The sequence below is a fragment of the Syngnathoides biaculeatus genome, chromosome 17 (genome assembly GCF_019802595.1).
Source record: "Syngnathoides biaculeatus isolate LvHL_M chromosome 17, ASM1980259v1, whole genome shotgun sequence".
In the NCBI taxonomy this organism is placed as follows: Eukaryota; Metazoa; Chordata; class Actinopteri; order Syngnathiformes; family Syngnathidae; genus Syngnathoides; species Syngnathoides biaculeatus.
Genome location: NC_084656.1, coordinates 13,220,244 through 13,364,422, shown reverse-complemented (window position 1 = coordinate 13,364,422; position 144,179 = coordinate 13,220,244). Strand labels below are relative to the sequence as shown.

General features: G+C 41.2%; 6 protein-coding genes and 3 long non-coding RNA genes across 13 annotated transcripts; 3 read left to right on the top strand and 6 right to left on the bottom strand.

The window, feature by feature from the left end:
* Positions 1–10,845: 10,845 nt before the first annotated feature.
* LOC133490939 (dihydropyrimidinase-related protein 2) lies at positions 10,846–28,660 on the bottom strand. Its single transcript, XM_061801666.1, has 14 exons — positions 28,381–28,660; positions 20,800–20,888; positions 19,528–19,712; positions 17,989–18,153; positions 17,558–17,619; positions 17,386–17,466; positions 17,067–17,135; positions 16,425–16,545; positions 15,950–16,106; positions 15,733–15,874; positions 15,125–15,295; positions 12,211–12,390; positions 11,961–12,129; positions 10,846–11,437 (listed from the first exon to the last, which is right to left on the bottom strand). The coding sequence occupies exons 1-14, from the start codon at positions 28,420–28,422 to the stop codon at positions 11,346–11,348; spliced, it is 1,725 nt and encodes a 574-aa protein (XP_061657650.1). The 5' UTR covers positions 28,423–28,660; the 3' UTR covers positions 10,846–11,345.
* A 6,339-nt stretch (positions 28,661–34,999) lies between these two features.
* Positions 35,000–43,922, bottom strand: LOC133490737 (BCL2/adenovirus E1B 19 kDa protein-interacting protein 3-like). 2 transcript variants are annotated; one of them, XM_061801170.1, is made up of 6 exons: positions 43,108–43,922; positions 40,305–40,536; positions 38,831–38,909; positions 38,562–38,665; positions 37,368–37,517; positions 35,000–36,607 (listed from the first exon to the last, which is right to left on the bottom strand). In XM_061801170.1, the coding sequence occupies exons 1-6, from the start codon at positions 43,160–43,162 to the stop codon at positions 36,559–36,561; spliced, it is 669 nt and encodes a 222-aa protein (XP_061657154.1). In that variant the 5' UTR covers positions 43,163–43,922; the 3' UTR covers positions 35,000–36,558. The 2 variants fall into 2 exon arrangements, with proteins under 2 accessions (XP_061657154.1, XP_061657155.1); XM_061801171.1 differs by lacking the exon at positions 43,108–43,922 and adding an exon at positions 42,836–42,919.
* A 553-nt stretch (positions 43,923–44,475) lies between these two features.
* Positions 44,476–54,505, bottom strand: LOC133490736 (serine/threonine-protein phosphatase 2A 55 kDa regulatory subunit B alpha isoform). The gene is made up of 10 exons (XM_061801168.1): positions 54,210–54,505; positions 52,447–52,515; positions 50,937–51,034; positions 50,592–50,757; positions 50,180–50,292; positions 48,025–48,202; positions 47,037–47,201; positions 46,663–46,832; positions 45,670–45,761; positions 44,476–45,479 (listed from the first exon to the last, which is right to left on the bottom strand). Exons 1-10 carry the CDS (start codon positions 54,214–54,216, stop codon positions 45,200–45,202), a joined length of 1,338 nt encoding a protein of 445 aa, XP_061657152.1. The 5' UTR covers positions 54,217–54,505; the 3' UTR covers positions 44,476–45,199.
* Positions 54,506–56,816: 2,311 nt separating this feature from the next.
* Positions 56,817–75,810, top strand: gsna (gelsolin a). 2 transcript variants are annotated; one of them, XM_061800719.1, is made up of 17 exons: positions 56,817–57,041; positions 64,150–64,347; positions 64,811–64,965; positions 65,326–65,487; positions 65,601–65,750; positions 66,001–66,090; positions 67,750–67,882; positions 68,414–68,718; positions 70,177–70,310; positions 70,424–70,514; positions 70,717–70,743; positions 72,063–72,233; positions 72,953–73,127; positions 73,578–73,699; positions 73,918–73,995; positions 74,098–74,158; positions 75,170–75,810. In XM_061800719.1, exons 2-17 carry the CDS (start codon positions 64,155–64,157, stop codon positions 75,337–75,339), a joined length of 2,217 nt encoding a protein of 738 aa, XP_061656703.1. In that variant the 5' UTR covers positions 56,817–57,041; positions 64,150–64,154; the 3' UTR covers positions 75,340–75,810. The 2 variants fall into 2 exon arrangements, with proteins under 2 accessions (XP_061656703.1, XP_061656704.1); XM_061800720.1 differs by lacking the exon at positions 70,717–70,743 and having other exon boundaries at positions 56,818–57,041.
* A 272-nt stretch (positions 75,811–76,082) lies between these two features.
* stom (stomatin) lies at positions 76,083–94,275 on the bottom strand. Of its 3 annotated transcripts, XM_061800721.1 has the most exons (8): positions 90,097–90,241; positions 88,959–88,988; positions 86,608–86,717; positions 86,270–86,342; positions 82,933–83,015; positions 82,218–82,421; positions 79,316–79,450; positions 76,083–78,421 (listed from the first exon to the last, which is right to left on the bottom strand). In XM_061800721.1, exons 1-8 carry the CDS (start codon positions 90,149–90,151, stop codon positions 78,233–78,235), a joined length of 879 nt encoding a protein of 292 aa, XP_061656705.1. In that variant the 5' UTR covers positions 90,152–90,241; the 3' UTR covers positions 76,083–78,232. The 3 variants fall into 3 exon arrangements, with proteins under 3 accessions (XP_061656705.1, XP_061656707.1, XP_061656706.1); XM_061800723.1 differs by lacking the exons at positions 88,959–88,988; positions 90,097–90,241 and adding an exon at positions 94,254–94,275; XM_061800722.1 differs by lacking the exon at positions 88,959–88,988 and having other exon boundaries at positions 90,097–90,254.
* Positions 89,010–99,312, top strand: LOC133490532 (uncharacterized). The gene is made up of 3 exons (XR_009792237.1): positions 89,010–89,619; positions 96,030–96,087; positions 98,309–99,312. It is a non-coding gene; the product is annotated as an uncharacterized LOC133490532 (long non-coding RNA).
* Positions 99,313–108,636: 9,324 nt separating this feature from the next.
* LOC133490533 (uncharacterized) lies at positions 108,637–112,693 on the bottom strand. Its single transcript, XR_009792238.1, has 4 exons — positions 112,361–112,693; positions 110,866–110,973; positions 109,119–109,200; positions 108,637–108,984 (listed from the first exon to the last, which is right to left on the bottom strand). It is a non-coding gene; the product is annotated as an uncharacterized LOC133490533 (long non-coding RNA).
* Positions 112,694–124,338: 11,645 nt separating this feature from the next.
* On the top strand, positions 124,339–128,210 carry barhl1b (BarH-like homeobox 1b). Its single transcript, XM_061801661.1, has 3 exons — positions 124,339–124,777; positions 127,019–127,241; positions 127,910–128,210. Exons 1-3 carry the CDS (start codon positions 124,339–124,341, stop codon positions 128,208–128,210), a joined length of 963 nt encoding a protein of 320 aa, XP_061657645.1.
* An 8,324-nt stretch (positions 128,211–136,534) lies between these two features.
* On the bottom strand, positions 136,535–138,371 carry LOC133491106 (uncharacterized). Its single transcript, XR_009792356.1, has 3 exons — positions 138,243–138,371; positions 138,092–138,156; positions 136,535–136,963 (listed from the first exon to the last, which is right to left on the bottom strand). It is a non-coding gene; the product is annotated as an uncharacterized LOC133491106 (long non-coding RNA).
* Positions 138,372–144,179: the final 5,808 nt, after the last annotated feature.

Below are 144,179 nucleotides of genomic sequence, written 5' to 3'. Positions count from 1 at the left end.
GATGGTGGTGGACTTTGCAAAAAGGATGGAGATGGCTGTAGTGAACACTTATTTCCAGAAGAGGGAGAAACATATAGTGACCTACAAGAGCGGAGGTAGAAGCACGCAGGTGGATTATATTTTGTGTAGACAATGTAATCTGAAGGAGGTTACTGACTGTAAAGTAGTGGTAGGGGAGAGTGTAGCTCGACAGCATAGGATGGTAGTATGTAGGATGATTCTGGTGGTGGGTAGGAAGATTAAGAAGACAAAGGTAGAGCAGAGAACCATGTGGTGGAAGCTGAGAAAGGAAGAATGTTGTGCGGCCTTCCGGAAAGAGGTGAGACAGGCTCTCGATGGACAACCGAAGCTCCCGGAAGACTGGACGACGACAGCCAAGGTGATCAGAGAGACAGGCAGGAGAGTACTTGGTGTGTCATCTGGTAGGAAAGGGGAGAAGGAGACTTGGTGGTGTAACCCCAAAATACAGGGAGTCATACAAGGAAAGAGATTAGCGAAGAAGAAGTGGGATACTGAGAGGACTGAGGAGAGGCGAAAGGAGTACATCAAGATGTGACGTAGGGGAAAGGTAGAGGTGGCAAAGGCTAAACAAGAGGCATATGAAGACATGTACACCAGGTTGGACACAAAAGAAGGAGAAAAGGATCTCTACAGGTTGGCCAGACAGAGGGACAGAAATTGGAAGGATTTGCAGCAGGTAAGGGTGATTAAGGATAGAGATGGAAATGTGTTGACTATTGCCAGTAGTGTGCTAAATAGATGGAAAGAATACTTTGAGAAGTTGATGAATGAAGAAAATGAGAGAGAAGGAAGAGTTGAAGAGGCAAGAGTGAAGGACCAGGAAGTGGAAATGATTACTAAGGGGGAAGTCAGAAAGGCACTACAAAGGATGAAAAATGGAAAGGCAGTTGGTCCTGATGACATACCGGTAGAGGTATGGAAGCAATTTGGAGAGATGGCTGTGGAGTTTTTGACCAACTTATTCAACAGAATACTAGCGGGCGAAAAGATGCCTGAAGAATGGAGGAAAAGTGTTCTAGTTCCCATTTTTAAGAACAAAGGGGATGTTCAGAGGTGTGGGAACTATAGAGGAATAAAGTTGATGAGCCACACAATGAAGTTATGGGAAAGAGTAGTGGAGGCTAGACTCAGGACAGAAGTAAGTATCTGCGAGCAACAGTATGGTTTCATGCCGAGAAAGAGTACCACAGATGCATTATTTGCCTTGAGGATGCTAGTGGAAAAGTACAGAGAAGGTCAGAAGGAGCTACATTGTGTCTTTGTGGATCTAGAGAAAGCCTATGACAGAGTAATTAGAAAGATGGAGGCATGCACTGGAAAGGAGAAGTATGAAGATTAGACAAAGTAAAACAGAATATATGTGCGTGAATGAGAAAAGTAGAGGGGGAAGAGTGAGGCTACAGGGAGAAGAGATGGCAAGGGTGGACGACTTCAAATATTTAGGGTCAAGAATCCAGAGCAATGGTGAGTGTGGTAAGGAAGTGAAGAAATGGGTCCAAGCAGGTTGGAACAGCTGGCGAAAGGTGTCTGGTGTGTTATGTAACAGAAGAGTCTCTGCTAGGATGAAATGCAAAGTTTACAAAACAGTGGTGAGGCCGGCCATGATGTACGGATTAGAGACGGTGGCACTGAAGAAACAACAGGAAGCAGAACTGGAGGTGGCAGAAATGAAGATGTTGAGGTTCTCGCTCGGAGTGAGCAGGTTGGATAGGATTAGAAATGAGCTCATTAGAGGGACAGCCAAAGCTGGATGTTTTGGAGACAAGATTCGAGAGAGCAGACTTCGATGGTTTGGACATGTTCAGAGGCGAGAGAGTGAGTATATTGGTGGTCGGGTGCTGAGGATGGAGCTGCCAGGCAAAAGGGTGAGAGGAAGACCAAAGAGAAGGTTTATGGATGTGGTGAGGGAAGACATGAGGGCAGTTGGGGTTAGAGAGGAAGATGCAGGAGATAGGCTAAAATGGCAAAAGATGACACGCTGTGGCAACCCCTAACGGGACAAGCCGAAAGGAAAAGAAGAAAATACATGTACCCACTGAGAAACTCATTAGAATGAGAAACTTTCTCATCCAAATTCTGACGTGAATGTGATGTAAAAGATTTTCATTCTAGTGAGAGTTTCTTGTTGGAATGAGAAAAGTTTCTGATTTTTTCAATGTAACTTTAGGAGCCCTGTACAAAAGCAAAAAAAAAAAAAAAAAATGAAAGAACAGTTTTTACTGTTGGAAACAGGAAAGTTCATCTGCATCGTCATCATCTTCATCAAGGTCCAGACTTGAGTGCAATTCGCCATTACAACTGACTTGTGATCAAATGGTCCCATTCACTGGTGGATAGCAATTGAAAGACGTCTTGGCTTCATGGATGAATCTCACTTTTCCCTGTATGGATGGCAGACAGTATGACATGAATCATATGGATGAGCAGTTTACTGAAGTCAACAGTGTGTCATGGTGACGATGGGGCTATGTTATGTTCAGGCATACAGTATACCAATATCAACAACAAACACGTGCATCTTATTGCTAGCATTTTGAACGCACACAGATCCTGTGATGAGATCTTGCAGCCTAATGTTCTGCCAATCATCCATGACTATCACCTCAAATTGCAGCCTGATCATGTCTATAAAGGTCTGCACTACACAACTCCTGGAAGCTTGAGGAAAAAAAATAAATCCCAATTACTGCATGGCGAGCATATAAACATGTCACTGTCATGGTTGAAACTAGTCAAGGGCAAGGAAGGGAAGGCAAGGCATCGAGGATCCAAGTTGAGGGAAGCAGAGACGCAAGGAAGGTGTACAGGAATCTCAACAAATGTATTCGATTCAAGAAAAAAACAATACCCACAAAGTAAAAAATGAACTTACATAAAACAAAACTAGAAACTTGACAAGACACGGCACTAAGAGAGATGGGCAGACTTCCCAAAACGCAACAAGGTTACAGGGCAACAACCAGCGGCCAAGGAGAAGCCTGCAACAACACAATGGACCAACCAGAACAGAGCGAAAACAGGAAGTTAAATACATGGGGATTGACGATGAAAAACACCTGGAAAGGACACACGTGGCTGGAGAGAGCTGATTGGTCAACACAAGGGAGGAGGGGAAATGTGAACAGGTGGACACAACAAAAAAACAAAATGAGGACATGGGACAAAGGAAACACACAAGAGCGACCCAACCCAACTTAAACGGAGAATGTGACAGTCACCCGCTGAGCATGTTTGGGAGACTCAGGGATCGACGTAAATAACAGTTTGTGACATTGAAGAGGAGCGTTCCACAGGCCAGAATCAAATATCTGATCAAGTCTGTGCTGAGTGAGGCAAATAGGCCACAGTGCCGCCCGCTGGGGATGTTCAGTGCAAAATTGTGATTTTACTGTCCAATCAATGTAAAAATGAAAGCTATATTTGAATGCTATAAAACAATGAATGCCTTAATACTCCATTTCTCGCATTTCACTTTGTGTACATGGATGCAAAATCCAATTCAAACCAATTGGATTTATACGACGGCGCATTTGAGCATGCATTATCTCATGGTTCTTTTCTTAAAGCGCTTACTTACTTTTTTCAACAAACTGCCATGAATTCGCCAGCAATTATTATGAATTAATTATAAAAGGTAATCTCCACGTGGATGTGAATTTGTGTTTCATTATGCTGGAATAAGAAATGATTTGACACAAAATATTGCAGCTGTGAAATTATTACATGAGTCAAAAATAACTGCTCGTAACACAATGTGAAGCATACGATAGCGTAAGGACTCAAAATAGGCCTGGAATTAAAAAGTCACGTGAGAATTCCTTGTTGACATGTTGCGTAATCTAAAAAGGTCGGGATACTTAAAGTTGTGGCAGCTTAAACTTAAAAACAAAAAAATACAGGCCGACATTATTAAATTACTTCTAATCTGAAAATTGTGTGAAAATAATTAGTATCTGCAGTAGGAGACCTTTTCATTGCCCAGAAATAATATCCTCGAGAACCAAATGCCAAGGTTACCAGATGGTGTGGGCGGCTTATTGTCTTCACCTTCTTCGCTCACTTTTTGTAAGTAGCAAATTGGGGCGGGGTGGGGGGGGTGTTAGGGTGAGCTGTGTCTCAAACAAAAAATAATGAAAAGTTGTTGATGTTTTGGATATTTTGTGACAGGCATGAGGGAACAGTTTTAAATTAGGGCCAAGAATGCATTATACAGTGGTGCCTTGAGATACATGTGACCAGACTTACATTCCACCTTGACTTGTGAGCAAAATTTTAAGATACAGGCACTGTATGGGGGCAGTGAAGTCAACTCACATTAACACAGGCTGTTGCCAAGACCAATTTAGCTTTCTAGTCATATTAAATATATTAAAAAAAAGACTTGTATGCATGTATTCAAATCAAACACATATTGTAACTTTTCCTCATGGGATGGGAAGCAGGACGGGCTAACGAATAGTGTCGCTCTGGCTGTGTTTACCGTGATTCCCGGCCTACAGAGCGCACCTGGTTATAAGCCGCACCCAGTACATTTGTCAAGGAAATACCATTTGGTACATATGCCGCAGCTGTGTAAAAGCCGCAAGTGCCCACATTGAAACCCATATTGAAACACAAGATATTTACAAAGAAAGACGGTACACAGAGAGTGTAACGTTAACGCTAGCGCCGTGCTAATGCTAGCACCGCACTAACGCTAGCGCCACGCTAACAAGGCCGGTTAAAAAAAAAAACATACCAGTAAAAATCACTGAGACACAGCAATAACACTCTAGCGCAGCGCTAACAGGGCCGGACCGATAAAACTCACTTCCTCGGCACATATATTCCACCGCTCTAACTCTACCCATTTCCGCTCGAGTGCCCCCTAGTGGCCATTAGGAAAAATGCACAAATTAGCCACATCACTGCACAAACCACAAGGTTGAAATCGTGCGGAAAAAGTCACAGCTTATTGGCTGGAAATTACAGTATATATAAGTGGGTATGCAGGGTATGCAGACCAGGAGCAGCACAACGTCTATTGTACTCAGGTAAACATGGCAAAAACGTATTTTTCCTTTTATTTCATGATGTCATTACTGTTTGTTTTTATAATTTAATAGATTGCTGTTTACTCCTATTGAAAAAAAAACACATTAGAAGCATTTTTGCTTGTTTTTTGTGGGGGAGGCTGAAATGGATTTATTGCATTTCCATTCATTTCAATGAGGAATGATGCTTTGAGATATGAACCTACAAGTCTTTTTGCCATAAAAGGAAAGGATCGATTTGAATTTTTATCTCAAAGCACCACTATAAGTCTAATTTAAACAACAAAAATAAAACAAAAGTTACCTTTAGAGCAAACAATGCTTCTGTGATCGTGTCGTAAAAAAATCAGTCGTTACAAAGCGATCTGCTGTAAATAGACCACAATGAGTCACTGTATACAATGCAAGCTCATTAGAAGGTGAAGTGTTGTACTGCCAAAGGGCAAATGTTCCTGACCTCTTGTCAACAGTGTTGCAGATCATGTCTTAAACATTAATGTGCTAGTTAACGTTATTACAGTTGCTTATAGCACACACGCAAGCCCCAAACCACACACGCAGACTCCATAACTGTCAACAAACGAAGCTCCCAATCCGCACTCTATGGAGAAATTCAATAAATCTGTCATGATAACGTGTCAGCTAGCCTGCTCTCTCTACAGACCTCTTTAATGAATAAGCGGGCTGGCTGCCTTCCAATATACGTGATCCTTGTTTACTGTCAAAATGTCAGAACGGGAAAGCGTTCCCCCTAAAATCCATCCCAAAAGCATCTGAATGCATGATGAGTTGGACCGGAGTCGACACACACACGTTCTGTATGTGCAGCAGCAACTTAACGTGAGTTGTACATGAAGAAAACGAGACCAAGATGAATGATTTCAGATCAGGGCAGATCAGAACAGACCAGAAGAGGAAGAACCAATTGGTGTGGATAGCGCAGAGTCGGGGAATAAAACATTGATTGGGCTTTCTAGGGTGAGCAGAGGGCAAGATAAAGCGCTGTGGTCAAAGCGCAGACCAATAGTGTTACAGTGATAACAAAAAAACATCACCTACAGTTTGGAAGTGAAGGGAAGTAAACAATATGCTGAATGTAAAAAAAAAAAATGTAAAAAAAGTGGTTCACAGATGCGCGATAAAACAAAGCAGAGATCGGAATTAATAGACGTATTTTGGACCAGAAATTTAAAAAAAAAACTACCGTTAGTCGAGTAGTGTGCATACTTGAAAAAGCTTCATATTTATACAAAGGGTGGAATACAAAATGTTAGTTTGTAAGAAAAAAATTAGAAGAAATTGTTTGCATAAATGCTTTAAAACAATACATTGCTTTCGCTTGTTTTGGTTTTGTCTTTTTGGTCAAGGATTCTCTCATGAAGGCACATGTCAACTTAACTGGATAAAGTATTTGGAAAAGTAATTTAAATATTCAGACTGCAAGGACTTCTTTTGGGAGGGGGGTGCTTTTTCTACTCGGTGTACATTTTGCATTTTTCCAATTCAGGTATGAACTTTTGTTTGACCATTGCAAAACATTCATTTTCCTCTGTTAAAGTCGTTCTTTTGTTATTTGGATGGATGCTCTGCCTCATTGTCATGGCAAAATCTTAAATTCTTCTTCATGTTCAGCTTTATCATAGAAGCTTGATGCTTTCACGCCACGGCAGACGGCTGTTCAGAGCCGTTTATAATTCCAGCTGCGCTGATAAAGGGCCCGGTTCTAGCTGAAGAAAAACAGCCCCGAGCATCAAACTGCCACCATAATACTTCAATGAGGTTAGCACATTGTTGTGTTTTGTGATGCAGTGCTGATTTACCATCGAATCATACTTTTTTGTAATCACGGCCAACAAAAAAAAAAAATCAACCTTTGTTCGACGAGACCACACACAACATTTTTCCACAAGCCTTTCTAGGGAGTACTTGTTAAATTTTGTCAAATTTGAAAGTTTTTCATATTCTGAAAAGGCTTGCATCTTACGGAAGCGTATTGCTGCCACACCCCCAAAAAAATTTATTGAAAAAAAAAGGTCGCTATCATTTTATAACATCACATGTTTCAAGTTATAATGTGCTCAATTACACATTATAATGTGAATCATTTCATGTTATAACGTGAAAAGTTTCATGTTGTAAAGTTTCATGTTATAACATAATTCATTTCATTTTATAACATGAAACGTTTCATGTTGTAATGTAAAATGAATTATGTTATAACATGAAATGATTCACATTATAATGTGTAATTAACCACATTATAACGTTAAACTTATCATGTTACAACACGAAACATCCACATTACAACGTGAAACATATCACGTTATAACGTGCTAGCGACCCTTTTTTTGGGGGGTGTGGCAGCAATACGCTTCCGTAGCATCTTGTAACCTTAGAGAAAACTTTATTCATGCAGTCATCATAACTCGCAATTGTATCAGAGATGTAAAATGGCCCAAAGGTAGGGTATGAAGGATTAATTGTCAATTTTGTGAATGGGTCTGTATGTAATTATTTTCATTTTTAAATATATTTTATGTCATTGAAATTATATTGTTCTGCCCCCTCCCCTCTCCATCCTCTTCCTCACTAAATTACGGCTAGTGGAACACTGTTGGTCCAGCGACCCCTATCAGAGAACCACTGCCCCAAATCAAAGTCCAGATGTAATATGCTTAACCCTGAGTTTATTTGGGGTTAGTCCATGTGAATCTAAATGTTTGAGTGTGATCAGTAATGCACACAGCCACATACCCATTTTTTTATTTTGACCCCCTCCACCTTAAATATTTCAGTTTGGCTTCTAATTAATCTCAGTTTATGGGTTATAGTTAGTCACAAAAACCTCGTCGTGTACTGCATAGAAAACGCAATGCGTGGGCTCTCTCTAGTGGTATAAGGAAAGAGTCGCCATCTAGTATTCTGTATAATGTTCATGTTTACTGTACATTATTACTGTATATGTACTGTATTTGATAATGCTATATATGTACTGTATTTAACTTTTTTTCAATTCAGACAATACTTTTTTAATTGATTCACTAATGTGACTAAGTAGTTTCGTTAAAGGTTATGGTTTTGTCATGTTATGGGCAAAATATTGATTGCGCGCCAAATGAATGATATTGGAGTGTAGAGGTTTGGAAGACCTTATGAAGGTCCAGTTCTAAAATAAAACATAAACCCAAGGTAGCACATCCCAAGAGGTAGCTTCCCAGAGAGCTAAAATCAATTCCATTGTGCTCTTGAACAAAGTGTGTGGAGGTATACCACCATCAATACAACACTATCCATGCCAATGACGGAGGAAAAATAATTCATATTCGTACGTATGAAAGGATAAAAGTATCGTCATCATATATTATCATTGTAATTATCACACAAAAAAAGCGGAGGAAAATAAAATTTACTAACCCATGATGTCCATGTGTCCACCTCCGCTAAATTGTGGTTTAACTGCAATATAAGTGCTAGACTGACATCTAGTGTTAAAAATACAGGAGCTTGTTGGCAAATCACATCATTGTTATGTTTACAGATGGTGGCAAAATGAAGATTAAAGAAAAGAACGCTGTGATTAGGACTGTGAAATTTGGAGGAGGCACTTGATAGGCTATTTGTTTTTTAAAGTGTAGTTTCTGGAATTATTTTGTTTACACTTGTCCATATTTCTGCATTTCATACAACGCGACAATATGACACTAAAGAAACAAAGATTTCATTTTTTCATCTCTTCTTTATTCTTTGAAGTCCTTGTTGCTGGGTTTTTTTCCCCACTTTTTTTTTTTTTAAAACATTACCAGCCATCGAATTTGACACTTTGTATTTCCTATAGTGAGCAAGCATCCCAGAACCCCATCGCCATGGGGACAAACACTATTACATAATTTCACTTTCACAAAAGGGGGAAGGCTTATCGGGGGTTGGTGTTCGGGGGCCAAATACGGGCGACGCAGGACAGAATCGCCTCTCAGTCTGCAGCACATTGCGAACATACACGTCACTTGTATAGGATTAGCATAAAATGGCATAGTATTAGAACTCGGGCTGACAGGGCCTTAAGGAAAAAGTACGGTTGTGTGGTTTCCATATGGATGTGCAAGGAGGGATGGGACACACACATGCACACACACACACACACACACAGGGTGGTTTTGTTTGTGTGTGTGTGTGTGCAGACTACTAATGGCAAACTCCAAACTGACAGGCAGAACCCAGACAAACCACAAGCGGCAGCTAATGAGAGTGAAGAGCTGTCGCTGTGGCAACAACTGCAAACAACCAAAACACGTTGACACACAAAAGGGGGTAAGAGGTTGTGCAAAAAAAAAAAAAAAAAAAAAAAAGTGGGAGTCTCTTACAGTCAGTCACAAACTGCTTGTGAGTTTGGGGAGTTTCCACCAAAGTGGCACAGGTTCATTCAGATCAACGTGGCTTGGAATGATTGTACCTGACCTGCCTTGGAAGTGCTGCATGACATCATCTGTGCGAGACTGTCTAATCGATATACTTATTAAAAAATAAAAATAAAAAAAGACAGTGAAGGATACATGGAGGACATAAACTGAGGGATGCAGGGGCAATTTGATATTCTGCCACATCAATTCATTAAACACAATAATACCAAATTTTGGTTTCTATATGATAGTTATTTTGGAGAAAAACCGCTGTCAAAGCTTTCTAAGTGATTTTTCAAATTTGGCCCTCTATCCCACGACAATGTATCAACCCCCCAGCTCTGAGCAAATCACCACATACTACTGTCGTCCCCTACACGATTTTAGATACACAAAAGATCCACCAAGTTGGTGGAAAGCCTGACGGCCTCCCACCGCACGTACTTCTGCTGCACAATGCAAAACGCAAGACTTTTTAAACGTGAGAGAACGCTTATGTCGGGGAGTGTTTTTAAAACCACGATTAGGAATGTGAGAACATTGCGGGGAAAGGTGGAATGGAGACATTTTCATCCCTTTGACTGCTTTAAATAGCCATGAGATGAGAGGAGCAATGGCGGACAGACACCAAGCCGCATCCATTGCTTGGCGCAGTGAAAAACATATTTTGCACCAAGCTCGGAAGAACTATTTCGAGTTCTGCCGGTTTCCATCCCTCCAACATCTACACTGCACACGAGTCACACATACAGTACAGAATATTATCGGCTCGCTGCCACTTTCAAGCGCAAAACAACGTGCTCAGCCGTTCGGCAACTACTTACAAATCGACACTAAAAAGCAGTTAAACGACAAAGTCAAAAGGAAAAAAAAACAACATTTCAAGATAGTGCGCTCTTTTCATCTTTACAGGGGCTCTAATGGCACAAGTTGCTCAAATGAAAGCGCAAAATCTGGCACCTTTGAATCGGTTTATCCTGGCTATTTTACATCTCTTTTTTTTCTATCTTACATCCTTCACTTAAAGAATACCAAAACAATTATGTATACAACTTCCGCGTTTAGGCACAAAGAGTAAGATCAAATAAAGGAGTTATTGATGAGTGGAGAGACATTCGGTGTGAAAATGCACAAGTTGGTGATGGGCGGCTTCAAAGGTTTGGAAATTCTACAGCTGCTGTGTGAGTTGGATGACGCGGCGCAACAATAAGGCATCAACTTCATTCATTTTTTTTCCCTTAATTCGCCTTCGTGCCAGCCGGTAATGGCTAAATACGTGCAGAAATGAGGCATAACGCTACATTTACGACAGACATCTGGAATTCTCAGCTGACAAGGAAATGAAAGTAATTTTATGCACGTCAGCAAAGCAAGAAATCATAAAAACGTGAAAGTGAAGAACCCTGGGTTGTTCTTTTTTATTATTATTATTGTTATTTTGAACTGAAGACAGCACTGTGGGTGAATTATCAATTAAATGTTGCATGGTGATGAAGCGCACGTGCTGTTCTCAACTTAGAAAATACAGTACATTTGACCTTTGACACTCTAGTACCCAATCCGTTTGACAATGTTAAATCAGCTGACCCAACGGCGGCTGAAAATGAGACAGAACAGTATAAAACAAAATAAAAAGTGCAGAAATTAGTGTTTTTGTTTTTCTTCGTGTGAGGCAGATCTTTTTTTGTTTGGAACTGTGTCTTTTAGGATCTGGTTTGGAGGGGTGACAGAATGTGGGGCGTGGGGTTTGGGAAGTTACAGATCACAGATGAAGAAACACCCAATCGGTTGTTGTGAAAAGTAGCCGGCACGAAGCCCTCGGCATGTATCGGGCGTCCTTCCTCAGATCCTTTACCCCCTCCTCCCCTACCCCCCACGCAGTGAATGGCGCACTCTAACCCAGGCTGGTGATGTTGGCCTTGCCACCCGGGGGCGCCACAATGCGCTGGGTGTTGCGACGGGGAATGTTGTCATCAACCTGAGCGCCTGTGTGGACAAAGAAGGAAATTACATTTATAAATGTTTAAAAATAAAATGTGATTAAATGCAAATATATTGTACTGTACATACTTACATAAAACAAACCTGTACTTAAAGAATGAACTGCTTATAATTATCAATTCCTTCTTTAGCAGTATATCAGAGATTAGAGGGGAACATACACAAGACAATTTAAAAAAACAATACAAACTAGAAGGAGGAGGGGCAATCATTTGCTTGTTAAGAATGTTGGTTTTTGCAAAGAATTGAATGCTGAATAATAGGAGCACAAAAGAAGCCTGTGATTGAGTCCCAACTAGTTTGTGGTCTCCTCCAGGCAGAATTCTGTTCATTAAAACTCTATGTCCATTTTGAGAGAACTTCTCAACCTAATAAAAAAGATATTCTCAGTGTTCTCTTAATGGTTTCAATTAGATTCTTTGTTAATCCAAATCTGTAAGAGTTGTGTCTTTTTAGTTCAGTTTAGTCAAACCTAGGTCGTGATTTATCAGGAAGAGTCTCCACTGACCAGAGAGGCTGAAACCAGACTGATGCAGATTCCTGACTGGTTGCTGGTTTGGCTGCTTTGCGGGTGACGTCTTGGCGGATGAGGCGGGCGTCATCGCTTTAGGCGTGACAGACACCTCGCAAACCGGACCGTCGTACAGACCTCTGGGAACACCCCTCAACTCAGCCAGCTGCATTGTGGGAAATATAATTCAGCCAATTAAAAAGGGGGCTGGGGGGAAACATTGATATCTCATTGAACTATGTGATACCCTGCTGCGAGCTTTTATTCTCTTGTACACGTAGTCAGGGAAAGGTTTACGGGCCACGTAGCGTCCGGAACCTTCGGTGGTGTGGAGGTTTCCTTCCTCGAGGACGATCTTGCCCTGGCTGATCACCACCAGAGGCCCGCCACGCACCTCTGTTCCTTCAAAGATGTTGTACTCCACACTCTGCAGAAAGGAAAGAGACTGTGTGAAAGAATATGGGAACGTTCTGTAAATGAATTCAAGACTTCTGGTGCCACGTTAAGAAAATCAGTTTCAAGTTATGTTCCGATCCACAGAGTGTCCTCATCTTTATTGAGATGCAGCAAGAAAAGTCTTACAAAACAGAGTCAAACACCCCTTAGGTCATACAATTAGGAATTTGAGTGGCCTCACAAGCGGCACAAACAATGCAAGAACTTGGCATGTAGTATGGGGCATTACTTCAACAAAAGCTTTCTTTCCAACACTTGCAAACTAAGTGAAGTGTAAATTAAAGGAAGAAGACGAGAATCGGTATCATCACAGTCAACGCCAGCATCTAATATTGTCACTCTTTTTCTTTTCCCCTTGTGGAACAGATTGTGGGAAGTACATTTTTTTAAATTTTATTTTCCAGCTCACGGCTTACAATGAACAATGGGTTTTACAATATCTAGAATGGAAGAATTCTATTTTCATTTCCGCTGGGAAAAAAATGGGTAGCACATCTGCCCAACAGTTCCTTCCCCCATATGCAATTTTCATGTTCTCACTGTGATTGGGTGGGTTTTCTTGGGGTACACGGGTATTCTTCCCAGATTTAAAAAAAGCATTCATGTTGGGTTCATTAAAGACGCCCAATTCTCCAATGATGTGAATGTAATTGTGAGTTGTTGTTTGTATATCTCTGTCAGGCCATTGGCTGGGGACCAGGCCCAAATCAGCTGGGATAGGCTACAGCTCACTTGCGACCAGAATGAGGAACCGCGGTTACATAAATTGGTTGGATGCGAAAAACTGAGACCACAGCTTGACTATTATTCCCAAAAGGAACGTGTTGGAATCATAATGTAATGATAATGATAAGCAACAAACACATTAAACATTAAAGCAAAGCGACTGCATCAAGTTCAATTCATTGTCCTATTTTTAAAAAGGCCCGACTAAATGGATGTAAACAAAAAGTCATCCATCTCCATTCGGCAAAATTATCGTGCCATTATAAAAGAAACACATTGTGTTTGGTGCCCATGGCACCCTGATTGATAATTTCCAGGTTGAATCAGATAGGAAACAGAGAGAAATTTTCATCTAACAGCTCCTGGCTGGATTTCGCTTACACTTTATTACAGCTGCACTGACTCATGACACAAATACCAGTATATTACACCAAAATAACTTCAAAGCGGAAAGACACTGATTTCACCCCGTCAATATAATGTGTTTATTTCTCCTATTTTCATAATGAGTATATGAACATTCAATAGCCCATGTTGCACACAGATTTATGAAAATCCTACCCAGGAAGCTGTTGTTGTCCTATTTGGAGTCTCAGGCAAGCAACTAAAATTAGAACATTTATGGTATGAAAAGAGCTTAAGTGATTTAAGCCACATTGACGCAAAAATGTTCTCGGTTCAAATTGTCATAGCAACAGGTTTGAAAACAGCTGAAGAGGCAACCCTCGGGGCAGAAGAATAGTTGAGGATATGGTTGCACTCGCCTATCTGCAGGCCTGTGGAAATATGTGTGTGTGAGTGTGTGCCGAAGTTACTAAGGGCTGAGGTCATTCATTTGGTTGATTTTGAACGGCGGAAATGAGATCACTAGTACAGTGCACTGAGCTTGGATACCACAGGCACAGTGCGAAACCGCGATCCTCACCACGAACATAGCTTCATTATTTTCTGACCAGGCAGAATGAAAAGAACCCCCCCCCCAAAAAAAATACAGATCCAAATTAAAATGCAGACACACAGAGATTTATAGTGACACACAGTTCTGCCTGCTAACAATCAAAGCCAATTTGTTCCAGTTCTTCTGGCAGATTTTGGGGATGACATCATCCTCCTGCGTCTGCGGGAGGTTAACACCCTGCTCAAGCGAGACAACCATAAAACCTCCTCTGACGGAAAGAAAAAGTCTGCCTGGAAACTAAACTCTTCTAGCTTCATTAATCACGTGACCTAAATTGTGATTAAATGCATCTTTGGAAAGTTTTATGGTCTATATTGTAAATGGAGTGTCACTGTTCCACTATTGACCTTAGTATAATTGACTTAGTTTTTCCTTGCTCGCCAATAAATACACATGAGAGAGTCTTAGGGGGAGCCTAAAGACAACTTTAATCACGCTGCTGTGTGTAACTTGAAGTCACTCAGTGGAGCACAGAACGCCGCCAAAGTTGAATTGGTAAAAATTACATGGGTCATTTTCATGTAATTGGATCAATAACGATAAAGACATACTGAGTTTCATTTGGAAAACAAATTTGTTTTACTGGTAAGAGCATTACTTCCATGTGTTGTCATTCAAACTGTAATGTTTATAAGAAAAAAAGGTTCTGAAGTTACATTTTCAAACTTTTTAATGCCATAATGTGTTTATAGTGACAGTGTGTGTCCCAAATTAAATGTAATGATTTTTAACATGTTTTCTAAAGATGCTAATTACATATAGTGATATATAGGATATTTCATGTATTGCTTAATATGCTTTTTCCAGAAGCATACCTCAGTGTCATTTTTTGTCTCATAAATGGTCCTTATAAATACTGGTAGGTTAAATCATCAAGGAGGAGGATTTGTGAGGCCAGACTAGTTGTAGCAAAGGAAAGCCCATGAAGTGCAGCAACACAGGGAAAAAAACACACACACACACAAAAAGCCTATGGAACAGCGAGAGACTGGACTTGTAAAATGGTGATTGAATATCGTACCGAGTTGTGGGTCTTGGCAGAGATGATCTTAGTGACATCAGGGTCCCAGAGTACCAGATCAGCATCGGAACCCACAGAAATACGACCCTTGCGGGGGTACAGGTTGAAGATCTTGGCCGCGTTGGTGCTGGTCACCGCCACAAACTGGTTTTCATCCATCTTGCCAGTCACCTAGAATGAATCCAAACCCAGAGTGAGAATAATCCCAATCAGGGAAATTCTACTGCCATTTCACTGAGTACAATGTGATCAAATCACATGTTTATAAAATTAAAATTTTACACAAAAGCTACTAATGCTCTGATTGACTGAAATTGTCAAAAGGGTCATAGTTCAACTTTGTGGTGGGATTTTGCTGAGTGTTTTCCTAAATTTGAGGGGCAGTTACATATTTTGGAGAAGTAGAACTATTTGCCTGCATTTACTGCAACAGTGCTAACATGCTTAAGATGCACTGTAAACTGTCAACAGGTCGCACTCACTCCACAAAGGACAATAAAAATTTGCCCTCCTGCACTCCTTCAACATCCTTTTGGTGGACCCTTCTACTCCCTTCTACTTGCTATCTGTGAACTGACGTAATGTGAAGTATACATAAGAACGCATACCACACACTTATCCCAAATAATCGACAACCTCTCTTCTGTCCCATTAACACCTTCAGGAATCAAGCTGAAGTCATCTTTGCCTACAGCACGTTGGGCAGTGTTGAAGGGACAATGGGCACTTCCTGTCACCTGCAGGTCACCGCTGGAAGAAAAGGAAGCACAAAAGTTGGGTATTGTTAGGATATCTCCACTTGAAATGTTTTGATAATGTTGTTACCAAGAGAGCAGGGAGTTGAGATAGTCTGGTGTGGTGGGGTCGGGGCTCAGTGGTGGGGAGGTGACGTAAGCTGCTGCCTTAGCCCAGTTCTTGCTCCAGTAGTGTGAGCCGTCTGTCCCCAGGCTTGCAGTGATTGGCTCTCCGTAGACAACAGTGCCTGCCCAAAGAATTCAAACTGAATTTGCATGGCTTTCAGAATAACTGAATTTGAAAAAAATGCACTGCAACTCTTTGGAACAGCCCAAGCTACATTTGGCGCCTCATCAACATACACATCTTGTCTCTCTCTCCAGATGTATCACTCCAACTTACATCCTTGAACTAACAGTAGAACTGTGCGATTTAGACAGGAATTTGGTGCCATAATATCCTTTTATTTATATAGCTCAACTTAATACAATTAAAACCATTATGGCACAGACGGCAACTATCTGCATCACTTGCGTAGTAGTGACATGCCGTGGTTGCGTCTCACCCTTCTTCCTGGCTTGAGCGATGACATCCGCAGCACTCTTGCTCATCACCTTGGTGATGTACAGTGGGCAGTTGGTCTGATTGGCCACAGTCACAGAGCGGTTTACGGCCTCTGCCTCTACCTGGAAAATGGAAACAACAAAATATGTGTGATAAGACAAAAATGGCAATATGAGGTATTTCCTTCTGTTTCAGGTGCCTGCATTATATTAAATCATAACACAATGAATTGATAGGGAACAATAATCTTCCTCCTCTTACTCTTCTTTTCCAGCTGTGAAGTGAGACGTGATTCCGTGACAGTAGGAATATGATAACAAGAAGAGGGAATTGGAGATAAGTTTTTAGGCTATGAGACGCAGTGTTGTGGTAGTTGTGCTGAGGCCAGCTCTCTTACACACTTAATTTCTCGTTTCCATTGTTTTCACCACAAGGGATGCGCTGTCAGACATCTGCTTAGTTTCACAGCAAAATGCAAACAACTGAGTGTGTAAAATCCAGAGGATTTAAGGGGGCTTTCCAAAAAAAAAGTGACACATCTAAGGCCTAAATGCCTCATGGTTCCATCTTCTATTGCAAGATATCTAAAAAGGCAACATGAACGGATCCAACATTGAACTCAGATTTTATAAATATGATTCACCTCTTCAGGACGGCTCAACACGTGTCCCTCAGGACCAGTGATGCCCTGCTCCAGGATCCTGCGCTGTTCCTGAAACACACACACACACACACAACAGGTTGCTGAGGCAACTGCACTAGATTCCTAATGAGCAGGATTAAGAGTACAGACTAATCACGCATAATACATCCTGGATTAATATTCATCCTCATTTGTCAGCGATTAATGTTAATGAACGTTTATGTCATGACATTATAGAGATGTAGGGGATGAAAAAACCTACCAGTGAAGAGCATGCTATTCATGTTAACCCTGTCCAGACTGATTTCGTAGGTCATACCTCAGCAACAATGTCTCCATTTTCAGCGTGCACCTGAGCGATGGCTCCCAGATCACGGATCACACTAAACACTTCGTAAACCTGCAGGAAAGATGAGGACTTGTTGTAATATGTTGCTATGCGTTCACACTCACACGTCAAAGAAATATATAATAAGCATAAAAGGGCCCACCTGAGTGTCAGTTAGCTGGAATAGATCCTTATAAGCTAAGTAGACCAGGAAGGAGTTGATACCTGAGAAGGTGGGAAATTTGTAAAACAAAACACGATGTGATACAACACATGTACAGGTGTCTCGGAGTATGCGACAATTATCCAAAAGGAAAAAAATGTGTGGAAAATGTGTGACAAGCTAAAATTTCACAGAAGCATAAATACAGTACTTAAAAGAGCACATCAACTCAGCAAACTACCACAGCAAACTACATTTCTAGTTAAAAGTGATAGTGGCACGAAACAGCCTCTGGGGGCCACTAGTGAGCTTCATGAGTCTTTTCTTAACCAATCATTAGTTTTAGTTTTTTTAATCAAAAAGCATGCTTTAAATTAGTTGTTTTTTCAGCAGCTCATTGCGACATCACATTTGTTACAGTTTGGTCATACCGTGATCCTTCACAAGGGTCTCCATCTCTTCCTGCATGCCTCTGTGCCACTCGGTGATGTCCATATGCAGCGAGTAGTCACAGCACGACTTGCTGTCGGCCCACTCGTGCCACTGCTCGAAAGCCGAGATGAGACTGACGCCTGGCTCGGGTACCACGTGGTCAACTGAAAACACACATAAACAAAACAACTCGGTCTATTTCATCTGCAATGACTTACTATTGGCAGTATCCAGACTGAGATCACAACCTGCCAGCAGAATCTTGCACTTTGATCTTCAAGTGTCGGGGATAAGCATCCCCCATGATGTAAAGCAGATATCAAATGATTTCAAAAGCTCTTGCAGTTTGTGGGGGCAGATATGTTTGCCAAACAAAAAAATTGGAGTATCTTGCACATATAAGCCCGTATTCCCTGATGATATCCTTCATTGTGTTGACTTCAGCAGGTTTTTTTCAGTGTACTCTCTTTGCTAGAGGGATATTATAATTCACTTGAATCTTGTGCATAATGCTTTAAAAATGTAATCAATTTTAAGTGTGTTTGATTATCTCCCTGCAAGTCGACCCCCTCCTAAGAGGAAGAACAGATTTTTAAAATGAGTAAAACAGAAGCACTCTTAGGTGGTGTAAATTAAAATCATTGTGAGAATTTATTTATTTAATTGTTCCTAGGGGTTGACTAGTTCAGGGTCTACAGTAGCCCACCTCTTATCTGAAGTTGAGATAGGCTTCAGCTCATCCATTTAAAGGATGCATTGTTAGAAAAATATACTGTATGCCTTTGCAATTATAAAAAGTACCGTGTAATTATGAGCTCATATAATGATTTGTTTTATTATGAGGATTAGAGGGCAGACCGTGTTCGTCTGTCTCTGATATTGCATTATCCCTGCTATAATACAAAGAGAGATGGTTCTGTTTTTTTTTTTGGGGGGGGGGTCAGTTGCATGAGGCAGACGATGAGTGGTCATATGTTTATGTACATTATGGAAAATGGGGAGACACTTCTTAGAGCAGTAGTTTTCAAACTGGGGGCATGTCACGACAGTGGGGGGCATGGATTGTTACAGCCCCCCCGCCGCTTGACAATTTTTCTGGGCTATCACCTGCCACTGCTTTTCTAATTTTCAGTGCTGGCAACACCCCTCGCAGCAAATTTCAAGCGGAAGGGGCATTCTCCCCAAAACGTTAGAAATCCATTATCTTCAACCAAAGATTAGGTTGCATTTAAACTTTCTCCTTGCTTTTATCAAATTATATCTGCATTCTCGAAGTGCTTGTCCTATCTTTTGTCTATTAAAGGGCTAACATTTTTCCCTTTACATGAATAACATTGTTTCGGTATTTGTGCTACAAATTAAAAAAAACATTAAACAGGATGAGGTTGTCAACATGGATTAGAATTTGAAAAAGGAAGATGGACACAAAAGATTCAGATCCTAAATAGGAGGAGCTCTCAAATGGCATTAAAGTCCTTTTTCAGAACAATAAATCTGAATGTCACATACAGTAAAAGAGAAGATGGAAGATAACTCACTGATCATTGTGGTCCCTCCCGCCAGTGCCGCTTTGGTGCCCTGGTAGAAATCATCAGCAGAAGTCATGCCTCGATCGGGCATCTGGAAGCGTGTGTGCACATCGATCCCGCCTGGCATCAACATGCGACCGTGGGCATCGATGGTTTTGACCCCACCCGGGACGATCAGGTTTTCCCCAATTTGTCTGGAAAATATTCCGGAACGTCAATTGTTATTATATATACAGTGGTACCTCGGTTAGGGTTAGATCTTGGAGGAAGTCGAAAAGTTGCTTCTTATTTTCGTGAACGAGCAGCAGTTAGCTGGGAATAGTGTTGGCGAGAAAGAGAGGAGATGTCGTCTGATGAGGCTGAAGGCAGGAAGGATGTCTCAAGTGCCGATATTAAAGCTATCAGTGCTAAATGGAACGACATCTATAATTTTGTAGAACTCCATCACCCTAACAAAGCAGAATGTTGCAGAGCACTGCAAAATTTCAATGACCTTGTTATGAGCCACTTCAGGAAGGTGCTCAAAAGACGGCCAAACAGTCAACATTAGATTCTTTCTTTGTTAAAAAGGGGCGAGTCACCCCCACTGAAGAGATTTGAAATAGGTGTTTTGCATTGGTTTTTTCTTTTGTTCCATTAACCCTACCTCTAGTTGCAAGTTACATTTTTTTATACATATTACATGCTTTGCTGTGCAAATAAAAAAACAATTTGTCTGTTTTTTCCCCCCTCATCATTGCTTGTTTAAAGTTATTCTGCACTTTTGTTAATAAAAAAAGGTTTACAAGGCTGGGGGGCAAGTCGCTACAGATACAGCAATGCACTCCCAACCTATCATACTATACTACTAAAGCATACATTTTAAGCAAAAAATAAATAGATTTCTTAAATTATTTAATTATATAAAGTATTTCAACTATAGATGTATTTCTACTATATAGTTTACTATCAGGAAAAGTAAAAAAAAAACGCTTTAAAAAAAATATTTTTTAGGCTTGGAATGCATTACTTCATTTTCCATTCATTATAATGAGAAAACGCACTTCGGTTTTTGAACCATTCGGTTTTCAACCAGCCTTCTGGAACAGATTGTGTTCGAGAACTGAGTAACTACTGTACATACTTTATGTGTGTGTTTTTTTTGTACCATGCTGATCCTCAAAAACACTTGTACGTATAAAGCATTCGATCCTACTTTAAAGTCTCTTGTAATGCATGTTGTCCAACTCAACAGAATGATACAAAAGAAACTTGATTTTACTGAAATAACATGCAGCTCACTTGATGACACCATCCTCCATATATATGTCAGCGCAGAAGGACTGGTCATCGTTGACGATCTTCGCTCCTTTGATCAGGAGTCGGTCACTCTGGAAGATAACCACCAGGATCACTCAGCTAAATTGAAATAAACCAGTTCTGTTACATTTTCTTCAAAGAAATCTTCAGCAAGAGCCAGATGCTGCAGATCTGAACATGTAGGTGCTTTCATCAGTGTGGAATTTTAAAAGTTAAGCTACAATGCTGAATATTGGATTTGGGTCAGCTTGTGAAGGAATTAATGTGCATATGGAATATGTCACAAAAAGCAGTGGATTGACACTCCCAACAAAACATTTATACTGAAAAATAAATTGACTGGGCAGCTTCTGCTCAGCTATCTTGGGCTGTTTCCTGATAAGAAACATTGTACTCAAAATTGTCTTTATTCTTCCAAAAAATAAACCTGAAACACCTGAATATTGATAGAGGACAAGGAAATTGCAAAAAGCTCCAAAAAAAAGGTAGGATAAAAATTGGGCAAAAGCGCTGAGGAAAGGATAAAGTTACTTTTGCTGTATAATCATATAAAACTGTCCATTAAAATATGTAAAGCGCAGCTGCTGAAGCAATTACCTCCTTTGTTGGCTCTGCTATTCGATTATGGATGTAAAAGACATTTCACCAAATGATGATTGAATTAAATTGAGGCAGAAAAATAATGCTTTCATTCAGCATGTGGCACAAACAGTTCTGCCATTACAAAAAAAAATGAGGGTGAGAATTCAATGGTGAGACAATGAGGACACCAGCCCACCCCGACATGCCCCACAGTCCTTTTGAAGGATTTAGACCTTTGCAGAAGCACACATGGAAGAGGACCTATCACAAGGCCAAGTGTGAAATCAATGATTATTCCATGTCCACCACAAGGCCACTTGTCTCACTGTGCAAGAGGCAGGGGTGGGTGAGAAGGGGTGGTCTGCCCCTTCCATTGCTTCCCAATCCCCCTCCCTTGAGTCACCCTGCTGTTCTGTACTGTTCTGGCTCCGTGTGCAAAAAGGGAGTGGCAGCACTGGTCACAAGGGCTCTAGCCTCCTACACTAACAAAGAACACTCTATTGGAACCACTGCTGTTAGCCTGAACCCAGCCAGTCCTGGTTCCAAGCAAGCCTGTTGTAACCCCCGCCCCGCATCGCTCCACTGGAGACCTGCGAAGCATCCAATCAGAGACCTGTCAAGTAGTAATGCATTGATACAATCAGGAGCGGCGAATTAGACAGCCTGCAGTGTTCCTACTACACAACTGTCGATGCTACATTTCCCATAATGCAGCTGAAAGCGCAATTTATTTGACCACTTTTTGATTTGAAATCCTCACACCGCCATCTGATACTGTACAGTACAAGTAGTCACTCAGGACTACTCACTGATAGCAAGTACCAATACAACTAGTACTTTTCATACGGACTATTTCAAGGGCATTTATGAACATTATTAGGGGGGCATCAGTTATTCGCAGTTTACTGTACAGTATACTGTATTTGGCTTAAGAGCTCAAACCGGTGGAAGGAAGTACTGTATTGTAAAACTAAAATAGTAACCTCCTTCAATCCTAATTGGACAGGAAAAAAGAAGATACGACAGCAGGTCTTGAAGATCTTTTGCATCAGACATGGGAATAGTTTGGGGTCCTTATGATAGAACAGTAATACTGGATCATGTTTTAATGAATATCGAAGAGAGTGAGATGAGAGTACAAGTTTGGAATGACTGCGGCTCGAAGTTTAGTGAGGAATTCTATCAAACTACTGCCAAGAATCCTGACCTGTAAAATCATCTAATTGTTGTCAGCTCACACGGGCTGCAGAGTATTTGTGTGATTGGACTGGATCTTGGCCAAACAGGACAGTGACCTTTCTGTCATGAGAACCTCTAACAGGATGTGGACCAAGCGCAACAACAAAATGCTGTTTTGCAACAGAAACAAATCAATTTTACATATACATGTGTCACTGAACTCCAGCAATAAGAAAAGTTCCTTGTTTGAACAAAAAAAACAATAGTAACCAATACAGAAAAACAAGTACAAAATATTAAACATTAATTTGCAACTGGCTGCAAAGACAAAAACAATACAGTGAATAATGCTGCGGTTCACTGAAAGCGCATCTTTCATAGATTAAGATAATCCTTTGGTAATACTGAGAGGGATCATTCGAGCACTGGAGCTGAGCAGGATGAACTGGCACGAAGCAAAAGATTGCAAACAAAATAGATAAAATATGTCATTTACGATCACGTTTCATCAATCCGCAATTCACATGTTTGCAGATTTTTGGGGGAGGGAAACCTGCCCACTGTTAGTGGACGTTGCTTGAAAACTCATCTATTCGACGGTTTTGTGCTTAGGCCAAAGCAACAAATGCGTTAGGTTCTAGATTTCCTGTGCTCACTGTAGACAAAATATTTTGGGGGGACTAATTATTATACTATTTCATAACAAAGTGACAAACACTGACATAATGAAAATGAAATCTAGGAGGTACAACATCCAAAATGCAAGCCAAAAGCGTCTTGTTACTATGAAAACGACTGTTAGCATTTATCATTGCCCAGCAACGCTTTGTGTTTTTATCCGAATGGAAAATATCCTAGGAACACAAATGAAGTCAGCTGGAGAAAGCCACCAGTTACGATATTCAACACTATGATTTCATATACGGCTATTTTGACTTATTCCACCACACTGCAAATGTCTGTCCACACATCTGTTACAAAAATAAATCCTCACTATAGTTCATTTACAAAATAAATTGTCCATAGTAAAATGTCAAAACCAGGATTACTCCTCACATCATATCATTATATAAATTCTACGATTAGGGTACCCACATACACACAGGCTATATGTATTATTAAATCCTTTGTTGATGGAAAGCTGTGACACCGCAATATGTAGTTTAATAAGACTTCTTTCCCAGCAGTACGCACACATTTGATTTGACCTTTGCCCTTTAGCTAACTACAATTGGTAGCAGTTCAATATTCATAAATGACATTTCACACACTTCAAGGCTCAGTGGCGTAGTGAGTGAGTGAATTAACTATTATACTTATTGTGAAAGCAGTGAAGTAAGGTTAAACCATTTACAGTATAATGAATGTCTAGTTACAAACATTATTTCACATGGGTACCAAACATGCTGGGTGGGGGTATTAACACATAAGTAGAAAAACTACTAAAAAAAAAAAAACAAGAAAAATTAAAGTTAAAAAAAAACATCTTATTGTTTATTCCTTTTTTAATTCTCCTTTTTTTTAATTAATATTCATTTTCTATATCCCTTTTCCTCATTAGGGTTGCGCGTAATATTGTTATAACCTTGATTATTTGTATTGTTCATTTCAATAATTATTCATACAATTTAAAGAAAAGCCATATGCAACCTAAAAAAAGCACACAAGAAGCCCACAGTCGAGACTTGAACCTAGAATCTCAGGAGTGTGATGGAGGTGTACATCGTGTTTATCAAAACACTTAAAATTGTATTTTCTATCATCAACAAGATCTTCCTTTAGATTTTCGGAAATGAGCATGTTCTCTCAAATCCACTTAAAACCACACAAAAAGAAAAACAACTGCGCTATGTTATCTTACTCTTAGCTTATTTTGATTCTCTCTTTTCCTTCTTTTTGACCCCCTCATTTAAGGACAAAGAGCAACCAGTCACGGTGCTCTTGTTCCGCACAACACAATGGTCTGCCTTGTTCAAGAGTTTAGTAATAAAACTAAAAAAAAATTCCATTTCTGTACACCTTTGTCTGGTGTTTGACTTTGGCGGAATTTGTGATTATGCTGAGGGGGAGGAGAAAGGGGAGACCGAGCCGGTGGATGGGTGGGTGCATTTGGCGGGCAACATGCTGCGTAATGTGTGAACAGACAGCGCCGCAGGCTGCTGTGTGCTGTGTGATAACAACATGAATAGGGGGAAATGTCCTTACCAAAGGAAGTACACACCAAGGGACGAGCGCAGTACTGCAGGTGAACGCTGCCTAATATTAGCTCATCTCTTAAAGAGTATTTAATCCAGGTCAATCATATATATATAGAATGAATATATATATATATAAAAACAGTGAAGAAAATACGTATTTGAACACCCTGCTATATTGCAAGTTCAAATCATGGAGGGGTCTGAAATTTTCATCGTAGGTGCATGTCCACTATGAGAGAGATCATCTAAAAAGAAAAATCCAGAAATCACAATGTATGATTTTTTTAACGATTTATTTGTGTGATACAGTTGCAAATAAGTATTTGAACACCTGAGAAAACCAATGTTAATATTTGGTACAGTAGCCTTTGTTTGCAATTACAGAGGTCAAACGCTTTCTGTTGTTGTTCACCAGGTTTGCACATACTGCAGGAGGGATATTGGCCCACTCCTCCACAAATATCTTCTCTAGATCAGATGGGTTTCTGGGCTGTCGCTGAAAAACACTGAGTTTCAGCTCCCTCCAAAGATTTTCTATTGGGTTCAAGTTTGGAGACTGGCTTGGCCATGCCAGAACTTTGATATGTTTCTTACAGAGCCACTCCTTGGTTTTCCTGGCTGTGTGATTCGGATCATTGTCATGTTGAAAGACCCAGCCACAACCCATCTTCAATGCTCTGACTGAGGGAAAGAGGTTGTTCCCCAAAATCTCACAATAAATGGCCTGGGTCATCCTCTCCTGAATACAGTGCAGTCGTCCTGTCCCATGTGCAGAAAAACACCCCCAAACCATGATGCTACCACCTCCATGCTTCACAGTAGGGATGGTGTTCTTGGGATGGAACTCATCATTTGTTTTCCTTCAAACCCAGTTAGTGGAATTATGACCAAAAAGTTCCATTTTGGTTTCATCTGACCACAAAACTTTCTCCCATGAGTCCTCTGTATCATGCGAATGGTCATTGGCAAACTTAAGACGGGCCTTGACATGTGCTGGTTTAAGCAGGGGAGGCTTCCATGCCATGCATGATTTCAAACCATGATGTCTTAGTGTCTTACCAACAGTCACCTTGGAAACGGTGGTCCCAGCTCTTTTCAGGTCATTGACCAAGTCCTGTCGTGTAATCCTGGCCTGATTCCTTATCTTTCTCGTACTTTGTAGCATTGAAACTAGGGAACGCTATAATCACTGAAAAGTTGATTTACTAATTCTGGTTCCTAAGAACAATTTAAACTGTGTGAAATTGTTTGCTATTCCTATCCTGAAGCATTTTAGGCAAAATGGAGTGCATGACGAAGCTGAAGCTGCAGAGATGACATAGATTCAAGCTCAACGGAAGGTTGAGTGCAAGGAAGAAGAACATGACATCGTCCACGAAGACCTTTGCACGAATATTCTGCTCAAAAGTGACATGGAAACAGGAGCTCAGAACATTCAGAGAGGAAATTTCTCACATCGCTGCAAGGTAAATGACTCAATAAAAAGTGTACACTTTCAAGTCACCCTTTCTAATTAACGAGGGGAAAAATACTTGTCACTTATAGCCGTGTCTAACAGAGTATTCACTTCAGTTGTCAATTTCTCCAGCCTCCAGGGAGCTTCCTATTTGAGGAAGAAATGGCTAACAGTCATTAGTCTTGATGTATCCGGCTTCCGTTCCAGGTGGTGAACTTGCATATGTTCATGTTTAATTGATGAGAGATGCTTTCAGCATATAAGTACTGTACCAGCTGCACAGCTGAGTCTGTACTCAACGCAGCAGTCAATGAAATGTGAAAATAACTATCACTGTAGACTGCACCTTTCTAAACTACACTTTGCACCAATGCAGCTTTGTTAGAAAATTATATTTTGTGCAATTATAATTTGTTGACTTATTTTTAATGTATTTGATGTTAATTATCACTTCCCAGCCTTTTGTTTTTGGGTGAGGATGAGAGAGTAGACCTTGTTCCTCTTTTGTTCTCTGATATTTTTATCACGTTAATGTGAGACAAAGCAAGATGTCTGTGGTTTAGAGGGGGAGGGCAGGTGCATGAGGCAGATGATAACTGCCTCATCTGTATCTATGACCTCGTCTACAAGGAGAAACAAGCAAACACTTCTTGCATGCAAGTTTTCTTTTTCAAGTGCTTGCTCTGTCCAGTTTAGAAAATGGTTGACATTTTCCCTTTACAAGCTTTACGCAGTTTAAAAAAAAGGGGGACATTCTTTCCCTCCACACCATATTGACGCAAATGTGACTAAAAACTGAGTTGTGGTCGTGTTCCCCGTGCAATTAAAATGGAAAGAAAAATGGCTCTGACCTCTTTTCTTGCGTGCACATTACAGGAATAGGCCCTCTATCCATTTATGTTCGACCTAATTACTGTAAAGACTACAAAACCAACTAATCCTTTGATCTCAGCATCACCAACTGGCTGTTGCAAATGTCTTAAATGAATCAATAGCGGCATCCTCAGCTCCACTCATCAAGAAATCAATAGTATGACCATAAAAAATGCATCTAATCAGCACTCGGGTACAATTAAATTGGAAACATTGCATGATCTTCCGTGTCACAAAGACATTGTTGCATATTGTTACTTTAATAAATTAGAATCATTTTTTACTATATGTGGTTATACACTTCAAATATACTAACTTACAACAACATTAGGATCGTTTTTTTTAAAAGGGCTTTATAAATGGCTTTTACAAAGATAATGTACAAATTTGAGTAATTTGACCACAGCATATATTATATCTTCCGTAGTTTGTAGTTGTGTGCATTTGCACTGCAAAGAGAGGTATTTTTATTGTCTATGAAAGTTTATTAGCTACATGTGAAAAATGTTGCATTCTACCACTACAAAGGGCAATAGTAAATCCGTGCAAATCCGAGCCAGACGTTTGATTCTTCTGTCTTGCTCTGGGGGCACTGAGAAAATACTAGACTCCACATTTCCATCCCCATTTTTTGTGCACTTCCTTTACCTCTTTTTTTTTTAGCTCCTCCTGTACATCCTTTTCTCACTCAGTTGAGAGGGGAGAAGAAACATGGAAGGAAATAAGAGCCACTGCCCCCTCCCTCCCTCCATCCCTTCCCCCCTCCTACGCCGCCTCCTCCTCCCTATTCACTTAATTCACATCCTCACAAGCTTCAAAACGATTTGAGGGAAGAAGAAAAAAAATGTATTATTCAATTTGACACTATCAGTGTGCCCTAAAGTGTCATTTCCCTTTTGGAAATTTAAGGGAGGAAGGTTGCATGCAGGGGGAGTCAGATGGACCTTGCGTGCAGCACGCAAAGGTTTATAACAAAGAGCACCGACGTAAAGCTGACTCAGAATAGCACAGTGCACTTAAATCTGCATTACGGGAATATTTTAAGCAGAAAGATACGTTTTATCTACGAAGTGGACACATGTAGGTCTAACATCCGATGTAAGGTGCTATTTTTAAAAAATGCACCGAGAAGAGCGAAGACACCGCAAAGATTGGAGATTTAGTTGCCGAGGGTGGGGAGACCTAAGGGCTCCCGGTGACACACAGGACCCACACCCCAAAGGCCCACCACCACCACCACAGCGCTTTTCGCTCTCCACTTCCACGGGAACTCACTGTGATGCGAGGGATGTTCTTCTTGCCCTGGTAGCCGGACATCTTCGCCGCCTTGCTTTCGCCGTGGACCGCTATGTGGGCGAACCGAATTGGAAAAAGCACGAGCGCTGTTCTTCTTCGGGATGTTCCCCCAGCGACCCCCTCAAAAAAAAAGTGTCAAAATGGCAGCAGATAACTGTCGCTGAAAGTCAGGATGGAGTCCTTGGCAGCCTCCCGGTGTCTCTCCGCCGATGCGCCGAGCCTCCCCGAGCTAGACAAGAAGGGGGAGGAGCCGAGGCCACCCTGGTCCCCGGAAGAAAAGGAACACCAGTGCGCATGCGCACAGCCTCGCCCTGCTCGGCTTCCCGCTCATGCCATCAATCCAGGATAAAACAGTTAAGAAGTAACCAAGTACAAATACTCAGTTACTACACCGTTTTTCATGAAACTGAGCCTTTACCCCCTATACTTTTTTACTTTTAGTCCCTACGTTTGAGAACAGAAATCTGAACCTTTAAGTTGGAAAATAACAGGGACAGTGATGTTCAAGAGGAATTTTGAGCCAGAGCTTGAACTAAAATTACATAAACGTTTCAGAGAAGCAAGTTATTCCCTATTCATGGCCTTATTTATTAAGTTAATAAAACAAATGAACTATTTTGTATGTAAAGAATGTTTTTTTTCTTTTTCTGTGCCAAGTTATCAAATTGGGTACCGCATATAAATAAAGATTACTTTTTTTTATTACCTTTGCACTGAATTACATCTCTGTACTTTTTTAATTTCTTAATAACGGAATAAATCAGTTGTTTTATTTTTACTAGTCTTTTTTTTTACTCAAATATTTAACATACTGTATAACATACTTACGGGAACAATTGCTTGTTACCCGGATGAAGTTTTTGTACCCTTGTCTTTAACGTCTTGGAAACTGAGTGTATTTGTATCCAATTTGTCCCCTGGAAAATGTACAATTATTTCTATTTCTGGCAGTGTAAAGGAAATGAGATGAAATTACATCAATGCTTTCAGAAAAAAATGAATAACAAACTAAACAAAAGAGATTTGGATGCAATGGTTACTTGATCTGGAGTTGTCGTGGAACTTTGTTGTCTGATTCTGTTTCTTTACATAAATGCACTCCATTGCACACAAAAAAATGCACTCCATTGCACACAAATGGTGCATTATGATGATTATACGCATACTGTGTCATCTTCTATCAGGGAAGAAGAGAACGAAGGTCTGAACATTTGGTGTGTACAATCTAATTTGATCCAATTCAAAAATTGCATAGAATAATCGAGTAAAGATCATAAGAGTGACTTTTGACACTGAGAGGTACGTTGAGAAGTATTTATTGTTCACTTTATCCTTATTATTGAGAATAGAACTGCAAATATATTTGTGTGTATATTTTTGGGTTACCTTATTTGGAGAAGGGCTACAACTTGGTATTTGAGTAAGTGTGGATGTTGCTGTGAGGTCAGTGATCGGGTGTCAGTCAGGACGCATCTAGTTGAAGCTTCCGATCAATACACAACGTGAAAGCTGAGCTCAATGCCACCACTAAAAGCTTTCAACGGCATCCTTACTCCTTAAAACAACGTAAAGGATGCATCGGTAAGAATAAATAAAGGTAGCTTTTTCTCCTCATGTGCCACATCCCTAGAGAACAAAGAGTTGCAATTACTGTAATAGATAAAAAAAAATGCATTGTAATGCTGGCTAAATGATGTAAGCAGCCACTCCCTCGAGCATCTCTGCATGCCTCCATCCACTCAGCTGCATCGCAAGGCTTTCTGGGAAATTGAGTCAGGCTAAGCTGTCTGGTGCCCAGCGAAGCAATATTAAGCAACCAAATGGGATGTTGAATATATAATACGCATATGATGCAAGTGTAGTTTTAGAACATGCACAACGCTGAGCGAGACTGAGGTGAATACTTTATTCGGTCAAAGAAAATGTACCTTTCCATCGTCCAGATTTTGCAGAGCTTCCTTGCCCATGCTCTCCCTAATCTCCACCTTCTTGGGCTGGGAGATGTGGCTCTGCCGGTCAATGACGCGACTGTCTCGCTTCCCTCTGCACGCAGAGAGAGCGTCAAAGTCTAAAGTCTTGTTGTCGGAGGAGCCTTCCACCGGGCAAAACATGCCACAAAACTGCTGCCTCGGCCTGGCGGGGCTGTCGGAGCCCATGTTCTTGAAAAAGCCACCTGCTGGCACTTCCCCGGTGGTCGACATGCCTTGCGAGCGGCGTTGCGGCTGCACGGAAGAAAGAAAGGAAAAAGCCTCTTCTTGGTCTCGGCTCTGCTCCCCTGTGCGGCCACCGCCTTGAGAGGAATCAGGAATTCACTTGCAGGTGGTGACGCTGTGACCAAATAATAAATGCAATGCAGAAGGAAAGCGGCCCCACCCTCGTGAAAATATCTTAAAGTGAAGGGGAAACGAGATAATGTCAACGCGATTAGACTTTTATTTCTACGCTTCTAGCATGCGACCTCGATGTGATAAGCTTGCCTTTGTGAGGGACAAACCGGAAACACGGCCTATCAAAATAAAAGTTAAAATTGATTACCTGTAGCCTGTGTTGTAGATGTCGTGATGCAGGCGGGTACAAAGCGCACAATTGTTCATTCTTCCTGAGAAAAGTCCAAACCGACAAAATTAAACACGTGTCACAACTGCTCTCAACAAGGAACGCGTTGTCATATGTGCACGTACTACTTCTAGTTTCCGGTGAAAATTTTGCGGTCAAAAACCGAACCTTGGAGAGTTCCCAGAAGTCACACCCAGTCCGACAAAAGAGGCACGCTGTCCCTTCAGCACCATCTATCTATCTATCTATCTATCTATCTATCTATCTATCTATCTATCTATCTATCTATCTATCTATCTATCTATCTATCTATCTATCTATATCTATCTATCTATCTATCTATCTATCTATCACTAATGTAAACAATAAACAGGCTGACTGACTAATATAATGTTTTAATCCAGGAATATTACAGGGGAGAAACGTTTTCAATAACCTCCGCCTAATTCTAACCCCAACAAAACAAATAAACAAAAAGTAATTTGACTGTAATACTTATTTTGAATATGTACCTCGGTTACACGTGATTAAAATTTGCTTAACATAGATTAAAGTAGAAGAGTAGAAAATTACATCAGTTTACCACATTTTAATCATGATTAAAATTAAGTTTGCTACTTTTTTCTTTTTTTTACAGTTTATCATGTACAACAAGAAATCTGAAGAAAAACAGAACAAAGAATTATATTGTCAGGATAAAAAGCGGTAATGACACAAGAATAATGTATTTTGAAATGATAAAGCATTATTAATACTATACTGTTAATGTTAAAGTTTAACAAGGGAAGAGAGTTTACTATTGATGTTATCCCATTTATTTTTTAAAAGCGGCCATTGTTTGAAAATAAAATTATAGTCATTCCAAAAAAGCCTTTTGTTCTCTAAAAGAAAAATAGAGCTCTTTAAAAAAAGACTACTTATGAAGGGATGTCAGATTTACATTATGTCCATATGTCCATAACCATGGATGCCCTGCCAGCTCTTTGTAGTGAGGTTTCTGTATCATTCTTAAACCAGGTATGCTAAATTGCGCAAGTTTTGAAAGCATGTGTTCATAATCCATCTGCAAAGAATTTTGCCAAATTGTATTGTCGTGTGTGTGTGTGTGTGTGTGTGTGTGTGTGTGTGTTGTGTGTGTGTGTGGCTGGGGAGGGGGTGTGTAAATCACATCTGTGTTTCCAGTCATAAACAGTGTTTTACTGTTTGGCAGTGTGTCAACTGCATGCTCCACATGCATGCATTATCTCACCGATAGCCAAATGTAATTGGGGGCTTTGGGGATGAAGAGCTACTTCCAAAAATGAAAATATAATTGACATTTTTACTGCTTTTAGTTGTGCACAGGTTACTTTTCACACAAAAGAAAAGTTTTAAAAAGTAGTTCACATCGGGGGCTCATAAGAAACTCATCCCCTGGTCACCATAGCAACTTTGGCTACAGCTTCAGTTGAGCAAATCCTGACTCACACTGAAACAGTAAAAACTGCAGAAGTGGCTGTGGAGCACATTTCAGCACGTCAGCACAGTTTCCATAGCGACATGTTGAGCATTGAATGGTTTAGTCGCCACTATACCTCGTCTCTCAGAGGGCTGGGAGGACGGTGCTCGCTGTGTGTGTGGGTGGTGGTCAAAAATTCTGAAGGTCTTGTGTGTGAGTCGGGGGGTGGGGGGTGGGGTTGGAAAAGCAAAAATAATGGTGTGGACTCACCCAAACACAGACAATGCCATTAATGTTCACACAAATCTGCGTACAGCACAAAAAGGGGAACTGAGCAGAGGCAGAGGGGAGTGCAGGATAATTAGGGAGGAAAATTGGCAGCATGCCCGATAAACAGTTGGACGGGGGAGAGAGGGAGTGTGCTCTCTGGAGAGGAAGGGCACGGTCCTGGCATCCATTAACGCAAGCACAATCAGAGGTGACGGCAGCTGATCCTGTAACGTGGAAACTTATTTCTTTTAAGATGAGACCTGTTCAGTTACATTTACACTGCAGTTTGTCAAGGTGAAGAAACAAGTGCGGGTGATGAAGAGGTGGATGGATACAAACGGGAAAAAAAACCATGGCAATCATACAGTCAGCTAAGGACAATCCCCTTAAAGGAGAAAGTGACAATTTTATACACTGCTTTTGTGTCTGCTTTAGTATGGACTATATTTTCACTATTATATCACGGTTGGGGGTTACCCACATGCAGTATAATGTAACTATTCCATCCTTAGAGGAAAATATTAGTATGAAATAATAATACATGGTATACATACTACAGTATAAGCAACTAAGCTGGATTTAGTTTTTTCACATGTTCAAGTGCAAGTGTACCTAATATTGTGGCAGGCCACTGTAAAAGGAGCTCAAGTTATGCTTTTAAATATGTAGTGCTCTATAAATAAATTTGACAAATCAAAGCACTTGAAATATGTGAGGTATTGCATTTGCTATAAATCTATATAAATAATCTATATTAGCATAATATTAATTTATACACAGATACATATCTCTATATTAGAAATCTATAAAAACTCCTTGATAATGAGTATAGGTGGGAATGACTGATAAATTTACTTTCATTTTCCCATTTGCTTTGTAATTTAAGGCAGCTTAATAAAGAATTGTTAATTAAATAAAACCTCCCTGATGGACTGTTAACTGGTGAGTTCACATTGCGTTTGAATGTTAGAATAAGCATTTTTACAGTGTTTTCCATTGAATTCAATAAATACAGTATGTCAGATTCTCCTCCCAAATGCAAGAGACATGAGTGGCCAACACCCACGGTAACCCATGGTAACACCATCAGCTGCATTGGGAGGAGTTATACGGGTTTTGCGGTGTTGGGATTGGTCAGTAGGAGATGTGCTGAGGATGGAGGAGGAGGAGGAGGGAACAGGCTGTTTGTGATCAAATATAAATCAATCAGGCTCGACTTACTAAATTAAAAAAAAAAACTACAAAATATAAATCGATCAAGCCCGACTTCCTAAATTAAAAAAAAAACAACAACACTGCAACATTGCCACATACATCAAGACTGGGTCAAGTGAGTGTTTGTAATAAGTTAAAAGGCAATAACTAATGTATTAATGCAAATGTATAAATTCAGCATTGATCAAAAACAACTGCAAATATGGTACAATGTATTTAGTATTTTTGATTAGCTTCTGAAATAACATTGCATATTGTTCATGATAAAGATTCATGAAGTGTCTATTGATTTCTACACATGATCACATAGATACATTTACACAGCTGAGTGAACATAATGCAGTTCTGCGATGTTAATGGAATGAGTGAATGAAAAATAACAAAAATTAGTTGTGGATACATTTCTCTAATCTGTGTTCTGTTTATTAAAACCCAATTATGTTTCACACAGAACACTTTCCAAGGACGCCCCCAAAATGAGAAATTTGTAGTAATCACGATTGGCCAGTGAGACACGACTTTGCAACATATACACAAGTGTGAGGAGAAACATGGCAGCAGTACAGAATACTCACCACTGGAGAGCAATGCCAATGAGAATTCAAGAGAAAGGCATATTCTTCAAGGGAGGGGCGGCAGCGACTGTTGGGTGGCTGAAAATGTGAGCAATGTGGGGTCACATGAGCGATCGTGTCTACAAGTTCAATGCGAGAATTGCTGTTTGACAAGGTTATTTGGTGGCTAGTTGGGAGGTAAAAACAGCCCATGCACTGTGTCTGCCCCCCACCCTCAAAGCGGTCAGAACTTGTCTCTGTTGTGACTGTAGCACTCACAGGAACCCTGGACAAGTTACAAAACATGGGACTCAGGTCTCAGCTATGCTGGAGCTGGCACGGAAAAAAGCCGAGGATTTGAACACAGTCCAAAACAACAGTTGCGGACTGTGACAGCTGCCAAAGTGTGACACACTTTGCTGAACACAAGAGGACGAAGCAAACAACAAGACCTCGCCACAAGTTTTAGGAGTGGTCCTTAGCAGTTCCAGTGCAATGTTCAAAATGTTTCCTCTGTCTCCTTCAACTTGTCTTCAAGGAAAAGAACATACCCCAAAACATGATATAGTCATTCAGGTTATCTTTAATGACAAAATGTTTATCATTTGTTGAATGGAATAGGACAAGTAAAATAAAGCAAAATGTATTACAAGAATTCATGTTAGACAATCTCACTGTGAGAGCGCTCTCCAAATTCCTTCTCTTATCAGGACCAGTCAACGCAAAGTTTCTTTTAGTTTGGAACGTGTCTAAGGCGACTCATGATCATGTTTAGAAAAAAAAAAAAAAAGGGAGGCATCCTGACCCTTCTGACTGTTGCACAAATACACAGGAGAAGAAATATTAACTAAAAAAAATAATAATTCACGCTCAAGTTAATATGGTGATAGCTAAATCAAAATCACCACTCTGCTAACTAGATAGCTGTTATTTTTGGAAAAAAAAAATATTTCATCACAACTGATCTAGTGGTGACATTGTTAAGAGCACTAAAGAAATGAAACATGTCTACGAAACAGGAAGAACACTTTAACCTCTCATCTCTTCAAAGAGTCATTAACCACCTCTTTGCAATTAATGCTCAATATTTCGTCTACACTGCATGTCCACGTGCGACACATTTGGCATTTAGATGATGGGTCAAATGTCAGTACGGGTCAAGGCCCGAGTTTACTCCCACTCACCCAGAGAAGGAAGTACATAAAGCTTGGAACACTGTCAGTCAGTCATGTGTTTCAATCACAAATGGAGAAGGGCCTTGATAAGTGAAATAATTAAAAGTCACGGCCATGTTGATTAGACATCGGAGGATTTGTGCCAATTTCAGAAAGGCTTTGGTGCTTCTTTTTTTTTGTCAAAATGATAAAAAACAGGTCCGTGTACGACAACCTGTTACCCAGATAAATAAGACAAAAAAAAAATGCTTCTATCTATGAAAAAAAAGTGCCAATGTTTTTTAAATTCTGATTTTTCAAGAAACAGCTGAACTAAATGTTCAAAACGTAACTCTGATCTACATTTCTGACCATGTATTTTGGTGCCAAATCTTTTCAAGTAACTTCAATCTGACACAAAAGACAAAAAGTAATCCAACAGCACAGCCTTGTGTCCTGAATGCGAGTTCACGACCCGATTAACTCTTATGATATGTTGCAGCCAAAGCTGCTTAACTGAAAAAACCCCAACATGATCTGAACCTTTCTGGACCCTGCAACACTGCAGCCCAAGAGACGCAACCTTGAAAACACTGTCAGCGCACATGGGGCTCGCACGCACTTATCCAAGCCCAAGTTTTCCATTTACTGTCTTTTCTGAAAGAAAAGTCACCCATCGAAAACAAGCCTATTAAAACAGCCATTGCACTCTTTGAAAAGGTTTTACAAATGAGTGGATGTAAGGGGCGGGGGGAGTTGGCTATTTTGTTTCAGAAAAGCCAGTCAAAAAGAGATGGCGGGGATGGGGTGGGGGGGTGCATTTCTCCTGAGAACATGTCATATCTCAGCGAGGAGGAGGAGGGAGGAGGGGGGCAAGCAGGGGAGAAGAAGCAGGAGAAAGTCTTCAATTGACAGCAACACTTTCTCTGGCTCCCGGCTACTTCTCAGGCACTTTTCTTCAGTTTCAGCTTCAGAAGGAGGTGGTGGGGGGCGTGGTCAACCTCTTCCCAATGTACACTCTGTTGAGAAGATGCCACGGATGCAGGTTAAAATGCAGCTCAAAAAAGAAATTGGGTATATACGGATGATATCTGGTATGACAGCTGAATGTAATTAAGCAGCGCCCCCTCCTGGAGCTCATCAGCAATTCAGAAGTGAGTTAAAGCTAAATAAGACAATTTCCGAAATTTTGTAAAAAAATGGGAACATAGAAACTTCATGGTGACAAAAAGTGACAAGAACTTGTGTTTGGGCTTGTGCTGCCAAATATACCCCAAAAAGTTTAGTTTTTAGTTTTATTTTCCTTAAAAAAAAAAACAAAAAAAAAACTGAGTTAAGAGAATAAATCTAAAGGATGTCATAAGTAGTCGTACAGAAATGTTCGCTAGACTGCTTGTACGAGATGTAGAAAATGTTCGGCTGGTTTGGTTTACGTAACATAATTTGGACTGACACGTGACAGATTTAGAGTACGTTGGGCATAAACAAGGCTAAAAATCATCATTCACCATTTACCCTGTTATATTAATATCAAACTGCTTTGGTCAACTGATATGCGAGGGGTTGTTAACAAGTGGTGCCATCGGAGAAAGTTACGGCTTTTGCCACCCGGAAGAACGTGTGACTTTGTTGTGAAATGTCCTGTAGAGAAAAAAAAGAAGCTAAATATAAACTATTAAAAACACTGATGAGAGATTGACTTACACTCAACAAGGACACTAAGATAAATGATGGATCAAGAAGAATAATCTTGAATAGTGATGACTTGGTGTTGCTTACCCAAGTCCAAGGGCAAGAATGTGTGAAACCAGCAGCGATGGGATAAACACTTTGAGGAACTCAGCAGAGAAGAAGCCTCCTTTCTTCATGGCACCAGTCTTCCTCATGCTCAGCGTCACAGCGCGTCGAGGGTGACAAAAATTAAACTCCCTGCGAGGAAAAAAGGTGAAGGAATATATATTCTTAAATTCTATTTTTTTTTAATCAGAGCAGTTGTTATTTTCAAGCAACAGATTTTAGAGCTTTTGCACATATGGCTGGCACAGTCCTTTTAAAAAACAAGTTTCGAGCTTCTGTGCATTTCAAAATAATGAACTTGCCACACCTCCTAAAAGACAATAGTGTTAAATACTTACTCAGTGATTACATGTGGCTCATTCAAAAGTATGACAAATTGTCCCGATTTTAATCCAAACAAATTCATAACCCCAACCAAAGTGCATTTGTGGTGCTGCTTTAAGATGTGACCCGTCCCTCAGCTGATTTTTTTGTTTTGACTTGTGAGGGGGGGAAAAGATATTGACCATAAACTGAACTTCACAACAAGCAGAGGTTTGGCAGCAGTTTGTGAACAATTCCTCAAAAACATTTATTGTCACACCCAGTTGGACCTTATTGTCAAACTAAATAAAGAAAACTATGGGTTTTTTTTCTTAAACATAACTTTGCCCTGGGAATGTCAACTAGCTTAATGCTAACACACAATGAAAAATGCCATAGATGGGCTAGTGAATAGCATCAATAGATGAGGGATTGTAAAAATTTATGCAAAGGATATTTAAACACAAATGATGAAGCAACACATGAAGACAGATGATATAACAATACTCACATGCATATATTCTTTAGCCTACAATATACAAAACTTTATTTGTCTTAACAACTATACTATATTGCACCCTGGTGGCCAAAATGCATACACTAGAAGGAGCCCAATGTGGGGATGGAACGGATGAATAGGATTTCCGTTCATTACAGTGGTGACAGATAATTGGGATTTGGTCACAGATGGAAATAAATCTGGAAGTCAAGGCACCGCTCAGTTTAAGTCTGAGTCATATGTAATAATCTCGTTCTGGTCTCTGTGTGTCACACCAGCTTTATTGCTAAAATGACAAACCCGTTTTCTCAGTACAAACAAGCAGGTGTGGGTGCGTGCGTGGCGACGGGAATGTTTACACAGTTCAGACTTACTTGGGAGGAATGTTTTCCGGTCGACTGGACCAGTCAGCAACCCAATCTGCATCCTTCATCAGGATGTCCATGTCCCGCTCCTTGTCCAAGACATCCTCTTCGATCTAAAAACACAAACACAACTCAACTCATAAAGAGATCAGAATATAATGACATTTTTTGTCATCATACAAAGCTGCATAACGAAATTGGAGCGCCCCTCCTGCGTCAGTTGAGGTTGTCAAGGCAACGCCTCTAAAGATCTTTCGAGGCCTCAAGTGAGCTCTTACTTGACTGTCTCTTCTACTGGTCACGTCCACATCGAAGATGATTTGACCTTCATCTTGGGGAGTGTGGGGTCGCGGAGGACTGCGGGATCAGAACCACAAATAAAGCATCTTCAGTCATCCTAAAATCCAACAGAATCCTCCAGAACGTTGTGTATGATAGGAAATGCCATAGTCATGTCATGGAAAACATTTACTTGATTTGGCTGTTTAAAAACTTGAAATACATAAAAAGATAGAAGTACCCTAGTTTTGTTGTTTTATTGTCCTTAATTATTTGCAGCAGTCTTTTTGAAAGACTAAACCAACACATAAAAGGACCATAACAGTTACCAATGACGTTCATCACAGTTTCACTTTTTTCTTTCCTAGAAATATTCTAGACAATGTGAATTAATTGCAATAATTACAATTATTAATAGCTAAATGGTTTAGGTAAAGTTGAAACATCCATCCATTCTCTGTTCCGCTTATCCTCACTTAGGGGTTGCACGTTTGTGATAAATCTACTAGTAGCTCAGGGGAGGCACGTGGACCAGCATGTGACAAATGGCATAGAGCAAAGAGCACACAACCTTTCCAAGCACAGGTAACCATGGCAATGGTAGATAAGGCTTCAGGTTCCTCAACAACCGTTTTTTTTCCTCCTCTCGAGCTGTGAGGACTTGAAGACATCTGGGACACACTGGGCCACTAAGAACTAGCTCCCTGGCACTTTTCTATTGCCAGGCTCCTCAAACAACATTTAAAATTCTTCATATATACTCAGCACAAGGACAAAGATGCATTCATTTAGTCTGCTTCAAAGCAAATTTGTTTGTGGCTATTATTGTTTTTTTTTTTAATTAATGTATCCCATCCATTCACATATGCTCACTAGGGTCACAGGCGTGCTGAATCCTATTCCAGCTATTTTGGGGCGAGTGGCGGGGTACATCCTGAGCTGGTTGCCAGTCAATCGCAGGGCACATTAAAACAAACCATTTGCATTCACATTCACAGCTATGGGCAATTTAGGGTCGTTAATTAACCAACCGTGCAGGCGTGCAAACTCCACGCAAGCAAGGCCGCGATTTGAAGATCTCGTGAAAATAAAATGAATTCATTATTCTAAGTAAAAACCTCATGGATGGATAAGGGCAAGCAAGGGCCAAGTGCACACAGGGTTCACACACAAGAGAATATATTGTAGTCAAGAGGCTGAAGTGGGGCTAAATAGTCACAGCCTCAGCTGAAAGTCAAAAAGAACCATAGATGAGAGCCAACCATTAAGCTGAAATTCCAGAATGTTGTGAAGCCAGTAGTAGTTGGCACAGGAAAATTCTTGAGCATTAACATACTGTACATTCACTATTAGGAAGAAAAGGAAACAGCACAGCAAAATCAAGCTAATAAAATAAAGCTGACTCTAAACAAAAATATGCTCTGTCTAACAGGTCAAAAAGTACATTTTACTTACAGGGAAGAATAAACCTACCTGTCGCATGAAGAATTGCTTCGGCTTGACTCGTGCTGGGCATCCAGCAGGATCTTTTCCATGTCACCGTTGTGGATGGAAGACGAGGATGGGACGTGCTCCAGTGCCCCCACCATGGCCTCCTCTTCCTCCACCTGAGGAAGGGGCAACAGGCCCGAAGCAGGACTGACTGTGGAAGAGGACTGGGTTGTCCCTGTAGCGCCTCTGTTCATCTCCAACTCCACCCAGGACCCTATGGGGGCAAACACCGATATGCTCATCAGTGTGTGCCTGGGCAAGTGTACATTTTCACGTTCTTGTACAACCATTGATGCGATACGAAATCCTAACATCAATAACTTCATTCATTTCACTACCTCGATGGTATTCTTTAACTATTTTAATTGCATTTAATATTAGGGTTGTAATTTCAGGTGATGCAAAACCATGTAATCGCCGACTCAACTACTGTATGACTATTTTTTGCAACACTAAAATGCTGTTGAAATGGTCATCTTTTATTTTAAATACCGCTTTATATCAAATCATATATTGCTTCAGGTCGCTATCAATAAAATGAGAGCTATAACGAACCTAAAAACTGAAGCTGAAGAGGTAAAAATAATATTAAGGGGAGTAAAATTATTCTTGTGGGCACATAAAAAAGGGCTCATTTGGAAGCAGGCGTAGCTCAGTGAAGAATTGAGAGCAAGGAGAAAAAAAACAGAAAGAGCAGAATTCCAAATCTAGAGCAAAGAGAACGGAAGAGAGTGTTGAAATCAGAACGTGAAAGGTGCTTTTGGAAAAGTGAGCGAGCATTTTAATTGGGTGTGTACTCGTGCTTTTTTTTATGTTTCCACAATAATAATTTAGGCGCCAAAATATTATTTTGATCTTTTCAGTTTCAGGGTTTACACTCGTTTCTACGCAGTTTGAGCTCTCGTTTTATTGATACCAACCTGACGCCATGGCTATGGCAGTAACAGTAAACACGGCCGATGTTACGGGAGGGAATTACAACTGTGCTTCCCCTGATTTGACCTCCCAGGCTTGCAGGTCCATAAAAAGCATCTGAGCACTTTCGCTCGAAGAAAAACAAGCGGATGTGACTATGGACTCCCTGAAAGTGTCAAGCAAAACTTGATGAGGAAAGCACTATGTCATGTTGTGTGCTGACAGGGCAGTAAATGTCTTTCTCCGGGTTCTTGTGGACCTTGCATGTGATATATCACACTCCCTCTCTGTGTACGAGCTGTGCATGTGGATGACGGGGGTCCTGGTTCAAGAAGTAAAAAAATAAAAATAAACAACTGCATTTTTTCCAAGATCAAGATTTAAAAACAAACCAGTGATACCTCCCACAGAGATCACATGATTCCGTGACCATAAAATAAACAATGTGTTCACACACTCAACTGCAAAGCCAATCACACTCGCTGAACCCAATGGCGCCCGTCCCTCCCATAAGGCTGAGCACTCACTCACATCATGTGGATTACAGAGTAGACCGTGAGCAGAGTTGCTGTTGACAGAGCATTGTCTCTGCTCTGTGGTTTGAAGCCACGTTGCCATGGTGCCAATGGTTATGAACATTCTGGCCTCAGACCCGTAATCAGCTGTCAGGTGGATTAAGAGAATGGACACAAAGTGATCTTTTTGATTAACTGATATTGATGAAGGTACCCAGCAGAGCAGAACTGGAGGATCTTGCCCGGAGAGCGTATGTGATAGATAAATTTGTTTATGAACTGGTGTGCGGTGCGAGCTCCCGGAAAATCCAAAAATAGCCTACTGGCTCAGATAACACGCGTACACCCTCTCGCCCTATCTTGCTGATAACCTGAGGGTTGAGGGACGTGTCCTTACAACAGCTTTGTCTAAACATGTACAGTGACAGTCCAGTATGTCTTAAGCCGTCATGGTTGATCCAAAGTGGCATACAAATCCTATAAACACTTTATCAAACACATGCTAAGTCAGTGAATTGGGTGGCCTATTAACAAAGACTCAATGGAGACCCTCTTCATTAAAGAATATGTGAGAAATATAATGGGTGTCCTGACCAATAACTGTCCCAAATATATGTTATCGCTCCTTGAATGTCCATAAAATACACTGTCAAATTTATTTAAGAGGGTAGGCCGAAATATTTGAACCCAACATCCATTTACTGAAGTTTGAAGCGTCTGCCACTGGCCCTTATCAATGTGGCTGTAAATAGCATGCCCCGTCATGTCTCACCATAGTGACGGAGAAACAAAAATCACAAGCTATTACCTTGTAAGCAGTTAAGCAGTTTAATAATCATGCTTTTGTTCTCATAGGCCCGATAGTTAACGTCGTACTAACAGGCTGAGCTCAACTTGGCTTGCTCAACTAATGTAAACCCCGACGTAAAATGATTTTTTTTTTCAATCGGGCAAAATAAAATATAAAGACGACAAAATGTAACAATGTAGGATAGATTATAAGAACGATGTGATTCATCTGCCCCAATTTTTACCAATTTTTGGCGTCTTCGAGCTCGCCTTGTTGACAAAACTAGAACCCACCTCCACGCCACCGGTAGACTTGCTGATTGGCTCACAAGCCCGTCTGTCAATAGGATCGAAGCAACATTGGTCCGGACGCTGTCAATAAGCACATGGATCATGGCGCTCTTCACTCCCCTCCTTAAATGTAGTTTCGCGGCGGAAAAATAAACAAACGAACGTGCTAAACTAATTGAAATAAATTACACCAAACATAGGATACAGCCCCACATTTCATTGGGGTTGAGAGGAAACCCTGTTAAAATCTCACGCAAATGTATGTGACTACGTACCGTTGAGCCCAGAGTCTCCGTTGTTGTCTGTAGCTGTGCCACTAGCGTCGGACATCGCTGAGCCTGATAACAACCAGTGTGGGTTGTGTAAAAAGCTCGTCAGAGGAAAACGCTTGCGATTTTCCCTTCATACATTCAGACGAGTGACAGGACAAGTGTATCGCCTCGCCGTCCGATGGTTCTGTTGGAGGGGGGACCTACCTAAACTAAAGCTGTACTGCGATTTGTTTTGATGGGCTACTGGTGTGGTCGAGGCGGTAGCCACCGCGAGACTCAGATCCTCCCGGAGCTGACTGATGACGTAGCACAAGGAAGAGTGGAATGATACCACATGCTAAAAATAAGCATATAATATATTCATTCAGATCATTGGAGACGCCAGTCTGCGTTAAGAAGCAGCTTTAATATGAACTCGAATATTTTTTTTGCTCATGAGCTGTAACTCGGCGTCCATCGTAAGCGTGCGTGTACTCACGTACACAGCGAAAACAAGAACATGATTTCGACATCCTGCTGACTCCACTGCTAAAAGTTCACCATCTGACTCGGCTCCCACATAAGAGCATACTTGAGCTAACGTCGCAACTGCTACATTTACATCAAAAGTCCTGGAACATTTCCTGAAAATGGCTAAAACAAGCCTGTTTTTAAAGGACCTATTCCGTCAACAAAAAGTGTTTAATTGACTTAAAACAAACTAGAATTTTAAAACCAATGTTAACATTTATTCAACGTGTTAATTTATCCAAGTTAATAACTATAACATGTAAAAATTAGCAATTATTTTTGACATTTTAACTTTTTTTAAGCCTACAAATGACGTTGAAAATAAAACATGGTCCAACTTTGCCTCCCCGTTAGAACTTAAGAGACTTGTCTTTTAACACAGACACATGACAGACAACTAATTATGAGGTGCCTCATAAAAACAATCGACAGTGCAAAAAAAAAAAGTAGTTCCTTTATTACGGTCACCGTCATAGATTAAAACTGTAGTCGCACATTGATAGAGCCATCAAATAATCTGGTCCACGTTTTAAAGATGTATAAAGACAACGCTTCGGTTCTTTTGCAGCTCATTGCACCAGAACGTGTAGTAGCAGTAATGTTCAAAGTTGAATTAACAGGATGCAATGAAATACCTCAAATAAAAATATTTTATATATTTGCCTTAAAAAAAAAGTGGAGCAAGTCCAGTGTCAAAGCAAATTCTCTTAGGAAGTAATTCTTCTGATCTGTGGTACACAATGGGAGGAAAATGCTTGATTACCCCATTGTTAAAATGCAAAAGGCCCAGTTAAAAATTGTTACAATAGAGGACGGAATAATTCAGCAGACGAATTGACTTTTTTTTTTTTTTTATCCAAAGTTAACCATTGTTGTTTGAATTGACTTATGCAAGCAACAGACCAAATTTGAACAGAAAATATTTGGAATAAAACGGGCCATCCTAAACCTGATTTACGAGACTGTAAGAGACGGAAGAAGCCCAGAGTTATGGGTTTGTCACAATCTCTGAGCATACCTTTGTGACTAACAAGTATGCATGCATTTAATGGAGATATGCAGTGAGACTTAAATCATACTACGTATAACTGCATTACAGATGATGTCATAAAAGAATGTATGCACACACTTAAAAAAAGGGAAATGAGAGACTGGCATTTTTTTCTTAGAATATTAAACACTACAATGGCACAGGACAATGAGGGACATACTAATAATAAAAACTTTCACAGAACCAAGGGAGATTATAAAAATAAATTTGTACTCGAAACAGTTTGGATATTAAACCATTGCACTCACATTACCCCAAAAGAGGCAGGTGGGCGGGAAAAAAAAAAAAAATGGCACATCACTGAAAAGAAAAGGCAGGTGTCACCGTCACAGACATGTTGATGATGGGCAAGAGCGAGGCTTCCTCCATCTCCATCGGGAACAAAGGCTGGTCACACCCAGTAGCGACGAACAGGAGAGTCTGGTTCTCAGCGTTACCACAATCCATCCTGGCTGAGGCCGCGAGGCGGCAGTGGTGCATCACGACATCGCTTTCCCACACACGCGCACACACACACACCAGATCTTGCCCACGTTAATTAACTTTATCCTGGAATATGTAGAGGTTGTTGGTCGTCGCTACCGCAATTATGTTATCCTGGGGATGCCAGGCAGTGTGAAGGATCTTTTTGTTGAAGTCCAAACTGTCTACGCTGATCTCGTCCTTCTTGCGCTTGCCCCCTACGCATACTTTGCGGGGTTTAAGGACCTGCATGGGTTTGATGTTTTCTCGCGAAGCTTCCAAAGTGACATCGCGCCTCTGGCCCCGATCAAACATGCGGAAGAAATTGTTGTATGAACCAGTCATCACCACACTGGCAGAAGAAGGTAGAAAGGATGGAGAGACACTTAGTATTCATTAGTGGCAAAAAAAAAAAAAAAAGTTGCAACTTAGAGTGCAGCCAAACATGTAGGTCATCAATACTGATCATTAAAATTCTATACAATTGTGAAATTGAGTGACAACAACCAAATGAAAGTTTGCCTTTTATCCGTTTTAATCACCTGTCATTGCCGTTCCAGCAACATTCAAACTTGTCAAAGATACAGTCGTTTTCATAAAGTGAGCACAGTTTGCTCCTCAAGTGTTCGTGAACCTGGAATGAAAAGAAACAACCTTGAATAACTTTGGTACTCCAAAGCAAGATTTTCAAACAAAATGTTCATATTGTGTAAAGATTTGGTCCAATTGAACAATCTTGTTTCTGAAACTGACACAGAATGGTCATACTTGATGTACCGTAATTTCTCGAAAATAATGCGCAAATTTTTCCAAAAATACTTTCAAAAAGTTAATAGAGCCCATTATATTAGGTATGGATGAAAAATAAAAAAATACAATCACATTTTATAGTCATATATAGGTAAATAGCATGGTAAAAAATGCATACATATAATTTCAATATGATATTCGATGTCTTATGTTACACATTTATCTATATTACGGTAATGTGCGCCCCCAACCTGAGCTCTCAGAGCTCCTCCGGGAGCTTGCATTTTATGATCGTTAGCATAGCATGTTTGTTGCTACTGCACCAAAGATCAGAAACAACTGGCCGTGAGTTTGTTTTAACTTAAAAAAAAAGACAAAAACTGTTGACTATAATGGCAAGTTGTGCAGCTGCTTTTAAAAGAAATGTGTCATTGCTCGTGCTGATTATTACTAATGATTGTTGCACGGACAGTTTTTTGTGAAACAATACAAGTACAAATCTAATAAAATATAAATACAGATCATTCCTAATATTCTGAGCGTATGGGTAGCAGCAAATTGGTCGTATGCATTGTACATTGGCAGAAGAGTTTTCCTAATTTTTTAGGTCAACTTTGGGGGTGCGCATTATACTCCGCGACGCATTATACTCGAGAAATTACAGTACTTGACTTCCACATCCTAAATGAAGAAACAAGGACACCTAATCACATTAATTGGACATTCCTATTAAATTAAGGTTTGTAACAAACAATCGGGCAAATACATTTATGTAAAGAACACACCTGATATGTCTCCACTGGCCTATTCTCCATGTTTAAATCCCAAATCTTCACGGACAAATAGTCCCTGGTCATCATGTAGCGTCCGTTGTGGCTAAATTTAACATCCGAGATTGAAGATATAATCTCGGAGAAGAAAGAGCGATTGCTTGGATCTTCTGGCTCTTCAAAAACTGCGGATAAGAAATAAAAATGGAATAAAACAATCCAAGACATTTTCCCTAAAATATGCAGATATGAATTATCCATACTGGAATCATCTGAAGACGAACAAATCACAAGCCACCCGATCAAAATTTAATTAGGGCTGACCGATGTGTTGAATAGAAGTTGAATTTGGAAAAACTGGGCAACAAAAACTAGGCGAGTTTGCTCACGTTTGGAGTGCTTGTCACACAGCGCAGAGATCCTCATGTCACACAGGCGGATGGTTCCTTTGCTACTACTGTAGACGAAGGTGTTACACTGATGAGGATGGAACTCTGCCGCTGTGATCACCTCTGTTAGTTCCTCCATGTTGGCTGGTTTGATGTCAACAATATCTGGTAGATGCTTGGTTAAGAGAAATTTATAGATGCATTCTACAGGACCCACTAGACCAGTTAAAATGTCAAAATACATCTGCGCACTTTTCAAATAGAAAGGGCAAGGTCATAACCAGATCAATTGAGGACAACAACAAATCCTCAGGGTGTTAAGAACCCACCTAGTCACAAATATAAGGACCTATATTCATTCTATTCATGGTTTGTGTTTGCTTTCTATAAAGAACTTAAATCCCGGAAGGTGGCGCCAAAATCCTGGCTAAAATAGGAATAAGTAGTAATTGATTGTCGGGGAACAGGTAAGTTATACATGGATTTCTGGATTAACCTCTTCTGTGATCATGCTTTGTGTTATAATCAGAGTTTAAACCAGCAATATAAGAAATTGGACTTTTTTTTAGAGGGTGCTACTTTTTCTTAACGGACAGAGCCCTTCTGCACATAGCAGATGTTCTCTGCAGTTTTTATACAAAGGGGAATGCTGAAACAGAAAATAAGGACAATCTTACAATTCAGCTACGATCTTGTTAGTTGCTTGCCATATTTCCATCTCTTGATTAACATTTTGATCATCTAAAATTTCCGTCTGTCAAAGACCAACCAAAGCTAAACATTTTTCTTTAACAATCTACACTAACGTTATTTTATCTAACCATACAGTTCAGAGGTCTGACATTTTTGAAAACAGACCTAAAACTGTATTTGCAGTCACACATTGATACTCTATGATGTTTGTGTAATCTCTGGCAAAATACAGTAAATAATAAAATACATACATCTAGGTAATGCTGTAGAATCCAACACGGACAGAAAAAGATACTGAAGCTGCGGTCAGTGATCTCTAGGTGCCAAAGGTTAATGCGGAGGTCATCAGCAGACAAGTAAGTCTCATTGTCACTGTTGACCGAGATTGAGTTGATGTGGTACGTATGAGCATTGGCAAAAACCCTGCGTGGGCTGGCTTCCACCATGAGGTCCATGGGTATCAAAACTGGCACCTGAGATGTATGGTGAACAAACAAGGGTTACAAATAGATATTGATGGCAATTAAAAAAGAACATCTACCAAAACTTTTTTTTTTTTAAACCCAGAGCAATTATGCCCTCTACGGGCTAAACCTGGTAAAACAACACAAATGGATGGACATGTTAGGTCACAGATGACAATCTTTTATGATCCACACCTGGCAAAAGGCCAGACTAATCATCCAGCCATCCATTTTCTTTTGCCGCTTATCCTCACGAGGGTCGCGGGGAGTGCAGGAGCCTATCCCAGCTGTCAACGGGCAGGGGGCGGGGTACACCCTGAAGTGGTTGCCAGCCAATCACAGAGCACATGGAGACAAACAACAGTTGCACTCACAATCAAACCTAGGGGCAATTTAGAGTGTCCAATAATCTTGCATGTTTTTGGGATGTGGGAGGAAACCGGAGTGCCCAGGGAAAAAAAAAAAAAAAAAAAAACACAGGCACGGGGAGAACATGCAAACTCCACACAGGCAGGGCTGGGACCGAACCCGGGTCCTCAGAACAGTGAAGACAATCCTGATCCACTGTGCCGCCCAGTCATTATATTTATGAAATATAAAATCTTTCCATTACAAGTGTACAATGTTTTTTTTTTTCTTCTTTTCAGTTCACATGAACTAACACCCTTGAATAACCGCATTAACTGTGCAACGTTTTAGCAAAACAACACGACACTGTTTAAAATTATTACACATATTGGACAAAGTTCTGGGGAAGATTTGTAATAAATATTTCTCCCATCTGATATCAATGACTAAGAAAAATCATTTAGGGATGAACTGAACATGAACCGACATTTCACTAAAATCATTGTACTGCAATTTTTTGTGATTTAGAGCGGAAAGCAATCGGTTTCAAATAAAGACGTAAAAAAAACATTTCCCTGAGGTAAATGCATCTCAACAGCAAATGTTAAAAAAAAAAAAAAACACTGACGAGCACAAACCAGATAATTAAAGCTGCTGGAGTCAACGAAGGAAACTTTAATGAAGGTCTCAACACAGGACTCTCCACAGGTTTGCATTCATGCATAGAGTTGATTGGCCAATCCTGACCATTCTAACAAGGATGAATGCCAGGCTACATGGCCCAAATGGATGGAGTTATGGATGGTAGGTGAATGGACACCTTATTCCAACAAGGCTACCAACATCAGCAAATGATGCCAGAGTGACACGTTGAGTTTAAATAAATAAGTGAGATACTGGTAGTATGCACCTTTAAAATGCATAAATAAAATGTCCCTGAAAAATACTTGGGTTTTCTAACCAAGTTTAGCCATTATATGAAAAGAACTGTGTCTTTCACAGCAAAATAATTCACATGCAAGAAAATGCAGCAAAAAATACCATGAAAGATTTAGATACCATGGGCATAAAGGGAGCCAACGAATGGCCCATAACAGATTACTTTCAAATGAGCAGTATCTCTAGTAGCTCTTGTCAAAAGTTGCTGGGTTCATTTTCACTGTTCTGTTTTCAAATTGAACACGTGTGCGCATGGTATTGTAGTAGTCAAACTCATGTTCGCACAGAGGATGAAGAAGGGCCATGACAGTTGTGCCTCCAACCCCAAAAAAGATCCAACATTTTAATCCAGCAGGCAGCGTAGCCAAGGAGAGAACATAAGAAAGACAAAATGCTCCAAACTTCCAAACCACTTCATGCCATCAGAAAGTAGGCCGTAACCCAAAAACTCAGTCATTGCTACTAGTTCATTACACAAATGATCTCACGCAGCCCCATCATAAAGGTGCTTAATTTTGGAGTTTTTAATGTCTATGCAGCGCTTTCCTTCTCATGCAATGTGGCAAGTTCACTAGTGACCAGTGTGTATACGTTTGCACGCAGTCTCGTCCCTTATATTGTTGCATAATGTAGTCCATGTGATTTTATTCTGTGTGTGGGTTTTTAGTCTGTGTGTGTGTGTGTGATTCATGGGCTGACCCGTAGTGAGGTGATATTGTTGGGATCCTTGTAGCGTCCATCTTCCTCTTTGAGATTATAACCCTCTGGTCTCCTGTCTCGTTCACTGATTTTCCACAACTTAATGGTTTTATCTGTCAAAAACAAAATATGGTCAACATCCCTTGGCATAAACCCCCTTGTGGCAACTACTGTCATCACATGAACGGCAACACTGAGCTCACTAAAAATTGATATACACATGTTTGTAACAATATGACTTTTAAATTTGTACAGCAAGAAAGTTTCAAGATAATTTCTCTCAAACATTCATCTCCTCCACAAAACAATGTTGCCAGACTACAATGGTGGCTGGCTGGGCGTGGTCACAAGTATTAAATTGTAGTAGCACAGAAAAATGCATCATAAAAGTATTCCTGGATTACTAAATCACCATTGGTTGACAACAGGAACTGAGCAGCATTCTTCTGAGGAAGCCAGCGAATCTTGTTGATCTTTTCTTCAATCTCCAAACTCTTTAAGTAGTCAAATTCAGGCTCGTGACTCTGGAAAGTGCTATAGACGTTGTACTCGCTCCGAAACTGAGGGAGACTTTTATTCTGCGGGAACATCAAAAGTAGACACTTTGAGAAGTGGCAGGAAAGAGCAAGTGTGGTAATGTGAATTATTTTTCTAATAAATACAAAAGAAAACACAACATTGATGCAAAACGGACTGAAGCACTTTCTGAAAGAAATGTTTCATCTGATATTAGTATTAACACTTCCTGAAGTCCTACCTCTATTTCCTGTTGGAAAATGACCACACGCCCACCTTTGTCACCCGTGGCCAGCAGCTCACCTGTGTGGTTGAACTCAACTGTGGAGATGATATCAGCTGGGAAAAAAAAAAAAAGGCAATAAGTGATCATGAAAATGATTTCCTTTAACCTAAAGTCATAGGACATCATCACTGGGTGATTGATCACAAGCATCTTGCCTTTTCAACAACCAAATTCAAAGCCGTTAATCTTAACCTGTCTCCAGATTCCCACTTCCAGAGACCCACTGCTGCCCCAAGCAGCAAGGATTTAAAAAAACAAAAAACAAACGAGAACCACATTCCACCATCATGAGGTAGTGACTGGATTGGGGGTAGTCCAGAGGAAGATGTAGAGCAGACGGGATGAGAGTAAGCCACTTGTCACATACAATGTTACTTCACCCATTTCTGCCTGGTGAAGCAGAAAGGCAGGGACACAGTGACTTATAGAATGTCTGTGAGAATGTCTTTGTGAACAAAATGCCTGAGGTGGAATGTACAGGGCACCAGATTAGAGTATTACTCTTTATATTCATGTAGATGTCACGCTGTGGTGACACCCTCCGCACCCCCCCACCCCAATGGGACAAGCCGAAAGAAATATATAGAATAATGACTATGACTACAATACATTAACATACATGCAGCAAAAGGGTGATGACTTTTATTAAATTATATTTCGCAAAGAAAAATAATTTGCCATAAAATTACAACAATTATAATAAGACAATTAAAACAATAATAATAAAAGATATACCACATTTTGTTAATAGTAGCCAGGTGCATTTCTTTACTGACTAACAGAGTCGTAGGCATTTATAGAGGTGGACTCAATATGTACAAATACATTTTCATAATGTTATATTTTGATCATTTTATCACAAATATTTCAATACAGAATGTTTAACAGTATTTTCATAATACAACATTTACTCCCATACTGATTGGTGAATTACAATATGTCAAGAGAATCCTGATTTTAAAGCAAAATTAAATGTGAAATATATATTTTTTGAACAAATTACAAGGTTGTAGTTTTGTCTGTTAATCAGACTTTTATCATTTACGCTCTAATTGTTGTGCACACACAGCCGTCCTACCGATCAGGTTGGGTGTATTGACTATTATTTTATAACAATTAGAGTCAAAAAGGAAATATCTATTTTCAGCAAGCATATTTTTTCTATTAGGTATGCTACTCAAGCCCCAAGTTTTCATTCCTTGAATTTTACTGTTGCCTTCTATTGCACAATTGCTGCGTTTATGAGCTTGTTACCAATGATGAATATAAAACAAGTCTTGAAATAAGATGGTCGTATGGACTTCACCAGCAAGTCACCAACCGGTTAATCGCATAGAAATGAGTTGCATTCAAAGCTAATTATACTGTCTAATTACAAGTGCATCACTACACTGTTATGTACGCTTAAAAACCAATAGAAATGGAAAAAAAAATGAATCAAAATAAAATTTGCTATTGGTCATACCTTCAGCCACATCATCATCAATGGCTCCTTTCACCTGAGAAAAACACCACTGCATGTCACCTCCAGCTCCTGCAAAAGATAGCACGAAATTGAAGGGAAAAAACAGACAGGTAGCCAGCTACACATGGGCAAAATTGTTAGTACAGATTATTTCATGAAAGAAAAACGCACATTGGTCACTGACATGCTGTAACTTGAAATTGATAAAAAACTATAATAAAAGCAAACGAATGAAAATCAGATATTGCTTAGCTTGAAAGCGGTCGGTCCACTAGAACAATTTTTAAAAATAACAATAAAGCAGGCCAAAAAATCTCATTGACAGCGACAGATGATATATGATTGCTGCAAATGCCTCAAATGGTTGTTGGCAACAAAATATTTAGTTAAAGAGTATCATAAATGTATTCAATCTTTATTTAATCACGTAAGGTAACTCAGAACAGATTCTCATTTGCAATGCCGACCTGGCGGCAGACATGAGCCTGACAGCAGAGCCATCTTTGTCTACACCTGTTCAAACAGTTGATTTATGTTGACCCACAATGTAAAAACAATGTCCAATTTTCTGTGTTTGTCAGCATTTTTTGGGTATTTCTTTCTTTTTTCAGTTGTGTTTTTTTTTAAATCCATTATTCATCCACGGGCAGAGTATCTGGGCACAAAACCTTTTCAACGTCTTTGGGTTTAAAATATTTAACGCCGTGGACATCAACAATAATTAAAATGCACTACAACTGCATGATTTTATGAGAACTTCCGGTGTGAAAGAGCAATGGGAATAACCAGTCAGTCATTTATGAGTCATCACAGTTGCCACATTCACATATTCTAAGACGATCCGTGACTCCATTTAAGGATCCAGGGAGGGGAAAGAAAATATTTTCAACAGATAGGTTTCCTATTAATTTGGTAAAATGTAAAAGAAAACGGGGAATGATGAGCAGCTCATTCCCCATCGCAACGCCTATGACCGTGGATCAGTCACCCTTCCCCACCCAAAAGGAGCAAATACACTGATGAAACTATACTGTGAGTCTTTATTACAAATGATTATTATAGTCGGGGAAATCATTAATGGGCGATTACAAAATTTCTATGGAACTGGTGGTCAACAGCTCATGAATAAAGAGTGGAAATTGTTACTATTTGGCTACACTAATGTTAGACGACTGTGTGACCTCATGCACAACCACACATTCCGGTTTAATCTTTCGTCATCAAAGTGATAAAACTGCTAAACCTCCAATAGCATGTGGTCAATGTCAAAGTTTAAGCTAACATTAGCTCCAACAGAGTTATAGCATGTGTATTTTGGGTAATTTCCACTTTGAGTCGCAAATATTGCTTCTGTAATTCATTTGGCAGTGGAACGCATGTCTAAAATGATTTGTTTTGTGGTGCCACTGATATTCATTGGAAGTTATCGTTAGCAGTCAGTATCGATGTAGAATATTTAGCTTGCAAGGCTCCTCTTAGGCGGGTAAATAATGCTACAAGGCTCCGTTCAATTTGTTAGCAGGCTAGCCGGTTAGCTGTGGCAAAAGGCGACGGGCCAGACGCGTGATGACACTGGAGTTTGGCCACTAGCTAACGTTAGCATTAGCATTGGCTAAGTTTAGCTACCGTTAGCTAGAGTGCTAACAGGGCGTACGCAGAGTCCGGCAGCCCATCGAGGAAGGGGGCTTGTGCAGCCAGAGTGAGGTTGCCAAAACGCCGGCATATTCGTACCGTTTACATGTGGGACGGGTGAAGTGAATTACCTGCCATGACGAGACAGACTGGGGGCTCGCCTCAGTCAAACACGAGCCTTCCTCCCCACTCCCACTCCCACGCGTTGCTGCTTCGTGGGAACGGAACTTTAGCCGCTTATCCGGCAGCTGGAACCTGGGCGTCGGGGGGGGTTTAGGTAAAGCGGAACGCGGTTTTAATAATCGTGGCTCTTGAATCTGTTTCTGTCTTTGGCATCCCACAAGTCACTTCTCGAGCCCGCCACAGCGTCTTTCCGCACCTCCACTCAAATGCGTTTTTTACAATGCGCGCGCACGCCGCAAGGCAGATGCTCGGATGCGCGCGCATGAACGCGGAGAATTGTAGAGCCTCGCATCAGAAGCAGAAACGTTTTGTAATTTCTGTCAAAATCACCTCATCGTGACTTCAATTTCATCCCTGAAATCGGCACATATAATTCCATTCCTTTGTCAAAATCGTCTACTCATTCACGACTTCCAGAACAATCCATCACATTCCCTAAATTCTCTTTTTATTACAGAGGAATTAAATAGATATTTAAAATTAATTTTATATAATTAGCACCTCCTTCTGCATGACTGACTGATAAAACCCATTACAGCATCAAATTCAGGACACCGAAATATTTATCACATTTGCCAAATTTTATTTGCACGATGAAAGTAGTAAATGAAGAGATCCATCCATCCATTTTCTTTTGCCGCTTATCCTCACGAGGGTCGCCTATCCCAGCTGTCAACGGGCAGGAGGCAGGGTACACCCTGAGCTGGTTGCCACCCAATCGCAGAGCACATGAAGACAGACAACAGCCACGCTCACAATCACACCTAGGGGCAATTTAGAGTGTCCAATTAATGTTGCATGTTTTTGGGATGCGGGAGGAAACCAGAGTGCCCAGAGGAAACCCACGCAAGCACGGGGAGAACATGCAAACTCCACACAGGCGGGTCTGGGATCCAACCCGGGACCTCAGAACTGTGAAGCCTACGCTTTACCAGCTGATCCACCGTGTCCGACTTAAATGAAGAGATATATTATGTATTTACATCTGCCTTTCGCAGTGTTTGTGATTACCAATACCTCCAGTTTGCTGGCAACCAGTTCATGGTGTAACCCGCCTCTTGCCCAAAGATAGCTGGGATAGGCACCCGTGACCCTTGTGAGGATGAGGGACTCGGAAAATGAATGGATGGAGTACCAATACAAAATAACGACACTGGCCAGTATCGGCCTTATTTCAATGTGTATAGTACTCAAGAAGGTTGCCGATATCAGCCATTGATACTCTAGGCAAAAAAATAAAATACATCTAACAGGAAGTAAGTCTTCCTCACCACGAGTTAGCGCTACGCTGCGGATGTTTCCCGCATTATCAAATCATTCTGTACATCAGAAAGAATGTTATTTGATCACAAGTATCTGTCATTGTGTGAGTTGAATTATGTATCAAAAGTACTAGTGGTGTGTCAAGCGTGAGTAACTGTACTGGTATCAGTTTGAATAAAAGTGGTATTCAACATCCCTAGATTAAATCCACGGGAACTTTAAAATGTTCAGCTCATTTTGGACATATGTGGCAAAAACATTCCAGGACTGGTGTCCCAAAAAATACTTTAAACCCAAATGACAAACATTTTCATCGTGGGCCAGCAAGTCTGCAATTAGATTCTTGGCCGTTTGCCGACATGGCTAAGTATGACTTTTTTCACACACACACACACCCCCCCCCCCCTCCCACGCTCAAGGGGGCATCACAGTGACCAGTTTTGGTCAAGGTGGCCGTAGCGACAAAACTGTGGAGGATCCCAGAAGAATCCTTCCAAGGAGTCCTTGAACGTGTGGGACGGACAGCTAGGAAAGTCCCGTGGACTGCGAGAGAGTAGAGAAAACTTGTAGTTTGGATTTGAAATGTTGTTTTTGTGAAACCACTTTATGGACTTTTCTGGCACATCCTCTATACAGCACTATTAATCACATTCCCCAAACGTTCACACTTTCACCATTCCAGATACAGTGATAGCCTTGTTGTTCAAATAAATGGGCCGAGATTTCACAGTAAATCTGCACATTTTTGAGTAAATTGAGATGAGAGCGTCACTCGCTTAGGAAATATACTGTTTTTTATCTATCTATCTATCTATCTATCTATCTATCTATCTATCTATCTATCTATCTATATCTATCTATCTATCTATCTATCTATCTATCTATCTATCTATCTATCTATCTATCTATCTATCTATCTATCTATCTATCTATCTATCTATCTATCTATCTATCTATCTATCTATCTATCTATCTATCTAGCAAGCTAGCTAGCTAGCTAGCTAGTGAGATTTTAAAATATAATTCAAGACTGATTTAGGTCGTGCTTGGATTTTTTTTCTGTCGTCAGTGGGTGGCAGCATCGTTCAACGTGAACGTTGTCTATAACATACCGAAGTAGACTGACACAAATCTTTTTGACCGAAAACAAAATAAGGTCGAGGCTTTCCCCAAGCCCCCGTGACTTTAAGAGCCCCCCCATAAAATGCAATATGATTGCAACAAACTTCACAAAAGTGGTGAGGTGGGGATAAAATAAGCGGGGGCGTGCGTGCGTGTGCGCGCGCACACGACCTCCGCCTCCTGCAGGCCGGACGGGCATCAATAACGGGGTGTGTCCCGGGCCAGCCTCAAAAGTAGCGGCTTTGCGCTCAGCTGCCACGCCGTCCTGACGCCTCCCTGCGCCCCGAGCCTGCAGCTAGAAACGCTCACCGCGGCTCGCCCACGTCTCCGTTTGCTCTCCGTTTTGTTTTTTGTATTTTTTTCCCCCTCGTGTAACAACATTGAGGATCGGTAAGGTACGACAAATTTGACTTTCAGCTAGTTGGCCGGGAAAGTAATTTGATGCTTAAATGAAGTCAAATGGCTTTCCTGCATAACAATAAGAATGAACAGGCCTTATTTCTGTACGGCGGCCTTCTTTGTGTGACTTTCAGTAGTAGCAGTGTTGTAGTAACAACCTTGTAATAATATAGTGCACCCCCTTGCCTTATAAGGACATAACCCTTGTGTGCAGACGGAGTGGTTTCCATCGTGTACTTTGGGATCACGGTGGACAAAGATATTGTGCTTAGCACGTTTTCCTCACAGATTTATTGTTATGGGTTTGAATCAGGGCTGCCTCCACCCTTCTTCTGTTTTCCCTGTGCTTGTGCGCCCCCCCCCCCTCCAGGTTTGTGAGGTGAAGTGAAGATTTTAAATTCTCCATATAAATGTGAGTGCAAATAGCTCTTTGTGTATGTGACCTGCAACCAATCAAGTGTTTCAAATTTAAAGTCAAGTGAAAAAGGACACAACTCCCAGCTCGCCTAATAAGGTTAAGCGGGATTGAAAACAGATTGGATGGAAGGATAATAAACACTTTGGCATGATTCAAGATACATAATTAAAGAACTAAGCAGAAATGGCGTGCTTACCATGATCTATTGTATGCCATCCACAACAGGATATGTCTGTTGTTCCCATAGCAACGTCGAATCACAGAGTGATACAGAGGAAGTGGCGACGGTGACCACGGGATGATCGTGTCACTCAGTGTTGTGTTTGTCATAACAGTGTGGAAGGAGGCGAAAAAGATAGACGGCTGCCATCCAATCAAAAAGGATTGGCGGGAAATCCTCACCCAAATATGAGTCCAACAAGTCTGCGTCCTCGCTAATCTGCGCCAGTCGGTGGAAGTCTCAAACAACAACATGCTTTCTTTGTGTGCGTCTTGTGTGAGATTTGGGTCTTTGCTGAAGCTCCAACGAGGACACAAAGAAAAGAAATTTATTCTTTCCCCACATTTAGTTTAGACTTTAACAGGATTGTCACAAGGTTGCGTGTCGCGAACCGATGCAGGTCACGAAACCAAAATATATTTAGGGGTTTAAGATCCCCTTGAGGGATTTAATTGAGTACCATTAATTAGTACATCGGCGGCACGGTGGATCAGCTGGTAAAGCGTTGGCCTCACAGTTCCGAGGTCCCCAGTCAGTTTCCATTTGCTGAAGCCACCTTTTCTTTTTTCGCGACCGTGCCCAAGTGCACAAAGCCGGACTCAATGCAAGATGTTGTGGGAAATCTGAACACGTCAGTCCTCCTTTAGGGAAAATCCCAGTACAAGGCTGCAGTTACGCCACATAAATATGCATTTCACAAATAAAACTGTGAATCATGAGAATGCTTTTTCCCAAGTGGGACAGCAGCTGACAAATCACAAGGGCCTTGATGCCCATGCTGTTTTGGGACATATGAGGCTTCTGTTTGTGCTGCAGCACTTTTGAGCCCTGCAGCAGGGGCCGTCCAAAAGGAGGGGCTGTGATGAGCTAAGTGTGGGGGAGGGGACCACATAACGTGGGAGCCAAAGAGGGGGGGTCTTGAGGCTAGAGCGTTCTGTGCAGTTCCACAAAGGTTGGGGACACATTCCTCCCAGTGTGTCAACCTTTTTGGGGCTAGAATTTTAGGTTAGTTAGCTGAAACCAAAACAAATCAGATCTTACCGAAACACTGAATGGTATAATCAACCGTTGCAAACCGTGTTATATGCTGTAACAAACGTTTGGTTTATTATGGCATGTTCAGGCAGCATAGTTGAAATATGGTTCATGCTGCCTTACAGTTCAGAGATTCTGGGTTTGACTCTTAGGCTTTACTGTGTTTCGTTTGCCATACTAGTCTGTAGTGTAGCCTGCCACTCACCCAAAGTCAACAGAGATAGGCTCCAACTCATCCATTTTCAGAGTTCAGACATACTTTTCTGTCTTAGATTTTTTTTTCCAAAGTGTTAACTTCCTCAGGCATGACGAATCCCCCCTAATGTTTGCTTTATTAGGGCTGACAAAGCCAGTGTCTTACTTGGGAGGAAAAATAGCTTTGGTGCTCAGCGATGGGTGAGCACTTTCCTCCATTGGGGGCTGTGATCGCAGTCAAAGGCTGCCATAGTGATTTTTGTAGTTTATTCTTGAAGCGCCGCAAAACCAAAACTGCACAAAAGATATGCATGAATCTGTATATGTATGAATCTGTGTCAGTCTCCAGATTTTTACAAGGATTCTATTTTTAACAAGACAGCTACATGTGTGACTGAGTTTGAAGAATCTCCTGCGGTGCCTTTTTAGGTACTGTATTTTGATGAAATGTATATTTAACAGAAGTAATCTGAGTATGAATGTTAAAGGTCCTGTAGTTTTGGCTCTTTAGCTCTCACATGACTTAGTATAAATGTGTCCATTTTATTAAAAAAAAAAAAAAAAAAAACATCTTGGTTTTGTCATAAGAGTGTCACAAAAAGGCACCCAAGCTACTTCTGTTTGACCCAGTTTTCTGTCCACTTTGTCTATATTTGACAAAGACTTCCCGCTTTCCTCTGATTGATTGCCTCCGTGTAGAAGACATTTATGAGCTCACACGTGTTTGTAATGGTGACACCGCAGACTCAGGGAGAGGTAGTGATATACGGTGTAGAGCTCATGCATGTGACGTCACCATGTTCACCGCACCATATTGCTGGTCAAACAGAGGTGCTCGACATTGTGGTAAACATTGAACCATAGGGGAATATTTACAATACCCGAGACTTGTTGTACTGTTGGTTGTCACAACAGACGAGACAGATATTCAGAGATCATGCTACAGCATACCAGCTGAAAAGACCAGGAAAGATCGATGGATTTCAATAATTAAACATGATGGCTGGTGGCCAACCAAATTCACACGCCTGTGTAGCGATCACTTCATTACAGGTAGGAATTATTCTTTATGAGAAATTACGAAGTATTCATAATGCCAAGTTAACTCATTTGAAAACAATGCGTATTTTAAAAAATAAATGTCTGTCGCAGAGAGGTTTAGAGGTGTGTGCGTGTGTGTGTGTGTGTGTGTGTGTGTGTGTGTGTACGTGTGGCCGCAATACGCTTCCGTGTACGGAGGAGCTGACTCCCCGTCCTCTTTTTTTCCAATCAGAGTTAATGAATGCCATTTTTTGTAAAACCGGGGGTCATTTATTTAAATATTGGCATTTGTATTGAATACCAGCCGAAAAGATCGATGGATTTCGGCAAAGGTTAACGTGTAGTTGAGTACCCTTCTGCGTTCACGAGCCATTCCCCGTTGAGAACAGATCCAGCAACGAAGTATTTGTATGCATCCAGACATTTATACGCTTTGAAAGTCTTCTCCCAATACTGGTTGGTGTGCTATAAGACATAGTTTCGTTTCATCTCAACAGACTTACCATTAAACAATGCTTCGTTAGACCGGAAATACGGCCAGTCACGTGATTTCGTGACGTCGGTCCACACGCTCTATATAAGGTTGAGACTCGGGTCTCTTGGTGGAAAAATGTCTGGGATTGAGCAATTCATACTCCACATGATTACTGAGGTACCATTGACCCAAAATTGCATACCGAATAATACAAAAAGCTGGTTTGGTAAAATATGAGACCTTTAAGTTTTTGTTGTTCCCTACTAAACATGTTAACAGTTTTTTTTGTTATATGTTGACATAATTCTCAAGGTGTCACGTTAAAAGTTCTATACCAAGCGTCTGCCTTCATGTCCAAAGATCCAGTGGTTCCAGTTAAATCTTTGCATGCATGTGGTAATCAGATTGTTGGGTGTGTCCCTTCGTGACTTTACAGTACCCTCCAGCAGAAGTTGGAGTTTTATAACCAGTAGTTTGGAACATAATGTTATCATCATTGTTCATCATAAATTATATTTAGGACGTAGCAGTAGTACACGCAAAAAATACTTTTAGAGATATGAACTGGCTGCTGCCAAGCCCCACCAACTCAGCATTTAGACTTAGCCTATACGCACATCGTGTTTTACCATCATACTTAACTATATTTATAATTTCATATGTACCTTTGGCTAGAAGCAGAGTGCAGAAAGCATCTGATGTTGTTAGGTTGGGTTGCCCGGTGTGCAGTTATACATTATTTTCGTGAGCACCCAGAGCAGGAACGTATGTACTACTTTGCCATAACGTGTATCCATATTTCTTCTCTTATGCCATCACAAATGAGAGGAAATGACATTGAAAAAACTCAAGCCAGCAACATATTCAACTTGAAACTGTAAAATGAGTTTCTCCTAACTACGCTTCCATATTGCAACGGATTGTGGACAAATTGTTACAACAGTGAGTTGTGATTGTTACGTAAAAAAAATGCAGAAATAGTGGAAAAGCAATTTCTTGGCCAGATTGTATTGTTGTCCCCCAAATATCTTACTTCCCCCTTCGAGAGTCAGCATCTAGATGGTTGCCATGCTTGTGGTTCCAGTGTGAACACCCAGACGGTGACTCATACACATAGAGACGCTGCTTAACTGTGGGGAAACAGATTCAAACTGTTTCAAACTGCACGACCCTCAACTTTGAAAAATGTTTGGCTCATAATAATCGAGAAACGCTGTGTGCTTCAGCTGTCATGACGACATATTTAGAGAAATAAATGAGTCGAGAGAAACGGTGCCTAAATTCGGTAGGAAAGGCCAAAAAAAGGGCAAAATCTAACTTGCTAACACTGCTTCAATTCAGAGAACTTGTTTACACGCTGCAGTGTTTACTGTTCCAGCAAGAGAGTCGAACTAGTCTGCTGAAAACATTTCTGTGACCAATAGTATTATTTATTCTCATGGTGTTTATTATGTCATCTTAATTCTTTGCCATTGTAGTCAAACTATTACACATTCAAATTACAATAAATAATAAATGACTATGCATAGACAATATTTGTCAACATGTCGTTTTTGCAATATATTTTGGGTTAATGCACGACAAAACACAAAAGGCCTTATTGTTGTGAAAGTTTGTGGATGGGTGGAGCACAAACCATGAAGTAAATACCATTTTCCATCTTGAACATGCTATTTTTATGATACACGCCTTGTTATTTGCCTCCTAAAACTGAAACCTTGTAATGGCTTTATAGAAGTTCAGAAAATGTGACTTCTTTTTTTTTTTTTTTTTTTTTTTTTTTTTTAACATTGCAAAGCTGTACCTTCAGAACTCTTTGTATGGGCCATTTTACAATTGTTATTTTTCCATGAAACATCCATGGCGTCCGGACTTCATTTAATTGACTGTTGCTGATTAGTTACTCTGATAAAAATGTAAACAGGAAGGTCAGGCCTCCTTTCTCACATTTCAAACATTACATGCCACTGAGCAGGCACCTACTGAAACCCTCGACTAGACTGGCGCCATCACAAATGGTCAGAAATGATCTTGGAGCATTTAGCATTTAACTTGGCGGATACATACACAGTTGTATTTAGTGAATAAAGTACAGACGTTTTTCCATTTTCAATAGTGCTTGTGTGAGCTGGAGCCTCTCCCAGCTGAATTTGGGCGAGAGGTGGTGTACAATTTGGACGGATTACCAGCCAATCGTAGGGCACCAAGAGACAAACGGCCATTCACACCCACATTCACGCCTACGGACAACATTGATACTAGTTTCTGTGTTCAAGTTATAAGTGGATCTGTACTTTTGCTTCCAAGTGTAGTGTGCCACAATTATGTGAAATAAGGCCATTTTATCAAGTCTTGTTACATGTTGGTGCCAGGATTTTAGGTTCTTACCAGTTAAGATGCAATTTAAAAAAATGCAGTCCTCTCTCTATTCCCACTTATTATTCAGGCTTCCACTCTGTTCCTGTTATTCATTACAAGTCCAGAAGTATTTGTACAATAATTATCATTTTGCTTATATGCCCACAATGCATTTAAAATTAAAGCATCAAACTAAGATTAAAGTGGAGGCCTGTATCTTTAACCCTAATTCAACCCAATAGAGCATGCTTTTCTAGATACAGAAGATAAAAAGTGAAGGCAACAAAAATGAGAAACAATTGACAAGTCAAGGTGGCAGCAGTGAAGGCCTGGCAAAGTATCTAGGCTCTACTTTCACAGTTCGCAAAAGATTTTCATCCAAGTATTAAAATAATCTCAGTTAGCATTGATAATGTTATGGTACATGCCGCTTGGGTTTCATACGTGGCGGTGTGGGTTTGATTTCCGGTCAACGCCTCAGGACTCAGCTACTGCAGTGCAGTCTTATGCTGCCCCATGACAGGATAAAAGCGAGGGTTGCATCTGCTGTAAAAAAAAAAAAACTATCACCAACAAAACATGCGCTGTGCCAACCTTTGTGTGTTTATTGGCAAATGTGATTGACTTGCAACCGGGCCTGGGCTTGGACAGGCTCCAGCTTCCCTGAACAGGAGAACCCATATTGAAACTGGATGGCTGTACTGGATTAAGTCTTCTCCCAATACTTTTGACCATTGAAGCGAGGTACCGTACCCTCCATAAAATGGCTGTAATTGCTAAACGTTCATTGTCATATTTCCAGAACACCTCATTAATTAAAGTTTCAAATCTACTGCTCACATCCAGTGTTTCATTAAAGGCAAAAATCATAAAACCTCAATGCTCACATATTTCTGGAACTTGTTGAATCGGTTCTGTTTCCACAATTCAATAATGTGTGTTGCAGATGTGCAAATTTGGGATACGCCGAAGACAAAATATACTTGATCTCCATATGGTGTTTGGAGCGTCTCTGTCGGACTCTTTTAGTCATAATATGTCCTTTCACAACGGGAAACACCCGAACTCCGCAGGGAACCCGTGATTCACTATGCAGTGCACTAATATCTAACTATAGCTCAAACTTCGTATCCATGGCAACACCACAGTCTTAAGGGGAGCGGCTTGATGTTTCCACGAGCAATTGGCTCGTAAATGGGTGGAGCTAAGCTTGACTTATCACAGAGTGACTACTGTTGCCCCTGCGGCGTTTGTACACATGGTCTGACCAAGCTTGTTGCCAGGACAACACACCTATATGCTCAGATCCGCCGCGGAGTGAAAGGAATTCAACTTCTAAAAAGTTACGTGGTCGGCTTGCAGGTAGAATGGCAGAGCACCCAGAGTTCGAGCGGGCCGGAAAGAAGCAGGGCCTCCAGGTGTGGCGGGTGGAGAACTTTGACCTTGTTCCCGTTCCCGAGAACCTTTATGGAGGATTTTACACAGGCGACGCGTACATCATCCTCAACACCATCAAGCAGCGCTCAGGAAACCTGCAGTATGACCTCCATTTCTGGTTGGGTGAGTGGCGCGAGCCTGACAATTTCCCAAATGCAGAATCATCCAATCAGCATCCACTCTTAAATAGTTGGACCAACAATGGGAATACATAGTCAATGATGGCCTAAATATTGTTTACCGCACACTATGTTCGCTATTGTTTGAGTGCGTGGAAGTCAACAATGCTAGTTTGAGGAAGTCCAGGAGCAGAAACTGTTAGTGAAGTTTGCCAACAATACTTACAAGCAAATGGTTATTAAAAACAAATAATATTCAGATCAAAGGTTATAGGGTCTGGATTAAAAATCAATTTTGTACATATATTTCCTGTTTCTTTTAATGCGGCCAAACATAAATTAATGACCATATGTGGTTTTGTGTCAGATTTTAATGCAAAATTTGATAATCTGGATTGATGGGCTACGCCTGGATTAAATAATGTGCCGGTTTAACATTGAGTCTTTGTTCTGTTGTCTTTGCGCAGGTGATTTCTGCACCCAGGATGAGAGCGGCTCAGCGGCCGTATTCACGATCCAAATGGATGACTTCCTGGGTGGAAAACCCATTCAGTATCGGGAAGTCCAGGGTCACGAGTCCAAAACCTTTCTTGGCTACTTCAAGTCTGGGATTAAGTACATGGTGGGATTTTAACTCATGTTTACATTAAAAACCGTATGATTGTTAGATTTTGCTATCATTTGGTTCAATTCCAAGTTTGTTTTAACCTCATTTTTATTGTAATTTGGTGTGCTGATTTCATATGTTGCTGTATTTACATTTTGAAAAGTTTTTAAGTACACTTGTTTGAGTCCCTCCTATTTTTTTTTTTAAATAATGAATCTTTATGCCTAAATCCCACAACATTTACTTGTTCTCAAGCATTTGCTGAAGCACACAACATTTCATCCCACTGTATTCATGGTAAAAACGTATTCCGAGATAGAACTTGATATTAATATGCAGTCATCAACTTCGGAAAATGTGTCTCGTCTGTACCAGAAAGGAGGTGTGGCATCAGGGTTCAAGCATGTCGTCACCAATGAGGTGGTTGTACAGAGAGTGCTCCAGGTTAAAGGTCGCCATGTCATCAGGGCAACCGAGGTGCCTGTTAGCTGGGATAGCTTCAACCAAGGAGACTGTTTCATTCTGGACTTGGGAGCTGTGAGTCACCCGGGGTCCCTTTTTCTGTGCTCTTACTGCAATTATGGGTTAGAGTCCTTTATCAGGGCGAAGGTTGTGTTACCTTACTTTTCCCCCTTCCTGACGCTTTGCAGGAGATTTATCAGTGGTGCGGCTCCCAGAGTAACCGCTTTGAGAAGCTGAAGGCCACGCAGGTCGCCAAGGGGATCCGTGACAACGAGCGCAGTGGGAGGGCCCGCGTTTATGTCTGTGAAGAGGGAAGGGAGAGAGAGAAAATGATAGAGGTAAGATCATTTCATGCTATATGCACTGAACAATCATAAGCAAGAACAGTCGGTACATGTAGGTAATGCAATCCAAGTTATGAATATAATACCATGACAAACCCAGATACTTAATCAAAATGGAGGTAATTTTTTTTTTTTTTAAAAGGAAGCATACTTTAAAATATAGTTCTTACATTGAATGTTGCTCGATCGTTTAAGTATCCTTGCGCACCGGATATGAGACTCACACAGTTTTTTCTGTCCTTAGGTTTTAGGAGAAAAACCAGATCTGCCTCTCGGAACCTCTGATGACATCAAGGCTGATGTTTCTAACAGGAAGAGGGCCAAACTCTACAAGGTACTCATGCTTTCTTTTTGCTGTCCTCACAATAACATTTTCTTATATGGTAGCCTCATTTTGGTGAGCGGTTTTGTGTAAAATGATGTATACTTAGAAATACTGGTTTAGGTAGTCGCGAGTCTTGAGTGTAACTACAAGCATGTCGTAATAATATTGATTATTCTGTAGAAACTACGTCATGTGAAAGAGGAAAAAGGATGTACCATGGGAGACATCCATGTCTTGGATGTTATTAATATCAAGTAACAAGTATAACACAAATCTTAAACCACAGGTGTCAAAATCAAGGTCCGGGGGACAGATCTGGCCCGCCACATTATTTTATGTGGCCCATGAAGCCAAATCTAAATTGTCAATTTCCATGATCCTTGTAAAAATCTGCACCAAAATTTCAAATTGTCATATATCGTAAATGATAATGTTGAGATATTACAAGCATTTTTGTGTTAACAAACATGTATAGTTGAAAAACACACTACTCTTGATTTCTGATTCCAAAACTAGTTCATAAATTGATGATGTAAATATAATGAAATTATTAAATATTTTTGTTCCACAGTCACAATGGCCCTCTGAGGGAAACTGAAACAACAATGTGGCCCGCAAGAAAAATAAGTTTGGCACCCCGGTCTTAAACGTTGTAGTAAATAGGAAAATACTGTTTGTCACCGCACTAAAAGTAATACAGTAGTAATACAGGCTCAATTTAAGAAGAGGCTAGAAAAGAGACAACGCGAGAAATAGAACTTTTTAGTGTGACATGTTTTATAGCAAAAAACTCTTAACCAAATAAGTCCTGATACGGACAATAAACATCAAAAACAACTGTAGGAAATATGATAAAGCAGGACATACTGTACATAACATAAAAAAGAAAAAAAATAGCCAGGCAACCCACCATTCATCCACTTCCTCTTTTGCTGGTGTGGCACCAATATTTTCCTGCAGATCAAACACCATCAAAGTCACGTGATTACATTATGTAATACAAAATTCTATCAACTATTCACTCAGATGGCCATGTGAATATTATACTTCTTTGGAATATTGACATTGTTGAAGTGCACATTTCTAGAACAGTGCGCTTTTGATCAGTAGTGGGTAGGCCGTGGCCCGCATTGAAGGGTTACAGCGCCGACGTTTTGAATCACGAGATAATGCAAAACTGACAATGGATTTCCTCTGACATGGAGGATTGAGGGCCAAGGTGCGCGGGTATCAATGACAATGTGAGACTGATCAAAGTTAGAATTGTTGGTGATCACGAGGTCCATTATTCTGTTTAGACTGTGGCTACTTTTATATGCATAAATGCCCAGAAGTATTCAGCACACCAATCTTTCACAATGTCAATTCTTTAAACCACTTGGGGAAAATTTAAGCAAGAGCATTTGATGGAGCCTGTCATGCATTTCCAGAGACAAATAAAACCTCGGAACTGCCATATTGATCCCCAATATATCCAACCTACAAAAGGTCATCATATATAATAGTGACCAATTGTTTAACCGTTGTCGTTTGTTTTTCTTCATACATTTAATATGGCTCTGAAAAGATTTTCTGAAAACTGACAGTGCTGATAGGAAATGGATTCTTCATCCACATTCCATGAACTGACCAATATGTCTTTGTTTTCCATGCCACCTTCTCTGGTAGGTTTCCAATGCCAGTGGAGGTATGAGTATTGCCCTGGTGGCCGAGGAGAACCCGTTCCGTCAAAGTGCCCTGGAGACCGGTGACTGTTTCATTTTGGACCACGGCTCTGACGGAAAGATCTATGTATGGAAAGGTAAAGGTGTAGTTTTCAGGTCACGATCCGTTTGGATAAAATGGTAGTATTGTAATCCTCTGCATACTTGCAGGTCACCATTTGCAAATTCACCTATTTGTGTTTTTTCTCTTTTGTTTTGGAACCTATCCGCCATGATTCACTCCAAAACTCCCTACGTGATGCCTCTTTCTAAAATGGCGAAGATGCCACAAGATGGCTTTAAAGGCCCGTCTAAAGTGTTTCAACGTCAACTACGTGCAGTGATACGTCACAACAGTGTGACAAGCTTTATATCTTGGATAGGAGCTGAGTTTAGTCTGGATTGTTAGTGGAAAGTCTTATACAAGTGCATTTAAACAGAAATGAAATCATATGTTAGCCATTTGTATAGAACTCAAATTTAAATATTTTGGTATCAGTGTGTGATGTATTTACATTTTTTTGGGCAGAGTGTCACTTACTTTCATTTTACTGCTATCCCCTAAATACTGTACTTTTCTCTCTCTCTCTGTCTCTCTCTCTCTCTCCCTCTCTCTCTTTACTTCAAAGGTCAAGACGCCAACATGGATGAGCGAAAGGCGTCGATGAAGGCTGCCGAGGAGTTCATCAAGAAAATGGGCTACCCCAAACACACTCAAGTGCAAGTCCTGCCAGAGATGGGCGAGACGCCGCTTTTCAAGCAGTTCTTCAAAAACTGGAGGGACAAAGACCAGACCGTGGGCCTGGGTGTAGCCTACATCGCTAACAGCATCGCCAAGATCCCGAAGGTGCCCTTCGACGCCGCCTGTCTGCACGACTCCCCCGCCATGGCCGCCCAGCACGGCATGGTGGACGACGGCACTGGAGAGAAACAGGTGAGACCCTGGAGGCCACGTGAGTTCTCTTCAAATAGATGACTTGATTTAGTACTGGACTGGTAAAACGGTGCACGTTGACACTAAAAATAATTGAGGATTCTCTTCCTGAGCTTCTCCCACATGTGTAAAGTATAAAACTTCTAACTGACAACAAAATCAGTAGGTGATGCATCATTACTACATTATGCTCGTCGACCTCCTGCAGAAAATTAGTTTGTGACAAATTTCAATTTGAATCTGCATATCAGGTTATTTTTTCCAACATTATAGTTAGTGAGTGTGTGTAAGAGGAAAATTATGATAAACAAATCTGTGGCCGGTGGAACGGCGGATCAGGTCGTAAAGCGTTGGCCTCACAGTTCTAATGACTCGGGTTCGATCCCTGCCCCTCCTGTGTGGAGTTTGCATGTTCTCTCTGTGCCTGCGTGGGTTTTCTCCGGGTGCTCCGGTTTCCTCCCACATCCCAAAAACATGCAACATTAATTGGACATTCTAAATAGCCCCTAGGTGTGATTGTGAGTGCGGCTGCTTGTCTCGATGCGCCCTGTGATTGGCTGGCAACCAGTTCAGGGTGTACCCTGCCTCCTGCCCGTTGACAGCTGGGATAGATTCCAGCACTCCCCCCACCCCCTCGTGAGGATAAGCGGCAAAGAAAATGGATGGATGGAAATCTGTGGCCAGAACTGATTGCAAAAACGAGGTGGTGGTATTCAAATTAATAATTTGCTGATTATTGGAGTTGTATTTTTTTTTTTTTTGGGTAGTTTATTTCGCTAACAGTATTCAAATATTAGGGAGGCAAATATTTAAATGATTCTGTACAGGTATATACTACGTTAAACTAATACTGCTATGCAGTGGCGGGAAGTAATGAAGGACAAATATTTAACTCTATTTAAGTAGATTTCTCAAGTATCTGTATTTGACTTGAATATTATTTTTACTGAGAAATTGCAGTTGACAACTGACAGCTGTACTTTCTGCTCCTTACTTCGTCATCTGCTCAGGTTTAAAAAAAAACAAAGTAATGAAATAAAAGTAACTTTTCAAACCTCATCAGATGATGACGTCACATTAAAAAAAAGACCTAAACAGAGAGAGGTAAAGTGTTGATTTGTTTATTGATTGGTCTGTTGATTGACTCATTGATTGGGAATTGTGAGTCTTAAAAGGCAAAACATAAACCTTCCATTAATCTTTAACAATGACGATGCAACAGATTTGGAGACGCAAGACCCAACCATGGACTCGGCCGAGTAGAATATATATATATTTTTCCTGTCACTGTGATCAGCTACCATTTAGCATTTTTCTCGGTAGTAACCGCAGCGATATGATGGCATAAAAGCAGGAGTTGGGGAGACCATGGCAGAATTTTTGAAACCGGAGTTTCAAATGATTCAGATTCTGTCCTATGAGAGTGGAGGACATCACCTGTTTTGTCTTTCCTGGCAGATCTGGCGTATTGAGGGGTCTGACAAGGTGCCGGTGGACCCGTCTACATACGGGCAGTTCTTTGGTGGAGACAGTTACATCATCCAATATAACTACCATCACGGAGGACGTCACGGACACATCATCTACATGTGGTGAGATAGGATAAGCTTGTAAACTATACAAACAGGAAGAAAAAAAACTACATATTTCCTGGACAGGCCTCTGAGTGTGTTTGCATATGATGATTATAGTTCCTCTTCTCCAGGCAGGGCATGGACTCGAGCCAGGATGAAATCGGGGCTTGCGCAATCCTGAGCGCCCAGCTGGATGAGGAGCTTGGCGGCGGTCCTGTCCAGGTAGCGCTCATCGAACTCCTACGCCCGAAAATGCTTTTTATTTTCATGACCTCAAACCCACTCAGTCACTCAGATTGTCAGCGGTCCTCTCTGGCTCCCGGGAAGCACTTTCGCCTCATCTGAGCTTTGACCGCTTTCACCATCTCCTTTCCTTGCCGCCGCTTCTCTCCTTCTTGACTTCACAATACGTCTTTCTCCTCAGGTTGTTGGTGCGCCTATAACCACTCAGGTATTTTCAAAACTGCCCCTTCACTTTTTGTCCAGAGCCAGTGACAAAACTCTACCTATACTTTGGATTTTAATATTTGAACAATGAAATCGTACCGTAAATCCCGACCTACAGAGCGCACCTGGTTATAAGCCTCACCCAGTACATTTGTAAAAAAAATAGAAAAATTTGGTACATAAATACGTTGCAGCTGTGTAAAAGCTGCAAGCGTCCACATTGAAACCGACATTGAAACGTGATATTTACAAAGAAAAATGGTACACAGAGAGTTTAACACTAGCGCCGCCGCGGTAACGCCGCCACACTTACGCTAGCGCCACACGCTAACAGGGCCGGGTAAAAAAAAAACATACTGGTAAAAGTCACTGAGACACGGCAATAACACGCTAGAGCAGCGTTAACAGGGCTGGACCGGTAAAAGTAAAAGTTACTTCCTACACTCGTACCTTTTCCCCTCGAGTGCCCCCTTGCGGGTGTTTAGAAAAAAATGCACAAATTAGCCGCATCACCGCATAAACCGCAGGGTTGAAAGCGCGTGAAAAGTCGCGACTTATAGGCCGGAAATTACGGTACTTGAACATCAATAGTGTAGCAGTTAACGATTCTTCCATGCAACTAATTCCGATCCTGCAATAGTGTGATGATGCCTCATAACATCGTTTGACGAGATTAAGTTTTAAATGTCCCCGTAGACAAAGTCTATACTGTATTTTGACCATAGTTCATAACATAGAACATCACCAACACTGGCTCTGTGCATGTCAGATGTGCATTTCTCAGATTTGCCTGCGTTTTCACCTCACTGTGTACTTTGTCATTTCCATGTGCATGCTTCATTATACTGTTATGTGTGCATTACACTACACTTCAACTGCATGGGCGGTAGTTTGTGTATGTAAAACACAAAAGCATTTTCCAAGATCCCCACTCGCACTTTCACGGGGCACTCATAAAAATGTAACCCTCAAACAATGTAACAAAAAACTTTTTAACTGTTATCCTTATGATAATGACGCAAGGATCCATTATTTTTCATTAAATTGAGTTATAACTTCATCTATATTGTTATGTATTGATTATATACTGATCTGATAATCTTCACTTTGTGTTACCATAACTTGACCAAAGAGATTTAGAAGATAATAATGCATGAATCCACAACAATTTGACACCCAGAACCTGCAGATGTGTGAATTGTAGTTTAGCTCGATGCTCCTCCTTTGTGGCCCAATTACGGCACTGCTGAATGTTAGATTACACAACAAATGAAAGCACAAAATTGCACGAAATAAGAATCTATCGTGTTGGTGTTGTGTCAGGTGAGGGTGGTGCAGGGTAAGGAGCCGGCCCACCTGATGAGTCTGTTTGGAGGACAGCCCATGGTGGTCTACAAGGGCGGGACGTCCAGGGAAGGCGGTCAGTCAGCTCCTGCGGAGACTCGCCTCTTCCAGGTGCGCTCCAACTCCGCGGGACACACCAGAGCTGTGGAGGTAAGACATCAGAAAAAGAGTCATGAAATAACAGTATGGAAGCTTGTCTGTATAAATCATAAATCGGAATCATTTTTCTGTGTATTGACTCAGAAGAACGTCTGTACCATCTGGAGTACCAATTGCAGATTAAATTCACTTCTAAAAATAGTCACCCCCCCAATAAAATTTACTTTAGTCTTTTGTGGAGACAGATGCCAAAATAGTCACTGCCTGAAATAATAACAGAAGATGAGAGTACTCACAGCACGGGCTTGATTATGGGTCGAAACCTAACATTTATGACAATTAAGGAGCTTAAGGAGCCCCCCCGTCCCCCTTTTCGCTTCACATAAGTGAGACAAACTCAGGAATTCAAAGCCATTTTTGGATTTCTTAATGTATTTTGCAAAAGGTTGGGCAAAGATGCTGAACATTTATGTTAATGCGTTTACTTTTTTTTTTTGCAGGGGAATAATATTAATCATAGAGAAATTATTTCATCAATCACACATTCCAGTTTTTGGATGTCATATTGCAGACTGTTGTAATGGGAAATTGTTTCTACATGTCAAAAAATGTTAATTGACATCAAATCAATCAACGTTATTTGCCCAAGTACAGGTATTGGTTGTGTAGATGTCACACGTTTGATTTCTAGCCTGTGTGGGTCCTTGAGGAGAAGTGGTGTAAAAAATTATCCACAAAAAAAAAAAAATCATTTATGCGTTTGTCCACAGGTTGATGCAGTGGCGGCCAACCTGAACTCCAATGACGCCTTTATTCTGGTGAGCCCTGGAGGTTCCTTCCTGTGGGTGGGAGTGGGGGCCAGCGACACTGAGAAGATGGGAGCCCAGCAACTGTGTGACATCTTGGGAGTGACCCCCACCGAGATGCCCGAGGGAGGGGAGGAAGGTAACGAGTCTCCTGATTATCACAACAAAACAAGATCCTGTTCACGGATCTTAAAAGGTTTCCCGACCAATTAGTGTTATCCAATTAGACTGAATTGAAAATTATATTTACTGTGAATAATATCTTTGTTCTATCTGTGGGAGTGACCTACTGTATAATGTCAGGCAGGACTCGTGATGAACAATCAACTAGATTCCCCCCCCACTAGATGGGAAATGTAGAATAGCTTTGTGTTCAACTAAATTGTCCAGATTTCACGTCAAGCAAGTACATGTACGTGGAAATGAAGACGAGATTACTGCATGTACTTTTTGGTGACATTTTTGGTCTGGTGCTGTGGCTCCATATAGGTTGGAACAAGCTACCATACATATTCCCTTCTCGTGAAGTTGCGTGAGTTGGCCATAGTACCTGTTTGAGATCTAGTAGAATAACAGGAACCATTCACAGGTCAGTTTTGGGATTCTCTCGGAGGAAAGACGGAATATCGCACTTCTACCAGACTTAAGGACAAAATGGACGCCCATCCACCTCGACTCTTTGTCTGCTCCAACAAGACTGGAAACTTCATCGTAAGTCAAAGTTACTAAAATGGCTACACTGTTGTCTCAACTTTTGCGTTTTCACTGACCCATTCAGCATCAGGTTTGGGGCTCCCATTGTTTCTTGCTACAATGTGCAATTGTGAAAAGTCACGATTTAGTCGAGAAGCGGATTTCGTATGCTTACGAAGGGTGGAACCCGTGACCCTAATAAAAAATGAAACGGATGGACACAACTTCAATTCCAGATTGAAGAGGTACCAGGAGAGATGACCCAGGATGACCTCGCCACTGATGATGTCATGATCCTCGACACCTGGGAGCAGGTTGAGAAAGCAGAACAATAATTTTGAGATCAAATCAAAAACGCCTTCAAAGGGAACGTAAATGACCCGATAATGTATTCTGTACTTCCCACGTGTGCGAAGGTGTTCGTCTGGATCGGCAATGAGGCCCAAGAGGAAGAGAAGACTGAAGCCATGGCATCTGGTAAGGGCGTTTTTGTGAAATCTTGTAATCATCAAGTCTACAAATTAAACGATGTTTTTTTTCTCATTTTGATATTTATAGGTGTTTTATAGCAAATTGAAATGTTATTCTTTCAACTACTGACAATATAGCTCTAAAATTTCAACGACAGCATTGGTTTTATTATTATACAGTACTTATTTAATAGAATGAAATCTGGTCAAAATACCAAAAAAGGAAAATTTACAGTGTTGTATTTTTGGTTTACAATCAGATTGAGTACCTCTAGAGATAGAAGACGTTACACAAACCTGTGAATAAATTGTAATGCCCCATAATGGATCACAAATTGGTGAGAACGCAGGAGTTAGATCGTGATCAAAGTAAATATTTGCATTAAATACACTTCTGAGCCATGAATATAAAACACCAAGAGTAATTAATAATCCGTGCGTGCTTTATGCCATGTAATCTCATAACCTCACAATGTTGAAAAAGCCTTGTACCGTACAGTGTCCTGACTATTAGGGAAGAAGTAATTAGTGTTAAGGAAGGAGTGATACATCTAAACTTTCTGAAATATTGGTATGTTGCAGACGAGCTACGAGTAAGTTTAGCTTGGGTCGTTAGCTGAAGTTATGCAGTCTTTGGCGCATGTGTTTTTGCACTGCTGAGTGATTCAAGCTCAAGCTAGTGAATGCCTTTATTCCTTGATAATTGATATTTTATGGGTTGCAAAAGCCACAAAGATGTGGAAAAAAACAAATAATCTCTAATAGTTTTAATTACAGTATATTACCTTTAAAGTATTGTGTGTTCATATTTACAGTTTAAACTGTTACTATGGGCAATTTTAAACATATTTGAGGGTGTCACTTATCCAGTCTTTCTCTACTAGTGTGGTTTTATGGTACTTAGTAAACTTTTATGCAGGTAAATTGATTGTTTATTGACAGTATTTTTAAAGTAAATCCAAGCTACATAATTGCACACCATCAGCAACAAATAACGAAATCGCGTCTCGCCCTCCAGCGGTGCGTTACATCGAGACCGACCCTGCCAACAGAGACCGCAGGACACCCATCGTGAAGATCAAGCAGTGCTTTGAGCCGCCCACTTTCACCGGTTGGTTCCTGGGCTGGGACCACGACTACTGGACCAGCGACCCCCTGGAGCGAGCCATGGCCGAATTGGCCCTGTGATCTCCCCTCTGGTCACCCTCCACGCCAGCCGTCCAACCAGCACCTGACACTTCGCCGCCTCTGCAAGCAAAAGACTATTTTTGTTTTTAGCTGCCAGTATGCCTTGAGACGTAATGTAGCCATTTTAAAAAAAAGAATGTAGTTTTTGCTCCAGAGTGCTACTTTCATTCTCTTTTAAAACCAGATAATAGCTGCAAATCTTTTCACAAACTGTCTTCATGCAGATTTTTTGTTCAAATGCAATCTCCTAGAAAATCAAATTGGACACATACCTAGACAACACAAGCAAGGTAATATTATGCCATATTTTTTATTTTTGAAATGGTATTCCACCTATTGTTTAGGGTTATGGAAGTGGCATGCATACAAGTTATTAATTGATCTGCACTGCTCCCTTTTTGCTGCTGCTAAAACTTGTCCATGTGTTACTTTTGGCATTTTCAATAAACCTTGCAATCACCATAAAATACACTTAAAATGTGTCTGTGTATATGTAATACACTACATATAGTACAAGTTATGATTGGACTCGCATTGAATATCCATTTTTGGGATCAGAATAGTCTGTGTGATTGTTTGTCTCAATGTGCCCTGCGATTGCCTGGCAACTAGTTCAGGATGTACTTGCCGATGAGAGCTGGGACACGCTCCAGCACTCCGGCGACCCTTGTGAGGATAAGCGGCTCAGATAATGGTCGGAACTTGTACATGTGTTTTTCTTCTGAAAAGAAAAATGCACGGGCAGTATGTATATAGTACATTTATTCGTAAATGAACAACATTACAGTATTTGGCATTCAACTTTAATTAGTTCAGGAGGACTGTAACAGGCTTTTTTTTCCCTCAATAGCACTTCAAGACAAATGTTGAGTGGGAAAACATTGAACACAATGCCACCTTCACCAAAAAAACATGTAACATTTATGTAATAGTTGCATTGAAACTTTAGGATAGTCTAGCAACATTTATACACCACAGTGGACCGTAGTGAAAACCTGCAAAATTGACATTGGTTGATTGCATTGAGGGAATAAAAAAAAAAGTTCTCAAATAAGTGGCATTAACTAATAGCACTTATTGGTTTGTCTCCCAAAAAGTGAAGAAAAAAAATTGGAAAGAAAAAGTTTTTTCCCCACACAATTATGCAGGAGCCCACTGTATGTACAGAATGTAAATCAACTTCTCAAAGCTAAACTTGAATACACTTTAATGGCATTGCATGGAAGAGCCCATGCGAGCACACCTGACGGGTTCAGTAAAGCGATTTAGTTTGAAATGCACTCTACATTGTAACAGCTACCGAGATCACATCATTAAAAAAAGACCTTTAAAGACAAGACAAAAGCTCCTGACTCTTTGGCTGCCTTGAAGGTCCCTCAAGACTAAATATGTGACCAAATACTTCTTGCTTGAAAGAAATGTAACGTACAGTAAATAAAAAACTCTGAAGCTATGTTTCAAAAAAAGTAAAATTAATCCACAGCAGTAAGTTAAGGCTTTTTACTTAGAAGCTTTGATTCTAAGGAACTGTCTTTAACGTGCTCATGAAACAATAAACTATTACACAAATATGGCTTGAGTACATTGCAGGAAATCCATTCTTTCTCTCAAAAATAAAATTTTATGTAAGATTACATAACTATATGAGAGTCCAGCTAAATGACTAGCATATACAGTCGGTATAAGAATATGGGTATAGTATCCATTTAAAATATAGATATCCTCTTTAGGTTGGGGGGGGGGGGACGTCACTGAAGGACAACTAAATGTTTGCATCCATCCGTGTTACATATACAGCACTCTTCAAATTCCCAATCACTATTTTTGATACGTTATATATTCTAATACAGTACTTCATCATTCAGGTTAGTATGAGGTGTAATTGGGGCCCACTGGTTTACATATCTGCCTCAATTCTGAGGATCGAGGTTCAAATACGGCCTTTCTTGTGTGGAGTTTGCATGTTCTCCCTGCGCGGGTTTTCTCTGGGTACTTTGGTTTCCTGCCAGATTCCAAAAAACATGTGGTAGGTTGATTGAAGACTAAATTTCCGATAGGTGTGAATGTGAGTGCAAATAGTTATGTGCCCTGGTGACTAGTTGAGGGTGTACCCCCGTCTCTCACCCCTCAAAGATAGCTGGGACAGGGTGCCCCATGCCCACGACCCTAATGAGGATAAGCCCTATAGAAAACAGATGGGATGGAGTTTAGTAGGAACTCCTTTAGTTGTACATCATTAGATGTTGATCCTTTGCATGGCTCTAAAAATATATACAGTATGTGTATGTTAGTAGCAAGAGAGTTCCAGCAGATGGCATTGTTACATTAACTTTCATCTTAGAATACTTTTGATGGTCACTAATGAATAGCAACTCAAACATGTATAAAATAAACTAGTCTTGTCATCTTTAGTCACGTCGTGTCCTGTTTCATGGTGTCTTTGTGCAGACACTCCCGACCCCGTTTTCTGCTATTGGTGTCAGACTCTGGCCCAGGTTGCAAAGGAATCAACATTGAAATCTTACTTCACTTGGTCAGCTTTAGAACTCATTCACTGCCCTTATAAAAATTATATATGCACAAACTCGACTAAACAGCAAGAATGGACAGAAATGACTTTTTTTTTCCCCTGGTATTGTATGTTGCGTACTTACTGTGCGTGGTTGGAAGTGAGGCTGCGGAAACACGTTGGTAAAAAATATGCAATGACACAGTGTGGACGTAAAATACCTTGCAAAATAAAACCTCGTAAGTAATTACATGTACATTGGCAGTGGATGCAGCAGAACTGCAGCTTCAGGCATTACATGAGATATATTTGTATGAGCGTAAGGTCACTTTTGCGTTTTCGATGCCTAACTTGTTGCATGTAACGGTTACACGTGAGGGAGGATTAGTGTTTAGTGAAGCCCTGCATCATTTCCAGAGGGAGAGGGAAAATGATGGTGGAGTTCTTCTCGGCGGCGATGGTGTTGAGGGTCTGCAGGTAGCGCAGCTGCAGGGCAGACGGAGACTCCGCGATCACCAGCGACGCTTCCTTCAGCGCCCTTGAGGCGTTCATCTCACCTTCTGCTGCGATAACCTGGGAAGACACGCAACCGCAATTATCCCCAATATCCACATTCAGATTGATTCATTAGGTTCATTAATTCATTTTGCTACTTAATGAAATTTCTAATCCTGTATGAAACCACAAAAAAGGGTTAGAGGTGCAGAATACGTTTGCACATTTTCCAAGTTTTTTTTTTTTTTTTTAAAAACAAGGTTTGTACATATATGAAAATTTTTTTTTTTTTTTTTAAACAGACCCTAAAAGCAGACTTCTCGGTTAAAAATAATTAAAAAGCTATTAGTCTGTCAGATTTCAGTAAAGGGATGTAGATCAAGAAAGTAAATCACTTTGTCATGCAATGATCGCATTTTCATTATTTTAATATGTATGCCATAATTTCCAGAAAATTCTTAATTGGGAATCTTGGCTAAAATAGCACATGCAACGATATAAGACCAATTACAGGTAAGCTAAATTTTAAGATGCACATGCACAGTTGAAAAAGTCTTTTATACTGCTGTACTAAATATGAGTATTCACTTGCCTTGTTGGATCAATAAATGTCCTTAAATAAATTTATATTCCTGTATGAGGATAGCAAAACCCAATATATGGCCATATTTTGATTTTCAGAACGTAACAAACGAATTAATATCACAACAGGTCAGATTTGGGTTTAGCATTCAAAACATTTTTATTTTGGGTTGTTTTATTGGTTCTAAAAAATGTGATGTGGCACATGACCTTTACATGGGATCAAAATTACATTTCAAAATGATCCACTTATCCACTTGTGTATTTCTACTTCTTACAGAAAAGATACTGGATCGATTAAATAAACAAGGAAATCAAATTCCGAGCTAAACAAAAAGAAAGGGTGAAGTTTTTGATAACACCCGGCGGAACGTCAGCAGCGTAGCATACCTTGGCTCTGGCCTCCCGCGTGGCCTCAGCCTCGGCCGCCATGGCTCTCTGGAGCTGCAGGGGCAGCTTGACATCTTTGATTTCCACTCGCTCCACCTTGATGCCCCAGTCATCAGTAGCGTCGTCCAGAGTGGACTGACAAGACAAGGGTAGGCAAATTGGGTTTTTAATATTTGCTGGTAAACGGTAAAATGACACAAATGTGATCATGTTCGCCGGCTAAATCCTTTTTAACAAGACCAAACGCAAGTATGAAAAGAGACACTGCCTACTCTACTAAAATTAACACTTACCGAATTGCCCAGCAAATATTAGTATTGGAAGAAATTTTTTTTACTTTTACAGTTCCAATGAGAAATCACATTCAAATTCTGCTTAAGACTCGCAAATACAGTTAATCCCAACATGAACTATTTGCATCTCGATCACCTAAGAATTTCACACTTGGTCACATGGTGGCAGCAAAGGACAGACTTCAAATACATTTTCAGACGACAGTTTCATTTTTCAGCAGCAATGCCAGACCGCCCAAATATGAACAATACATTGTGGCGCAATACTCCATTTGACACACATGCATGACAATTGACATCGGTGTGATTACGAGAGTAATTTAAGGCTCATGTAAATCCTCAAGTTACTGATCAGCCGCCTAAGAAAACAAATTTACAGGGATGATGGATGAATAAATGATAATCAGATGCATACAGACAGATGCGCTCTACATACAGTAAGTATCACCTGCTGTTTCTTATCTTATTCACTTCTCTCCAGTTTGTTAACTTTAAATTGACACTTGCAGCTAAATCATGCATCATGGGAGTGTGGCTCCAAGCGAAGGACAAGGACCACTTTAATCCTCTGTCCCGTTTTCCATAGGCTCCACCTTTCTGTTGTGCTACGTGGCCGCAATAGCTGCTTGGCGAACTCCGTCCCCAGAAGCACACATTAAGCACGGGTTATTTTGAGAGCGGGTCCCAAGTCTCCCTCGGTATAAAATAGCAATGGGCTGTTGGAAGTCCTTCTGTGAACCCTCTGCCAAAAACTTCACATTTGGGTTGTTCTGTTTTTTTGCATGTCATCATCACCAGAACCAAATACTCTGGTCTTCTCTTTAGCAGAGCGTATGAGGTGCAGGGCCCCAGATGAGATGACAATTACAAATGTGATCTGTGGGGTTATCTTGTTATGAATGACCTTATTTTCTGATATGGTGTTAGTCGCAGCAGTCCAGTAACAAAACACCACTGGGGTTGAATTCAAACGGGTCGGTCGCCTGGGGCTGTCTATATGAGCAAGGCCCTTTTAACATGAAATGAAAATTCCTCCCGTTATCATTTTACATTGGTATTTCAATTTTAAGTATCAGTACACACACAAAAAGAGAAAAATCAGTTTTGTGTGGATGTCCAAACATATCCTTAACATGACTTGACTCAAGCTCCCAGAATACGAAAAGCAATGAAGTTATTAAAAATAAACATATTACTCTAAGGCAGGAATAAAGAAATGTAATATAGGTTTGTTGGAATAATCTCAATGAAATATGCTTACTATCCTCATGTCATTAATCGTATAGTAGTGTATAAGCACTTGAAAACTACAGGTGAAAGCCAAAGTCGCCGTTATCACTGTCATTTTGTAAAACAATATAAGACTACACTGAAACTCCTTGACAATAAAGTCCAAGGAAACAGGCATTTAAGGCATGCTAAAGAACATATTACCGTGTTTTAACATCATTTAAGTTGCATCTTTGCAGAATAAAAGACATATGTAACTGCTAATAATGTCCACCTTTATCTAAGATTGTTGTACAAAATTCTGAGTTGGGTAAATTATCTCGGAGAAATAAAGTTAGAAAGGGAAGACGATTAAGGGGAAGATGTGTAATTAATATTGAACATATTACACCAACTAACAGAAATGACTCTGGGTCAGTCAAATTATAATTCAAACAGCAGCTGACCACAGTGGTTATGCAAAGACACGAAAATTAGTGCCGGGGGCAGCCTTTCCGTTAGGGGAAAAAAACAAGAACCTGCCTGGGGCACTAAAATTACCAAGGGCCTCCCAACATCATCAAAACTGTTCAATAAAGTTTCCTTCAAATGAATTATATTTGTTTTAGTTTTGAGTCATGTGCCTCCTGAGTGGTATGATGGCTGGACATTCTCATTATGTTTATATTTGAATATATTTGTTTGAACATATGAAGGTGCCACCTTCAAGCATCTGGAAATTGCACCCAAGAATGAGCCACACTTGTGGAGCTCCACAATTCTCTCTCTGATTTCCTGGCCAATTTGATTTTCTTATGATTTCAAACAAGTTTGAGGTGTGGCCATAAAAAGACATCCCCAGGTGTGCCGTCAATTAAGTCACGTAATTTATCAAGAGCTTCCAAAGCCGTGACCTCATTCTCTGGGCTTCCCCATGTTCTCAAAGGACATAGTACTTTTTGCGTAGGTAATCTTTTGACCTTGAAAAAAAAAATGTAAAATTATTTAAAAAATACTCTCTCATTATTGTGGCATTTAACAAAATGAAATAATTTTGGTGATCCTCACTGACCTGAAACAGGAGCGCTTTAGTCTGATTTGACTTCAGACAGTGAGACAAAAAATGAACACGTTTTTGCACAGTGTATGTTTTTGCATTTGTATGTAAACTTCTTGCTTCAACTGTAATTAGTAACTCATGCTGTCAAAATAACTGTGAGACATTTCAAGAGCCTTTGTGCAGAGGTGAAAATTAAAATTTTGTTTAGTGCAGTACATGCACGTGGAAAGCCCCACAACAGGGTTTACGTTGGGCCTCCAAACAAATAGCTATGTCCTGATTAGTGCATCGTTGCAGAAAGGGTGAAATGCAAGCAGACTGTGAAGGAAAATGATTCTACCTGCATGCTGTGCGCAATTTCTTCACGGTCTGAAAGGATCTCTGCGAGGTTCTTGGTACCGAGAACATTCCTCAGTGTGGTCTGGGCCAATAGGCGCGTGGCGGCATCGGCGTTAGTGATGTTGGCTACGGCCAGAGTAGCATTCTGAACCCGGTAGTAGACCACACCATCCACACTCACTGTCACTGAGTCTTTAGTCAAAACCTGCAAGGGGTTGAAACAAGGATCAGACAGAAAAAGTGGGGACTGCAAAATGTGTTTTTTCATCGTATCACAGCAATATACAAATATTATGATTTGTCTTCCATGTCCTTCAGGATTTTTTCATGACAATTGGTGACTGGAACCGCAAAATGACTTCACAAAGCATAAAAAAGGAAGGGCACGGCGGGTGAAGTGGTTAGGAAGGGGAAGGCAAGGAAGCCTGTCATTGGCTGAGTCTCTGAAATTATGGCATTTGTAAATTATTAGGACCACTTCTAATACTATTCGCGTTTACTTCTTCTTTTAAAATCATGCATTCTCAAAATGTTCCGCCTGCAGCTATCCAACATTTAGTGTATACTGTATGGTAGTTGTCTGCAACTATGCATTTAAAATTGAAAGTGTTTTATATTTGTGTGCTTGAATGAGAAATTTCCAAAATGTGGTCTGACAGGCTTTGAATGTCTGCGGGTGTATTTGTTGAACGTCAACACAACTGTGCAAGTCCTACCTCTTGTGGTGGGATGTCGAAGGTGATGGTGCGCATGTCCACATTGATAAAGCTGTCAGTGCACGGCAAGATGAAGAACAAACCTGTGGAATCACAAGAATGCAAATAGTCTTAGCAAAGACTACATCCACGGTAAACAATAATAAGCGCACGTCTTCACAAATGTTTGAAGCCGGCAGGATGAATGAAATCTCGGCAAAGGGCCAAGTCAAGCTGGCTTTATAAGACTGCAGCTGTGCTGACAGTCGGGCAAAGCTGTGAATATTTGCAGCTTTCAGAAGCCCTTTTCAAGTCACAACCATCTAGCGGGGGCACGAAACAAAACTTGGCACGTGCCTGACTCAAATGCTAGGTATGCAAACATTTAGCTTTCACACATTTTCAATTATGGAAGTGCATGTTTAACTGCTGGAATCAGAATCAACCGCAAATACTAAACGCAGACTTCCTCAGGCCAAGTTAAGATGAGTCGTAAGGTCCTCAGGGGCGAGACTTATAGACTGCAAGTTTGCAGTATAAGGTAAAATTGCATTGATAAAGTAATTTAGAAATGTTTTTTGTTGTGTCAGGAACACCAAATGTTTCATAAACAAAAATGATGAATTTGACAAATTGGATGGCTTAACTTGTATCAATTAAAAAACCAAAAAGAAAAAAAAAAACATGGCTATTGTGCCACAGCCTCATTGTGTGACTGAGGTTAAGGAGACATTACAGGCAACCAAGTGCTGAATTTAGTGGGGGGTATAAGCACCATGAGACCCCCAGGAATGTAAGATTTGCTGTCAGAGAGCTATTATTACCACACACCAACAAATGGCGTCCCCTGGCGCTTCGGGGAGTCCAATTTCACATTTTTTAGGAGGACACTCCCTGCTTTTTATTAGATGCAATAAAACAATGAATCAAAGATGAAAAGATGGCGAGCTATGAGATATATGTAAATTGTTCCTCACGGGAGCCTGTATTTTTTCCTCCACAAAAACCTTGTCTTATAGGAGAAAAAATAGACAGTCCCATCACTATTTTCAGATTTATTCCTGCATCTATAAGTCAAACAGGCCTGGCAGACATATGGCATGACTTAAACGAGGCCCTGGTGAATGTCATTGCACGATGTACTTTGAGGACGGGCATATTGTTTCCATTCATGATTTGTGCCAAGGGTGTCTAACAAGATTCCTTTTTTTGTTTTGTTTACCCTGTATTATTACTGGTTTTAGTGGCCAGCTGGATCCTTTACTAACCTGACAATTCTTGTATTCATTGGGCACACTTTCATACTAATTCAACTCTTCAGTGACATTACATTTACATTATTTGTTACTGCCATACTACCCAAGCGAAATGTGCATGCTTTTGAAAGAAGTGCTCCTGTTTTTAGCTTTACTCTGAGCTTTCTGTCCCATCTTTTATGGATTTGGAATGTCACGGTCCGGAAGTAACCAGGCAACCGTTGATACATGGGCCTATTCATGTCAGAAATTAAATCAACATGAGCTGTGACGTATATAACCAGTTTGCCGCAGGTTGAACGGATCTGGCTTGGCTCTGCCTCCAATCTGCAGCTCCATCTTTTAAATCACGATTTTTTTTTTTTTTTTTGCGGGACCAGCCGTTCATTCATCCCAGAGGGCAACTCGAGCTCCCGGCAGCACATCAAGCTGTAAAACAACCGTAAACTCATTCTGTTGCAACTAAGTGCAGCCTGCAATTCCCTCGCATATGATTTGTAAACGCCCAGGATGTCATCTTTTTACGTTGAGATGTCAAAGGAATAAATTTATGACATTGATTAATACATCACAGCGTAGCATAACACTCCCTAGACAAAATTAAAATATGCTCTCAAAGAGGCAGCGCATATGGATGATATCAAAGCAATTGGATTATACACTTAGTAATAATCTTTTTACAATGTAAGGTAGCCTATTTGTATTACCACAGTACTATTTGCGATAAATGCTTTTACCTGTGGACAAGCGAGTAACCTTTCTTGTATCTTGGGTGAGGATACACGGCTCGAATTGACAAAAATTAATGCAGCTGCAATCGTTACCTCACATTGCTGTTAGACCAATAGTGCTTGAAACTGCAGTATAATACTTCACGGGATTTTTTTTTTTTTGCTTGAGTAAAACCCATTCTAGACCTTTTTTTTTAAGTCTGTCTTGTTCACCTGATGTATTCAATATTGCTTGGTTTATTGTTTCTCCTTTAAAGTAGATAACTGACCAGAAAAGAAGATCTCTATACCTTCTATGCAGGAACAGTTTTACCGTGCCACAGTGGCGTTTGCCAAGGAAAAGTGGCATAAATGATTTGATTTGATTTCACTGTGGTTCTTCGGGAAAAAGTCCAGTACTTGAGACGCGATCAATGTTAGGCTGAGAAAAGTAAATTTACCAAATGAGCTGCTCATTTTGTTATTAGACTAAACTACATTAATCAACAGTGAGATTAAGCATGCTAAAAAGTGTTCTCAATAATACAAGAATTTCAGTGAGGAGTCTCATCTCTGCATTCGCACATTAGACCATACAGAAGCTGATATTTTTCTTTTCTACTTCTTCTGCTTGGGCCTTCGAAGTTAAAAAGGTCAAAACGTGACTGATCCAAGTGGATGATAAAGAATATATTCTATCATAAACCCTTGCTACTCACAGGGGATAGTGAATGAGCCCTGCTGGGAATAGCAGAAATCTGCAAGTAATTGACACCCCCTCAAAAGGTTTATTTATAATTGCTAGAGATGCTGCAAGATGGTGGCACAGCGCTGTTTTCTACAAGACAGTGCAATGGCCTGACAAAATGAAGCGCCTTCTCTAATTTAAGCATAGTTCCTTGGCACCCAAATGCCACAACATGGCGCCAAAGCACTACTTTTATATGAATCAGGGCTCAATTTTAAGTTTGAGCACAAAAACAGTCAATATGTGAGTTTAACAAAGACTAACAGTCGGTAGTGTTAACTCATAGGAATACAAACAAGTCTCTTTACTGGTACATTAACGTTTTTTTTTTTTTGTTTGTTTGTTTTTGGGCAAGCCGATCAACTTATGCTACTGATTTGGAACTAGGAAGCACACCAATTCCTAGTGGGTCACGAAGGCGACATGCTTATGATGAGTCAACAATGCCATCATGACCAAGCACACCAGTGTGGCAGTTTGGTTGAAATGTGAAACTTTGAAACATTCAAGCTTTTTTTTGCTTTAAAACTAGCTGTTTTAAGGCATGAAAAAACAGGTACGCAACAATCATTTTCTTGTGTACAGTAATAAAATTGTCTTATAGACATGTGTGTGGAAGACGTCGTTTCACAGCAGATTCTAACCTGGTCCTTTGGCTCCTCCTCGCAACAGGCGCCCGAGGCGGAATATAATGGCCCTCTCATACTCCTTCACAATCTGCGTGCAGGAGCAAAACACACTGAGCTTGTACATCTGGTTTTTGTACTCTGAATTTAAATCCAAACAAGATCCCGTAATTTGATCCCATCTTTTGGAAAATGGACAGAGCAGTTCATCTGTTCAAAGGGACCGAGGCTTAGCTGCTTTAACACGATGACAAATACAAAAGAAAAGTTACATTCAAACATGGATGATGACTTATACGATGGAACTTCCAAGATAGACAAAAACGGCACAATGCCCGCAGTACAACAAATCTCACCTTGATGCACATCCAAATGGAAATGGGCAGTGTGACCAGCATGAGCAGAAGAGACAACCCCACCAACATCCAGCCACAGAAGCCAATGTCAGAGTCTCCACTTTCCAAGGCTAGAAAAGAAAAATTAAACACGCAGGCGTCATTGTCATATTCAATTGTGATTACAATGGTCATGGTCTCACAGCAATTCCAGGTTACAACATACAGTGTATGACTGTGTCATGAATTGGCATACTGTATGAAAGGATGCTCAGTTACTGCTGTACTGAATGCTTTTCATTGGATTGTTTTGAATTCATGGTCTAGAAACATTTTGAAAAGACGTGCAATTACGGCATTTGGAGGTTATAAATGACATACAATGAATTAGTTTGTGCAGCACTGTAAGAGAAGGTTGTCCAACAGCACAAGAAGGAACTCAGCTTCCACCATATTCATTGTTTTCTATTTGAGCGTTTTATAGTTATGACCCAGAAGTCTTTTCCCATACAAACATTTCCTTTAACTAGGAGTCCTACTACTGCATTTGATTATGTTCATGATACTACAGTGGCATAGGAAACGGAACTCAGTCGTAAACCGAGGACCTCCTGATTTCGGCAATTCTTCAATACTTGCCATCATCCTTTCAGGAATGTTTGACCATAGCACACTATATGCGACCTACAGATCCTATCAAACATTGGCATGATTACATCAACATTTCCTCAATTAACAAGTGATTTTTTTTTCCTCACTTTGCAAAATCTTCACTCTGACTTTATATGCCCCGACCACAATCCTGCAGAGCCTATTTATCAACAAGTCAGAACACATTTTAAAGACTTGCAAATTGGTTTGCAACAATTTGAGGTTTCAAATAGACTATGCCATTACATCGTCACAAGAAGGAGCTCAAAGGAAAACAGTAAGTTATTCCCATACTTAGTACTATTCATTTGTTTTATATTTATGTCCCTGAAGTGGTTTCCACATAAATATTTACTGTACATAATAGCAAATCACCAGTACCACTTTTTTCCCCAGACTTAGGAAAAAGTAGTTACCATCAATAACACCTTACTTTATCAGTATTTTAGTTACTGTGTCAGTGACTGATGATCAGCTGAGTGTACCCCGCCTCTCGCCTAAAGTCAGCTGGGACAGAATCCAGCTCACCCGTGACCCTAATGAGGGATAGGATAAATAGCACAGAAAATGGATGGGTAGAGGTTTTATGTTTGATCTGTATTACGCACAACACTTTGTTTAAGCTGCAGTTAAGCTTTAAAATCCTTGTAAAGTATAAATTGTCTTATAAATTTGACATGCCACAGAGAAGTTTTATAAAAAAAAAACTTCTAAATTTGAATGATTAAACAACTGCCAAGTCTATAGAATGAGGCTTAAAAAAATATATATTTTTTAAGTCTTTGTGGGTGTGTCTCCTGAATCCACTGAAACCACATCTGACTCAACTGTCGACTATAATTCAAATACCACCGGTACAACTGAAAAAAAAAAAATAAATTATGCTACTGGTTCCTGCAACTTCATTATTCTTAAACATCCCAACATGACAGAGCGACCAGAGACAAAATCTAACTCTGGACTGGAAGAAACTGACCTACCTGAGAATTAACATTTGTTTATAAATTAGCAATATGTATTAGTCTATAATACCATATGTTCGTGATATAAACCTATCAATAACAACCAAACATAGTTTCAAGTGCAAATCAAGAGCAAACAGGCTGAAAAGCAGTTTAATGCTACAACTCCAAAATTCAGGACTACATGGTTCTAAATCTTTTCAACATTGTACAATCTACTTAAAGACAAATCTATGATTTTACTTTAGAGGGTCTTCAAAGTACTCTGTAATTAACTTGGGTTAAATTACCTGGGGTCTTAGTCAAAACACTAAAAATGCAAAAAGGAGTACATACTGTAAATAAGAGATGAAGAAATGTATCTGGTGGACATACAAATAGTGATTATATATATAATGGCCATGTAACCACTGCACGTTAATACACTTTTTGAAAATACTACAATTTATAAAACTGTGACAGGACAACTCTAGTGACATTTTATCACACCATCTCTAACTTGACATTATTCAACTTTCCACGCCACAGCACGTGAGCCAGTCACAAATCCCTTGCGGTTTTTTAAGAGGACTATTGAGTCATGTATTTGGGCAGCTGTCATTATTTACTACCACTTTGTTCTACGTGTTCCTAATCATTGATCACTCTTTCTCAATTTGCTGTGCTGAACGCTAGCAATCATTGCTGCACCCCTTCAAAGCAATCTAAATTTCACTTCAAAACTTGGTGACATGCATTGGGTGTGATTGGATGCAATACCTTCTGCATCATGTAAAGCGCTGCTTGGACCTACAGACAAAGTTAAAGGTCAAAACACCATTGATCCAAGGGCATAATAAGAATATACTGTACAGTAAACCTTAGTCATTCACGGGGTATATAGACCAAACCTTGCAGAATCGCAAAAAAACTGAGTAATAGGCACCCCTATTTTAGGACGTTAATTTCAAACTATAAATATACCAAAAACTGTGATCCCAGAACGCTTGTTTTTTATTTAAAAGGCATCATTTTACATTACCCTTGAAAACAAACGGCTTACAGATGATTGAATAAAATGGAACAGATGCACACGCATACACACGTGGCGAAAACTCTCCAGAACTCCCACTAACAACACATGCTAAACACCTCGGCAAAACCTAAAAATGTTGGTCTTTTAGGTGAGACGTGAACCTCTGCATACTTTCTTCCTCAGCAAACTCACTACTTTCCTATTTGCCAGGATGCCATTTTGAGGCATCAGAGTTTATCAGCAAAAAGTGGAGGATGTGCCACAGAAAAGACGAATAAGGATTGGTGAATAGGCGAGGGTTCACTGTACTGTATTATCTAAATGTATAAACAACCTATCCTGGATGGTCTTGGCATCATCGATGGCTCCAAATGCGATTATCAATAATGACGACCCGTAAAATTCGTAAGTGATACTAAATTAAAAGGAATAGTATTATTTTACCTACATTTGGTAATCCTATGCTACATGCATTCAGTGTGTAATTTGTTAGACTACCAATGGCAAACACTACCTCGCAGATGCTTTCGTGAACAGCTTGAACTGACGACACACTCGTCATGGCAATTTGTAGTTGCATTCGAGGGGTGCTTAAATGAGTTCAATGGAAGGAGAGAACGTGCTCTGTTAACTTTGCTGTGGGTCTCACGACGCCGTTAGCTTGCAACTGGGAGTGGCTAGCCGTCATTTGCTTGGCTTTAGCAAGCGCGGTAAAAAGAAAAATAACACTTTTAAAAGCGAAAAACAATGCTGCCATTGCGAGCTGTGCTACGTCGTAAAGATGAGACACATTAATTAGCTTTTCCGTGCTCAGATATTAATTCATTGTGATAGTAAATCTACCAAAACGCAATGTGAATTCATGCTGTCTACGAGTGTTACCTGATTGACGTTCTCGCCTTTTTGCAGCTTTCATTGTTAATTCTTCGTTATCCATGGCGAATATTACTAATCTTTACGGCCTGAAGGTGAAGTGAATTTTAATGTACGCAACATGGGCGGTGGTTTTGGCCGAAATGCTGACAATGTTTTCCCTACACGTTGACTACAAGGGGCAGTGACGCACGACCGCCAATGATGATGTAATTTTTTAATGAAGCTTGCGAGGGGTTTAAAAACTCACCGTTAAATGATAGCCAATTTAATGATGTAGGCTCCGAAGAACCTATTTCTCAGTGTGACCGTTTTAGGCATATCTTAAAAATAATACAGGGAGCCTAAAGTTTCCATGAGCTTATCGATCATAACAGACTCTAATCTTTATAAGACAAAATCAAATCACAAATAAACAAAAAAGAAAACCGTTTTTGGCATATAGTATTATGATTACATTGGTTTGGGCGTCCCAAAACAAGCTGCCTGCGAGTCAAGATTCAGGATACCGTGTTTTACATTGGCACGTTATTGATTTCTTTTTTTTTTTTTTTTATCTTGTGACAATGTTTCCATTTACTTATTGCAGAAACGAGCACGAATACGTTTCTTGTAAATACGACGACATAAAATCCTGACATTCAAATGTAAAGATGCTGAGAAATGCTTTTCAATAGACCATTGTTTGCATTCACCGAGTTGAAGTTGCCCTTTTTGAGCCAGCTAAGACATTCATTCCACTTCCTGGCAGAGTCGTGAATGCTTTGCATTTATAAGAAGTTCGGAACACCATCCCACCTAATCCTGTTTAATAATGATGATCGGAAAATGTGGCACTGTTGTTAATTACCACGTTCCATGGGATCAGTGTAGTGGACTGATTTCCAGTGAGTCAATCATTTGATGGGTTAAAGTATTCGCAGTCACATTATCCAACATGTTTGCTAATCTAAAAGGACACTTTGTACTCATCACTTTCTGACTATGCACTGTATTTCCCTTCACTGTATCTGCACATGCCCTCTCTTCTCCCTCGCTTAAGTTGTTTCATTCTGATGCGTTGAACAATAGAATCACTTTGGTCTGAGGAGACAGAGTCTGCGCTGTCCCCACAGATCTTTCGCACACAGAACTAGTATCACCTTGTTTGCAGTATCACAGTGCAACAATTTCCGAATAACACCTGCAGAATCATAAACTTCTTTATGGGTGCAATGAGAGAATGTGAATTAAATACCACCACACACACACACACACACACACAAAAGTCCCCCCGATGCATTTAAGATTTTAGAGGACATTGGTAGATTTAGTAGATTAAAATATTGAATGATTCTACCGATTGGGGCGACATCAAACTCTGCGTCTGTTGGCCACTAGAGGTCATTGCGGTGGTATCAGTGTCAGTGTGAAAAAGCTACTGCAGCTTTCCACAGCACAACAGAATATAGCAAGTAGTGATCTCGAGTAATTTCAGCGCATTGCCTGCAACCCAAAAACATCAACAAACAAAAACGCATTTATACTTCCATGTATACAAACAGCTGCTTTTAGAGTACAACTTTTGGGTCATATTGCTTTTTTTCATGATTGACAGGTAGCAATAGAAGAGATTTGATTTTGTTTGTAACATTCCTGCAGATAATGGTTGATGATGATGGTTGTTGCCATAGCACCCGCTCTTCACTGTTGTATATTTATGACCTACCGTACATGTTTTGCAGTCAATATTATTCACTGTAATTATGACATCTCAAGGTTATGAATGGGATGTCAAAAACAAATTTAACGTTGTAAGACTATCTCATCACGCACACTCAGTTACTGCCATATTGATTTGATTTTAATTGTTTGCTTTATATTTTAGTGTTTTGTCATACAAATACTGTATACACCATCACAATTTGACGACTTCATTAGTCAGTTAGTGAGTTGACTCAGTCATAAACCGAGGAGTCGGATACCCTGAATTGTGCAAATATTAAGTCAATGAAAACCAAAATAGATTATTATTTTTGAATTTACCACATTTTATCTTTGCACAGATAACATTTTGAATTAAAAAAATGATAGAATGTGAATAATAAAATTATTATTGTTATACAATTTGGTTGTTGCATAGTGAAGCAGCTGTAGAGCTTTGGCCTCACAGTTCTGAGGTCTGGGGTTCAAATCCTGGCCCCACCTGTGTGGAGTTTGTCTGTTCTCCCTGTGCCTGTGTGGGTTTTCTCTGAGCACTCCCCTTTCCTCCCTTATCCCAAAAATATGTAACATTTAGTGGACACTGTAAATTGCCCCTGGGTGTGATGTTGAGTGTGACTGTTGTCAATCTACATGTGCCCTGTGATTGGGTGGCAACCAGTTCAGGGTGTACCCCGCCTCCTCCCCGATGACAGCTGGGATTGGCTCCAGCACTCCCGCGACCCTTGTGAGAATAAGCGGCTCAGAAAATGGATGGATGGATGGGTGGATCGATGGATGATGTTGGATTACGTGTACATCATTATATGGGTTAGGGTTAGGTATGTTGACCTAATACCAATCGTTGACCTAATGAAGGATGTCCATAATTTAGGCAATAGTACTTACTGGTTGGCATTAATGTGGGATTTTAAAAAGTCTGAAATTATCGAGACTGTTCAAAAGTTAATGTTCTTTTATGTGTTCAGAAGTTTCACTATCCATTGTAAGTCTTACTTGGACTAACCTTATCAAAATCGCAGATAAAGTAAAAGATTGGTGCTTCCAGGACATATCTGGAAAAACAATGTTTGAGATTAGAACATGAACGGGAAGAGCCCATCACAAGTGTGGTGTTCAGAAGGAGGAACTTGATCAATCTGATTATTCAAATGTAATTAAAATTGTAAAAATGGAAATTCCCACAAGCAACTGATTTAAGTACACATTTTATCCCAGAAATGCAATGGATTGGAATGACATAAATTTTGAAATTAAATTATGCAACATCAGTAAATGTAATTTATGGCCCTCTAGCAATAGACAAAACCTATTTAAGAATTTATATTCCCTTCCAGAATTCACTTGCTTCTTCCTTTTGAGAATATTTGACTTCAACACACATTTTTTTTTACAGCACATGCTGTCAATAGTTCCTCTCCAACTTTGGCGTGACTGTATGAAGAATCCCTCAGAGTGAACCGGTAACATCTCTCACAGTGGAAAAACGTCAGGCGTTTATAGGCCCCGGTCACTTTTCAGCAGAACACATTTGTCAACCAGTCAGAATATATTTTTTTTAAGAATCCCCAACTGAGACCCTGTGGATGTACCTGTGGAAATGCCACAGTGTTGCACTAGTGTACAAGGCTGTTCAGAGAAAAGGTTGCAACTGAGTCAAATAGTGGGCAAGAGAACAATCATTGCGATAGCTAGATAGAAGTACCATAATTTCCGGCCTATAAGACGTGACATTTTTCACACGCTTTCAACCCTGTGGTTTATGCGGTGATGCGGATAATTTGTGCATTTTTTCTAACGGCCGCAAGGGGGCACTCGAGCGGAAAAGGTAAGAATGAGACAGGTGGAGTATATGTGGCAAGGAAGTGACTTTTACGGCCCTGTTAGCACTGCGCTAGCGTTAGCACTGTGCTAGCTTGTTGCTGCTGTGTTATTGGCATGTCTCAGTGATATTTACCGTTAAGGTTTATTTTAACTGTTCCCTGTTAGCACTAGCGCGGCACTACATTTAGTGCTAGCGTTAAACTCCTTCTGTGTACCGTCTTTCTTTGTAAATATCTCGTGTTTCAATGTGGGCACTTGGGGCTTTTACACTGCTGCGGCGTATGTATGTGCCAAATGGTATTTTCTTACAACCAGGTGTGCTCTGTAGGTCGCGAATTACGGTATCCTAAATGCCGTGAATGTTCCTCATAAATATAGTAGGCAATAAGAGTCTAGATATGACCACGGAATAAAATCTTGGCAGATGATTGAAAATATTCATTATTGTGAACCCATTCACTGACAACTGAAGCAACCAGACATTCAGAAAATCTGGAAAATCACCAAAATACACGCAAACTCAATAACATTGGCTAATGCTTGAAATCATGTGAGTGTGGAAACAATGATCAGTGTAACTCAGCAACTGAAACTGATCAGAAAGATTGAACCTCCCCCGTCATTATGAGTTCCACACTTACTTGCCATCGAGGCCCTGCAGGGAGTCCAGAACAGAGTTCCGACTCTTCTTGAATGGATGGTCTATGGACCAGCAAGAGTTCACAAATGAATTACAACCTATATAACCAGAGCCTTGAATATCCCTCTCAAAATATGAATACTTTGCAGCAAGCTATTAGTATGCTTTTCAAGACCCAAGGAAGACCAAGAAATCCTAAAACAACTGGAATACTCTTGTCTTGTCAGGGTGTCAGGGTAGGATTGAAGAGGTGATGACGATCTAAGGGTCACAAATGACTGTGGTTGGAGTTTCTAACTTGTGAAGAAAGAGAAAACAAAATTGTGTAAAGGGTGAGCTTCCATTTTTATCTCTTTGATTCAAGTTCATAGCCTTGAGGAACAGGATACACGGGAAGACATGCACACTTAAAGGAAATTTGTCACTTCCTCTTTTGGCGGATGGGTGGAAACATATTTAAGATTTTACTGCCTATCCCACATCAGACGGGCATTATTGTTTCAATAATCCCATGTTAGTTTTTATGATACCAAGTCTTGGGACAATTTATCGCTCCACAATTGTGTGGGACTGTTGCTCACACAGTCTTAAAAAAAAAAAAAAGAAACCTGGCGTTGCTACAAAAGCACACCTCCCCCACTTATAGTATTTTACTTTTGCCAGCCAGTGGCCCACCGTACCCCCTAATCGAGCTACAGTAAAGGAATAAATGTAACTTGTTGTTCATTGATACAATGACCATCCACCCATTTTCTTTGCTGCTTATCCTCACGAGGGGCGCTAGCCCAGCTGTCAACGGACAGGAGGCAGGGTACACGCTGAACTGGTTCCCAGCTAATCGGAGGGCACACAGAGACAAACAGCCGCACTCACAATCACACCTAGGGGCAATTTAGAGTGTCCAATTAATGTCGCATGTTTTTGGGATGTGGGAGGAAACCAGAGCACCTAGAGAAAACCTACGCAGGCACAGGGAGAACACGCAAACTCCACACAGGCGGGGCCGGGGTTGAACCCGGGTCCTCAGAACTGTGAGGCCAACGCTTTACCAGCTGAGTCACCGTGCCGCCCTTTGGAACAATGTGATACTAAATAATAAAGTACAAAGTTGTCATAAATTAGCAACAGTTATGAATCCATATAAGTTCTTTGGTTTTTCACTGAAGTATCTGGTAATGTGACCTGTGAATCCCCCCCCCCCCCCATTCTGTGCTGGTTGCTGAATTATTATTCTTGAAGGAGATTTTACCCCTCACCGCTTTAAATCTCCTTTATTGCAATAGGGAGGTGTATCCTATTGCAACAGTCACAGCTTGAAGGATTTATCAACTTTGGATGAGAGAGCAAGTAGGGTCAATTATAAAATCACACTCGAGTTTTGATCGGTGTACCGTTCCACAGAATCAAGTGCAACATTGCGGGGGAATTATCTATTTGCATTATGATAGACAAGACCACATTATCCCGGGGAAGTCTGCACCAACTGCAAATAAGCCCGCGACATGTCATTTTTATTTTAAAAGTTCACAGCCAAGATGGAGGTCATGGAGGTCAGAGCGAAGAAAAAGGTGCAAACTTGTAAATCCCGTCAATCTGTTTTCAAATTACGGCAGTAACAGTGCGCGAGGTGTTGTTTCCGTGTATTATGGTAATGTAATAGCTGAGGCAGGCCTCGGTCGGTCTGCAGCTCCCGTTTGTTCACAGGTACTGCGCTAGCCACGTTTGGCATTCTGCTCCACTTCTCCCACTGAAATGAGTTCTCCCTCTAAACTTACAGAGGATGCAGCGCCCACACAGCTGTTCTCCCCTGAGCTGGCGTACATAAAACATAAAAGGTAAGCCTATATGAAAAATGCACAGAGCGCTGGAATATAATGTGCTTGATACCCTACTGCTGTCGGTCGGGCAGGAGGAAGAAAAAGAGAGAGGGCTGCCCTGGATAGATTCCTTTTTTTTTTTTTTCCTGTTGTTGGTGAATTCGTTTGACTGCGGGCTTGGATGGCTGCCTGCGCAAACATTTACTCACCGTGCTCAATCTGTGGATCACATTACAAAGATTGATTGTTCACTTGCCTCTCACCCTCCACTGTTTCATTGGCCAATATGAAATTAAATGGGATTCTTCAAAGGTGGGGGAGTAGACTTGTTATGCATAGAATAAACGACTTTGCCTCTCAAGCAGATGTGAACAAGCAGACTGTGTGTGTGTGGAGCAAATGCCTTCATTGTTCTTGCGCATTTGAGATGAAACGAAATGTTGAATAACGGGAAGCCAAACCGAATCCAAATGATTGTCGCAGTTGAAAGAGTGGCACATTGCAGTGCATCTTCATTTAAAGTAGCCGAACACCCGCGTGAACTTGCCAGGAAGTTCATTTGTGATACATAACACAGGTGCCTCGCTACCGAGGGCCGACTGACAAAGCTCACAAAAGCAAAGTTTTTGTATTTTTTCCAAAAGACCCCCACCATGGTCCTAAACCGTGGTTTATCATTTCAGCCAGGCAATTGCCAGATATTTCTCTTAGGGGGCCTCTCGGTACAACTCGAACTAAAAACAACAAAAACATTTGAAACAATAGCGAGAAGTGACAACCCAGAACAAAAAAAATCTCAAGCTGCAGTTTATTCCTTCTCAGCCCACCAGACCTCATATAAACCTTAAATTCAAGGTGACTCACAGCTTTTCCAAGCTAGTAAAATAGTCAAAGCAAATCCAAACTAGATGTGATTTTTTTTTTTTGCAACAAGTGGACGTTCTCCAGAAGAGAAAAGACAGTGAGGGTGGACAACTTCAAATACTTGGGGTCAACAATACAGAGCAATGGAGAGTGTGGTAAGGAAGTGAAGAAACGGGTCCAAGCAAGGTGGAACAGTTGGCGGAAGGTGTCTGGTGTTCTACGTGACAGAACGATGAAGGGCAAAGTTTATAAAACAGTGGTGAGGCCGGCCATGATGTACGGATTAGAGACGGTGGCACTGAAGAAACAACAGGAAGCAGAACCTAAGGTAGCAGAAATGAAGATGTTGAGATTCTTGCTCGGAGTGAGCGGGTTGCATAGGATTAGAAATTAGCTCATTAGAGGGATAGCCAAAGTTGGATGTTTTGGAGACAAGGTTCAAGAGAGCAGACTTCGATGGTTTGGACATGTTCAGAGGCGAGAGAGTGAGTATATTGGTAGAAGGGTGCTGAGGATGGAGCTGCCAGGCAAAAGACTGAGAGGAAGCTCAGAGAAAAGGTTGATGGATGTGGTGAGGGAGGACATGAGGGCAGTGGGTGTTAGAGAGGAGGATGCACGAGATGGGCTTAGATGGAAAAAGATGACATGCTGTGACGACCCCTAACGGGACAAGCCGAAAGGAAAAGAAGAGGATGTTCTCCATTCATGCTTTAATCAATAAAAAAGAAGCAGGTCAAAAAGAGGAGAGGAAAAAAATTGCAAGCTGCCCAGCTGGCAGAAAAGAACCAAAACCAGGTGCTTTGACCTTGACAACTGAGGGTCAGCACAAAGGATGCTGGGCTTTCTTCCCCGCGAGAAGCTTTGGAAAAGAACCAAACCGCTCCTGGGTGAAGCTGCAAGGAAGAAATTTAGCCCCTCCCTCACCTCTGCTGCTGCATCACGTCCTCCATCCATTCCATTTCCCTTTCTGTGCCTTCCTCCCATCATCACTTTCCTCACCCTCGCCCCCTCACATCGTTAGCATTTAGATAGTTGAGAGCAGAGGAGCTTGGGTAATAGGCTTTTCCCTCTCTGCCCCCCCCCTGCTCAAATCAGCTGAAGTAAGAGGGATCAAATCAAAAGAACAACAATGATGATGAGAGAGCGAGTGTGAACGAAAGAAAAGGCGGAATGGTGGGGGTGCTGGTGCATAACGCTTGATCGGACTGTGAGCTCATTAACCCGGGCCTTGACTGAATTGATGTTAGAGGTGATTGGAGATTATCACATTTAGGAGATACTTCTTCTCTCTCCCCCCCCCATTCCCCCCCTCTCCTCCTTGCCTGTACGCTCCCTTTTCCTCCTCCGTGGTTTTCTTTCCCTCAATTTCATCCAGGTCAGCTGTCCCTCCCTGCTTCGATCCCTCGGGTGCGAGGAGCGGGGGGATCCAGGCGGATAGCATCAACACCGGCTCCTGTGTGCGCTTGATCTCCTAATTCTGCTTCATTTAAACTTCATCAACTCTTCCACTGGACCGGAAGCAGAGAAGAATGAGAACAGCTTGGCTGGAAACAGCTTTTTCTCCCCTGCTCCTCTTTTGTTGTGTGTGATCTGATATGATACCCAAAAGCAGCTGGAGTTACAGACCCCATCCATCACGCACACACACACACACGCATTTGCAGAACAGCCAAATGCACACAAATTTAGAGACAGAGTTTAATCATTTAGTTTTAATAATTCTAATGGCGGCTTGAGAGAAACTCTTAAGGGTTTATTATAGTAACAGCAGAAAAAATAAATTGTACTGGTTCATTTCAGCACATATTAGGCAACATAAGTTTTGATTACCGTATTTTCCGCACTATAAGACGCACCGCATTATAAGACGCACCTTCAGCAAATGGCCTATTTTAAGACTTTTTTCATATATAAGGCACACCGCATTAAAAGGCGCATAGAATAGACGCTACAGTAAAGGCTGGGGTTATGTTATGCATCCATTAGATGGAGTTGCACTAAAGGCTCAATACTGATCCATATATAAGGCGCGCCGGATTATAATGTCGGCTTTTGAGAAAATTGCGGTTTACAGTGCTGAAAATACTGTAACTGTCAAAGAGTATCAATGCAACAATATTTCTATGACCGTGCATATTGCAGTGGAACTGTAACCCCTCATACTGAAACATTTCTGAAATGATGCCACGCTTAGTGATCTGGAAATTGCATCCCCAATAATTAACATTAGAATTAATTAAATCGGATTTACGGTGTAAGACATGAGTTGAGAAATTACAGTTTTCTACTTTTGACAGCATAATTTTATTGATACTTGCCTGTTAATTTTTTTAATATGATCATTCTTGTTAAAAAAATAGTTTCAATGATTTGATTATTGTGATTTTCAGTTGTGTCAATTAAAGACTGCGTGTTTGACAATTTCTATGATTACAATAACATTTATGACAGTACATTACCAGTAAAGAAATCTTCCCTGCAAGTAAAGATGCTGTGGTAGTTTATCATTACATAACTTCAGTTGTTCAGATTTCTGTTACTTTTTATTTATCCAGTTTCTAGGATGTGAAACATTTTAGTGTTTGTGATTTTATCATTTTATCTTTCGTTCGGCTTATCCTCTTTAGGGTCGCAGGCATGCTGGAGCCTATCCCAACGATCTAAAGGTGACCCTAAATTAGTTGCCAGCCAATTGCTGGGCACACATGAACAAGCATCCATTCACACTCACATTCCCACCTATGGGCAATTTAGTCTTCAATTAACCTACTCTGCTTGTTTTTGGGACATGGTAGGAAACCGGAGTAACCGAAGAAAACCCCACCCAGGCACAGACGGAACATGCAAACTTCACACAAGCAGGGCTGGGATTTGCACTCCAGTCCTCAGAACTGTGAGGCAAATGTGGTAATGTACGATCACCGTGCCGCTTCATGAGCGAATTATCCGGAAAAAAATACTTTACGAAATGTTAAACATTATTTATTATACAGTTTTCAAGGAGCTACCTTTAACAGATAATTAGCAAACAAAGTATTAACTCCACACACACACAAACTACACGAAAAGATCACTAATCCTGCATGCCCTGGACACCACGCATATATCACCCTCCTCCCTTCACTCAGAAAATTTAGCATGCCCCCTCGGCTGAGGCAGAAAATGAGATTACTGTATTTAAATGACTATGGTAATAGAGAGCATGCTGCCAGGCCCCTGTCGGATAAAGGATTTATCCTACGCTCATTGTTAGCAGTTTTGCAAAGTACTATCGTCCGGCTCCTGCTCACAATGGGCATGTCATTTAAAAGACATTTCTCTTTCTTTTCCTCCCCCCGTAGTTCCTCGTCAGGCCCATGTACCAGTCCCCAGGAGGCTGAGTGTGTATGCATGTGCGTGTGCGTGTCAACCTAGTCGAGCCACCGGTCCAGACATAAGGAGAATATTCTTCATTCAAAGCCGCTGCAGAGTGATTGGACACGGTCGGTCTGTTTTGGAAGCCATAATCTGAATCTATGATTTTAATGAAGTATACTCTCCAAGGAAGAAGACCATGTGTCCACTGGAGAATATTGAGGCCAGGTGGCCAGGAGGGGGAGTATTTTTAGCTGCCTGGATCCTCTCTTCATTTCATCCATCCATCCATCCATCAATCCATCCATCCATCACTGTATCTGAAGCACCAAATTGGACTTTCATCTGTTTATCCATCCTTACATAATATACTGTACATCTATCCATACTGCCATGCATCCTCCCATCAATTCATGAAGCTATTCTTCCATGCATCTATATCTCCATACTTTTATTCAACAGCATGTTCATGCCATCCGCTTGCATCCATGTTCGTTCACCCATCACTCTATCATTGATTGTATCCATTCACAGATTGATATATTCAGACACATTCAGTAGTTCATCCATGCTTTCATCCATCGATTTATGCATGCATCTACCCATATAGTACATATATCCAAACCAAAAATTGACCTACATATACATCTGTTTTATCGTGTTCAGGGCTGGAGGGATATGTAGCCTTTCCAATTACATTAAAACGATTAAAACAAAAGGCAGATTACGTAACCCTGGATTAGTTGTCAGTGAACCACAATTTAAATGGACAAAGATGTAAGATAGACAGGCATTCACAGTCACATGATCACATTAGGAACTAAATCCACACCATACCCACATTTCATATCAGGTGAATTTATCATAACTCCAAGTGACTTGAGCTATATAGCAAATATTTAATGGCTAGAATTTCAAGGTTCGTCTTCACTTTCTCATGCTTATTAGATCTATACACGAAAACTGCACTTCAATATACATATGCACAGCTCTAAATTATTGGGATTATTCCATTTTTTCTTTTGTAAAATGACTCCAAATATAAATTGCAATATATAAAAGTTTGTATTACAATTTAATATACTATGATTGGCTGGCAACCAGTTCAGGATGTACCCTGGCCTCTTACCCAGAGTCAGATGGTATAGCCTCCTGCATGGGTACCGCCCTAATGAGGATAAGCAGTATGGCCAATGGTTGAATGGATTTAAGAGCCAACATTAAAAAAAAAAGAGCGAGCAAGATATCTCTTATTGTCTGCAAAAGAGTCACAGAAATCACTGGCAAATGCTAATATATCAGTTGATAAATCTACAAGTAAAATCTCCATCCCTTCATTTTCTTAGCTGCTTATCCTCACTAGAGTCCCGGGAGAGCTGGAGCCTATCTCGGCTAACTTCGGGGAGTAGACAGAGTACAGCCTGAACTGGTCGCCAGTGCACGTAAAAAACCATTTGTACTCACATTCACACCTATGGCCAATTTAAGTTTTTCAATTAACCTACCACGCATGTTTTAGGAATTTGGGCGGAAAGGAGAGCGCCTGGAGAAAAGCAACACAGGCACGGAGAGAACATGCCAACTCCACAAAGGCAGGGCTGGGATTTGAATGCCGATCCTCAAGAATTGTGAGGCAGATCCTCTAAGAAAAGGAAAACAAAAATGAATGACATCACGGAAGAAGTCATTGCTTTGCTGTTCAGGTTTGAAGTTTACACAAGATAATTAACCAGAACAATTGCATAATCTCTGGACCAATGAAAAAAAGTTTAGTTGGTAGGAAAAAACTTGAAAACTAGAAAAAATTCTGCGGGGCGAAAAAAAGGCAGAACACACCATCAAAAACGTCATCTCAAATGGAAGATTTTCTGGGCATCGTACAGAATTTGAGCCTGGGCTTGTAGGGGTAATCGACAGAAAAATGAATTTCCAAGTTAAAGTTTAAGTCCGTCTGTCCCCTAAGTGGAGCCCAACAGAACCCCGACCTCAGCCCGTTTGAGATCCTCTCGCATTATTCAATTCAAACAACAATTCATACCAGAGACCCCGATAATTTTTCTCAACGAAATAGTGGTTCAAAATTCCTCTTAACCACAGTAAGAAAGCAAAACCATTATACCCATTCTTTTATTCTTACGCTGCTACGTGAAGGGTTTTAATTTCAGGTTGATTCTTTTTATCAAGCTTGAGGCTTATCAGGTCAGTATCATGGCCATGATTCTCCCTACTAAGTAGCAGGCTAATTAAATAATCTTTGACATCAAGACCCTTTGCTGTTTGAGAGTTTCAAGAATGAAAGAAAAGAGGAGGACTTTGCACAGAAAGCTCTTCAGAGATGGAAAAAAAAAGGGGAATGTCGACGATGACAGCATGCCGACTGCACTGTAAGCTCTGATGATACACTTTCTTCCATCTGCATCACAGAGTTCTTCATCATTGGCGGTTTTTTCTTACAGTCCCAACCCATCTGAACACACCACCGCCACCGTTACACTCTTGCTTCTCGAGCCCCCTGCCGGAAAACCTGATCTATTGGTTTTCAGCGCCACATGGAGCTATAAATCTCGGGAATGGGGACTGTCGATGATTAGGTTACGGGTGCGGGGAGAGAGGGAGAAAAGAAGAGAGGGAGCGTAACGGAGGAGGGTTGAAGGTGGGGCCGGCAACCTGGTGCAGAGTAGACAAGTTACTGATGGTGTTTGCTTCTCTCAGATATGTACTGCACGGAGGGGTGTGGTGGGCACATCCTCCTGGGTGTTACATAAAGGGGCTATAGTTCTGCTGGGCCGCAATGAAGCCTCTAGGAAGCAAGCAGAAATTACCCAACTGCTGATACAAAAAAAAAAAATAAATAAATATATATATATATATATATATATATATATATATATTGTATGAGTCTGGCCCATGATATCATTGCTGAAAAAAGACGGGAGGAGCAGAGGTACCCCAGGACAGGAGGAAAGATTCATTTATTTTGTAGCATATACTGTAATTAAAACTTCATTTGTTAGTGTATGTAAAGTGTGGACTTTAGACTCATTTAAGGTTTGGTGGATTTTTTTTTGGGGGGGGGGGGTGAATGACTTATAAATGGCATTCTTTGACAGCTAAACCGGCATAAATTCAGTGATATGATATTGCTTGTTTTACAAATTTTTCTCCATGTCAGTTATTGATAACCCCTTCAAATCTGATTAGATACACACAGAGCGGGATGTCTAGTTGTCTGCAAGTTGACCTTAATGCCTCATTGGAAGAGATTTGCCAGTGGAGACCCCACTGGCATGACACTTTCCCTCAGGTAACAAATCTCCGACAATGCACCCAGCTGCCAAATCTTCAGCCGAGAAGTCAAATAAGACAAACATGAGCACAGATGATAATGAACACGCTTCTTGTGCTCGACTGAGAGCGAGATATGCCGCAAGCACCCCCCACTCCGCATACACACAAACACATTCATATTGTACAATTGTGTTTTACTTGTTCGCCCATTTAATGGCTGTTCTGTGTTACTGTATGTTTCATCAGCATCAGGGTGGCAGGTGGGAGGGATCCTGCCTTTGGAGGAGCGAAGAGGGGCTTTGTTTGCTTTAGTTTACATGCTCGCTCGTTGTTTGTTGCATGCTGGCGTGCCAGCTCTCTGCTGTCAACCTCCCTATCAATGAGTCTGACAGCTCCGCGGCCATGTTTTGAAGGGAGAGGAGGAATTAAAAGATAAGAGCTAGAATTGCAGAAAGGGAAAAAAAGGAAGCAGGTGGTTGAACCTCACCTAGTGAACAGATTGTTGCTGGGTTGAGGTTGAGGATGAGTCTACATAAGGCATCTCTAGAGCTAATGTGGGTGATTGTCTTCGTTTTCTGGGGTGCAGGCGGCGAGGAGGGAGGCCAGGGATTACAGGGATGATCCTGCCATTCAAACTAGCTCAAAACAGAGCCTGCTCGTCCCTCCCCAAACCCTGCTAATTCCCTTTTGATGAGGCGTGCTAAATAAATCCCATTTCCACGCCTTTATTCCCAACCGACTCCTGGAGCGGAGATCAGGGGACGCGGATTTTACAGGCTTCTGCCGCCATTTGGGACCCACAATAGACCCAGTCGGTATGGGGCCTGCTCCGTCCGGTCGGCCTCATTATGCACTCACAAACCCCGCACGCCAACTCCAGCGGAGTGACACATTTACACATGCGGTTCTTCACAAATGTCCCATCATGGCTTTGTGCAATTGCTGGAACAAATGCAGCACATCATGTCATGTACTTCAAATCTGTTGTTGTGGGTACTCCAGGTGTGTGTAACGATGTGCGTGTGTGCGCACTGCACATCTCGCTCCTGTCCTGTCGGCCCTTCCTCTCTCACACGCTGAGCCCCTCCGCTTGCCTATGACGCTAACAAGCTCCTCCGTCTCTTTTGCTCTGTCGACAGCGGGCCCTGTTATTAATGGGGACCAGCTGGGAGTGGTGCAGGTACATGCGCAGCCAGACAAAGGCCCATATATAATCATAAAGTCATAACAAACGACCTGATGTAAATGAGGAAGGGAGCGTTGGTATAGAAAGAATAAGGCCGTGGCTCTTGAGGTGAAGTGAAAAAAGAGGATCATCATTGTCATGTGACATCGAAATGGCTTGTGCCCACTTAGCCTGCTGGCAAAGAACTGTCTACTAGACCTTTGACCTCCCTCTGGACAAGACAAGCACAGGGTCAAGACTTGGGAGTGCCTCCTCGACATCTCATTTCTCTGTTGATGGGGCAGTTAGGCTGAGAAAAATACCGCGTGTGTACGTGTCCAGGCAAACAAAAGACAGATTTCCAGACACTCCGCGATGCAACTTGGCCTCTTTGACATATGGCGACGCTATATTGCAGCCTTCACAACCTGACAGCTTGCAGACACCATGGAAGAAAAAAAAACCCCCAACATAATTCTTTGGGTTTTTTTGTGATATGAAATGATAATCATGACGTTAAACTACAGGCATCGAGCATCCCAGCCTGCTCGTCGGCAGCGTGTCTGCATTGGTGAGGCTTATCAAGACACATGCTTCCAATTAGCTGGGCTTCTTCATGTAAATGCTTCATAAATTATCCTCCCTACCTCGGGATTAGGCGAGCTAGCGTCGCCACAGTCAGCAAAGGTTGTGCATGGAAATTAAAAAGACCGTGGTGGGTCTGTGGGTGTTGGGTTTTGAGGGGCAAAAGACCGAGGCGGAAGGAAGGTGAGTGAGTGAAAGAGCTGCTGGTGGGCGTTCATGTTGTTTGGGTGCACAGAACAAAATCAGAAAACGCTGCATAAAATTGTGCTCTATCAGGCCCTAACGGCTCATGTCACAGAAAAGTCAAACATTTACTGGGGAGTAGCACGTTACTTTTTAAAGGTTCTGGTATTTGTATAGAAGTATTATCATCATCATTCTAAAACACATGCAACACACAGCCTCTGTCTTAGAAGTGAGGGGGACAAATTGTTCCCAACTTGATTTTTAATAGCAACCTGACCAGCCTCCACATTAAACAGCTCCTCTTCTGTGGTTGAGGCAAAACTCAATAAATAGCCTACTACTGAAGCTTAAAATTTAAGATAATTTACCAAACAAACTTTTTCTTACACTTAATAGCTTTACGGTGACAAAGTAAATGTGAAATATGAATTAGAATCATCCATGCGTTCTCGATATAGCCAATTTTGTACCAGGAATCCTAAAATCAGGTCATTTGAATTTCTCTAGGTCTCAATTTCCCCGATTTTTCGATTTCTCGATTATGTCACTCGTGAAGAGTTCTGCCTACCTCTCAACCAGCACTTTGTTGGTCTTCAACACAGAGGCAACCAATCAGAGGAAAGGGGACAGTCTTTGTCAATTATGGACAAAGCTGATACATAAATGGGTCTAACAGAAGTAGCTGTCAGAAGATTTCTTTCTAGACACTAGTATGACAAAACCAAGGTGTTTGTTTATTTATTTATTTATTTGTTTGTTTATTTTTCATAAATGTGACTCTTTTTATCCTACGTTCATGTGAGACAGGCATTGTATGGAGGTCTAAATAGCCAAAATATGGAACCTTCAAATACCTATATACATAAATCTCCAATGGCAACATTGAAAAAAAAAAAGCAAACGGACAGGACGCAAGATGGAATGGAACTGAAAAGGTTTTCAACAATTTTTCACAACACCTCTAAAGTCAAAATGAAGTGATTTCGGTCTCTCAAATCTGAATACTTTCTGATCTCCTTAGATACTTCATGAAAGCAGATAAAGTGTCTCTGTGCTTTTAAGCAAAAATAAATTGACAGTCTGGAAAATTTTGGAAAACCAATCAACATTTTTGTCTGTTTTCTGACAAGTTCTAAATTAAACACAACCACATTCATTGCCAAATTCAGAGATTAGGTGAAACCAGTGTCAATAATTCTCAAATATTGAATTTTCATAAACAGAATCAGTGCAGGTAGGAGTATAAAGTGCAAATTAATAATGTGTCCAGTTCACTTATTCTAAACCTTAATGTAAACACGAACCTCTATGAATCCACATGATACATAACAATTAAATACAGTTGGAAAATGAGAGTATGAATATTAAATCAGACCAAACTGTTTATGTTGACCAGACCATATCTTTCGGTCACAGGTTTATGATTGCTGGATGGGAACAAATAGTGTGTAATAAGCAAAACTGCTCTTTGTATTTTATATATGAAAGTTAAAAAAAAAAAAAAAATCTGAGCTAACAAAGTTTGTTTCATGCATTAAAATATTGTAGCTAAAAAAGCAAGATGACGTACTGTTGGTAACATCATTCTATTAGTCTCAGGGCTCTGATTCACACTACTGTTTTTACCACAAGCAAAACAAAAAAAAGTGAGCAACACAAGCCTCCCTGCTTCCACTTTATGACACAAAGTGTATTAAAATACTCCTAACTTACGTCCCGAAAGAGCAGTATGTCATAACAATTATGACAATAATGACCAACTCACATCACATCTTCCTTAAAAGGGGAACGACCCCAAAAAGGTTTTTTTGCAATACATTCTACGTGCCAGCACTGATTAATATTGCGCTCATGGAATAAGTATTAAATGGAATAGTGTCAACTGTGCCAAACAAATGTGAGCCTTCATCTGAGACGACACGCTGTGGCGACCCCTAATGGGACAAGCCGAATGAAAGAAGAAGTGTATTAGCCTACGGACAGTAAAATGTTATCTGCGGCAGTGAGATATTTTCTGACTGTATCGAATTATTGATTGAACATAATTTTAGGATGGTGTTGTGTTGACATTGGTGGCAACATTATATAGTGGCAATATAAGATGGGGTACAAAGTTCAAAGATGCCCAAAATAAGAACAGCTGCTGCAAGGCAAGGCAACGTGTCCGCCATTGGCCGTCTTGAGAAGTGGATCCGACCGATGCATAGCTTGTTGTTGCCAAATTTTTACCAATTGTCTGGTTTTGACAATCACAAAAGTGGCCAGGAAAGACTGACACACGTCACAATCTCTATGAACTTGCACATGTGGAAATATCAATTAAATCAGTTATTTCAAACTAATGTCGGTCTAAAAATGATTTTTTTCCCTACAGATAATTAGTCCTTTTTCAACTATTCATGCCACTGACATATCGGAACAGGCAGAATAATTCAATGCTATTCCACCACATGACAAAAATTACAATTAAAATCTTTATCCACTTTTTGTTTGGTAATGTGCTCTGACATTTTTTAATATTGTAAGATGTGCCTTGGGTCAGGAAAGGCTGCGAAACACTAATTAAAAGACACACTTGATGAACAATCTGTTTTTTGAGTCAGTCCATCATTGTCGTCTAAAGTTTGGCACTTCCCATAAATGGCTTAAACTTTCTGAAATATCAGACGGGAGACTTTGATAAATTTCGTTGATAGCCTTCAATCTTAAAGAGGGTGTGGGGGGAGCTTTTATTATGAGATGGGCTGCTCTGTTTCAGCAAAGGTGTAGAGCGGTTTTAGGGGGTTTTGAATCCTGTTGGGAACATAAAGCGTCTGTAAACACAAGACACAAAGAGCCCTCTAAGGCAGTAAAACTCGGACCGCGGTGGCCATACAATGGACTGTCATCGTGAATTGGCCCAGAGCTGTGGGAGAGAGCCTGTTTAAGAAGACAGGGTGGGAGTTAAGCCGAGCCAGAGCCCGGCACGGCAGACACTTGTCCATATAACAGCACTTGGTGAATCTCAAAAACGCTCTGTTTTACTGTCGCTCACCAAGGCACTGAGCAACACCAGCTGTCACCCATACGTACATGTAATATAAATGCAATCTCATTTTTTTTTTTTTTTTTTTTTTTTTGCTCCTGTGATATGAGTCGCCCATCTCAGGGGCATGCGCACACATGCTCAAGCGCGCTCGCTTTTGCATACACCACCGTGCAGACAGTCAATAACAGCATGGGGTGTGAGATTAAACCTAAGCCCACCTCCTTTTCATGTGGCAGAGCAGCCGCTGCCCCGTGATCTGGCACCAGATGGCGCTGTGCCGATTGCTGCCAGGAGATAATCGGGACAGATCGGGCAGCATTACTACCCATTATCTTGTAATTATTCTTGTGTGGAGCGCTGATCCTGCCGTTTGTGTAAGTGGATGGCACAGAGAGCCTGTCGCCCCCGGCAGGACCGAAATCCTTCCCGTTTCCCTCAAGCCTCTCTTGGGGACGCAGGGAGGGATAGATCAGCAGGGGTGGGAGAGGAGAAGACAGAAAGGGGAGTCTTTGTGAGACATAAAACAGCACCTGACATTCAAAGAATCATTCTCGAGATTGCTGATGAATTCCGCCTGACCTCTGACCTTTGCGCCGATGTCACTCAAGGTGCCATTTCAACACAGCCGGAGCGAGAAGATCGTCACTCGCCTCTGATGGCTCTATAAAAGTGTAATAAGGATACAGTACTACTCTCGGCGGCTCCATTTGCACAGAGCTGTAGTTGTAACAGGCCCCCCAACCCCTGTGCACTCCCCCACTTCTTCCACCCCTAAGGATGGTGCTGACTGCACAGAGGCATATGGCTTACCATGTGCTGGGTCCCACGTGCACACTCTAAAGCGCAACTCTACCCGGAACATCTTCGCTTAATTATCGGTATTTTGTTCTGCATCCTCCTGTTTTGCATATCAATATCTGTCAGCTCACTATGTAATATGAGGCTGTGAAGGCTTAGGCTACAATCAAATACCTCAGCGAAAGGCAGGCTTCATCGTGCTCAAATATACACGGACTCCCATGGGGTGCCCGGTCTGAGATTATGTGCGTGCTTTCAGTACCTTTTTAACCGGGTCTCAGGTGTACATGTACGCATATGCAGTACGTGTTTGTCAGAATGTGGCCATGAATTACAAACCGTGCACATGTGTGAACAATCAACATACAACACCGACTTGAGATAACGGCCCTTCAACTGGCGGCTAATAAAACATCGTTGATCTATTTTACAGGCTCGCGGGCCGCACAGCGAGGGCATGCACATGCAAATGAGAATAGTTAAATGCCACTGAGGGGCGGGAGAGGAAAGCAATCACTTCAGATGACAAATTCCATAGGAGGGATTGGAAAGACAAAGGACGGGGGGGAAACTTGATATACGGCGGAGAGAGGGTTCTTAATGCTGGTGATCCAAGAGACGAGACAGAAGGCGTAATTACAGTGAGTACACGAGGGAAAGATTGCAGATTGATGTCACGTTCCAGAAAATGGGAAGTTGGAATTTTTCAGCCTATGTGGAGGAAAAGTTCCATGGAATGTTTTCACTCATAATTTCCTACTTTCCCCCCCAAAAATGGATGTTACACATTAATGCAGCTTTCACTGCCACGCACACTTTATATTTTAAAGCCCAAATCTCCCTGAAAACCTTTACAACCAAGATTTTGTCACACAACATTTCTGTCGTGCAGGCTGCACAAGACTTGCTGACAAAAGAAATGAATTCAATTTCCTTTATCGATTACAAAATATATTTTCCAATACAAACACAATGAGGTTAATTAGCATGCAGTGGAGGATTTTGTTTGACATGAAAAGTTTCATATATATTTGGCGGACACCCACTACTGTACCAAATCACATAAATGTAGGCCTGCAACCAGAAATCTTAGAGAAAGGGACTCACAAACTATGCTGCACCTCTTTACCTTATAGGTTGGAAAGCCTTGCTCGAGGGGACCTCGACAGTAGCCAGAGAGTAGACTGGCATCTCCCCAACAACCTTTCAATGTTTGTCTACAACAGAACTTGGTTCCACATTCTAAATCCTTAAAAATTCGTTAAAACTGAGACTGTGACACAAGTATCATCTCATGATCGGCAACACAAGAGTTTGTCAAAATTGTTATTGTATACTTTTGACTGGAACGCTTTGAGGACGCTTGTAAGTGCCAATTGAGATATTTGCAGCTTCCCAGTTTTTGTCCAATACGGCATAAAAACTTGTGAGCTCCATCTTGATGTCTACCAGGCTGTTAATTGTGTGCACGCTTGGTGAAAACAAGTGTTCAGCATGTGGATTCTGTGTGTGGCATCAGCATACGCACCCACAGAGCCGCGATTCAAATGGAAGAGAGCCCGCAGCTCAGAAACAGCCTTTTTTTCTGGCGCGTTGGGGGTCAGGTCAACTGATCTGGGGGCCATTTTGGCAAATCCTAAACACAAACACGACAGAAGAAAGACCCAGAAAAGCTCAAGGAGGTTGGCAGTGAAAAGGACTGATAGAACTCATCCATGGGAAGATGAACAGCCAAGGAGATCATGAAGCGAGAGCTGATTAACTGGCTTTTAGATCTCTGGGAAATATCCAAAGGATTGTGCCTCTCGCGCCGCAAATCCTGACCCTTAACGCTGAATCTATCAACCCTGGGAGGCTGTGGGCAACAATGAGAAGTCTATAAGCTTGGCCAAGCTGCTCCATTGACGGTTCATTAAGCAACAAGAGCACAGATTACCACCGTGTTGCTGCGTTGGTGGCTTTCACTTTACGCTAAGAGAGAGCGCTTGGCATACGTCGGCCTAGCTTTGAAAGATTAATATGATGGGCAAACGACTCGGGCTGAATCAGGTGTTGTTTTTCTTCTTACAATTACTGTGTTGCACAAAAATATCAAAAGCAACATCTAATCTTTTTTACCGTCCTAGGGCAACTAAAGTGTTGTTAGCTTGAGCCAGTGACGTCCTCATAATCCACATTATTAGTGAGATTTTTCACTGTAGTCATTTCATGAATGCTACACTATGGCTAACTGTAAATCTTGATTTTGTTTTGTGTCAGGCCATCATTGCATGGAAACCATAACTTCAGAAGATATTGGACTACAGTATGACTTTGATTGTAATATTTATGGGCAACATACTGCTATATAAACAACATAAAGATTAATCAATATATTAATCAATAACAATAAAATGAGAAACATCCTCAAAAGGTTTGTGTTGCCTACAAACTCAACGTAGTACATAATGTCATTTCGCTCTATGGAATCAAAGAAAATGAAACTTCCTAGCGGCTTTTAGGTTACGATGCTATCAAAGTGTAGCAGACTAAAACCTGGTCTCATTCGATTGAACAAAGATATAAACATTCTTCACATCATTTTTCATTTTTGCACAATTGTGCACTGCACACCACTCTGAACAGCAACATTTAAACAATGGCGTCAGTGCTTCTGAGACATTAAAAGTGACAACAGTGGACAATTGCAAGGAGTGAATCATTTCTATCTGTGGGCCTATAAAGCCCTTTGAGAAACTTTTGCGATTAAGGCTTATATAAAAAATAAAAACTTGACTTAACGTGTTCATCCCCTGAAGCCAATCGTATCGCTAATCATATTATTGACAGTAACCAATGACTAGCGAATCACAATTGAATTGTGACTCCTGGTACTATTCCAAAATAAGATTCAGACAAATGAAAAATTTAATTTGAACCAGCAAGAGAGGACGACGGCACGTTTTGACTAATGCATTTCCGTACAGAAACGTTTTTCTTTTGAGTTTAAAATGGTTTACTTTAAGGAGGATCCTTTTCCATACCTTGCCCCACAGGTAGAATCCCGGCGGGGTCTTTTCAGGGTCTCATCGTCGATGCCATGAATTCTACCAAGCCCACGCTGGCGCCTTTCCAGTTTTCCTGCTGATGACTTAGCCTGCTAGCTAACTAGCCGCGCTAGTTTCACGCTCTGCTTGATCAACTTTCTCCCATTAAATTTATCCCGGCGCCCTTCTCCTGCGATGCCTGCGTTTTCGCTTCCATGCTGGCACTTCCATGACATCCGTGCTGCTCATTCTAGAGCTAGTCTTAACACAACCCTTCTTCCGAGGAGAGCTCGTTTTTTGTCTTGTATATACACTTGAAGGAGAGTTTACTGACCCTCCAATGCGAACATGCGTAGAGGCATTTAACACTTAAAATGTCGGTGCCCTTGGGATACAAGTATTTTTTTTCTTTGATTCATTTGGATTCAAATACAAAATATAAATATGTACATAAATGTACAGTAGCACTATAGTTACTTTTCAAAATTTGAGGTGAGGCGAGTTGTCCAGAAAGAGGAAGAAAAATTACTTTTTAAATCCAGAATAGGACTGGACAGTCGGAATGAATGATGTGTAAATAAAATAATAAAAACTTTCATCAATGCATTTTGCGGGGCCTCGAGCTGACAATATAAAGCTGGTGTTCTGAGTCAGTTTTAATTTTCATCAGGTCATTTTCTTTCCGAACCTATTTACTATTATGTACGATATAGTTCAAGAATAGAAACTAACTATATTGCAATTTTGCTTCTTCTATAATTTAACAACCTTTTTTTTTTAACCAAATGGCAGATTAAAGCAGAAACATAAATATGTTGTCCTAAAATGGGAGAATTGAACTCTATTTTATTCCTCTCTGTTGCATTCTTTCACCTCTCAGACAACAACACTTGCATTCGAAGCGTCACCTGAGCAGATCGACACTTCCCATGAGTCTTTGTGAGTCTTTGCATTCACTCCCCAGGTCAGAGTCTCACCGACATCCAAAGGGTTGAGGCCCCGACAAGAAGTGTTAAGTTATGACCTGTGCGTCAATATTCAAAGTGAATGACGCGGCGAGCTGAATTGTAATTGTGCAGCTTTAGCCTGTTGATCGCTGATGTATAATTGAACACAATGTGTGCATGCATTATGAACGAGCAGGGTTTGCAAAGAGACAAAATGAGTACAATTAATGTCACAGAGATCGTAGCACTCGGAATGAGGCTTTTGAAAAAGAGCTCTCTTCATTTTAATCATCCCTTCTTCTTCTCCCTTGTACCCCGACGTCGGCTCCGCACATTCTCTCTCTGGGAATCAACTTTATAAAGCAATATGAATGAGAGCGAGTGAGCACTCTGGAGGCAGTCAATACCTTATCAACTCCTGCCGAACGCTGACACCTTGACGTCCTTGACAGCAAATTATTACTTTTTCATGACGCAACCAGGTGCAATTACAGCAACATCTTTGCGCCGTATCCTGCTGCTCCTGCAACTGTCAAAAGACATTCCTGGTGGGATCGTGCAGGAGCTGAGACATCAGTCTCCCAATCCCTCCTAAGGTTCATGTGTATATAGACACACTGACAGATGGAAAAGTCAGGTATAGGTGTGTATGTGTGTGGTGGTGGGGGCAGATTGGGGAAAAAATGTGAGGATTAGTTGTATTCTGCTCAAATGACTTTTTAGGGAGGTTTTGTTTGTTTGAGTTGATTGACAGAGTGAATGTATCATGGTTTTGTTGTTCAGTAGCTGGCGAGCTGCTGCTGCTGCTACATCTGCAAACAACCGTGTTTATAATGACATCACACGCTCCTCACCGTGCCGGATTCTAGACCCTGTAGGCTTGATTATAAAGTTTAACCGCACTTTAGCACACGATAACACAAAGGGAGGCGGGAGGGGGGTGAAACAGCAGGTAAAGCTCAATTAAGACTTCAGAGTGTCACTTTTTCCCCTTAGTGCTGCAGCAGAAGAGAACACAAAGAGTGCGCAAGCCTGTGATGTCACACTTGTGACTGTGAGGATGCCGGCTGGTAGGGAAGAAACTTTGCCATCCTGGAGGTGGATATTGCCTCATGTCTCTTTGTGTGTGTGTCCTTAGGTTGAGGTGAGGGTGCCGTTGGCATCGCCGCATGTTTGTCTCCTCGTATATGTGTGTCATTGACAAAAAGGGGCGGATAGAAAAGGAGAAGAAGCCATGAACGCACTACAGAGATACCTGAGAGTCTGCTTTTATCTCGCACATCCTCACCCCTCTATCCTTCCTCACGTCGTCAATTTCGTAACTTTCCTGCTAACAATCAATGTCCCACAAATGTGTCGATACTTAAACCGTTGGCCATCCATTTTCTGGACTGCTTTGCACAAGGTCACGGGTGTGTCAAAGCGTATCCCAGTGTAAATCGTGGACTGGTCAACTACGGCTAATTTAGAGTTCAATTAACCTAACATGCATCGTTTTGGAATGTGAAAACATGCAAACCCCACACAGGAAGAGATTCAAACCTTGGACCTCGCAGCGGTGAGGAGGACACGCGAACCGCTACAGTTCACTTCGCTGGCTATTATTAATGAAACTGAGGAAACAATATATCATTGTGACGAGCAGCAATTACTGAAGTCAGCAATGTGCACCCTGAAAAGAAGGAGCAAGTACACACACGGAAACAAATAACCTAGAATGTGACGTAACATAAGGTACAAACACACAAAGAAAAGCCAGGTATTTCTGTCCAAAGACAAATTTAAAACAGAATAAAAGTCAGCTGACTTACTTATAAATCATGGTCAAAATCATGTCTTATTTTGTTGGTAGCTGGGTGACGCGCAGGGTGATATTTATGGTTATCTATTCAAATTTATTGGGATGTTGTTCTGCATTCATCTGGACAGATTTTAATGGAAATTAGTGTTTTTTTTTTTTGCATAATCCTGCTAACTAATTAATCAAGTAACTAAGTAAACCTACAAACAATACCTACTTTATGCTTGACTGAGTTAAAAAAAAAAAAGACACAAACATGACTTGCAGTTCGTGCTTAATAACACCTCAGTGAGCTGTTGTTTTTAGTCGGCCCTCTGTGTGTTTTTCTCTCTTCCTGTCACCCCCCCTCCCACCCTTGCCCCCCCCACCATCTCTTTTAAAGCACTACCTTCTCCCTTCTTACTCTCCGAGGCCTCAACCCCGCTCGCCTCGGCCACCTCCGCTCACTTTTTTTCCCGTCTGCCAGACACAGATTTATTCTGCCTGTGATGCGTGTAGAGCACAGAAGTGTGAGCGGGCGGATGATGGTGTCTGTATGTGTTTGCGGTGGTGGAGTGGTGGTGGGGGGGCAGCGGAGCAGGTCAGCAGTGGGGAGGGAGGCGTGTGTATGTGTGTACAATAAGAGATAAGATCATGGCTCCCCAGGGGCTTGTTTGGCCCTGTACCCGATCCATCAAACGCCCGCTCCAAGTGTCAAGGTCAACTCTAATGAGCATTTTCTGGAGTCTTATTCTGTGCACTGAACACCACCACTGTCTGCACACACACACACACCACACACACACACACAACACACACACACACACACACACACAACACACACACACACACACACACACCACACACACACACACACACACACACACACACACACACACAAACTGAGTACACTTTGCACACACTGTAACCTACCTGTTCAGATGTACGATGGGTGCTTATGACAGGAAATCTAAACATACTCACATTCATCCCAACATGTATGAATTGGAGCCCTCACGCTGCACCCGAAGATGACAAGAAGAGGCCAAATCTGAACTTCCACATGTTTAAGGATAGGCACTTTTATAGCTATGGATTACCTCTCTTTTAGCTAAACAACTCCCTTTGGGGGCAGTTTTGAAGAGAAACATAAAACAAAAGTGAAGGGAAAAAAATGAGAGGTCAGCAGGTTTCAAGATTTGATGTTTTGCAAAATATGTTTCAGTGAAATTTGAGCATTATAGGAAGTTAAATCTTGTAAACTAACTTAAAAGCTCCGACCAATGGGTGATCTGAATCTAGTTTTCTGATCTGACACCCAGAAATAACTGCAAAAATTTTTTTCTGATTGAGTGGGAGCTCGGACAAAAAAAAAAAAAAAGGAACCCCCAGCGCTAACCTAGATGGGCTTCAAGTTTCAACAGTCCCTCATCATCCCGTTATCGCGCACCGATCTGCCAAATTTTGCTAAGGTTTTGAAGGCTTGGAGAGTGTGGGTGTATGCCGGAGCATGTGGAGCATACTAATGAAGCAATAAAAGTCACGGCGGGAGGGGTGCAGGCGGGGGCTGGAGGAATGGCAAAGGGGAGGCTGAGGATCCACTGACAGGCGGTGTGATAATTAAGATGTTGCGACCCCACATATTACCTGCATATTGGCCAAATCAAGACGCAGAGAGTTTAAGGCCAGAATGCACTGCTTGGATCTTAGTGTGTGTGAGTTTTGGGGGAATGTGTGTGTGTGTGTGTGTGGGGGGGGGGGCAATGTATGTGGTGTTTTGTTCCAATAAAGGGGGAAAAAAGGAATTAGACTGTGGGGAAAAGGTTTCTGGTATAAATTAGATTGATGAACCAGTGTCAAATGTTAAGTTTATTTTTTTTCTCCAAAATTTCAAGAAGGCCTCATTTAAGTAATTTGTTTGATTTTTTTGTATGTCAATTATCCCCCCTCCCCTCTGTTTTATGATATTTGAAACTAATTGCTTTTGAGGCAGAATGTTTATATTTGGAAAACTGAAAAAAAACAACAACTAAATGTTGTCACATAGAAATAGTTTGCTCACTGAAAGCTACAGCAATGAATAATAAAAGAATGGAAATACTATACAGAAATAATAGTGTGACCAAAAATACCCAAATTAAAGGAATAAACAGATTGTTCCGTATGTGATTTTAAAGTATGACACGTATTTGTTTTTATTTTTCCATTTCAAATAATAAATATGTGTAAGTGAAACTTCTTTTGAGTGTGTCTCGGGGATGTGACCCACCTCAGCGCATGGGGAGAAAAGGCCGGGGGGCCGGCGTGCCTGGGTCTCCCCCACGGCAGGGAAAGGATACGGGAGTGAACTGTGAACCTTTGGCACCTCAAACAGAAGCGCAGATTTTTGTAGTGGCACCCAACTTGCGGGGGCCGCCATTGCAAGCCCACTGTGCACTACCTCTCAGGGAAAGTGGGCGGAGTGGGTCATTGTTTAAGGTTAACGTTGAGGTAGAAACTTGTGATGTGACATAAATTCATCTGTGTGGTAAAACACATTTTAAAGATAAATGACAATTAAAGCCTGTACACAATACCATCATATAGTTTACTCAATAACTGATCTTATGTGTCATGTGTACCTAACGTGTATGTGGGGAGATCTTGTGAAGTTGCTTTGCACTGTAGAATGATTTCATAACATATTTTGTTCCCGTTTCCAGACCTGTGAAGATTGCATTCCAACCTCAAACTGCAATGCGCTAAATGATGCGCTCTGTCGATCCAGACTTGACAGAAACCTTTTTGTTTGGCAACACCTCACTTCCATCCTGAGCATCACAGTAAATCTTCCATACGTTTCACGTGTTGTCCTCTTGGTATAAAACCAAAGAGCACAAGCGTGAATTTCACATCTTTCAATGTTTTTAAGTGCAGTTTACTAAGCGTCTTTTTTTCCGCCTTTGACAACAATCCAGTATGATTTCAAAAATCTGATTTCCAAATAGTTCTTATAATCCACAGCAGTGACAAAAATAGGCAGCAAAATCCAGGAGGGACTGCAAAATGAGCTACAGTACTGCAATATTACTAGAATGTGACTCAGTACCGTGTTGAAGAACAGCAAAAACAGTTCTGAAATATTGCTGTACTTGTAATCTTTTCTGGGTGTTAGCTATCAGGGTATTAGTTTTGCAAAATCCTGATAGGTGAACATTAAAAAGAAAATTAGTAACGGTCCTTTTCCACAGAATGGCATGTTTTACTCCTTTTCCTGAAGTATGCAACAGATTGGCAAGTGTAGAATATACAATATTTAAACATTTGCCAGTTCAAGAGCCAACTGTGTGAATGTGTACTCTCTGATTTGGTGTTGAGACTCAAATGTAGCTTTTGGAATTTAGAACCTGCTTCAGACAAACAAAAATACTCGTCGGAAGACTGGCATATTTTTTTAATTTCAAAGTGTTTTATGAAGTGCAATATTGCTTCAAGTCAGTCAAGCAATACAAATATAAATAGATTTACAAAATTTCTTACGGTTTCCTCAGATCTCCTTGACTCCATCCAAGCTGGCCTCCTTAGTTTAGGCTCAAGTGGTCAAAGGTCAGCAAAATCAGGGTCAACCCCAGTTTGAAGGCGCTGGCATCCCTTGCGAGGGCCTGATTATGATGGATGTTCGCCTCTTCTTCGTCCTCAACGTGGCCACACCCTTCTCTGTTGGCTCCTCGCTCACCTCCGGGCCTCTTGGCACTCACCCTGCGTCCCACCACATCCTGACCAGATGTGTTCGCTGAACTCTGTCAAGAATAATAAAACGCCGGTCACAAAGGGCACGTGAGCTGTGCGGAACCGTTCGACGTGAAGGAAAAACACCCAAGTCGGAGCCAATTTAGTCATATTAATTCAATAATGATTACTTGCCTGGGCTGTGGAAGGTTTGTTATTTTTAGCGCAGTCACATGACAGCTGAAGCTTCAAATGACAAATCAAAGTATCTCGTGATCCCCAATCAAAAGTTAAATGAATGTTGACAATAGTGGCTGTATAACAGCTTCCAATTTTGCCGGGCTTTGTACATGATTTTGGTTTGTGTGAGGTTGCTCATGTCGGACCTTAAAGAAAGCCCGATGTCTCACCATCTCCTTTCTAATCGAACCGAACTATGCTTAATGATCCAATTGTTGAACACCAATTAAAGCAGGCTGTTATGGACCTTAGTATGCGCAGTGGATTAAAAAAAAAAAAAAAAAAGGTTTTCTTTACATAATGCCACAAAACTGGAAGCATATCATGATGGACGAACAGGAATAAAAATAAAATACTGAGGTTCAAATTTTGGTCTTGCCTGTGTGGAGTTTGCATGTTCTCCACCTGCCTGCGTGGGTTTTCTCCGAGCCCTCCGGTTTCCTCCCACATCCCAAAAACATGCAACATTAATTGGACCCTCTAAATTGCCCATAAGTGTAATCGTGAGTGTGACTGTTTTCTTTCTCTATGTGCCCTGGCAACCAGTTCAAGGTGTACCCCGCATCCTGCCCAAAGATAGCTGGGATAAGTGCCAGCACTCCCCCAACCCTTGTGAGGATAAGCAGCTAATAAAATTAATGGATGACTGATTACTGAGCTGAATATTATCTCACAGTTCTAGCATTCAGATACATTTGAAAACAATTAGGATTGAGAAGTTAGGTCATGTATTATTGGATCCAACTGTGAACTTAAGGGGAGGAGGCATGGAAACATCGAGTACCCCCAAGGGTTCATTGATGTACTTTTTTTTTTCAAAGAGACTAGGTACAAAGGTTGGACAAAATATCAATACGCCAATGAATCATTATCTCCTGTCATAGGTTATCAGCGGGGAGTCTTGAAAGCGCTCTTCTTCTTGGGTCGATAGTCATGGCTGATGGATCCTCAAATAGAAAAGAACGAAGTGAAGAAGAAACTTTTTGTATGATGACTGTTACAACTTCGCAGTCAGGAGATCTGGGTTTGATTCCCTGTCGGAGCATTTCTGTTTCATTTACGTGTTCCCCCTTAGCTTGCATTTGTTTTGTCCAGCTACTCCGGTTTCCTCGCATATCCAACATACTTTTATCTTTAATAATAATTCTTCTAATTGCCCAGAGGCGTGAAGGTGATCCTCAATGGTTATTTGTACAATTTGTGCCCTTTAATTGTCTGGACAGCAAATCAGTGTTGAGCTTGACCAATGTGATATGTTCTAGTTTCTTGATACCAATATGAACTCCAGCAGCACCATTTGGGAGAAGTTGCAGGTGTTGGATTGATTTTTTTTCAGACCTGTAAAATCCATGCCACAGTAGGCCAATTTACTGAAAATGAACACGTGAACCAACATTTTTACATTTTGTTTGGACAGAAGACCTTTGATTCGAGAAGGTTTCTTCAGGTTGTACTAAACAAACTACGTCAGTACAATGGAATTCACGTTGACGGTCGGGGACTCAACATTGACTCCTGCTGTACTCCTATTTCTGACAATATCGTCACTACTTAGTGCATATTTTTCACTGATCATACTGTTTGCTGGATGCCATGGGAAACACAAAGCATTGCCCATCCACTGACTTTTGAAAAGATGTCATCTACATCAAGACAGCAACTTTGTTGACAAAGACAAAGCAAACGCAAACCAGAATGTCCTGGCCAGGGACGGTCACTCCAGAAGTTGGTCAGGAGGACACGAAATGGTGGCAAAGATTGTATCAGATCCAAGCTGCATTGATGCTGAGAGTGCTGATTTCCTTCACAAATACCCCCACTCATCTTCAACGTTTTCTCCTGGCTCCCCGTGGCCTTGGCCCCTGCAGGCAACACACATTGTCTACCTCACACGCACACACATCATGGTTAGGCCTCCAATTAAATCAAAAATGGTTTGTTTTTATTGGTCTTTTGCGCTGACAAGTGGGCTATCATTCTGACGGCTTTACCTGTCAGCGAGCAGCTGAAAATCCTCTGTTGACAATGCCCAATGCTTCCAATTAGAGGAGAATCACACTCCCGGTGCGCTCGCCATCCTTCCACGAGCCCTATACCCCCCTCCTACCTCCCTGGGCCACCTCCCCTCCCCTTTCCATCTTCCTCTCACTCTCTCCCCTCCGCACCTCCTTTCGTCTCCCTCTCCAGGAGAAGGGGCTCTGTCTCCGCCGCAAATTACCGACACAAAACGAAGAAGGTGGTGGCGGCACTGACGGTCCGGGGCCCCCGTCAGCATTAATGAGCCGATGAAGGTTTATTTGGTCCGCGTGCATGTGCTAAATTCTTTCTTGTGTGACAGCTGACTGGGAAATGTGACTGTTAACCTTATAAAAGATTCAGTGGGTTCTCATTATTTTCTGTCAACTCCACTACCTGATGGCGTTAAGGTGCACCATTTGCATCCGTGACTGCTTCAGGTCTACATCACCACATCCACACTCAAGACCCCCCCCCCCCCCACACACACACTCAATCGTGTTTGTTTGTTGAGGGGAGTCGTCTTTTACGCAACCCCCCACCCCTCAAAAAGACACGTGTTACTGATGTTCCTATATCGTAGAAATGCCAAAGTTTATTCAAAGACGACAAACAATATTACAAATTCTTTCTGGGTGCAGTTTTAACAGGAGCGAGGGAATAAAACGCAACACATCTCACTTGTTTTCCAACAAAAAAGCAGCAAGCTGAGGAGGCCCTGCAGGCCTTATTAGAAAAGCTTATGGGCACATTTCCAGTAGCGAAGCAAAGTGCTGATATGCTATCAAAATTGTCCAGTTATGGAGGAAATCCACCTGCTCCCCAGTCTTTTATGCTTCCAATATCATAAATAACAACATTGGCTTTTAATACTTAGATAATTAAACAGTTATTACGGCCAGAAGAGAAACAATTCCAGCTGACGTTAAATGAGTGCCAGATATATTTTCCCCCCAAGAAAAAGAAAGAAAAGAAAAAATCTGTGGCTGTAAACATTGCCAAAAAGTTGTGATTGTTCTTTTTTTTTCCTAATTGGTTTGAAATAAAGACCCTCCCCCAACTGTACCGCACCGTGAACAGTCTCCGATTAACAATAAAACACTAAATATTTACGTTCTGAATAGTAGGCCTAAACAAATATTTGTTCGTGCTGACAACTTGTTTTTTGCCATCTTTATTTTATACAAATCTGTTTATATTTCATAAGCAACTACAATTTTCTAGAGATTATGTTTTAGTAAGACTCATTCTAATGGAATGTTCTGTGGATTCAGGTTGTAAAAAAAATAACCAATAACTTGGGCAAATGTTTAGATATTTTTTAAATATATAAAAAATTGAATATGACTTATTTTCCTTAAATTTGGTAAAGGATAGAAACAATTGTCACTTTCTAACCCATTTTTTCCGAATATTTATTCTCCATCAACTTTTCATAAAACTAATGAAAATGCCGGTGATTATTTAAAGAACATCAGGAAACTATTCCAAGTTTCACACTGCATCTGACCTCTACAAAAGGGCAAATCGTAGAAGTTTAACCTTGTTCTAATTTATTCACAACTAACTGGACATTAATGGGAAAGAGGACAAAAAAATTAAGGGGGCTGGGGGGGCTGCTATGGAGAAAAGCATCAAACCCCATGCAGCTTGTTTTCATGAGAAGGAAGCAGCCAAGGCAGGGTGTGCGCTCCCTGATATCAGCCCGCATGGTCCCCGCCTCACTTGTGACAGCTTGCAACCGTGATGGGACCCCATGGGAGCCGGGAGCGGATTCACTAACCTGCCGGTGTCTGGGACCGACGCGCGCCTCCAATCTGGTGGTCACATGGTGCGCGCGCGCGTGTGTTCGATTATTAGGGGCTGTCGAGGCCGTCGCGGGCCAAACTGCGCACTTAGAAGCGGGCACAATGGTTTTTGCATGCCTGTTGAGGTGAAAAGAGCACACAATGGCAAGTCGCTTGCCTTCAAGTTTGGCTTCATGTTGCTGCTTATTGTTGACAATTACTGGGGACTATTAGATCATTATTGTGCTTTAAACGCTGACAGCAAGACGGCGAGGTCTTGGTGGGGTTTTTTTTCTTAAAAAAAAAAAAAGAAAAGAAAAAAGTTTTTGTTATGGCCCTCACTTTTTTATGCAAAGAATAAAGATACTAGATCACGGTATTTATTCAACAAAATTCAAAATGCAAGAGTGAATTATTTAATAATGAATCGAGACAAGAAGGCATGCAGAAAACAATCCCCACTCAGCATGAATAAATAACGTTTCTTTTTTTTTAAAGAATTTATTTTTGACTTTTTGGGAATCTTCGCTTATTATTGCTGTAAACACTATTAAATATGATGTTTCGCCTTGAATATATATTTCGAAGCGATGATAAAAGGCTGGAAATGTGGAAAGCGAGGGATAAAGCAGAGGCAAAAACAATCCGGTAAAAGAAGGGAAAGCACTTCCTCGTAATAACCCCATTAGAAGCCTCATCAATGATGTAATGAAAGCAAACAGTGTGAAAATTGCCTGTAAACACTCGGATCTGAGTCTCCTGATGAATCCACAGTCTCTTTTATCAAAGTGAGGATGAGCCTGGTAGGGGACGTCAGAGGGAGGGTCTGCTGCTGGTGGTGGTGGGGGGGGTCCACTGTCAGCCAATCAAGGCGTGTCACAGGGGACTCACGTGGACAAGACGCTCTTAAAACCTATAGCTCCTGACTTTTCCTCAAGTTCCGTTTTTCTTTTTTTTATACCACTTCCCCCCCATCTCGTTTTAGTTGGGACTATTTAACCCACTTTACTGCATTTGCGCGCATCCCCGTGCACGTTTCCCGTCCGTGCGCTTGCAGTTCTGCACTCCACCTGCATCCTTGCCTGCGTCGGTTGTGCTGAAAAGAATGAGAGCAGTTGTCTGGCGTGGTGACCCGGCGATCCATCTGGTCCTGTCCGTGGTGCTGAACCGGCTTTGTGAGTCTTTTTCCGGCTGCTGCTGCTGCGTCGTGTGAAATCATCCCAGTTGTACAGAAGAAATCCATTTGGACTCATCTTTAAGAGCAAACACCCAAACTGGATGGACGACGCCAGGGATTACTTAGCATATTATATTATATACTACGAATAAGAATAATCCAGAATAATAGTAACATTAATAGTAGTCCAATTTCCTTTCGACTGCAAGAACAGTAGGAGGACCACGTTGAAGAAATAATAATAATAATAAAAAAAAACTTGTCCCAGATACCAAATGGTAGTTTGAGGAGTCCCCCCACTCCCCCACCCGGTCAAGACAATGGAGGCGTCCGCCAACGGCTCCAGTTTCGGCATCGACTCGCTGCTCTCCCACAGGCCCGGAAGTCCGCTCTCCAAGGGGGACAGCCTGGCGGGGGAGTGCCGCTCGCCTCTGGAGTTCAGCCCGAGATCCGACGCGGAGAGCGGCTGCTCGTCGCCGCCCTCGCCCAGGAGGGAGTGCGCGGACGACGCGGCCCAGAGGCAGGGGCACGGCGTCGGCCTGCCGCCTCACCTCCAGCACGGCGGGGCCCAGCAGAGGACCATGACCTCGTCCTTCCTCATCCGAGACATTCTGGCGGACTGTAAGCCACTGGCCGCCTGCGCGCCTTATTCCAGCAACGGACAACCCACGCAGGAGGCCGGCAGACTGGTCGCCAAGATCGCCGACGACTTTATGGAGAAAATCCACAGTAACTCGTCGTCGGACAGCGAATATAAAGGTAGAAGGACACGCGCATTTCAACGCCCCGTGGAGTTATTGGCCGGAGAGAGAAGTCAAACACTGTTATATTTCTTTAATATTTCTGCCTCTTCGCTCTAAAACATTTTACGAATTTACATGTCTATAACTACAGCGATTAATTAAAAATAACATCCAAATCCCTAAATAAAATACTCCAATAGCGCAACATATAATCAAACGGTGTTTTCAATACGGTTGCACAATGAGATGCAAAGATGTGGGTAAACCAACTCAAGCTAAATACATATTTAGGTGAACATCATACAACTGTAAAGTCAGTGGAATATTGAACATAGGAATGACGACTTAGTTGATTCTAAAAAAAAAAAAAAAAAAAAAAAAAACCAGATCAGATCTTTATCTTAATTATCCTTATCTTATTAACGCGTTACTTGCGGACTTGGCCGTAAATGTGGTTCACATTTTTAAAAATTGAAAATGCTGCACCAACCATCCATGGAGATTATAAATATAAAATTACAAGTAATAGAAGAACACGATAGTAGATGACCTTCCACCCCAAAAACTATGTATTTATTTTATCAGAGAGAAGAGGCTGATGATATTTAAATAAAATACAGCAACACTTGAAAAATATTGCTGGAGGAGTGTTATAGAAACAAAACAAAAAACGATGGATGTTTAAAAAAAATACAATATAAATTGTGATCCCTCACTCGTACATCCTAACGAGTTGACGTCTATTAGCAGTACTGTATTGTATTCCTCCTGTGTTTTATTTTAAATATAGATGACATGCTTCCAGAAAGCAGCTGTTGATGGGCGAGAGATTATGTTGGGGGGTGGGGGGCACGAGTGGAATATTCAGATAAAAGTCACGATCGTGTCAGGCATATCAGACATGTCACCACGCGCTGACACTTCAAGGAGGCGGATCGTGGAATCAAGTCCACTGCTGCAGGCTACACCACAATTAGAAACACGCGCACACACTTTCATTTTTATAAATACACACTTGGAAATGCTGCACACACCCAATCCCTAAACGGCGACTTTAAAAATAATAATAACAAAGCGGGGAAAATGCTGGTAGCCCATTTACTCAAATTATTGGAATACACCGTCATCATTTCGCCGTCATTTTGGGCTATAATAGCTTTACATCCGCGACCGCTGTCAGGTCTCGAGTGGGTTAGGTTAGTGGTTGCGAAGAAGCCCACGGCGAGCCTCCCCGCGCGTGCTTTGAACTGCCCACCGAGCCCCCTCCTCCAAAGTACCAGCGAATTGGATGCAATTTGTCCGCGCCGCTAATCACATTTGCTGGCACTCGAGGCCGAGCGGCTCTTGATTTCCACTCATTTCCACGGTCGTGTGAAGTTCTCGCGGTGGCGCGCGTCCTTTCCCTGGTGGCTCAATTAGGAGGATTATTGGGCCGCCGCTTGCTTGAGACCACAACTAGTACTAGTACTAAAAAAAAAAAAAAAAAAAAAAAAAAAAAAAAAATCCCTCCCGTCTTTTCTCGTTCTTTCTTTTGTTGTGTTTGAAATCAAAGTGCTCGCCCTGACATGACTCCACGCAGGAGGGGGCATCTGACCTCCCAAAAAATTAACATTGAAGGCTTCACGCCGGAAAAGTATTGGAGAAAATTTTGAACTTAGCACAAGTAAAAAAAAAAAGATACACACTCCGCAGAATGCCAGCAACATTACAAATCAAAACAATAAGTTGCACTATGTGCCAATTTCTTTTCGATTACATGAATACTCCTTTTAAAAATATTACATTTAAAAAAATATTTATTACACCCGCTGAGTTTATCCGCAAATTTAACAGAATTTAACAACATATTTACAAGACAGCTAATTCAAGCACACAAAAACTACATGCAGCAAAATGATACACAATGTAGCATCTACTATATGAAAACCGCACAGTTGTATTACATCAATATCAAAATATAGAAAGGCATAAAAATATAACTAAACGTCGCAAATTTGTAATGCAAAGTATCCAATGAATAAATGAAAACCAATTAATGATGGTCATCTAGCACTCTAAATTGTTTCAATGAATAACAACACAGATTCGCGTTTGAGTGCAAGAAATAAGGGATCAAATATTTTTTATTTTGTTTTTCAGGCGCTTTTTGTTTATGCTGATAAAAAAATGAATATTTTGTCTTTTATGCATGCATGCATGCATGCATGCAGGCTCAATTTTCACCACCCCAATTTTGTGTCCTGTTGCCCGCCTGCAGTGAAAGAGGAGGGGGACAGAGAGATCTCCAGCAGCAGGGACAGCCCCCAGGTCCGGCTCAAGAAGCCACGAAAGGCGCGGACGGCCTTCACGGACCACCAACTGGCGCAACTGGAGCGCAGCTTTGAGCGCCAGAAGTACTTGAGCGTGCAGGACCGCATGGAACTGGCCGCCTCGCTCAACCTCACCGACACGCAGGTCAAGACCTGGTACCAGAACCGAAGGTACGATCATCCCATTTCTCAAGGGAAGAGGGGGTGGGGTGGGGGGGATGCTAAGGGCCGCCATGTTTGTGCATTTACACATAAATGAGTGGGCGTGACATATTAAATGAATAAAAATGGACATAAAGCGCCCAAATACGTTTTTACCCTGTTTGCTTAGGATTGAATTTGTCTGCAGTTTCGACTGTCGGCCATCTAAATGTCATAAATCAACACAAAAACAACACTTTGGCCCCTGAATAATGCAAGGTTGCATGTGTGTGCATCAATAATTCAAAGACAGCACTATATCTCCTCAATTATCTTCAAAATGAATTATTCACCTGCGTGGAGTGCACGCAGACATGTTTGGGTGTGAATACAACAGGCGTCTTGAGACTATTAAAGAAGTAATAAATACATAAGTTAAAAAAAAGCAGACCTGCCTTCTAATTGTCCACTTAGTTTTTTTAATGCAGTACATCGGTTTGCAGGTGATTTAAATGCGTTTATCATTTTCGAAGAATATTACGTACATCTCCAAATTAAGTTACGCCCCCTTCCCGAAAAAAGTCCTTTGCATTTAATTCATTAGAAGATGTATTCAATGAACATTTGGTTATTCTCGATGAATCGGGGTGAAACTACGCCAATTGCTCAGATTGTAATCGTGTGCAACATTTTTGAAGGACCAAATGGAAGCGGCAGACCGCGGTGGGACTCGAACTCTTAGCCGAGGCGGGAAACTACTCAGCCCTGCAAAGGATGTTCCCGTCGCCCTACTTCTACCCGCAGAGCCTGGTGTCCAACCTGGATCCGGGGGCGGCCCTCTACCTGTACAGGGGGCCCTCCGCGCCCCCACCCGGCCTGCAGAGGCCCCTGGTCCCCCGCATCCTGCTGCACGGCCTGCAGGGGGGCAGCGAGCCCCCGCCCCCGCCGCCTCTGGCCCCCATGTCCGGCGTGCTCTCCCGGCCGGCCCAGCAGCGGTGAGCCGGGCGACGGGATGCAAGTGAGAGAAGCGAAACAAAGACACGCGAAAAGAGAAAGAAGGAACTCGCTCGGACGTTTTATGGTGCACATCATCAAGAGACATCGCGAACATGAAGAGGGGAACTTTTTGCCTCCTGCAAGGATCGCTCCCCCTTTTTTTTGGACTTATTTATTGCCTATTTATGACGTCAAAGTCTCTAAGTTATGTATTTATTTGAAAGTATTCAATATTTTGAACTATTTTGCAACCTTATACATTGTTTTTTTCCCTTCTATTAAATGCCACCTCCATCGTTTTTTTGTTGTTGATTTAAAAAAAGAAAAATCATTATTCTTATTATTATTGCGGAAAAGGTGAGAGCACCCTCCTAATTTTGGTTTTAATATAATTAGGATCCAAAAGCTATACTTGCTTTCTTGTAAACTTACTTCTTTGACTTGACACTAATCACGTTGAAATGTCAAAATCTGTAAATAAGAATATTTTAAATTGAAGAGTCCAGAAACGTCTCCTCGTCCGTCTTTTATTTATTATTTTCAACAATCTTTTTCAACCATGCAGTTGATCACATGGGCTGCTTTAGCCAATCAAAAATATTCTTTACAGGCGTATAATTATGGAAATAAATCTAGTCGATATTGTTTCTTTTATAGTTGGACTTTTCGATTGAAGTAAAAAACCAATTGATATATTTATAACGTTGGCCTCCCACGCCAGTTGCTTTTCCTCATTATTCTTATTATTAAAACTATAGCTTACCAACAAATGACGCCAGGTGGGCTCCCTGCTGGTACAAAACAGCCTGTTGATTTGAACAGACGCTGTGATTCATTTATTGTTTTGGTTCATATAAATCCGTAACAACGTAAATGTTCTCCTCTCTTTTGGTGGAGGATTAAAAAAAAACTGTAACATTGCCAATGGAAGCTTGTGGCGTGGTTGTTGTTTTTCTTCCGTTCCTCGAGTTTCTTTTGGGTGTAATTTACTGCAAAAGTTATAGAATGAGCGATTTGTTGGGGGGAAAAAACTTTTATAAATGTGGAAATAAAAGTTTTTGATTTAATCATGTGACTATACTTATTTAGCTTCACAATGTAAATTTTGAAATCTGCATATGTGCAACTCAAGTGAGCCACTCAGAAAATTACAACAATAAAAATGATTTGAAATGCAACTAAGAGTGAAAATATTAATGTATATAAAAATGTTATATAATATTCGTATTTAAGTTTTTTTTGTCTCAGATGTTTGCAGCACCTATTTTAAAACAGTTCAGGTAATTATAGAGGATAATAGACCAATTAATTATCATGATCAAAAGCATTTAAACACACCAGGGCAGTTCCGTTTATGGTTAATTAAATAACACGACATGGCAGACTATAAAGAACACGTTAAATATAAATATACCATTTCGATATTAATTTTAGAAGATTGTTGGGGTCGGATGACTTATATGAGAGAATTGGAGTTAAAAACATTTTTCCCAATTTAGGTTGAACATTTGAATTTATTTGACGCCAACTTACGCACATTAAAAAGTTAACTGAAAAAGATTATATGTAAAATGCATTTGCGCTCTAACATATAGCGATCAAATTTGTATTCCCAATGTTCTGTTTTTGCATTTTATATCGACGAACAGCGAGATGAGCAAACACTTTGTATTTGTACTTTTTGGTATGATGACGTCTACTGATGAATACATACGTTCGTTAAAAAAGCCCCAGCAAAGCTTTTAGGGCGGTGCCATTCAGCTTCATGCCATCTTCTGTTAATATCACCTGCACTTCCCTAAATTAACAGCAGCAGCTCCACTTGGTTTTCTATCAACAATGCACGGGATGCAATATTAATGCCACGCGCGCAATTGTTTAAGTGTCCTAAATGATCCCATTTGGAAATGGATTGTTTTTCATCCTCCCCTTCCTGGAGCGTTCTGGATGCTCGCTCTCGTTCCAGGCCCGGTCCAACAGCTGCTGAGCGGCCTCGGAGTTGACCGCAGGCCGGGGATCAGCGTAGGGACAGCTGGTCAGCGGCACGTCTAGCCCCCGACAACCCCCCCCCCCGCACCCCCACTCCCACCTCCATCCCCTCCTCAGTCTGCGTCAAATCAGTTCAGGCGCTGACCGGCGAGCTTCGGTGGGCGTGCAGGATGTTAACCATCAGAACAAAAGACTGTAATAGCTTTTAATTGAAAGTCGATAATGTCTTTGATGGGAAGCCCCCCCCCACCCCTCCCCACCACCCCCACCCGCTGCACGGCACCTGTTATGCGGGCCCCTTCCACTTATCGCCCGTGAAATATCAGACTGACGGCCTGATAACTGGCGCGTTTATGAAGCGGAAAATTGCATTCAAAATACGGGAGGGAGGGGGATGTAAACTCCCTCTAACTTGCCAAAAGGTCGTTCTAGTCCCATCATGGCTATCCGTGACGGATTCGCATAATGACCAATAAAAGGTTATTCTTTAAAATCTACAGCTGATTATATATCGGGGATTGGGGGGGGGGGGGGGGGACCTCCGCGTGTCTTGTTGGGTGACTTTAGATTTTTTTTTCTTTTCTTTTGCATGTGAAAGGCTGGTGCTAAATCCCCCGGCTCTTCCCACGGATTGTCCCCGGTTCAGGGTTAATGAAGTGCGGATGGAGGCTCGGTGAGCTCTCGACATGTGAAAAAGAAAGAAAGAAAGAATGAAAGAGCCAAAGGATCAGTGACTTTTCCTTAATCCCGTGGATTCCTAATCATGATGATGATATAAAAAAATAAAAACAACTTTTAAAAGAATGGTTGAAGACAATCAAATCTGCATTGTGCTTTTGATGTTAATGCGCTACATTGGCCAAATGAGGCAAATCCAGTAGTTAATTAATAGATCACTAGCAGAGAATCCACTGAGTAAATGTTCAGGAAACAAATTTTGCTGAACCAGAAGAGCTCGTACAAAGACACATTTGCTGCTCCTGCAAGACATGTGATACATATAAAATGTGATATTGTTGATAATCCTATTAATACAATATAAATTCAATGTGTACAGTACCTTTAAAGTCCCATTAATGAAAAGTGAGTAGTTTCCTATTAATTTTGGATCAGATTGTGCATGTTACGTATAATCCATCTTTAGCTTCTGTCCTTTTCAAAATAAATTAGTGCAGTGTATATCAAAGATGTATATCATGATGCGTTTGGTAGTTGATGGATTGAGGATGAGAACTTTCTAAATCTTCGCAAATCTTTTCCAAATGTTTTTTCACTTGGACTATCAAACAAGATTCAACAGGGGGCAACTTTACTAAATCAATTTCGATCACTTCCTTCCTTTTTGAGCGGGAGTCGAACCCTTGGCCTCCTGAAACAACCACTGCCATAAAACTAAAAGTCCAATTCATTGTTTTCAATAATTTGAAAAATGAACCATAAGTCTAATCTTATTGTATATAAACTGAAAAATGAAGCACCAATGGCAAACACTGTCTCATGCACATTCCTAAATGTATTTGACATTTCTCCAGCATCACGTTGATTTCGAACGCTTAGAACAGGAGAGCCAAAGAGGACTGAGTCGTGAATAGCGAGAGCTTCAAGGAGATGACGAACATGATAAAGCAGAAGCAAGTGGAAATGATGGCAGAGCGAGAGAGAGAAGCCCATCCTAGCCCGGAGGTACGCTCGGCCCGTCAGGAGGAAGGCTAGACTCGCAGACTGCGGGCGAAATAACCCCACTAATCATTTGGCCAATATGATGAGCGCAAACTACAACTTGGGTCAGGGGCGCGGGGATTGACATCCCAATCTCGGCAAATAATGAAAGCTTTCCTTTCGGATCAGATGGAGGGTTGGGGAATGGAGTGAGGCGGGAGAGGAGGAATGCACGAGGACCCGCAGCTTCAGAGTCTTCGAACCACCCATTTTGCAGTTGGACCTTATCGCAACTCGGAGCGTGATTTACAAGAATGACATACTTAAAGACAGCCGTCCTGCAGGATTGAAAGTGTTTCATTTTCATTTGAGATTGTGCAAACCGTGGTTATTTTGGTCTTAAGTAGAAAGGCATTCTTCTATCCCGAAAAGCCAAACAAAAGTTTGGTAAGATATTGTACAAAAAAAACACAACAACAAAATATGCCATTACCACGGTATAACATATCTCCTGTAACTGGAAAAAGGTTTGTGAGGGGTGTCGAACACTTTTGTTGGAGCCCACTTTGTGGTTATGGTTTCTCTCAGAGGGGCATTAAGATTGTGGACCCGTATAAATCCATACTCACCTCATCATATCAGTATATCAACAGTGCAACCCCACTTTTCTTAATAGCTAGTTTTAAAAAAATGTTCATCAAAATCTCAATTTCGTTTTGTTTTGTTACCTTGAGAAAATGTGTTCACCAACATGGCTGCCACCTTGGCATGCCAGTTCAACTGTACCGGTGTTAGGATGTCAACTTCAAAGAGAAGTGTGCAGACTTATTTCCACTGATTAAACTGCTTTTGAAAAGAAGCCTGACGGCTGTAGCGAGCATTTTCTGCTCATAATAGCCGGGCTAGCAAGCTGCTAGCTAATAGCCATAAATGCCACTGAGCTGTCATTGTATTCTACAATTTTAATCAATGACAGCGTAATTGACGTAATTACTTGGTGATTTTCGTACTGTCCTAAATTAGCAATTTAACATGATTTTGGCATAAATTGTGTTGCTGTTTGTATCGCCTCTCTAGTGTATAATACTTCGACCAGAAGAGGCTAACCTGAGTTTTTTCCTCAATCAAAATTAGGAACCAATCAAATCACTCAATAGTAATGACGAGTAAAGACTTTAATTTTTACTTGTTGACTTATTCCTTCTGAAAAGGTCTCTGAAGTATTATGTTCCCTTATGAATTGATATCCTAATTTGGACAACGAAGCTACAATAGAAACTCCTCACTTTTTAAACTGAATTTCAGATAGTCAAATAATAGAGCTGGATATACGGTATAGAAAAAGTGTGAACATTTAATAATAAAATAAAGACTGAAAATTCAAATCTGTGTACAAAACAAACACCTGTTCAAATCAATAAAATCAACTCATACGATTTCCGTGCACAAACTACCTAGCTAAGCACCCCCCAAAAATGTGAAAATAGCCAGCAAACAAAAGAGATTCATACCCAAATGTCCGGGCAGTGTTCCAACGGCAGGAACGAAGGAAGCCGACGGTAGCATCCACTTTTCCAGGATCAGCAAAGTCCTCACGGACCGATCCTTTGAGAAGCTCTCGTTGTCGTCTTCTTCGCCATCAAACACAGGCCTCGCTAGCTTGCGTTAGCTTGTCACTAGCATCCGAGCAAAGTCCCATGCATCCACTTAGACTCTGTATTGGCGGCTAACTTCACCACGTTACGGCTTAATTTCAGTAGTCCACTCATACGATGAACTCGTTTGTCAATTTTATTAAATATCCGCTGTTCACTTTCCTTCCTCCAAACAAAAATCCTTCGAACTCTTTCCTCCCGCTCAACTCTCTCCCTCAACGGCACTTCCTGTCCTTCCACCCTGGATGTCATTCCTTCCTGAACACAGGTTATAATAATAAAATAATAAACATATAAATAATAAAGTATTTCTTTTTCACAAATTAAGAAAACATTTTTAAATACAAATCCCTGCAAAAGAAAATAAATTCAGCACACATATACCACCACCTTGTATAAAGAAAACCTATAACTTAATTGCTACTCTATTGATTTGAACTTTGAACTGGAGCATTTTTAACCGGGTTACATGCTGATGAAAACAGTATATAAGTATATGATGGCAATATAAGGGATAGCACCAACTTGATTTTTTTTTTTTTTAAAAGAGTCAATACTTATTAGGTAATCGGGAGCTCATAAAGATATGAACATTTTGAATAGAAACTTTTGACATTTTGGGCTTTGCTCCCCTTGAAGAAAATGCAGTAGGTAAATTGAGTCACAAAATGGCTGACATGAAAGTCAAGTCAGTAGTACTATTATTCAAATCACTCTTTGGCAAACTTTTACAAACTTACAGCACATAGCAATGTGTCAAAAGAATCTATCAAGAAATTGATTGAAAAAAAGGCTTGACGGGATGTTTCCACCAGGAGAGGGTAATGAAAACTGTGTTGCTCTCAGCAGGGGGCCGGTGTAAGCTAGAGCCACATCAGATGATGGAGCTTATTCAATCAATAAGTTGTTGTTACCACAGGCCTCGTTGCATGTGACCGGCCTCTTGTGCCAGATGACATTGCAAAATAAAAAAAAAAAAAAAAAAAAGGAAACACACCCCCGAGGCCCTGACCTCCAGCAACCAGCCAGCCATGGAAACACCTCTGGGACCCGGCTAAAACCTGAAACAACAAAAATCTGCACCAGTCTCTTAGTGACATTCCAGACAAAAGATATCCAAGCAATTGATGTACATTCAAGAAAATATTCTGGAGTGACGAATTAAGAAAAATCCTGATCAATTAATTGGTATTCTAATAATATAATGGGCGTCATGGTGGTTCAGATGGGAAAGTGTTGGCCTCACAGTTCTGAAGTCCCAGGTTCAATCCCAGACTGACCTGTGTGAAGTTTGCATGTTCTCCCTGTGCCTATGTGGGTATTCTCCAGGCACTCCAGCTTCCTCCCACATTCCAAAAACATATAACATTAATTGAACACTCTAAACTGCCCCGAGGTGTGATTGTGAGTGGGGCTGTTTGTCTTGATGTGTCCTGTGATTGGCTAGCAACCAGTGCAGGGTGTAGCCTGCCTCCTGCCTAATGACAGCTGGGAGGCTCCAGCACTCCTGCGAAAAAGAAAGAAAATGGATGAAATTATTATTTCTGTTAAAATATTCAGGGAATCAAATGTACACATTTATGAGACAAAAATGCGGCGTGTTAGTGTGTCTTTAAAAAGTGGTAAAAATATCAGTATAGTATACTCATAGTATCCAATATATTTTTATTCGATTCATACACGATACTCGGCCATGACGAGCGTTGTATTTCCAGTAGAGGCAGCGTTTATTAGCCATCGCTAGCATCAATTTTGTCCACCCCCTTCAGTGAGGCCGAGTCCTGTCTGCCTCACACTTTGCATCTGCCAGCGAGCACACACAAAAACACTTCATGCTCAACAACCTTGACTATGAAGTTGTAGACATTACTGGTTTGAAAAAGAAAATCAATATAAAGCAAAGACCAGCGCATTAAAATTGAAAAGAATATTATTTAATCATTATGTGTTCATTTTTTTTTAACTCTTCACAATGCAGGAGAGGCTCTGAATCACCTGCCTCCCCTGACCGCACGTCCCTGCTGCATATTAATTGCCAGACATTTGGTGAATAGGTTGAAAAGCTTAATGCATCCAACTGGTCAGCTCCAAATCTATTTTTAAGTGTGCTAAATTAAAAGGGAAGAGGCAGTTTCTTGCACAACCTCAGGGGTCACTGAGCGGGGCCACGGGGAGGCCTCTCAGCTCATAAACATAAAGGGTGGAGAGGTCATCAATAAAGGATGAGGGGTGGTATACATGTATTTTTAACAGCGCTTCCGTGTGATGTCTGGCAGCTCTCTCGTACATTGTCTCCTGGTAGAGGGCAGAGAGCAGAGCAGGACTACGCATTTTTGAAACGGCCTCTCTCAGCCCGTAGAGGGGCGGGGGGTTGTCGGGGCGGCGGGGTGTGTCTGTTGGGTACTTTGAGTAAAAGGAGGAAATCAGTCATGTCAGTCAAGCAACAAGTTCTCACTAGTGGTTGCACATCAGGGGGCGTGCGGGATTAAATACAACAAATTGAAATGATGAAATACACTGATTTGCACTTAAAAAAATCAATAGGGTAATGCAGAAATCCAACATATTTTACCACATCCAGACAAGTTTTTTTTTTCTTTAATTTTTAGCTCATAATTGAGCCCGCTTTCATACATTTTTCTCAGTTGTTAAGACAAACTTCTCAGAACCATTCATTATTTTCTCCATGTTATGAACACAAACCCCAATTTTCAACCTACAATCCCAAAAACCTTCAGACTCAGCGCTTCTACACTCAAAACTAAACATTGTTTTAAAGTCAGACCACAAGTAAATCAAAATGAATAACACCACAGAAGTCATTACACAGAACATCAAAGAAAAACACAATGATAAGATCGTAAAGATGTAGCATTCTTTTTTATGGTTCAAAATAGGAATGCATTTTTCTAAATAAAACAACAATCTCGTTTTGAACATGTAATGTAAAAGATTTGGTGGACACGGTCATATAACATTTGTGTAGACGTTTTAGATCCACTGCCATTTTTGTTTGGTGGTGTGCTGTGAGAATTTTCTCACGTAAAATATTTCTTGGCACAGTAAAGCTTGGGAAACACAGTTGTGGAGCATCGTTTTGGAAAAAAAAAAAGATTAGTGAATGGGACGGCACGGTTACTTAGCTGGTCAAGTGTTGACCTCACAGTTCTGAGGACTAGGGTTCGATCCCGGCCCCACCTGTGTGAAGTTTGCATGTTCTCCCCGTGCCTGCGTGGGTTTTCTCCGGGCACTCTGGTTTCCTCCCACATCCCAAAAACATGGAACATTAATTGGACACTCGAAATTGCCCCTAGGTGTGATTGTGAGTGTCACTGTTTGTCTCCATGTGCCCTGCGATTGGCTGGCAACCAGTTCAGGGTGCACCCTGCCTCCTGCCCCTTGACAGCTGGGATAGGCTCCGGCACTCCCAGCGACACTCGTGAGGATAAGCGGCTAAAAAAATGGAAAGGTGGATTAGTGAATGGTGCATTTTTTTTTAAAATAAGCATGTTAGTGAGACACATTGGTTCATAAAGACCTGCCTCCATTTTTATTCTATGCTATGGGGGAAATGGTTTCCAAATTGGTAGGTTGACAGCCTTCTGCAACGGTGTTCCAGTGTTCAACCTTCAACAAAACAAACATGTGCAAGGACGAAATATTTCGAATGGCAGTTCACATTTTAATTACACAAAAAAATATCAATTATGTTCTGATTGGATTAGTCATTCATGAGTTTTGATGGATGCTTTTTTGTGGCCTTTGCAAGATAATGGTAAATGACTTGGAATTTTCCTTTGAATAAAATATAGGAACACTTTTTACAAGCACACTGTAAATGTGTTATTTTATACTATGTGTGCGTCTGTGTGTTCTTGTCGGGTGTCAGGTGTGTTCATCTTGGGGTTATAGCCAGACACATTGGAGAATCAGTCAAAAAGGACAGGTTGGGGACCTAAAGGGGGGGCCAACGATCCCCTAATTGGACAAGTGAGCCCGGTGGCAGTGAAGCCAAGTGCGACGAAGACAATCTACCTCGGTGACCACTCCTTGACATGCCATTTGCCTCCGAGGACCCCCAGGGCTGGCCGAAACAGCTGCCCGACACAGCCATAACTCCGGGCCTAGACGAGGACCTCGGGCTAACAAGCGGATAACGACAGACGGGAGGAGACAGCCGAAGAGCGGCACAACTAAAGCGGCAAAGAGAATGAGAAGTCACGAGGAAGTGCAGATGGGCTCGCGCAGGCACCGTTCATTTGCCCTGACGCAAACTGCGCACAGAAGCCCGAGATCCCACACTGCCGACAGGGTGGCTTTAATCGGGAAAGAAGTTGCGTGGTTTTCCTGCCTCGCTTGCTATCCTATTGCTCATATCATCAGACAGAGAGACACCAATATATTTACATGGCGAAGCAGAGGAATTTGCAGGCATGTTGCCTGGGAGATCAGAGGCCTGGTTTATAGAATTGAGGCAGCACAAACAAACAGGTGCGAAGGCCCTTGGCTCTGCACACACACGTACACACACACACACACACACACCACACACACACACACACACAAGTCCTATATACACACCTGAGTGCAAGAATACACACTCTCCCAGGTTTGAAGTTTGTCTGGAGTGGCAACCCAAATAAAGACTGTGAAGCGTGATGCCAGGAAAGAGAGAAAAGCAGCTTCAAACAGTTATCAATACAATTGGCTGTGCCAGGCACAGCAGTTTAACCTCTTTAGCGCGCCGGGTGTGCGTTCACTGAATGAGGCGAAGTCGGTTGTCGTCTTCACAGAGACGCGCAGGGCCCTGATGGGTACCGAGAGTCCCACTTTAACAGCGCGGGGCTTCGTCTGCTTTAACAGTCCCTGAACTCAATAATAAGACCCTGAGAAAACACAACAAATTCTCCACTGTAAAAAAAACAAAAACAAAAAAACAACAACAACAACACACACACACATGCACAAGTTATGATGTGCAGCAGAAATTTCCAAAGCAGTAAATAGTGATTCAAGTGCTTCTTCACAACAAATGTCTCAAGTTAGGATCTTTAAGGGAATCAACTTTTCCTGACTGCTTTCATAACATTTTTTTTTTCCCAGCATCCTCTTATATGCTGAGCGGGACAAACATGAGGAGCCATACAGAATAATCCTAAAACATTTGTAAACATTGACACAAGTACAAAGATAAACAGGCGGCCTATAGAAATTCACGTCGTCAAACTTTTTTTTTTTTTTCCCCCAGAGTTGTAGCTGGTTTTATAATGTCCAACTGTATCCTGCCTTTTAGAATCTGTCGTCACTGCTAGCCAACTCAAACTACAGTAATTCACTGTAAAGAGTAATTTTAGTTTGAGGTGGTGAGAAATAAAAAAAAAAGATCTTGAGAAAACAATAATGAATATTTTAATAAATCTGGAAACAATTGATAAAACAAAAAAAAAAATGTCATACAACATTCACCTTGACCACAAAGGAGGAAGAAGTAAAATGTACAGTATGCAATCATACTTGTCCATCCATCCGGCCATTTTCCTAGTCGCTTATCCTCACAAGGGTTGCGGAAGTGCTGGAGCCTATCCCAGGTGTCAACGAGCAGGACGTGGGGTACACCCTGAACTGGTTTCCAGCCAATCGCAGGGCACATCAAGAAAAAGAGCCACACTCACAATCACACCTAGAGGCAATTTAGAGCGTCCAATTAATGTCGCATGTTTTTTGGTATGTGGGAGGAAACCGTAGTGCCCGGAGGAAATCCACGCAGGCACGGTGAGAGCATGCAAACGCCACACAGGCGGGCCCGGGATCGAACAATGGACCTCAGAACTGTGAGACCAACGCTTTCCAGCTGAGCCAATCACACTTGTCTTTCAACATATTTTTCAAGATACATAAAACATAGTAGTCGCTGATGGTGTAGTGGTACACATACCTGCCTTTGGTGTGCGCAGAGTGGGATCGATTCCTGCTCAGTGATGGTGTTGATATCTGCCCAAAGATGGCTGGGTTAGGCTCTGGCTCTCTGGTGACCCTTGTGAGGATAAGTGGCCTAGATAATGAATGGATAAAATATAGTAAATGCTTTGTACAATTTGGTTTTACGAACACCATTGGAGTACTTCAACTGGACTGCTGTGTGTCACCTGTCTGACTTTAGTTCGAATCAGTGTTTCCAAACTTAAGTGAGGCAAAGTACATTTTACATTGGAAAACAATTCTCACAAAAACATCACCAAATAAGAATGTCACAAATGAGGGTTAATTATGTGCCTTCTGGCATCTAGTGGAAGAGCACAAATTTATTCTCCTTGTCACTGCATCTTACTGGCATAGATTGTTGAACAATTTTCGGATCAATGAGGTGAAAAAAAAAATCATTTCCTGCAGCATGATGTTGATGGCCCAGGCACGCCGGTTGGGAATCCCCGATCTACATAATAGTGCACCCCACAGCCAAAACCCATCCATCATCTTGTAAAGTACTAATCTAAAGTCACATATCCAGTAAATAGAGAGGAGGAAAGTTTCCAGTCTCACCAAGCAAGTGCAGCCTGCCAGCGACGTGGCAACGCCATCCGGGCTTGAATTTGGCGTGCAGGCGGGCTGGCTAGGCCTCAGCAGCAGACCCTGCACCCCTTGATCCTGAGCAGAGGCGGGTCTCTGCGGACCCACGGGTGCCAAGACGCTGCCATCCAAACCTGGAAGCATCAGCCTCCAGGCGGCACATGCATGTGCAATACGTGAGGGTGTGTATGTGCGTGTGTGTCTGAGCAGACAACCTCCTCACAATGACAGGCCACACACGCACACGGAGCCGTGATAACTCCGACAATGACAGCACGCATTGCTGCCTCCCTCACATCTTCACTCAAAATGAAGTATAGGACTTGAACTTTTTCTTCATTTGGCTTTCTTTGTGACAACCTGCAAGCCCGCTTATGGCTCCAGACTGCATTGTGACCTCCAGGATAGGAAAAAGGAAGCAAGGGATAAAAAAAAACAAAAAAAAAAAAACAATACAACAGTTGCATATATATTACACACAATAATATTGAATGTCTACTGGGTGTTTGAACCTGCAGCGCTGCTGTCCCTATCAAACCGGCCTGGGGAGAGGATTCAGCAAGTGGGAGGGGAAGTAGAAAGATAAATGGTGTGGCTTGTAAAGTATTAACAAAAGGGATCAAGCTGATAAGATGCAGCGGAAGGGAAGGTGATGCCTCTGTGGGGCGGGGAATAAGCACCGACTGAAACAAAAGCCGAAGTAGGAGGAAAACCTTATCTCATCTAAATATATCCAGCCATCCATTTTTCTTTGCTGCTTATCCTCACGAGGGTCTTATCCACACAGGCAGGGCTGGGATCGAAGCTGATCCATTGTGCCGCCCATCTAAATATATAAATACATTAAAAGTTCAGTTGCAGCATTTTTTCCTTTGATAGAAAAGCAAACAAGGTGGGCTTTGGTGATGGGAATGGGAGCATTAAATGATTATACTATATCACTTTTACATATTTAAAGTAATACATGGCAGGTAAGCAAAGTTTAGGCTCAAATGTTGAAAATAAGTAAGATAATTTGTGCAAATGACATTCTGAAACCAGGCAACGGCAAAGCATAGCATGTAGTATCGGGCCATGCAGTTGGTGCATAGGCCTTAAATAGGGATTAATATTTTTAAAATACAAAAAAAGATTGGCTACATATGCTTTATAGTGAGTGAGTTTTAAGCCTGTGATAAAAGAAAAAAATGCCACTGTTAACTCTGAGTTAACCGGGACAAAATGTGTACAAAATAATAGTTGCAACAATAATAGGACTTTTTATAAATCCCCTTTAAAGACAAAATGTTTACAAAGTGCTTCGGCAACAAAGCAAGGGCAAAGTGACGCACAATTAAGAATAAACAGAGTTGCTTAGGAGATCGTATAGAAGAAACAAATGCAACCCAAAAATATAGGTCACAAAGAGCAAATAAAGATAAAAGTGTAAGAACAATGCATGAATAGGTGATCATCAAAGCTAAAATGGTCATCAGAAATCCGGTTCAACAAGAGATCTAGAAGAAGACTGATTCCGCATACCGTATCCCTCAGGCAGGCTGTGCCAAAGCCTGAATACAATGTGATGTACCGAAATTAGGACACTAAAAGTGCAACGGATTATAATAGAAGGATGATTTGAAGTGGTTGCCACATTCTGTGCGTTTGACGCAATCATAACTGGACTAGAAGAGCTGTATTCAATGTCCTGAGAATGAAATGACCTGCATGAATGAGAATATGAACAGGAAAAATGCAAGAGAGAACAAAATCGGGGGTTGCCAGTCCAAAGTGCACAATGTTGGCTTGACTGTATCAAATTGCCGGAAACCTCACTGAAGTGCAGTCGCCATTGCCAACAGGGGAACTCTTCCATCCAGATAAAAAAAAAAACAAAACAAAAAAAAAAAAAAACGGACGTGGTCACTCTCAACATGACAAAAAGGATGGCGGTGGAAGATAAAGCCACAAAGAACCACCGTACAGAGTCTGTCCTCCTTGTACACATACAGTTAAATCCACTACTGTTTTTTACTTGGGATGCTTTTATCACTTTAGATTAAGCTCCCTTCGAAGCTATTAATTCTAAGCCGTCAAGTTTACTACCTGCACATGCCTTCCTTTTCCACTTCCACTCTAGGAAAGAGGGGTCACCAAGGGGAAGAGGCAAAGAGTAACTTATTGTTTTTATATGAGATCTATTCCCCTGCTGTTCTGGTCAATAATGACTTGGTATATCAGCGACTGCCTTGCTATTTGCACTGTTTTCGCCGTGTTTTCTCTGGCTATGATTGAGCGGAGCTATTTTCGTGCGCGGAGAGAGGCGGTCGAGGACCAGCGAGGCTAACGTCTGTTTGATCAAAGTTTATGTGAAATTTCCCGAGGCCACCGGGGGAGCCGCTGTTTATGAACTGTAATAAAAAGAGTCATTTTGACGACGTGACCCTGGCACACGGGATGGGAGGGGTTGAGGATTTGGTTACGTCTCTATCTTTCCGAGAAGGTGGAGTTCAGAGAAGGAAAATGGCAAAACGTTATGGGAGAAACAGAGCAACTTAAATGAGAGAAATATACAATTACGACATGTAATTGGAGGGTAAGGAAAAATGTCATGTTCCAATTGTTGATATGGCAAAAGTGTTAATAAAACACTTCCATTTCCAATTTCAGATTCCTTGCACGCAGGTATGAGCCGCTTTGTCCCCAGCTAGTCTCCTCTCATTGGAATATGATTGTAAATGAGAAATTGGAATGTGCACGCTCTCAGCAAATTGCTCTCATGCAGGAGGACAAAAGAGAGAAAAAGAGCATGGATGCCAGTGTCACAGGCTCAAGCAATATAATGAAAAAGAAAGTGGAGTCAATAAATTAATGGTTCTAAATATCAACTTTTGAGAGAATCAAATATTGTTGACCTTTTGCTCAGTCGATAGTGTAATATTCTGAGCTCCCAGCAGCCTGAACAGACACTTGAGTGCCATCACAAACTTAATGAAAATGATTTGTTCTGGATGGAAAGCATACAGATGGACGTAAGTGAACTAAATGTTGGGTTAATGATAAGTGACTGACAACACACTAGATTTCTAATTACAATTGGAATGCTATCCCGAAATAGATTATTGTACCAGAAAACTGTATATTCTTCTTCTCCTTTCACCTTTTAGAGGTTGCCACAGATGTCATACTTTTCCATGAAAGCCTAACTTGCTCCTTGGCTCACTACATCAATCAATCATTTCTTTCTTTCGGGTTCTTCTAGCTCTCTTGCCTGGCACCTCCATCCTCTTCCCCGTTCCACCAACATACTCATTATCACTCCTTGGCATGTGTCCAAACCCTCAAAGTCTTCTCTTTGTAACTTTGTCTCCAAAACAACTAACCTCGGCCGTCCCTCTGGTGAGCTCATTTCTAATGTTATCCAACCTGCTCACGTCTAAAGAGAATCTCAACATCTTCATTTCCGCCATCGACAGCTCTGCTTCCTGCTGTCTCTTCATTGCCACCGTCTCTAATCCATACATTACGGCCGGCCTCACCGCTGTTTTATAAGCTTTGCCCTTCATCCTAGCAGAGAGTCTTCTGTCACATAACACACCAGACACCTTCCGCCAGCTGTTCCAACCTGCTTGGACCTGTTTCTTCACTTCCTTACCACACTCACCATTGCTCTGGATTGTTAACCCTAAATATTAGAAGTCCTCAATCCTCGCTATCTCTTCTCCCTGTAGCCTCACTCAACACCCTTCATCCCTCTCATTCACGCGCATAAATTCTGCTTTACTTCAAATAATCTTCAGTCCTCTCCTTTCCAGTACATGCCTCCATCTTTCTAACTGTTCCTCCACATGCACCCTGCTTTCACGGCGTCATCTGGGAACATTCTGGTCCAGGGGGATTCCAGTCTAGTCTCATCTGTCAGCCCATCCATCACGACAGCAAAGAGGAAGGTTATCAGAGTACATCGCTGATGCCGTCCCACTTCCACCTTAAGTTCTTCTGTCATACCGACAGGACACCTCACCACTATTCTGCTCCCCTCATACATGTCCTGTACCATTCTAACATATTTCTCCGACTTCTGCATGAAGTACCACAGTTCCACTCTTTGTACCATATCACA

Coding starts and splice junctions, on each gene's coding strand:
- LOC133490939 (XM_061801666.1), bottom strand. CDS start 28,422: ATGTCCGGCTACCAGGGCAAGAAGAACATCCCTCGCATCACA. Junction 17,467..17,557: donor TCCAGCTAACTGACACTCAG/GTGGGCCCTTTT, acceptor TCTTTCCTGCAG/GTTTACGAAGTGTTTAGTGT. Junction 15,296..15,732: donor TTATTTGGGATAAGTGTGTG/GTATGCGTTCTT, acceptor GATTCATTCTAG/GTGACTGGCAAGATGGATGA.
- LOC133490737 (XM_061801170.1), bottom strand. CDS start 43,162: ATGTCCGACGCTAGTGGCACAGCTACAGACAACAACGGAGACTCTGGG. Junction 38,910..40,304: donor AGCAATTCTTCATGCGACAG/GTAGGTTTATTC, acceptor CTGATCCCGCAG/TCCTCCGCGACCCCACACTC. Junction 37,518..38,561: donor CCGGAAAACATTCCTCCCAA/GTAAGTCTGAAC, acceptor TTTTCCTCGCAG/GGAGTTTAATTTTTGTCACC.
- LOC133490736 (XM_061801168.1), bottom strand. Junction 50,758..50,936: donor TTTTCCAACAGGAAATAGAG/GTAGGACTTCAG, acceptor ATGTTCCCGCAG/AATAAAAGTCTCCCTCAGTT. Junction 45,480..45,669: donor TGCTGGAACGGCAATGACAG/GTGATTAAAACG, acceptor TTCTTCTGCCAG/TGTGGTGATGACTGGTTCAT.
- gsna (XM_061800719.1), top strand. CDS start 64,155: ATGGCAGAGCACCCAGAGTTCGAGCGGGCCGGAAAGAAGCAGGGCCTC. Junction 66,091..67,749: donor AGAGGGCCAAACTCTACAAG/GTACTCATGCTT, acceptor CTTCTCTGGTAG/GTTTCCAATGCCAGTGGAGG. Junction 74,159..75,169: donor GACTGAAGCCATGGCATCTG/GTAAGGGCGTTT, acceptor CTCGCCCTCCAG/CGGTGCGTTACATCGAGACC.
- stom (XM_061800721.1), bottom strand. CDS start 90,151: ATGGATAACGAAGAATTAACAATGAAAGCTGCAAAAAGGCGAGAACGT. Junction 82,422..82,932: donor TCGACATCCCACCACAAGAG/GTAGGACTTGCA, acceptor AACCCCTTGCAG/GTTTTGACTAAAGACTCAGT. Junction 78,422..79,315: donor CGCGGGAGGCCAGAGCCAAG/GTATGCTACGCT, acceptor GTGTCTTCCCAG/GTTATCGCAGCAGAAGGTGA.
- barhl1b (XM_061801661.1), top strand. CDS start 124,339: ATGGAGGCGTCCGCCAACGGCTCCAGTTTCGGCATCGACTCGCTGCTC. Junction 124,778..127,018: donor GTCGGACAGCGAATATAAAG/GTAGAAGGACAC, acceptor GCCCGCCTGCAG/TGAAAGAGGAGGGGGACAGA. Junction 127,242..127,909: donor ACCTGGTACCAGAACCGAAG/GTACGATCATCC, acceptor ACATTTTTGAAG/GACCAAATGGAAGCGGCAGA.